This window comes from Saccostrea echinata, unplaced genomic scaffold, assembly GCF_033153115.1.
Source record: "Saccostrea echinata isolate AGI-Se365-2 ecotype Australia unplaced genomic scaffold, CSIRO_AGI_Sech_v1 ptg000015l, whole genome shotgun sequence".
Lineage (NCBI taxonomy): Eukaryota > Metazoa > Mollusca > Bivalvia > Ostreida > Ostreidae > Saccostrea > Saccostrea echinata.
Window position 1 is genome coordinate 7,523,820 of NW_026889764.1, and position 121,896 is coordinate 7,645,715.

Here is a 121,896-nt window from a genome sequence, read left to right on the forward strand (position 1 = left end):
CTTTATTTTTACATTAAAAAGCAAAAAATTTGAGAACAACACACACCCCCACCCCCACATATATATATATATATATATATATATATATATATATATATATATATATATATATATATATATATATATATATATATATACGAGGGTTGTCCATAAAGGTCGTGGATAAATGCTATAATTAAGTAATTTATAATAAATAAATATTAATATAAAATTTAATGAATAAAAATAATATCTTATTATAAAAAAAAATCAAAACACTATTGGTGTCAGAATTATACCGTCAAAAGTATGGATTTTGAATTTTTATTACATGTTGATGGAGACTCGGTATATTTTCTTTATAATGCCACATTACCAAGTTTGTGCAATTATACATATATGTGTTTATGAATAGACCATAATTGATAACTAGATTTATAACAACCTCATAAATAGGGATATCCTATTTTCATCAAATAACAGTGGTTTTCCACTTCTTTTAGCGTCTCCAAATTTGCACACACTGTTGGAAAGTCGTACATGTATATACCAATTTCCAATTAATGAACTAAATATATTACACTAATTTCAAGTTTCTTGAACAAATATTTTTTCTCTGACGTTGTTCCAACCATATTAAAACACAAGTTTATGATGGAATGTTGTGTCGTTCGGATGGTCGAAATCATTTTTTTTTTTTGGTCATTTTTTAAATATATTTCTTGCGGCTTTTTTCTTGATATTTTCACTATCTGTAAAGTAAGCGATATCAGAAGGATATCAGAAAATGACGATAGCCGCTTTATTTGCGACACATTTCATTTTTATTAAGCTTTGACTTTCTTTATAAAGAATCATTTTAATCAGAACATTTTATTTCCAATATATGGCATTTTAACTCTGGGCCGTGTGCATTATCTTGTACAAAAAATATTAAGTTCAAACAATAAAAATTAAACTATTCTGACTTGGATTTCATAACAAATAGTTTCATATACAAGAATTGTAAGTATTTTAGGACCATTCATTTCGACAAAAACGTCTTTGTCAACTAACTTTATGAACAACCCTCGTATATACTTGAACAATTAATATTTTGAATATGAAAATTGCTTAATTAAAAAGGATTTAGAACTGTTTTTATGTTTGTTAGCAAAACTGCAGTTTTACTTGAGCAAAGTGCTTGATACATTTTGTTATTTGTGTATATACGATGACGCGATTATAGTTATTTTGAATGAATGTCATAAAATAAGCCAGTAACAAAAAATCCAGCGATCTTCATATATATACCAGAATACATACAATGTATATATGAAAGATTTTTTTTCTATTATGCATTCATATTTTTTTTACATGTACAGTGTCATTCAGAAAAGTATCAGAAAATATTATTAGTGCTAATCATGGTATGCAATACTTATTGATTAAAAATAATTTATGCTTATAATACATGTACCTAGCCAGAATTCTGACTCAGGGATTCCAAACCCAAGTTCATAATCTGTCCAGTTCCTATAAAAGTTTTCAGATCCATCTAATCGTCTTTGTAAAATCTGAAGAAAAAGTAAGTGTATGAAGACGAATTCAAATGTTAAATCTTCGAAGAGTATGTTCACTTTATGCACACAGTGGCCTTTACGATATAACAATTAATTAATTGTCATCCTTGGCTCATTACATATACATGTATAATCATATTGTATACGATATATTGATTTTGCAAAATGAAAGAGAACCATAGGGGACCTCTATGAACCTTGCTCTGTACTAATAGAATCTATCTTGCTTTTATTAAAACAAAATTTCTTACGGTCCAAGAGTAGTCACTTTCAAATGAGCAGTAAACATTCTTCCTATCACCAGCTAACACAATACTATACACTTCAGACTTCTGGGTATAGGTTGATACACAGTCACAATCACTGCATTCATCTTAAATGATAAACCACGTACGTCTTAGCAAAAACAAACAAGAGGCTCATGGGCTACATTGCTCACCTGAGCACATAAGCTAGGAAAAAGGAGAAATCAGTTCAGTATTGAAAAGTTTCCGGGGGGGGGGGGGGTCACTAAAATTTACACTACCTCAGGATGCTTTCATTTCAATAATACTAATCCTGGCTTTGCTGTTCTTGAGCAGAAGACTTTTAAATTTTTTTCCTATGTATTTCTATGTAAAAAACTGATCGCTCATTGTTGCCCCACTCTACCCACCCTAAATTTGAACAAATTTAAATCTACACTACCTGAGGATGCTTCTACATGTATAGTAATATGACTAATCATGGCTTTGAGCAGAAGATTTTTTTCAAGATGATTCCTATATATTCTTATGTAAAACTTTGACCCTCTGTTGTGCCCCCAACCCCTGGGGGTCATAATTCGAACAAACTTAATTCTACGAAACCTAAGGTTTCTTCTGTATAAACATGACTTAAAATGGCTTAGTTATTCTTGGGAAGATTTTTTAAAGATATTTCCTATGTGACGTGTATGATCAGGCCCCCGGATCATGAAACAGACTTAGACTTAAGTCAAATTTTCAATCACCTGTAAAACGTTTCAAAATTGTCGACTTTATCTCTAAATTTGCAGATACATGTAGCAACACTTTCATAAAGCAATATTGAAAAATATTTTGATTTTGGTCTGCTTGACTTTCATAACATTTTAGAACAACATGAAGATTTTGACTTAAGCTTAAGATGTTTCATGATCCCAGGGTCAGGTTCTTACAAGGGATATATAGGTTTTCTTTTTACTCTGTCTGAGTTAATGATTGGAATGATTATTAAGACTGCTCTGTCTGAGGGTTAATCACACAATCCTATTTTTTTTCTCTCTTATCTAGAGACGGGGATTGGGTAAGGTACTACTTGCACCGTGTTTCTCACCTAGGTTTCTATTGAAGAATAAGAATCGGGTGTCTTAATCTTCTGCAGATCAACTACACCCAGAACTTAACATCAATTCCCTAGGATCTTGCCACTGGTGCTTATAACTTTTACACTTTGAGTTTGCTCTTACCCTTAACTTCTTTATTGCTGATTCAACGACCAACTTCTTTAGCTAGCTTCTGAATGCCTTACTTTCCCAAAGCTTTGCCTTATATACCCTTTGGTTAGTCCATTCCAAGGGTTGTCGGATCATTCTGCAATTTGAAGTTTTCAATGCGTTTTACAAATGCCCCTTAGCCATTACACCTATATATTCCTATGTAAAACTTTGACCTTTTGTTGTGGCCCCGCCCTACCCTCGGGGGTCATGATTTGAACAATTTGAATCTACACTACCTGAGGATACTTCTATACTAATATGACTTATAATGGCCAAATTCTTCGTTCGACAAAATTTTTTAAAGATATTTCCTATATATTCCTATGTAAAAGTTTGGTCCCCTGTTGTGTCTGCACCCAACCCGAAAGGGGTCAATATTTAAACAAACTTGAATCTACACGACCCGAGGATACTTCTATATTCATATGACTAATAATGGCTTAGCTGTTCTTCATAAGAGGATTTTAAATATATTTCCTATATATTCCTATGGTAAACTCTGACCTCCTGTTGTTGCCCTGCCCTAGCCCCAGGGGTCATGATTTGAAACAAAAATTGAATTAACACCACTATCTGATGATACTTCTTTAATAATATAATAAACATTTCCTGTATATTCCTATGTAAAACGTCGACCCCTCTTGTGACGACGCCCTACCCCTAGCGGTTATGATATAAGCAAACTGGAATCTAGAGTATGTAATAAAGCTTTCAAATAAGTTTCATCTTTTCTTGCCCAGTGGTTGTAGAGAAGAAGATTTTTAAAAGATGTCACCAAATTTTCACGAAATCTCGCGTGGCACTTCCTGTGAACAAACTTAAATCCCCCTACCCAAGGATGCATTGTGGCTAGTTTGGTTAAAATTGACCCAGTTTTTTTTTTTTTCAGAAAATGTCGAAAATGTAAAAAGGTTACAGACGACAGAAGGACGCCGGACTTTCTTTGATCAGAAAAGCTCACTTGAGCCTTCGGCTCCGGTGAGCTAAAATGTACGTATATTAATTTTGTTAAGAGGGACGATTTAGGCTGTAAGTCGATATCGAATTTTTGTATTTTAAAACATTGAAAGAATGGATGATAATAAAAGCAGTTAACAGTATCAACAGCTAGACGTTTCATTATCCATGAGACAGATTGAGTGCTAAATAAAGAATATTTAAGTATTCAAAGCAGGGATTCAAAAAATGCTGCCAAAGAGAAAATTAAAATGATAAATTGCTGAAATTGTAGATTTAAAAGGTGAGAAAAAATTCTCTCTCTCTCTCTCTCTCTCTCTCTCTCTCTCTCTCTCTCTCATAAATTTATACACCCAGGAAAGAATATGAATAATTTTCATACCAAAAGTGCAAATTTCTGTCTTTCTGTCAGCATAGCTTACACCGTCGCACCCATCCTCCTTTAGATATGAACAATATACTTTATACAAATTATGCGGAGAAACAATCATTTGTATTAACAACCTATTTTTCTTTATTTTTAGAATAACTTGAAGGTCTAATTTGCCACATTGTAGTTAATCTTGATCATTACATAACTTTATGACTTTTGTGCAAAATTGCGATTTCCAAATGAAAATAACGCAAAAGCTAATGAGCTCAGATCCTAATAATTTCATTTTTTTATTGATTGAATGCTTTTAGAGACATCAGAATACAGGGAAACAATCTTCAAGATATTTCAAAGACTTTTCATAAACCAGTTGCCATAGCCTACAAAGTTTCATCAATTTTACAATAATATTGTTATTTTCATTGTATATCGACTCGATATATCCTAGCAAACTTGAAACGAAATACACATTAGAGTCTACTACATCTACATGTATTTATAACCTGGATGTTTGAAAAACTAGAGACGTGAATGGCCAACTAACAAATAAACTATTTGACAAACGAAACTAGCTCAGCTTTTCCATCGTTAACTTCTCTATTTTATGTTCAACCTAACTTATGCTCAATCAGCTGCATATAGTGTTTCATATTTCCAAGCTGATTTGGTACAGAAGAGCATGCCCTGCGAAGGATGTTTTTTTTTAATTGAGGCACGCTAGTGACAAATAAGTTGCTGTCACAGGGTTTTCAACAATTTTGTTTAAAGTCAGCATTCCGCAAACTCTGTAGTCTTTATAAAGACCTTTGCATGCAAAAATAACTTATCTTTGGGTCGTATTTTGACTGACATGTTTCATACAATTTGATAGGTTATACTAAGTCTTATAACTAAGAATATAGAGGGTTCACGACGGGTTTGATCCGTCGAGAGGATGCTTACTCTTCATAGCAACTGACACAACTTCAGAATCTGTTATTTCCAGGGGGTCCGTGTTTTTGCCCTGTTCATAATTTGTTTTGTTTAAAGAATATATAAGATCGATCATTGTTCGTTTTCTTCAAGTTTTTCACATAATCATATTTTCATATTTATCATAATTATACATGTAGGTGGTTATTGCTTCCTGGTATGACCTAGGTAGATAGGCGTTGGCACTCTAAAGAATAGCGCCGGGTGCCGAGTAAAGGTCTAAATTTGCTACAGTATTTGACTGTACATATACTTACTGTATGTATTAAGATGGATGCAATAGAAACAAAAAATAAAAAAATATTTTCGATTTATTAAAAGTCAACATACTTTAGAAGGACCGCCGATGTCTTTCTTACAACTAAATTATTTCTGAAAACCAAAAAGATAAATCTTCTTCAATTAATGAATTCAAATTGTAAATAAAATTCTTGGAATTCTGAACCGTACTTTTAATAGTACTTGAAGATTTAATATGATACAGGTGTACTCCAGCATATCTAATGCAAGATAGGGTCTAATTTGCTAATCGTTTTCTTAAAAGTTTTATAGGAAACAAATCGAGTTTTGATGATTATTGATGAGACTGGAGTGACAAATATTTGTAATGAATGCATCATTCCACTTCTTCCGTACATTTGCTTTTTCTGTTCAAAGGTTTGATATATTGTATTTACGCTAAGGGATAGTGACTAGTAGAGGTCAAGAATAAAAGGACAATTCAGCATTTTGCATTGAACTCGATAACTTATTGTAACATAAATTTAGATAAAATTTTTTTACTTACAATTTAATGGGGTTTTTTGTGTTTTTTTTGTGTTTTTTGTTGTTGTTGTTGTTTTTGTTTTTTGTTTTGTTTTGTTTTGTTTGTTTGTTTGTTTGTTTGTTTGTTTTTTTTGGGGGTGGGGGTGGGGGGGGGGGTGGAGGGGTCCGTTGTAACACTACTGTGACATTCAACTGAAAGATTTTGAAATACCTACTATGTGATAAAATTATAACAAGTTTCGAAAACTATTTGATAATGCTGAATAACTTACTATGTGATAACGTTGACAGGAAGGTCCAGATTCAGGATCGAAAGTTGGCTTCTTTCCTTTACTACGTCGGCATTTCTCACCATCGACTGTTGAGCATAGGTCTATCGAATAGCACTGCAGATCATTCAGACATGTGGCGGCACAGCGGAGTTCGGACATTGAGTGAACTAATTTTAGCTCTGATATTGTCTGGTTTTTAATACTGTAGATTCCTAAATATACGCGAGGAATAAATTATCGCGTAATTACGCGAGAAGCACCACTCGCGAAATAAAATTACTCGCTTTTATTTTTATGGTGCTTTAATGTATGTAAAATCTCTAGATAAATCACCCATTCGCGAATTACTGTTCTCGCGGTTTGACGCCTTTGGGCTACTTCGCGATATTAAGTACTCGCGTAAAATAAGGAATTTACAGTATTATATGGCACAGTACCGACATACTTAAATTTTTTCCATGCACTGAAATTGCAGTTAATAACATAATTCTGTGGACAACAAACAAGAAATGAAGAACAAAATAAAGTCGAAAAGGCATTTCTATTCCGTATCTTCGGAGTATCCAGCAGATTGGATCATAATACAATTCTTCTTTAACATTAAATATTTTCTCATTTTATAACAACTATTTTCTGATTGGTGGGCATATATTGATTTTATGTTGATGAGAGAAAGGTCATGTGACTCTCTGGAGGTACTACAAAGAAAGGTATATGAAAATTGTAACGGGATGGCACTCAGTCACTGGGGTGTATTAACTGATTAACGGTAATTTGAACACCCAGAAATTTACTAACTTTAAACCAATTTATTTTTAAATTAAATGATGGACTCCAGTAAATAATTAAAATAAGATTTAAATAGCTTGAGATGATGGTTTATTCTGGCTTAATCTCAATTAACAAATTAAATAAAATTTAATCAATGATAAAAATTCAATTAAGAAAAATACAATAAAAAAAAAATAATGGCTGCAGTCGTCTTAACCCCAAATTCCCAAAAATATTAAATTTCCCTAAGACATATTAATTAATATTGTGAAACGGCTCTAATAAATAAATAGGCCTAGCTAAATTTCTTCAAATTACTGAGTTACTAATAGAAATAAAGAAAAATTCCCCAAAAGTTCTTAAAATTTCACCTACATCTTATCCTAAAAGTCCAAAAATCTGGAGTCCCCGTTGTACAACGGGTGCTCACTTATATACCCTCGGGGAACGGTATCCGTTCCAAAACAACACGGAATCCGTTGGAAAGCAACGGAATCCGATAGAAAAATACAACGGAAAATAGTTCCCATCTATAAAAAATTACTTTAACAAGTTTAAAATACGAATAAAATATAACTCTAATTCATTAATATATTATGCAACATAATTAATTACCTTAAAGCTCATTTTTCTAATTAATAGAAAAATCTGTCAGCGCATAAATATCTGGGGTGCGCGGATCAAAGAAGTAAACGAAAATTCACCCATAATGCATTGCACCGACATGTAAATAGAAAACTAAGACTGTCTGCAGCTTACAACACGTGTTTGCACAATACAGGTAAAATACCAGTAAAAAACGTAATTTTCTTAAAACATTTAGTAGATCATGCTCTAGTTACAGCATTTATGCAATTATTTCAACAAGGACATCGTTAAATATGAAAGGATATGCATATATTACATGTGTTCGTTCTACTTTCACTTTACATACGATGGCATGAAAAGTTGTGAATCCAAATTTAGAACATTAAGTAATAAACATACAATACATATGATCAAAATACTCAAATTATGAATCATTTATAGAGGTAGATTAATATGACAAGATTTGTATTTTAAATACAAATAAAATATGGAAACTTGAAATGATCAAACTTTACATTACCCCTCCGTTAAAAACATTCATGTCCTCATGAATAATAATCAAATACTATGACAGTACCATTGCAAGTATGCAAATAAAAAAATATGTACAGTTGATGAGATTATGAATGTTAATAACAAAACAACATTAATAACAAATTATCAGCATTTTAAGATGTATACTAACCACAACTCAATTCACTCACAAAAACTTTCTATTATATACATACATCAAGTCAATATCAATGATGCTTTATAAATATGTTATATCCAGGTACACATATTTAAATATATACAGTCATACTGACATTGTTTTTCAAAAAAAAATCCACCTCTAACCCACATCTATAAACAATTTACCCAAATGTACAGATTTATTTTTAACAACAAAGTTTATACATAATCCACAGATTATTAAAAAAAAAAAGAAGAGAAAACACTAACAATACAAATTCAGATTAATCATAGTAATATATTCTTTACTTCCTCCTGTTATATGGTGCTTGGTACCTTTGATACTGGTTGTTGTTCCTTTGCCTTACTGGAGATCTTGATCTTGTGAATTGATTTATGGCATCATTCCGGGTTGTCTGTCTATCATTCCTGGTCATCTGATACTGATCCCTTAGGCCCTTCAAAATATCAGTCTGTGTTTGCATCTCATGATGGATGTTCTGCAGGGTCCTCTGAACATTGAATAGGTGGCCCACGATGTCATACATAAGACGAGTCTGTGACCTTGATCTCGATCTCTCTCTTGGTTCTGCCCTTCCTCTTGTCCTTGCTCTCCTTTTAGTACTCTCTTTCTCGTCTTCACTGAAACTACTGCTACTTCTACTTCGTGATCTCTTTTCTTTCTCCATCGACTTCCTTGGGGCTTGCCTTCCACCTACTTCTGTAGCACTGGTAGTTTGTGTAGGAATTATAGTTGCTCCTTCTACTTTCTCTGGTGGCAGACAGATTGGTGTAGCGGTAGTTTGCTGTTGAAGAGGCTCCCCCAGAAAGGAAAAAAGTTCCGGGTCAACATCGTCCAACTGCAGCAAGTCTGGGAAGGTGGGAGTGGGTTGGAGTCGTTGAAAGGCAGAGTTGCTAACCTGGCTTTGAGTGTTACATGTAACACTGGTTACTGTGGAGGGCAATACTGGTGGAGTAACAACAATGGGACTATTATGACTCAATGGTTGAGGCGTAGGGGCAGCAGCAGCCTTACTAGTGCCCTTCAGTCTGTCCAGCCAAACTTTCCTAGACTCCTCTTTTCCTAATCTTTCAAAATGCTGGTCTTCCTTGGGAATAATACCATCTCTGTTCTTCTGTAAGTAAGTCTCGTCACTCCCCGGCTGTCTCCCCAAGCGTACCAAGTTATCCCTGGCCTCCTGGTGTCTGCTGTAACTCTTTACATGCTCCTTGAGCTTATTCTCCTCATCCGTCTGAAAATGGCAGAGGGAGCAGTAATATGGAATTGAATCCAGTGGTATGTGGTATTTGTATATGTGGCTGATGACGTACCGCTTCTCCCCCTCCTGCTTGTCGCAGAGAAGACATCGATATACTCTGCCTCTCTTCAGTATCTCCTTGGCAGTTGACATGTTAACTTCAGCCATCTATACAATATAAATATTAAACATATATACAACATCCGTTCATTAAGTACTGTAGTAATAACTTCAAGATAATATCCAACCCTTCCCCAGGATTCTCTTAGATGAATAAAGTTGACGACTGCAGACCACATCTCTTTTAATATGAGACATTGTCCAGATTAAAAACTTCACAAAAAATAATTTCCTAGCTTCCTATTTATAATAATTTCTTTTCTAAATGATAAAAGATGATGACATTGTATAGGGACGATAACTCAGGAGATTATCAGTATAACTACTCATAATAAGGTTTTAGCTTGTCATGATGTATAACTTTCTGGGTAGGATTATCAAGGGACTTCACTCTGTAAGTAAGATCTGAAATTTTCTCCACAATAATACAAGGTCCCCAGTAACAGTTACTGAGTTTTCCCGTGTCGGATTCATTTAGAACCCATACTTTGTCTCCTGCCTTGTAATGGTTGAGAAAAGTTTTTAGATTATAGAAGTGTCTTTGTCTTTCTGTAGAGCTATTTAAGTGCAGTCTAGCTATCTCGTGTGCTTGTTGTAAGCGATTTCTTAGTGATTCCACATATTCCCCATAATCTACCACAGAGTTATCTTCCTTGGTTCTACTGCCAAAGATAATTTCTGTTGGGATACGCACTTCGCGTCCTAGCATCAAAAGATTTGGTGTAACACCTGTCGATTCATGCACACTTGATCTATATGCTGCACCAAGGCATCCCAAGTATAAGTCCCAGTCTGTCTTATCATCTTTTATATAACTCTTGATCATCTTTAGAAGTGTTCTATTGAATCTTTCAGTTTTTCCATTACATTGGGGATGTCTTGGTGTTGTTCTTTTCTTCTTTATTTCAAGTAAATTGCATAATTCTTCAAAAATTTTGCTCTCATAATTTCGACCTTGGTCAGAAAGTATAGAGTCTGGACACCCATAACGACTGATGACTTCGTTTAGCAGAACTCTTGCTGTAGTGACAGCTGTTAAATCTGAGATGGGGATAATTTCTACCCAATTTGTAAAGTGGTCTGTGGCAGTTAGAATGTATTTATTTCCTCGAGCTGTTTCTGGTAATGGCCCAAGAATGTCAGTTGATAATCTATCTAAAGGTGCTCCTACAGTCATTTGTCCTAATTTAGCTTTTGGACTTCTATATGGCTTTTTATTCCTTTGACAAATTTTACAACTGGCCACATAGGCACTTATATCTTCTTTCATCTCAAACCAAAAGAAATTTTTTGATATTCTCTCTTGAGTTTTCTTTCTCCCTAAATGACCACTTAACAGATTATCGTGAGCAAGGGACATGACCTCTTTTCTAAATTTCTTAGGTGTAACCAATTGCAAATGAAACCCGGAGTTATCCCTTTTGTGAAATTCCTTCACCAAAAGTCCATCCAAAATTTTCAGTGAGCTAAAAATATGCCAGTAATATCGTAGTGGTTTAGATTTCATTACTATATCTGAGAACTCTGGTCTACAATCCTCTTCAACCCATTTGTAAATTTCACTGAGGTCAGGGTCATCAATTTGTTCTTTTTGAATCTGTGATTTACTGTATTTCTCCCACATTGAAGAATATCCCAAGCTAGTTTTGTTGGTCTCCTGTCTTGTTTTAACAGCTCTAGTGCATTCTGCAGTGTTAGCATCTAACGAAGGTTCATTTTTTGAAACAATATTGTTTAGGAAAGAACTACACATGTCGGTAGCCCTTTTCTTACATTTGTTACATGGGCCACACTTTAAATACTCAAGACTGTCTGTCTCTGGGCAAGAACAATCTGCTGGATTATCGCATCTACTCAAAGCATCAGCAGTGTTGTGTTTTAATCCAGGTCGATACTGGACGGAGAAGCTAAAATATGACAGAATTTCCAACCAACGCGCAATGCGTCCTTTAGGCTCCTTCAATTTAAAGAGCCATACAAGGGCTTGATGATCAGTGCGCACAGTAAAGTGACGACCTAATAAATATTGTCTGTAGTACTCAACAAAGTAGCGTAGTGCAAGAAGTTCCTTGTCAGTTATACAATAATTTTTTTCACATTTGTTTAAAGATCTGCTACCATAGGCTATGACCCTTTCTTTACCATTCTGCATCTGTGACAAAACACCTCCTATTGCTAAGTCACTCGCATCAGTATCCAAAATATATTCACCATCATCCAAAGGATAAGCAAGTATTTCTGGACTTATAAACAACTCCTTGAGTTCACTGAAAGCTTTTTCACACTCGTTAGTCCAAATGAAGGGTCTTCCTTTTTTAGTTAAATCAACTAAGGGTCTAACTAAATTTGCAAAGCCTTTGATGAATTTTCTATAATAACTGCCCATTCCTAGCAATTGTCTAACCTCTGTAACTGTTGAGGGCCTTGGCCATTGTATTATTTTGGCAATATTGTCGGGATTAGGAAGTACTCCTTCAGCTGATACTACATGACCTAAAAATGTGACACTTGTCTGGAAAAGATTACACTTTTCTGGTTTAAGTTTCATTCCAGAATTTCTTATTCTTAAGAAGACATCTTCAACTCGTTGCAGGTGCTCTTGGAAAGATGATCCAAAGACAACAATGTCGTCAAGATATATAATACAAGTCTGCCAGTTTAGTCCTTGTAAAACAAGTTCCATAAGTCTCTGGAATGTGGCACAAGCTGTGCTCAAGCCCATAGGCATTGTAGTAAATTCGTAAAGTCCATATTTAGTAATAAAGGCCGTTTTAGGAATATCTTCCTCTTTTACAGGTACCTGGTGGTAGCCGGATGTAAGATCAAATGTAGAAAAGTAGACAGATCCTCGGACTGTATCTATGCAGTCCTGAACTCGAGGAAGTGGAAATGCATCCTGGCGAGTTACTGTATTAAGACGCCTATAGTCTATGCAACATCTGGTTTTTCCATTTTTCTTTTTAACTAGTACTATTGGACTAGCCCAAGGAGAACTTGATTTTCTAATAATTCCTTGTTCCATCATTTGTTTGACAACTTTTTGTTCTTCATCTGCAAATGCCAAGGGCACTCTCCTTGGAGGCTGTCTAATAGGCTTGGCACCTCCAGTATCTATTTCATGATGTACAAGAGTGGTGACTCCTAAATCGGTATCATTCTTTGAAAAGATAGACTGATAATTGCAGAGAAGATCTGAAATTTGTTTGCATTCTCTTTGAGTTTTATCTTGGATTGCCCTACAATACAAATCTGAAAGATAATTAGGAACGGTCGACTCTGAAGAGTTGTCTCCCTTGTCAGAGTGATCTACTTGTACTTTTCTGACTTGTTCACTACTTGATTGAAGCTTACTTTCTGAAGACAAGACTTCAGCCACATTTAGGGTATCAATAAGCTCTGCTTCTCCTAAAATATCATCCTGTTGTATCTTGGCTTCTGTATTGAAAGGATTTAAAACTCTAATCTTTGCTGAGACTCTATTTTCCATGTCTATCAAACAAGAAGCCATCAAAAGTGGAAACCTGTTATTGAAATCATTTGTAGGTTCAATACAAAAAGTATTACATAGCAAATTCTTGTCAGACTCAAATCTGTCTACAAAAACATCTATCAGCTTCTCACAGTTAGCTGGAATGACATAATCATCTGCTGCTATAACTCTCCTAGTTCTGTCTAGTGTTTGTCTAAATTCAATTTCTGTTCCCCTAAAATTGATTATATTTTCATGCAAGTTAATATTGACAGGTCCATTTTCTGGTTTTAATAATATATCAAGTCCTAAAAGTGCTTGGTCTTCTATTTCAGCCACAATTATCTCCTCTTGGAAAGTTTCATGGTCGAGTTGAATTTTAAAAATGGCCTTTCCAAATTCTTTCAAAGGTTCTCCACTAATACTTGTTAATAGATTAGATTTCTTTAACTTTGGTCTCTGGTCTTGGGGAATTCTGTCAAAAGTTTTCTTTGATATAATGGATCTGGTTGCACCAGTATCTGTGGTCCATTCCAAACCTACTCCCTGTACAGATCCACTTATATATATTCCTGGACAGCTGTTGATTTGTCTTAAAACACTGGTAAAATGGGAAGAATGGTCAGATTCAATAGCCGTGCAACAACTCGTATTAAGGGATTCACCTGCATTTGTATCAAGCATCTCACTTGATGTATGTTGAGGCTCAGACAGACCAAATGTCTGATTGTCACTATCAGGGTTCACAATGGGCACCGCACTACAGTCCACCAAACTGTCTCCAAGTGTGTCCAAACTTCCAACAACCCTATTTTCCTCAACTTCACAAAGTTCTTGCTGATCATGAGTCTCACAAGGTCCACTACCTGTACTCTCAGCATCATAAAATACATCATCAGTTAAGTCGCAGTGATCTCCCTTAATTTGTTGTAAACTATCATCTACAGTCTCAGTGTTTTCAGAAAAATCAAAACAGGAATCTTGTTTCTCATTTTTACAATAATTTTGATAGTTGGCCATTTTTAAAATCCCCTGGGGTCATCCCTTGGCCCTCAGAGCTGACCCTTTCTAGTTTGACGGAGGTCTAAATTCAGTGGCTCTAGGGTTAAGACTACTCTCTGCATTTCCATTTTGAACTTTTTCGCTTGAACAATTTCTCGCAAAATGCCCTTGTTCTCCACAGCGGTAACATATCAAGGGGTATCTCAGCTTATGTCGCTGTTCTATGATCGAAGAAGGTTTTGAACAGAGAACTTCATTCAAAATATCCTTAAGCTCTGCTCTTGTTATAAAGTCAGAACTCTTCTGATTCTGTTTAATTTTAATGTCCTGTTCGGGAGAAGTAGGTTTTTGCTGATATATTATGTCTTTTTGACGATTTTGAGGTTTTGTGAAACTTCTAGGATTTTTGTCTTTAGGCTTTAGGGAGCTAGCAGAATTACTTTGTTGGCTTACTTGTCGTATTTGTCTCCGCCTATTATAGCGGTCATTTTCATCATTATCTGCTCTTGGGTACCTAGTTGTCTCCTCATACTCAATTACAAACTTAATAGCTTCCTCAATGGTGAAAGGATCTTTGTTGAGCTCAACATGAATCCTAGCTTTCTCATTTATGAGTCCTAGTAAGAACCGGGAAACTAGATCCTCTTGTCTTGTGACATGATCTCTGTTTGGGTAAGCCTTACTATAGAGGCTTTTTAATGCTGCTCCATAAGATTGAGCAGATTCTCCATTCCTTTGGTCTCTTCTCCTGAATTTAGTCTGAAAAGTCTTTGGTGATTCATAAATTCCAAAGCGATTCCCAAGTTCCCTTCTTAATTTCCTATAATTTGTCAAAATTTCAGGGCTGAGTTCCTCAAAAGCAAACTCGCCTGCAGTGCCTTGTAGTCTTGGCAAGAGCTGTCCTAACTTTTGTTTGTCTGTCCATCTATTGTGATTGGCAACAGCCTCAAATCTATTGATGTATGCTTTCCAACTTTCATCTGGGTCTCCTTTGAAAGCAGGTAGTTTCACTGAAACATTATGCTTTTCTTTGAAAATTTTTCTTGTAGAGACAGAACTTGCATGGTCTGATGAATTTTCATCTGAATCAGATTCACTGCTTGACTCGACATTGTTTATGTCTCTGTTGTTACTCTTGTTGAGCCTACTCTTTGACTGAGTTTTGTGTTCTTTATGGACACGGCTAGTCTCTTTAATATTGGTAAACTCACTTATAGTGGTTTTGAAGATGTTCCCTATTGTCTCAGTCATTTTGCTGAGTGCTCCATTTATCATTTGAGCTAATCTGTCTAACATGTATGTGTTCCTTTGATTCATTGAGCCCTCATTTTCCTTGTCAAGATTTATTCCCTCATTTTTGGTACTTGTGTCATGTGTGAGCTTTGTGGGTCTTGAGACTCTCTTAGTGTATGTCTTGTTTCTTTTGTTTTTAGAGATGAGAGGACTTGCATTTGAAGATATGTTTACTTTTTGTGGGGACTGTACAATAATTTCAGGGTACAGTACTTGTATGCCCTCTGTGATATCTGAGTTATTCTCTGATTCAGAGTTGCATGTGAAGTCCTCCTCATACTCTGTTAAAATTTCCTCTTCACTTTCTTCATTGAAATTTCCTATTTCTCTAGGACATGCATTTTGATTTGTTTCACTGTTGTTCATTTGTCCTTTCAAAGCTGCCTGGCGTCTTGTAAACATAATTGAAATATGTATTCAATCAGAAATAACATTCAGAGCAAGTTCGTATCGCTGGATCCACGCCTGAAAATTGTGGATCCCACTTCTGACACCAAAGAAAATATGTAACGGGATGGCACTCAGTCACTGGGGTGTATTAACTGATTAACGGTAATTTGAACACCCAGAAATTTACTAACTTTAAACCAATTTATTTTTAAATTAAATGATGGACTCCAGTAAATAATTAAAATAAGATTTAAATAGCTTGAGATGATGGTTTATTCTGGCTTAATCTCAATTAACAAATTAAATAAAATTTAATCAATGATAAAAATTCAATTAAGAAAAATACAATAAAAAAAAAATAATGGCTGCAGTCGTCTTAACCCCAAATTCCCAAAAATATTAAATTTCCCTAAGACATATTAATTAATATTGTGAAACGGCTCTAATAAATAAATAGGCCTAGCTAAATTTCTTCAAATTACTGAGTTACTAATAGAAATAAAGAAAAATTCCCCAAAAGTTCTTAAAATTTCACCTACATCTTATCCTAAAAGTCCAAAAATCTGGAGTCCCCGTTGTACAACGGGTGCTCACTTATATACCCTCGGGGAACGGTATCCGTTCCAAAACAACACGGAATCCGTTGGAAAGCAACGGAATCCGATAGAAAAATACAACGGAAAATAGTTCCCATCTATAAAAAATTACTTTAACAAGTTTAAAATACGAATAAAATATAACTCTAATTCATTAATATATTATGCAACATAATTAATTACCTTAAAGCTCATTTTTCTAATTAATAGAAAAATCTGTCAGCGCATAAATATCTGGGGTGCGCGGATCAAAGAAGTAAACGAAAATTCACCCATAATGCATTGCGCCGACATGTAAATAGAAAACTAAGACTGTCTGCAGCTTACAACACGTGTTTGCACAATACAGGTAAAATACCAGTAAAAAACGTAATTTTCTTAAAACATTTAGTAGATCATGCTCTAGTTACAGCATTTATGCAATTATTTCAACAAGGACATCGTTAAATATGAAAGGATATGCATATATTACATGTGTTCGTTCTACTTTCACTTTACATACGATGGCATGAAAAGTTGTGAATCCAAATTTAGAACATTAAGTAATAAACATACAATACATATGATCAAAATACTCAAATTATGAATCATTTATAGAGGTAGATTAATATGACAAGATTTGTATTTTAAATACAAATAAAATATGGAAACTTGAAATGATCAAACTTTACAAAATAAAAGAAGACAATAGGCGAGAAAGATAAACATATTTTTTCGTCATTTTGTATATTGGGTGATTAAAAACTAAAGATGTCATTTCATGTTAACGTAAATAATTTGCGCGTCTATTTATCTCGAATAACACCTTTAAAAAGAGTTTATTTTAATAGACAAGCCCTCTGTTTCCTCTGAACATGGATTCTTATAAACAGTTTTAACCCTATTCCTCATTTAAGAAACTTTTCATTTGCTTCCACGCTTTTAAAGGCCAAATTATATATTCTATTAGCATGTTGTCAAATTGCTGGCTTTCAATATGTTGATAATATACAATAAGGTATTTTTATGCATTACTCTACAGAACTTTGGATTGTTTCGTGGTATCTGAATATTTTTGAGCAATTTTCATTGTTTGTTTTAAATCATATTTTTCCCTTACTGATGTGCAAAACAGAAAAAATATTTCTTGTCTTATTTAAGGCTCATTTTTTTTTCTTTCCTCATTTTTACTTTTTATTTTTTTTAGGTTCTTTTATTTACTTTTTGCATTGAGTTTTCTTTTATTGTGTTTCTTGTTGCAGAGATATAAAACTCTTTAAGATTATCGTGAAAAATATACGATGGTACACATTACTAAATTTTGAAAGATACCACATTAAAAACACGCATTAAAGTGTACATCATTTTGATGAAGGTGGTACAATGTGTTTGTAAGATATTTCGAAATTGATTGCTGAGGCTAGGATCGTAAACTTGAAATACCATGTTCCCAGCTATTTTTTCTTCTCTATAATTAGATTGATTTTATGTTCTTGTAATATTGTAAATGTACTTATTTTAGCAGTAATTATATTTTAGCGCCTGATTTTTGCCCACTTTCTTATGTACAAGATGTAAACTAATAATTGTCGTTTTCAAGACTCAAAAGTGCTTATTTATGATTGCGTTAATCAGCTGAAGAGAGGGTAACTGAGATTTTTCTGTTTAAATGTATGATATGTAATGTTTGGGGTCATTTTTGAGAACTTTAGCACAGTACGGTGTGATTTCGTGGTTTCAAAGTAACTGTAACTTGTTTAAGATATTTCAATTAATATAACTTAATGTACTTTTATACAGATACAGATACAGATATAAATGTACTTTAATATAGATGTTCTAGACATTGAATAAGGATGTATCTTATTATAATTTATCAGAAATTGTCAATCTAGAGAGGTTACAACTATTTTCACATTAATAGTACTCTTAAAATCCTTTCAAAACTACTACAATCCTTCCATACTTTAAATTTTACTCATCTTTTACAATATAAAACATCCCTGATTACAATTAAGACAAATTGCACATTTAGAAAAAAGACAACAATTGAGAACATTCTGTAAACAAAGAAAAAGGTCTTGTTTTATTCATTCATGGTATAAAGAATTTGCAATAGATCAAACACATAGTAAAAATTGAAAGAAACTTGGCCATAAAGTATTTTCTTAAGTAAACTTTTTAAAGTAGTTATATATTTATCTCTTAAACAGGGTAGAAACAGAGGAAAGAAGCTTTCATTGTGCTAATCAAAGATAATTTTGTACAATTGATAGAACGTTCGTAAAAATCAGAATCTTAGCAAAAAGCACACAAAAAGATATAGTTATACAAACAAGCATCTTTTAAGTAAAAGCCACTGACAGTCGATTCGATCAATATATACCAAATGGTGTATCTCATATCATTATATTTAATATGTATATTCTTAAGTATTCATGTCCTTAAGTATATTGAATTTAATTACATGATTACCTTATATATATTTACAGAAAGCATTCTCACCGGAACATATGTTGACTTTTCTTTAATTGATTGGAAAAAGTTCTTTTTTTAAACTTTGAGTGCTCTTCTTTTATTGCTTTGTACGTTATGCGGTGTAATCTAAGCAGTATACGAACTTTTTACTTGTAAACTTTAAGGTTAAGCTTTTTTGATCAAAATTCTTCTTACCAGTCTTCTTCAGTCTGTGTATTTATAATTGTAACTGTCAAAACAATAGGGCTTCAAGGTCTTACCGTCAATTTAGTGTCAAGTTTCTTACGAGCCACATTGGATTTTTATGCCCCATCGACGATTCGGGGGCATTTGGGTTTTGCTCTGTCCGTCCGTCTGTCTGTGTGTCTGTCTATCTGTTTGTCTCACAAAAACTTCCACCTGGCCAATAAGTTTTGAAAGGTTGGGGCTATGGTTTTCATATCTCACATGTGTATTCCTTGTGACAAGACTTTCTTTGGGTAACAACATATTTGACCTCTTGACCTTGACCTTGGAGTTTCATCCACTTTTGGAAAATTTTACCAAACTTTTACCTTGGCCATAACTTTCGAACAGTTGATGCTAGGGTTTTCATACTTCACATGTTTATTTCTTGTTTTATAATTCTTTGCAAACTTTCAGGGCCCTGGTGGTAGGAGCAATGAGTTTATCAATTTGCTCTACAAGAGGATATTTTTATAACAATTTGATAATTTGGTGCCGTGTTTTGGGTACGATTTTACAGTTACTAGTATTTGAATTCATTAAAATACAAGATCAAGAATCGACTCTCTTGCTGAATTCTTGCTGAAAATAAAAGAGATGTTTTATACATTTCTAGAAAAAAATTTTGTGACCCATTCCTTTCCGGAAAGGCAAATATATTTGCCGGATTGTAGAATGTATTTCTTGAGATGCTTTTTAAGGACTTTATATATTTCACTGAAAACTATTGACCTCTTCTGTTCTCCATTCCTGCTGCAGAAACATGGTTTGAACAAAATTAAGTCTCTACTTTATCAGGAAGCTTTTAAATTTTGTCATTTCTGGCTCTTAATTAGAAGATTGTTATAAATGACCCTACTTATCTTTTTTTTACTTTTTCATTTTTTATCTTTGAAAAGGGACATTGATCTGCCTTTCTTTTGCCTTTCTTTAAATTTGTATACCCGAAGTCATTGGATTCTTTATAGAAATTTTGCTTTAGATTGGCCCAGTGGTTTAGAAAAAATACAAATATGAAAGTTTACGTTCAGACTATGACAGACATCGCACGAAAACAGATAGGAAAATGCCACCATAATGACTGAATGAACTATGAAATAGTTTGATAAAAGTCGACATCAACATTTATTTTTAAATCAATGTTGGCATATTATCAAGCTAGACAGAAGTTGCATTGGATTTGTGAAAATAGATAAGATGTGTTTCTGAACTTCAAAGACCTAATTTACAATTTTTCTATATAATAAACATTAAACATTTTTAAGCTAGCTTATATCATGCAAGAAAAAAATCGATGTCTGTTAGTTGTAAAATATTCATTCTAAAACAAAGTATTGAAAAATGTAGACAAATAATTGAAAAGATAAAATATCTCTAAATATCTTTATAAATACTATGGCACGAAAAGCCAACTACATAAATATGTATGTGAGCATGCAAAACCCAAAAACTACAGTTTTTAATTGCAGCCTCCATGATTTTTCCTGCATAAATTATATGTACACATTTGCATTCAAGATAAAAGTCGTATTGGCTATTGAATACAAAGTGGCTGACTCCTATATCTCTCCCTTTCCTTAGAATGTTGAATGATGCTAATCATACCTGAATGTACTCAATATACAGAGGTAAAGATTGGTTAGAAATAGCTATATTTCTGCATTTGTAAGCATTAAAGAAAAACATAATCATCCATTAATTATTTGTGTGGAATAGATACATCACAATTTCGAATTCTTTGTGTAGGAATCTGCAAACTCTGTATCAGCAAAAGTAGTTCTTTCGTGTGTGTTTTTTACTCTTTTATATATAAATATCAATAAACTAAGAGACGGTATAATTACATCAGTTAATTGATATAGCACTCCGTTTTCTCCATAGCGTCATAGCAAGAAAACAGACTTTGTATATTACGATCGAAATTCACATATAACATGTACCATTTAGACTACGCAGTACGTTTGATACGTGCTCCTAAAACAATATGAGGAAACTCATGCAACTCCTTTAGAAAGGATTATTAAGGAGTACATGACAAAAGAGTAACGAAAAAGTGTAGTACAATCCTCAAAAAGTGTCACAAGAAAATAAAATACGCTGTATAAAACATAAAAGAATGTGATGTATTGTGAGTAATTTCAAATACAACTCTTTTTCATAAAATTACAAAGTAGAAGACAATATTCTACAATTACAAATAAAACCAGATAGTGCTACTATGTAAAAATACCAAGGTATATGTATTGCGACTAGAAAAAGGTTTTCAGACAAATTGTAGTTCATTGGATGGAATAGAAATAAAATTTGTGCTAAAAATGTGTTTAATATTTGATTTTATGTGTCTGTGATTTACAGATCACAGCATATTTATTTATTCTTCTCACTTTAACTTTAAAATTTCAGATTTACACTTTTGGCACTCAAACTTAGAGAGAAAAAGTGTGTAAAAAGTATAAATCTTATATATTTCATTTTATATATTTCTTTTACGATGTTTGTATAGTTAATCGAAAGATTTGTTTATAGAAATGAGTATAACTAAGTTTCGACAAACTCAACTGCCCTGTGACAGCAAACACAGAGTGCAAATACAAAAGCCAGAAAAACAAAGATTCTATCCATTGTATTGTTCTTATTGTCCGTGTTAACGTGACGTGGACTTTATTCATTGCTTAAAACTCGAAAACAAAATCGAAATTGGTGTATGCAAAGTTAAAGAATATGTTCTGCTTATGTTTTTCGAAGGTTGTATCAAAATTCTTAGTTTTCCGACATCCCATTTCTTGGGACTTGGGACCATGGTAACTTGTTCATAACTTCTCCGCACACATACAATCAGGAGGATGGAGTGAAGCAATGAAATTTTATGAAATCTAATACTTTTAAGAATTGAAGAAAAAAATATGGACCATAAAATACTTCTATTTTTTTTTCCTCGTGACTATCTCTAAAGCAGTTACAGTTTTATCCATCCTAGATGCATGTCTGTTTCTTATCAACAATTTTAAAAGGGTTTTTTTTTTTTTCATAAAAATTTCTGTTGGCAAGAAAAAAGAACTTAATATAACTGGGACAAATTTCAGGCACGTAGAATTGTTTTTGAAAGGGGGAGGGGGCAACCAGGTAAAAAAGAAATTAACAACGTACCTGAAAAAAAAACTTAAGAAGCAAAAAAAAGGGGGTATTGTCCAACCTTCCAACTTCTTTCACAACCAAATTTTCTTCATACATTTCCAAATTACCTTGTATTGACTTACTATATCAAAAAGTGGAGGAGCCAACTAGCTTTACCACAACCATTTTTTAACAGTAAAAAGTAATGGTTGGTAAAATGTGGGAAGCACCCCGGCCCCTCTGATACTACATGCCTGAAATTATTATAGGCAATTTCCGCGCTAAATAAATTCATGGGATTGTCATTATTCCCAGATATCATTCGAATGTAACCTATAATTTGATTACTACATCATAACTTTATTGTCGGCAAGCAACTCATATATTACGAATAATGATGCATATGAATGCTTTCCGAAGTGGGGGCCATATTTGTAAAGTTAAATCCTCGTTTACATTTAATTTGTTGCCGTGTCAATACACTAGTTAAAATCTACGATTCCTATCAAAAAAGAAAATGGGGGGATTGGGTGATCTGTCTAGTTTGAAAGTTATTCATGAATTTTGAGATCTAATGCAACAATTGATGTTCTTAGTACTTTTGGACAGCCTATAGACAATTCTCACTTTTCGGATTCGGAGAAAAATTAATAGCTGATCACTTTAGCTTTGCCATAGAGATTGTTTTGTAAAGAGTGCAGAATATATCTAGCAAAGCTTCATTACCAAAAAAAAAACTTTAATCACACATGCTTCGATCCATATTTTCAAGGTGTACTAATCAAAGGTTCACCCAGTCACCCACTTAAGTAGTCATGCGCAGACAATATTAACATTAACCAGATATATTTGAATCTTCGGGATCATATTGTTGTCCTGGACTCTTCTATTGAATTTTATTTATCCTATATACATTAAAAAAATGATTCCTAATTTTTTGTTTGTTTGTTTCATCTGTTTTTTTTTTTCCTTTTTTTTCTCACTATTACTTAGTATTTTAAACAGAAACCTCAAGGTTTTCTTAGTTTCATAGTGGATGATTTGAGGGAATAGCTCAAAGTCTTCCAGTTTTCCCAGTTCACACCTTGTCCGTATCCGTTGTTACCATAGAGACCATTCAGGTTTGTTTTATGACAGGCATTATGCCACCATCCTCCTTTACCCCACTTCGCACAATTCAAAGTTGAATGGTTATCATTTTCACGGTCGTAGGTGCTGAAAGGCATCCCATTGTTACATATACTACATGTTCCCGCAAAACTGTCACCTAATACAAATAAATAAAATATTTAAAAAAAATTATAGCATACATTCGCAACGATTCATTTGCGTACTTTTTATATGTAAAGGTATTGCTGTCTATGAACGAAAAAAATACGCACGCTAACTCTCGTTTTCCGCCTACATTTTACTCCCATTTAATCTATTTTAAATGCATTTTAGCCATTAAAACTTGTTTGAATAAAAAGAAAGGTTCATGGGTAATTGATTAATGATTTTAAAACCAGTGTCAAATAGTTAATTACAACTCTTTTTATAAGGGGGAATGAGGGGGAAGAAATGTTATTCATTGAAAACAGGCTTTAAAACATCACCAGATTTTTAAATACTAATGGAGAAAGATAAATGACCCTGAAATCTTTTTGAACGTTTAAAACTTATTTAAATTCAAAATTTGTGAAGTTACAGGAAGTACCTTTCTTATTTGTAACTTTTTGAAATTGGTAATAAAATAACCATTTCTTTCTGTATGTAAGTGTATGTGAAACAACGAAAGCTTTGGTATGAATTTGTGAAAAAACAATACCTGTGAAAAGATTTTGTTTCACACGGGGGTGGAGGGTTTTGAAAAATAATTTTCCGCTTTTCATTGATTTTTATGAAAAACACATATTTTACCAAAATTATTGAGTGATCACTCTTTGTTTTTCCTATAACTTATGATTTAAGAAAATTAATATCCATATATAAATATGAAAAATCATTCAATTTTGATGTTAACTTTTGAAAATGACTTGGAGGTACTCCGCTGAACAAAACTTAGTCTATTGTTCGCAGTTCTTGTATGTAAATGTTTCGCAGCGATCAGCAACGTGATCTTTTCATTATTAATATTTCTTAACACTACACACTTAATTCGTAAAAGAAGAAGTATTTGTTTCTTACCGGCATTCCCGGAGTAACCTGACACCTGAATCCTATAGTTGTCACTTGCATCTTCCACGGTAAAGCTGCTGTACTCCGCGTATCTAGTATTGCCACCATGGTCCTCCAATTCAATACGTAATATGGTGTGTCCGTTTGCTGTCAGTTGATGAATGTACTTGTTTCCTTCGTTGTCAAATTATAAAGAAAACGAGAAATTTAGAAACAATTCAAGATCTTGAAAACAATGACTGCAGAGCAGTCATTTAGTATTATGAAGGCCTTGAATGTAATAAACGTGGATTACAATAAAGGATCAAGTTGGGAGAGTGGAGATTAAGAGGGCCTGATTCCCATCCCTACTCCCACACACCAGCACCGGCCACTCAGAAAAAAAGAGATAGCATCATTTTTTTATTGTTTGTACAACTCAACAAGTTCCTTAAAGCTGAATACGTCCCGTTAATAGGCATATACCATATTAGTTTTCTTATCTCCTATATCAGCACTGGCGAGTATAAATCCTTCGCATTGGTAACGCCTAATTGCTTTTAGCTGGTCGCTGCATCGTGCAGTACATGCATTTGTAACTCACGTTGTACTTTTTGTTTATTTTATTTCATTGAAGGTGCATTTGTGTTTATTTCACTTTGAAATGCATTGACCTGGGCAGTTGATTTCAAATATCTTTGGATTACTTTTTTTCTGGACGTGCCAGAGGCAAACAGAGGGCATTTTTGTCTAATATATCACAATGACAATGATGAATTCGTGAAGCAAAATACATTGAACCGTGAACAAAGCTGAGGCTAATATGGCGGTTTGAAGGGGTAGCCTTGAGAAAACTAATTGGGCGGTAAAGATAATTCTTTCCTTTTTACAAATCGCGTTCAGTTTTAAGATCTCCTCTAATTCTTATTGATGTTATTTTTAGATCAGAAAACGGAAAACACAGAGAGAATAATGATCAAAGATTACACATGCTAAACAATGTCAGATCGAACTGCTGATCATGTAGAGCTGTTAAATTTATTTATAGTTTCAGAATTGATTTGTCGAGATGTACATGTACTGCTGCAGTTTAAAACAAATTTCCCACAGTTCATGATGAAGTAGACTGAAAAATCTCTTCACATGGAGGATATTCTCCTTGATCATACTAAGCATATCAAGAAATTAAAGTATAGACTCTTTCATATTTATACCTAACCAAAATTCTGACTCAAGGTTCCCGAACCCAAATTCATAATCTGTCCAATTTCTGTAAAAATTTTCTGATCCGTCCAATCGTCTTTGTATAACCTGAAGAAAAATCAAAATATGAAAATAAATTCAATAGTTTAAAGCCCAGTAAGTTATGTTTTTTTTTTTTTTTTTTTTTTTATTATTATTATTATTCAAAGAGAAAATCTTACGGTCCAGGAGTAGGGGTTTTCGAAAGAGCAGTAAACATGTTTTTGATCACCGGCCAGCACAATACCATATACTCCAGACTTTTGGGTATACGTTGATACACAGTCACAGTCGTCTGAAAAGATTATTGCTATATCTTAATATTTGGGGGGGGGGGGATGTATGTACCAAGGAGGGGATGTAGTCACCATATGAATTAATAGGACTGAGTGGCAGTTCAAACAAATTATTTGAATACTGATAAAAATTCTGAACGATGATCTGGAGAATGATCCAAATTGACCATGAATTGAAAAAATTCTAACTTCAATAATAAAAAATATTAAAAATAATTTTTAGAGCATACAAATAAATGAAAACATATATCATACCATAAGTACAAACACCTGTTTTTCTGTCAATGTAGCCAGCTCCTTCACATTCATCTTCCTTTTAATATAAACATAAACTTTATAAAAGACAGAGAAACTATTATTACCATTATCAAATTTTTCACAAGCTAATAGAAAACTTTGTATACCCCCATTTTATCGCTTCATTGTAGTCAGGATACATATACATTGTATAAACTTATGATGATTTTCTCAAAAAATTGTGTTTTGATCTAAAACTTAGCTGCAGCTCTGTAGCTCACTGGTCTTAAAAAATTAGCATGGACGACCAAAGACCATTAAAAAAAGTATAGTTGCGCACAAAAAGGTTAGAGAGTAATTTAATTGTATATTTAGGTTATTATTTCAATATGTTAGTAACTGTGTGTTCCTATCATATTGTCCGCTACAAAAATTTAGAATTTTTCAATTTAAATTTGAATATGACAATTACGATCCAGTAGAAACTATATATGAACGTCTTATGGCTCGCTTGAAGAACTTCTCTTTGAGTAATGACAGGTTTTAAACCCAATTAGCTTGGATTACCTAAAATCGTCGATGTTTTAATGTAGTAAAATTAAGAGTCGTTAATTCAATAAAGAAAATAATTTGAAAAGCTAAAAAATTTAATGAGTTGTTCTAAAAACACAAAACAGTATCTTAATTTTGGAAACTAGAAAAATCTCTTATAACAGTAAAATTTTCATCGTGACAGTATTCTTTAAATACATGTCCCTCTTCTTCGACAAACATTAATAGTAGTTCTGGGCCTGAAATTGAAACAATCGGAAATTTTGCCTATCTATACTGCCATATTTGGTGGCAAAACAATCCTATCCAAATTCGTTTCACAAGTTGATATTCAGTGAGACTTAGACCAGATTTACTTTTTTAAATAAGTTAATAAATTTTTTAGAGCCGTTTTTTTTTTAATTTTTAAGTAAATTAAGAAAAAAAAATATATCTCCGTCGCTGATTAATAGAGTTGTTCTAATTCAGCGATGTTCATATGGTTGTTGCCAGAGTTCCGTCAACTCCATCCAAAATTTTCAAATACTGTGCTTCATAAATCAAGTATTCATAAACAACTGGTCCAGAAACATTAGCATGTCTAATAAAGTCGCCTGAGTGGAAAAAGATTCGAAAGACTTAAAACAATACTAGGTGAAATAAGAATCATCGCACAAAGTGCTTTGGACCAAATGATCACTCTACCCAAAATGACAGTTTAAACAAGGTTCATGGTATTTTTTCCAAACCAGTGAGATAAAGATCTGCAACTAACGAGTACCTCAGTGTATAAATTATACTTTATAGTTTAAATTTGATAAAAACAAAAGTATTTTTGATAACAAAATTCAGATAATCTTATTGTAAACGTTTAAACTTTACTTTATCAAAATTGATACATCAGAGTTCTAAAACGAACCAATATGAAATAAATTAACGTTTCCTGAATAACTTACCATCTGAAATCGTCTGCACGTCGGTCCAGAGATAATATCGCCGGTAGCCTTACAACCCTTACTTAATCTACATTCCTCCCCATTAGCAGTAGAACATAGTTCTACAGCATAGCACTGTAAGTCATTCAGACACCTCCAGGCACAGCGTATCTTTGTCATAGAGTAAGACAAATCAAAGGTTGATATTGTGTGAGTATGATTATCATACGAAACGTCACCTTCGTAATTGTAAAATTCGTTTTCTTTCGTAGTTAAAATGGACGCTTCTATAAAAGTAGTAATAATTGAACAAAACAGCATCCAGGAAAGGTAATGAAGAATATAAAGTACCATCCTTAAAAAATGTTTGTAATTAGAATAGAATCAGTTATCTTAATGCCGGGTCCTATATTCTATATGAATGCTATGACTTATGCACTCTCAGTTTATCTTCAAAATGTCATGAAAAAATGTCCTTTGAAGGAAGAGATGTTGGTCTTTATAGGAGGATACAGAGGAATATAGTAGCCCAAAGAAGCATTTGATGACCTTATAATGTTTTGATCGAAGAGGCACTTGACCAACTATATTTACTTGAATATTGATATATTTTTAGAAAGATGTATATACATTCAATACAATACCAATACAATATTCCAAGAGGGATAAAGGATTATTTTTTTTAAATAAGAAAGGTATTAATATCGATATTTCTCATGTAAACTTACTTTGATCTGTGGGAAAATTAAACACAGTTTTTTTTATCAATATCTTTTTAAATGGTCGTTTTAGAATTATCTGGGCTAACATTTAAACATAAATCACAAATTTCCGGTACACGACCTTGTCGCGCAAGATCAGTGATCATTATGCTATATATTCATGCACTTATCATTAAATGGTCAATAGTGAACATCAATGATCCAGTATTATGCATGCATTGCCGAATTATTGATCAAACTAAGCACCCTCTATACACTGATGAAAAATATGGACATAAATGTATTTTATAAGGTGTAAATATTGAGTTTAACTAATTTATTTCCAACATAGGAAACCAGTCATTTACCCCCAGTGAAAAATGTTCAAAGACAATCAATCAATCTATATCTATCTATCTATCTATCTATCTATCTATCTATCTATATATATATATATATATATATATATATATATATATATATATATATATATATATATATATATATATATATATATATACGAAGGTCATTCAAAAAATACGTAGACAATGTTCCTCATCATATTATTATTTTTACAAGATTAAAAGATCAACACATTTTCGTATATAAAAACATTTATTTTGTCGATATGTGAAGTTTCATTCCGTTTGATTAAATGGAACTCATGTTAGACAATTTTAAAAGCAACATGTTTTGTCACCACGGAGCACGGTTAACAACATTGTTACGTCAAAAACAACGTCGAGAAAGTTTCTCAAAATTGCTCTGCCTTTTCATTTCATACACGATTGGTAGCGTCTTCCCAATTGATAAAAACCATATGCATAACACTTGACACCAAGTTTGCTAACAATTGTTCGAGAAGCTGAAGTTGGATTGTCAATGTTTTCAAATTCTTTAACGCGTAACTCTGCTTTCACAAGTTCCACAACAGTGAAGAGCACATGACGTTACATGACGTTACAAAGTCTTTTGATAAGATTTTTAACTATAATCTGTTTCTTCGCAGACCGTCCATCGTCCGATTCAAAGTCTCTACCACACAAAAATTGTTTTTATATATTTCCTAGTTCCTCCAGCATTTTAAGAGTTTGTTTTAGAGGTTTCCCGAATGCAAAACAAAATTTTATTGCTACTCGCAGCTCCGTGACGTCCTTCGATGTCATGCTTTTTTGCTTTTTTTTTAATCAAGTCTATCTGTCTTTAGAAATTCATATCTTTTAAACGAAGCGACGTATTACATTACCTTTAAGCATCTGAAGTAATAGAACAATACTAAATTTAATCATGTAAATTTAATTTTGTTTAAGCACTGTTCATTAGAGGTATGGCTATAAACATTTTAAAATGTAAAATTAGTAAATAACTTAATTTTGACCCTGCTCCGTGACCCCATTCTTGCTGTCTGAAATCTTTGATAATTTTTATAATTATCAAGATAAATTCCAATTTTCTTACTTAAATTATTTGAATCTGTTGTTAAAATATGTGTAATAAATTTGGTTGTAATATGACGTTAAATAAAAAAGCTACAATATATATATATATATATATATATATATATATATATATATATATATATATATATATATATATATATATATATATATATATATATATATATTATATATATACAGGTGACTCTCGATGGCTCGAACTCCGATCTCTCGAAGTGAACCTCCGGTCCCCCTTTTTTCCTTTATATAACTATGCAAATTTACTCCTGATCTCTCAAACTTCCGATCTCTCGAAGTTCTCTATCTCTCGAACCAAGACCTGGGTCCCGTTACACACATTTCATTGTTTTTTACTCTCTATCTCTCGAAGTTATGATTGCGCGTGTGTACACGCCAATCAAGCGTAAAATTAATGCAGCATGGAATTGCCTGGATGACAGTGAACACATTGGGATGGCATGGAGGTGTTAATTGGATGTTTACATAGATGACACTATACCTGTGAGCATCCGAGTATTGATATAATTAATTGGTTATAACTAGTAAAATATAAACGAATTACTTCACAACCTATTTTCACTTGACAGCGAGACAATAATTTTTAGAAAATAATTTAAGAGACGTGTCAATAACTTTCCATAGATTATAAAGTTTTATTAGAGTCTAGTTAATCCCAGTATGACAAACATTGCACAAGAAATCCTATCTCAAGAATTAAATACCAATTTCACACGAGAAATCTGGTGAAGGACCCGATCAAGCACAGGGGGAAGCCACACCGACGATTGATATTCAGGTTTCATGTAATCATGAAACGGGAACAAATAAACATTGAAAGTTAAAGAGATCGTTTTATTTATTCAAAATACGATTATTGTTGTTGAAATCAAGTGAATTACCTGTAAAATACGAATGAAAACGTGCAATGACATTATCAGCATATATTTTCGTTATTTATAATAGTAGAACAATGATGATCGGAACTGAAAATTTCGGATTTTATTCACTTTCTTTCTCTCGAACCCCTCGATCTCTCGAACTTTTCTTGCGGTTCCTTAAACTTCGAGAGATCGAGAGTCACCTGTATATATATATACTAGAAAGGGACAATATATTAACAATTATAGAAAACTTAATGCAAATCCTTGCTACATAGAAACTTGCACATGGATTAAGCACTCGAATACTGAAAGAAGTGAAACAAAGTTAAAAAATATCGCGAACATAAAAATAATGCAAAGAAAATTAAAGTATAGCTACATTTGTATCAACCAGTAATTCAGAGAATTTCCTAATCTTAGAAAAACACAAACAAGAAAAGCTTTTTCCAGAATTTAACTTTCCAATGTTTACTTCTACATGCCAACAAATCTGAACGGGTTTTTATGCTCTTACAAAATCCATGAAAAATAGTATTTAAGAATTCCTGTATCTATTTATAATATAGGATAACATAACATAAGAGACATAATTTCTCGAAATGAGCATCTGGTGCATCAAAATTGGTACGTATGTGATTTACATAAGAAAAGCAAATCTATTTTTAAAAGTGCAACAAGGACGTTCTGAGCATTACATGCAATTAAATGTAAAGCTAAAATATGACAACAGCCATATAATGATCATTATTTTTGTAAAAAATAAAATTGTACACATCATTAAATACGGGGGATATAAGTCTCAATTTTCCTGCTTTATTCTTTCCAAATCTTTCCACTAGAAGTTGTTGATTTCGGCATCTACGAAAACAAACAACATATTAGTACAATATATAATGGTCCCTGCTGACAAAGCAAGTAACAACATTGTCTGTGTTTGTAAGGCTCATTATATTAAATGTATTTTAGAGGAACTTGGACTTAATTCTACAAGTGGTTATCCAACTTATACTAATAGTTCCCTTTCTAAGGAAGAAATTCTTCAAAATCATATGTCAGTTTTGAATATTTTTAATATTCCAAAAAAAAACCAAAATGAATTTGTATTACCATATTTATATTGAATTCCAAAAGTTCATAAAAATCCTTACAAAGATACATAGCGGGTTCCAGTAAATGTTCATCCAAGCCTCTTTCTTTACTCCTCACTAAGATATTAACAGAAGTGAAAGAGAAACTTCAAGAGTACTGTGCAACAATATATTCAAGAAGTGGTGTAAATCAGATGTGGATACTTAAAAATTCCAAGGAACTTTTAGAAAATTTGAAATTACATGATTTTACCAAAACCAACAGCTTAAAAACTTACGACTATTCATCTTTATACACAACCATTCCCCACGATAAATTAAAGTCCAGGCTTTCTTATATCATTGACAGCTGCTTTTTCAATAAAAATGGAACTTGTAAATTTACTTACCTTGTCATTGGTCATTTGCAAAATTATTTTGTTAAAAAACATTCTGATTGTACACACAAGTACTCTGAAGTTGACATTAAAAAGATGCTTGAGTTACTGATTGACAATATCTATGTGGTTTTTGGAGACCAGGTTTTCCAACAATCTATTGGAATTCTCATGGGTACCAATTGCGCCCCGTTATTAGCAGACCTTTTTTGTATTCATATGAAGCAGAATTTGTCCAAAATTTTGTACGTGAAATGAACAAAAAACTTGCTGTGGCATACAACTCGACATTTAGATATATCGGCGACGTATTGTCAATCAACAATGGCTATTTCCATTCTTATGTCGATACAATATATCCTTGTGAGCTTGAGATAAAAGATACCACAGAGTCTGACACATCTGTTTCATATTTGAATATTTTACTTGAAAAGACATTAATGGTAATCTAACAACCAAGCTTTATGATAAACGTGATGAATTTAACTTATCAATCGTCAACTTCCCTTACTTATGCAGCAATATACCTTAATCACCTGCATACGGGGTATATCTCTCTCAGTTGATTTGATACGCAAGAGCATGCTCTACGTATGTACAATTTCTAAAACGAGGTGAATTATTGACAAACAAGTTGATGAAACAAGAATATCAGCTGTCTCGTTCAAAGTCATCATTTCGTAAGTTCTATGGTCGATACAATGACCTTGTCAGCAAATACAATTTATTATTAAGTCAAATGCTGACTGACGATTTTCATACAAATTGTTAGGCCATTATTTACACACTGAATTGTCGACGGATTTTTCCGTTATTTCCCGATCATGACAAGGAGCTCACGGCGGGTGTGACCGGTCGGCAGGAGATGCTCACTCCTCCATGGCACCCGATCCCACCTCTGATGTTTGGAGGTCCGTGTTTGCTCTGCTCCTATTTTGTATTAATATTGTTTGATGGACTTTTGAGCCTGAATACTGTTCGTTATCCTCATATATTTCATACTGAGAGGAAAAAGAAAAGCAGGGTAACATTATATGTGAAAACGTTTTGACTGCATGGCCAAAAATTTACTAAAAACGGTCAAAGGGGTATCTTAGTTATTATGCACTTAATCGGTGTTCAGAATTACTCAACCGTGAAATATATGACGTCACGTAGGGAAAATGGTAACAGGCCAAAACCACGTACATATTGATGATGACAGGTTTGTCAACACATCTTGTTATACCAATTGATGCACTGAAGATATACAAATTGTTTTTCAATATTTAAAGACAATTTGAATTTTTCATAATCAGGATGTTGCTCACGGAAGTTCCACTGGCTATTGCATTCCGTAAGCAAGGAAAAAGGAATGAATAGGAAGCTGTGCAGTTTGTTGTGAATTTTGTCACCATGGAACGTCTTATCCGTCGTAAGAGACGGACTGGAAACATTTCCAATCAAGCGTGACGATAACGTTGGCGCGTCAAAATTGGGCTATTCATCCTGCCATCATCTGTGTAATCCCACTCACGACCACTGAAACCACTATTAATACAGAAGGCCATCATAATTGTTACATTCACCCAAAAACTAAAAGAAACTCATTGCTTGATTTTGGTTTGTGAGCTCAACTTTACGTCAGTGTTCCTCTCACTCGCGCGCGTGTGCGCATTATGCCTTATTTTTCAAATGTGAACCCACGGTCCAATGTAGCCAGACTTTCTCGCAAACATTCATATTAACCACTCTAATGGTGACCGTACAATCCATCTTTTTTTCTCCAGTCGATCATCTGTCGGACTAACTGGACGGTAGGGTTTAAAGGCGTCGGAATGCCTAAGCTACTCTCGACCAACGAAGCGCTGCTTTGTCGAAAGGGTTGAACATCCCTATAAGAAGGATAATTGCTCTTATGAACTCCATGCAGAGGAGAATTAAGGCTGTAACAGATGCGCGAGGAGTGTATAGGAAATAATGAGAAGTTCTGATTTTCACTTTTAGAAAGTAAGGTCATTTGAGTTTCAATAACTCATGAATTATCGGTGAAAATCAAATGAAATTTTGCTAACTTCTTGATAAAAGATGAGTTTAAATGTTAGATAAAAACACTTGAAAATATGTTAGAAAATGTAACAATAAATCCCTTCAAAAGTTTACCCTGCGTTTTTCTTTTTCCTTTCAGTATATTATTATCATGTTAAATAAAGAACCCAATACACATGGGTATTTACCTTTGTTTGCCAAATAGGGACGTTATATGACAAATTATAAACTTTCTAATCTGAACCTCTGAGTGACGAAAAATCTATTCGGATTTTATTTTCTATAATGTCTATGTAGTTTTTGAAGATCAGGTCTTCCAACAATCTGGAATTTCCATCAGTACAAATTGTGCCCCGTTATTAGCAGACCTTTTTTTGTATTCACATGAAGCAGAATTTATTAAAATAAACTTCTATGTAAGAAGAAAACACTTTCTTTTAGATATATCGACGACGTATTATCAATTAACAATAGTTACTTCCATGCATTCAAGTGTCGTTCGATATATTCCAGTGAGCTTGAAATAAAAGATACCATAGAGTCTGACAAATCTGTTGCATATTTAGATATTTTCTTAGAAAAAGACCTTTATCCCCCAGCTTTTCCCGTGATAAACGGATGACTTCAATTTTTTAATCGTCAACTACCCTCATTTATGTATCAATATACCCTTATCACCTGCTTGTTGGGGGTTTTGTCTCCCAGTTGATTCGATACGCAAGAGCATGCTCTATGTATGAACAATTTCTAAAACGAGCCAATTTATTGACAAACAAGTTGATGAAATAAGGATTTTAACATTCTCGCTTGAAGTCATCATTTTGCAAGTTTTATGGCCAACACAATGAAACGAAATAAAACCTATCATTAAGTCAAAACCTGACTGACGTTCTTCATACTAATTGTTAGGCTATTATTTACACACTGAATTGTCTTCGGATTTTTCAGTTTTTTCCAGTTCATGACAAGGAGCACACGGCGGGTGTGACCGGTCGGCAGGGGATGGTCATTTCTCCATGGTACCTGATCACACCTCTGATGTTTTTGGAGGTCCGATTTTGCTCTCCTCTCGATTTGTATTGTTTAGATGGATTTTGAGCTTGAATACTGTTCTTTATTTCCATATTCCATGTACATATTCCTTTTCTAAAGCAATGTTTATTTTCTTTCTAAATCTACATGTTAATATAATACTGGATCAGAACAGGAGTTGAAATCCATTTAAGAGCAACCAGAACGTCTTGAGGTGTATCGGTCCTCAGATGTTACTGTGATATATGACTTTTATTCAATAATAAAACTGTTAAGTTAAAGAGCCATTTCTGTCTAATTTGCCTCGCACGGTGTACTTAATTTGTGTTTATTTTAATAAATAAATTGGGTTTCTTTTGGAAAATCAGCCTTTAATCACAATTGTTTATGGTGAACAGAAGGGTAATGAATATGCATCTAAATGAAAATTTGAAAAGTGATAACAGCAATTCCTGAAAATGTTTTAAAATGGAAATCATATTATCATATACTTAGTAGTAAATACACCGATTCTGCACTCTGCGATACGGGTGACGTCAAAATACCCCATATTAAGGACCGGTCCGAAAATCTATATCACGTATCGGACCAGTGTGCAAAAATACATATCAACGTAACGTTTGTATAAAGCTTAAAAGTTAATTAACTTGATTTTATTTAAATATACATGTAAAATAATTCTTTACTATCATTTGTTGACTTAATCTGTTTTCAAAGACCTAAAATTGGCGCTATTAGATTTTAAAGAAAAAGGTCATAAGCATGCACGAAACATTCTTCAATGACTTTATTTGAACTCGCATATTAAGTATTTTAAATATATGATAAATAGAACACTACAGTGTCATGCCAAAAGTGTTTCACGTTATCATGACGTCAATCTTGCTCAGTTCTACAGTTCAATGTTGCAAAAAATCCACTAACCGTACTATAGTTAATTACAGACTTCTAATTTTTTAGTATTTCGTGACATGACCTTTGGCTCTTATTACAGCATTTAATCTTTTAGTTAAGGTTTCGTATAAACCCTGTAAATACGCTGGGGTGAGGGACGTCCAGATCTGCAGTACACAGTAAACAAGTTCTTGTTCTGTTTTGATGTTATCTTGCTCCCTTGAAAGTTTAATTTTGATTGATCTCCATACATTTTCTATGAGATTTATGTCTGGTGATTGAGATGGCCAGTCTAAGCAAGGGATATTATTTTGTTCTTTCCATGCTCTAGCCCTAGTTGACATGTGGGCAGGACAATTGTCGTCTTGAAACATCCAGGGGTTGTTTCTGAAGTGTTTGGCAACAACTTGCCACAAATTATTGTCCAGAAGTGTAATGTACTTACATGTACCTGTCATCTATTCAAGATGCGATCTGACTGATCAGTTGTATGTTTTGGTCGTCCAAGGGTTATTCGTGACACTTTGCCGTACAGAAAATCTCTTCAAAAATTTTAAGACTGTGGAGCGGTCATATCCTGTAATTTTGGCGATTTCACATTTTTTCTACCTTCATTATTAAGACGCACGATCTGTTCGTTTAGAGCTGAAGACATTTCACGACGATTCGAAGCCATGATTGTTTACGTCTGCTACAGTATCTAAAAATAGCCCCACGCGCACCAGGGGAATCCCAAGTGACGTACATAACTTCTTTTTTCTTACATCCAAAAATAATTTTAGAACAACGTATACTAGTAGAAAAAAGGGGATTAAGGTTGGAAGATAGTTTTATTTTTCCTTCAGTAATGTGTAAACGTGAAACACATATGGCACGACACTGTACATACTTAAATCCATATCATATGTCATATCAGCCTGAGCGGCCCCATATCAGCCCGAGGGCCGAAGGCCCAAGGGCTGATATGGGGTCACTTGGGCTGATATGACATATGATATGGATTTAAGTATGTAATATTTTCTATTTATTTAGCATTGTTCGCGTAATAACTGAACCATTGCGGATAATTCTTAATTATCCTGTTTTATGGCGAATCTCGTAACCTATGCAAACAATGTGTTAGAAAATATATCTTAAATGTATATATTAATGAACATAATGCACACTGGCATTTACATGTATATACAACATAGAGACAATGTATGGTAAATTATATAAAGCAAATGAGATTTTTCTACATAGATTCAAACACCCAGGGTGTCAAGTGAAACAGTCTAAATATTGTGCACATAAACATATTTAAACGAATGAAACCTCTCCAGCATTAAAAACTTTCCAATGCGAACCTCCGCATGATAAAAATGTAGACGTTTCTACACTTCGTTGTCTTTTGGAGGGGATATCTTTAAATTCTCTTTCTTTTTTCATAATATACGTTCAAAAAAGATGAAATTTACTTAAGGTAATCTGTTTTTCAGGTTCTGAAAATTAGCAGTTAAGTAAATGAAAATGCTCAGAACATTGTAGTTGAATTCACAAAGTATTGTTTATATATCCACGCTATTTCTTTAATCTTCATCGTTATAACTCATCATATTATATTTTTAAAAAATTCAAATACATTTTCAGGAAACATAAATTAATGCACAACTTATGCAGAATTTAATCGAAAATTGATAAGCAAGTATATTTAAGGGGAAATCAGAAACATTCAGGCAATCAAAGTAAATTGCATCTTTTTTTTAAATCTAGTTCTTCCATTACCGTCTTTCTTGTATTTAAAAAAATGAGGTGATAACATATGATATCATTGAAAGATATCAAAGCTAGCTCACTTTTAATTTTATTTCATGCTTATAAGCATTGGTAGCTCAAACAAGATAAAAGGATATATATTCATTTCTCCTAAAGATGTAATTTTGTGTTGCTTTTATGGGTTGCAAATATCTACTTTTCAAAAGACCGTTTCAAAGATTTCAAATAGCCTTCATCATAATTATGAAAATAAACATTGATGTACGAAAAAAAAATTAATTTCATTTTAAGATTTTTTGGGGGGGACTTATTAAATTAAATAATAATTTTAAGAGTTGCTGATCCTGTCTGTCAACATTTACCTTTGCAAATGTTTTCCTTATATAACATTATTTTAGCAAGGTGTATTTAATTTTTTTTATAAACAAGTTCGCCACATGGCCATAAATTCATTGTTTAGTCATAATCAATCGACGTAATTTTATATTGACTTCATACATGTAAGTGTTCGATGTGTTCAACAGATTGAAGTTTAACTGTTGAAGTTTAAAACTATATTATTTAAAACCGTTTCATAAATCAGAAACAAATGTAAATATAAGTAATGAGGTAAGCATTTAAACTTAACAATATTAAACATAATTTAAACATTTATCAAGCTGTATAAACCAGCCTTTTCAGAGGAACAATCCAGCTTATGTCAACATTTCGATTTTTTTTCCTACGTTTGATTTCACGTGATTAGGCTTCTCGGAGTTTTGACACTTCATCAGGCCCCTTAAAAATATTCCCCAAAATAATTCTATCATTGTCACCTCCATATCTTTCGGCTATCCTGACGTAAGTGTTGCATTTTGACGCTTTTTCTGTGTCTTGTTCCGAAATTTACAGAGCGTTTTCAATTCTGCTAATCTTTAAGAAAAATAAATCAACCATCAGAATATTGAAAGTGAAGCATGCTTTTACTCTAAGGCTTCTGATGGACCAACTCTATTCTGAAATCCTCCTTATTCCTTTTTTCCCTATGTTTTATATCCAGATTATTCATATCCGGATAAAGCTACTTTTTGCTAAGTACAATTACTCGACCAAATAAAAAACAACTTTTAAATACACCTTAACCAAAGCAAACAGAAAACATTACGCTTAACAAAACATATAATTAAAATGAAAAGAAATTATTTAACACTTTAGTATACAATGTGTAGAGAATCTTTAATATAGGAACTCATTGCAGACGGTAAAAACTACTAAAAACTACAAAGATTGAAAAAAAATCACCTCTACATATCTATAAGAAATGTTAAGATCATTATTACTTGAAAATATAAAGCGTAAATGATTCAAAATTACATTAAATTGTATACATGTAAATCATATACAGTACCAGTTTTGATGAACCAGATGCGCATTTCGACAAATTATGTCTCTTCCGTAATGCTCAAGCGGAAACGTTGGAAATCCAAATTATTTAAATAAAAAAGACTTGGAAGAGTTGGAAAAAAGGTGCCGAAAACTGGAGCTAAATACGTTGAAGGATCAGAGCTATGCATGAGGGAGATAATCCTTTTATTTTGAAATAAATTTCTAAATTTTAACACAACAAATATATATCCCGTATTTTCAAGCTAGTACCGAAGTACTAGGTAAATGGGCTGTAGAGACCTTTGGGGACTAACAGTCCACCAGCAGAAGCCTCGACCCAGGGATATTAAATATGAGAATAACAAACGGTAATCAAGCTCAAAATTCCATTGAAACAATAGAAATTGAAAGAAAAGCCAACACGTACCTCCAAAAACATCAGAGGTGGGATCGAGTGTCATGGAGGAGTAAACAGCCTCTGTCGACCTGTATACCCGACGTGTGCTCCTTGTCAAGGTTGGATAAACGGAGATATCCGTAGTCAATTCAGTATGAAATGAAATATATGAGGATCACGAACAGAAATAAAGCTCAAAATTCCATTGAAACAATACAAATTTGGACCAGACACGGAGGAGCAAAAACATCAGAGGTGGGATCAGGTGTCATGGAGGAGTAAGAATCCTCTGTCGACCAGTCACATCCGCCATGTGCTCTTTGTCATAACAGGACAAACAGAAAAATCCTTGTGATATAATGGCCTGTATATAACTATTTGTATGAAAACGTTAGTAAACATTTGATTTAATGATAGATTAGTTGTATTTGCTGACAAGGTCATTGTATCGACCATAGAATTTGCGAAATGTTGACTTTAAACGAGACCGATGATATTCTTGTTTCATCAACTTGTTTGTCAGAAGCCTGCCTTATTTTAAACATTGTACGTACAAAAAATATGCTCTGCCTATTGAATCAATTCTGACACATCCCCACATGCAGGCTATAATGGTATCATATTGTTTCATAAATAAAGGAAGTTGACGATAGAAAAGTTGAAGTCATCACGTTTATCATAGAGTTTAGTTGTTATTTGCCTTTGATGCCTTTTATTTCGAGTTCAATGGGATATACACGAATCGTTATCCTGAATAAGCTATGCTTCCTAAGAATTTAAACAAATTTAAAATCCATTTAAAGCGTCTATATCACTCTTGTGCCCTCGTGACTGCTTTTTTTCAGGAATCGAAAGGTGAGAAGCATAAATTTCTTTCAAAATACCATATGCCTAAACTATTTTTGTTCTTTTTGATTAATGAGTCCAAAAAGGGACTGTGATAAAATGATATTTAAAAAAGAAACATAGATATCTTGATTTACTGAACTTTTTTAAAGCTAAAATTAAAATATTGTTTCACTTTAACACTGAAAGAGAATTGACTGATTTCACCAATATAAATGAGCAATGTCCTTAAAAAAATCATTAACTCGTGAGCACTTTGATGTGTCTGTTAACTTTCTGTCGTTAGATCCCCGATCTGAGCGTGCCTTATAGTGATTAGTATGTGCTTTTATCTGTCCGTTTATCTATGAAATATTACTTATCCACAATATATCTTCTGTATCATTGCCCCAATCTGACTCAAACTGCACCATAGTCCATAGAGTACCCATTGGTAACGGGAGTGCAGTAACCTTACATCGGACGAATTTTCTAGATCAAAAGTCAAGGTCAAAAACATTTTTGTTTAAAATTCTTGTCCGGATACATTTTTCTTCCTTCTAGCCTTATCAGGCTCATTTTCACCTATAGGTGCTAGTGGATAAAGGGTGTTTAAAGACCTTAAGCCAAATTTCTAGGTCAGAGGACAAAGTTTTAGCAGGTCTCTATGTGAAATTCTTGTCGAAAGCAGATACTTTCTCTCCCATTAGCTTCATCTGATTCATAAGTCACTCAAAGAGTGCCCCTAATTAAAGGTGTAAGTCAATGATCAGATTCAAAGCAGACCTTTATATAAAATCCTTATTGTGAGCATATTTTTTTCTTCTACGAATCTTTGAGTACATTTTTATACATAATTTTTTTTTACAAATAAGTGTATTTCCTTTTTACTTATTTAACATATGATTATCTTTAAAAATGCTTAATATTTCATATCTCATAATACAAGGTATTTAGATCAATAGGTTTTGAAACCTTTCAAGTTTTGTCATACATATATGTAAACATATCATTGAGCATGACGTTTATTCAAATAGGAATAAAACAAGAATTTAACGATAAGGCAGCTAGATCCGGCGTATTTTTCGAAACGGTGCAGTCCGCTAATGTTTTCAATCATTATTCGTAAAAACTTTGTTTATCAAAAAGCTTGTGCAATGCACGTTTCTCGATATCCGTCTAGATTAGTGATAATTTCCCTGAGAAAGTGGTTTTTAAACAGACTATTTTTTTTTAATTATTATTCGGTTTTCTGGGTCTTCTATTTCCTTCAAATGTTTTATAATACATAGTATAAAAAGCTTGTGCTATCATTGCAAGACTTTACAGATCACTTCTAATTTAATATTGCTAATAAGCATTGGTACATGTATCTAAGGCTAGATTCAAGAAAGTCCTTTTTCTCTAGAACTGTATTTATTCTTTACTTTTCTAGGGTACAAATGTAAACTTTTTAACGACCTTTCCTAAAACTTCAAAGAATCTTGCATAAAATGAAAATTGTGGCATGAAAAGTTTTACGTTTCAAGCTTCATGTTGAGACTTTTTTTCAATTAAATAATAATTTTAAGAGTTATCTTTCCTGGCTGAGGATCGGATATCCTTAACTGATTTTCATAAAAAGCTTCCGCAAGCAGTGAAATAGATTTATGTTTTGAAATATTTATTGTAGTAGCATGGTCATATGAACAGTTATAAAAATATCATTCACAATACTACTCGGCTTTCACAGATTGTTATTAAACAAGCACTCACTTAAAATTTAACTTTGAATAATTAGGAGCAAATTACCTACCGTAATAGGTATAAATAGATCTGTTCGGCGTGCTACTGTCGCAATGTCACACTCTATTTTAAATATTCCTATAATACATGTATAATAATTATGATTTTTTTTTGTTATTTATACTATAGATATCGGGGTTATTTTCTTAATTCATAAATTCATATGTTGAATATATATTGACAAAAATTTTATGACGAACAATTTTCTTTAATACTAGTATGCTAGTTTAAAATAATCCTTGTGTAAAGTAACATATTGCACTCATTAGAAAATGTTTGTTGATTCGTTAAAGTTGTCGTAGAAGATCCATAGAAAGTCAGTAATTTTTTACTGAGATGTTTGCCATTCTGATACTTTCCTTTTCTTTTCTTGTACTTTCTGAGCTTTATAATTCTCAAAATCTCTAAATATTGCTGAGGTTGATTTGTCTCTTCTTATAATTTCTGGAATTTTACATTTTTGTTTAAGTTTTTCTAATTCCGAGATCTTCTTATAATAGAGAGGAGAATCAACTTTATTTATCATTATTTCAGCCTCTTTGTCAACGAATTTCTTCATCGCATAATATGTCCTACAGTTTCCTGCAAACATATGTTTATATCGATTTATGTTTTTCGTTTCAACTTTTGGGTGGTATCGGACAGGGGGATCTACTTTCGCCTTCTCCTTTTCTATAATTCTGTCACGTATTTTCTGTCGCCACATGATCATGCCATGGAAGCTATTCGATAAAGAGGATAATAAATCTGTACAAGGTGCAAATTCTTCATTTTCTTCGTTGTTTTCTTCAAAATGCGATGAAATATCGGGTAGGTCGATGTTAGTTAGGGTATTTGGAATTGTCGCAGGCGAGATATCACTATCTTTCTTATCAACTTTTCTTTCATACGACTTTATGTTTGTTTTCACATAGTTTCCTGTCTCACTAATTGATGGAAAAGTTCCTGTGGATAGTGATTTGATGAGTGCTTTAGGCTTGAGTCCTTCTTCCATGTTTTCTTTTTCCCTGAAGTTGCTTAAGAATGGATCATATTTTTTAAACCCATGTAGCTTATAAACACACCCTTCAGCAAGCATTTTCGTTATGTCTTCTTTAAGCTTTCTCAATTTTCTACTGTTTTCCATTGAGCACTGCTTTTCGCCACACACAAGTGTGTGCATTTCATTCATGAGCTTCCATTTCTCCAACTCATTTTTGATGCTTGTGCTCAGTAAAGCCTCTTCGCTCATTCCAATGACGTCGCCTTCGCTCTGTGTGCGAGTCTGACGTCTACCCGCCATGATATTTACTGAAAAAATACACAAAAGTACTCAATGTACATGTCTATATGAAAATCAACAACAGAAAAAAAAAATCAGTGACAAAACTTGGAAAATCCTTGGTGCCGTGAAAATTGAATATGCTTTAATTGTGAAACAATATTAAATATGAAATCTTGAATTTGAAAAGATTTTGACAGAATACTCTCAATAGACTATGATGTACACTCGACACCAGTGTCCAGTCAGTGCAATCGAGTACAACAGCATTGGATATAAAACATCAAAAATACACTAGATATAAGTCTGTAGCACGTTTCTCCGATTGCAAATTGTTATCTTTAATATACAATTATGAATATAAAAATGGTCTGTATTGTATCATCTTTATGTTGCTCGATGAGAGTGAAGTATAAATCTAGCTGATTTTACATAGCAAAAAAAAAAAAAAATTTATCCACAAGGCATTGAACATAGCAAAATCAATTTCATTTGTTGTAAAATGTATTTAAGGGGTTGAAAGTTTACTCGTGGAGAGCAATTGATACGTTCCGAAAATAATTTCTTGGTCACTTGATATTAGATTCAAAAACATTTAATTTGCATATTAGAACTTTGAATAATAGAAGTGGACAGGTACATGTAGAGATATTGAAGTTAGATTAGCTGTCTTTATATCAAAGTGGACAGGTACATGTACTTGTAGAGTTATTAAAGTTATTAAAGTTAGACTAGCTGTCCTTGCATCAAGGTCAAGGAAAAAAAAACATCTTCGAGTAAGAATTCAAATGTACAGAAATACAAACGGAAAATAAATGCTGACATTTCCAACCAGAGTTTTTATCTTCCTCTGAAAATTAAACATTAAAAAGACATGAAATTTAAAGTAAGAATGTACCTTTAACTCTTTAAACTTCTTTCCTCTCATAAAGGACAGATCGGATGTTACTCGGCATAAACAAGTTATGTGTAAGATGCATGTACAGCTAAACTGACCCAAACACGTAGAATTGTCTCCATTCCGCCCTAATAGTGTTTAGCATTTCTGTTGTCCAGTTCGGCTAATATATTACAGATAAGATATTTGTTCAAGGACTACTGTGAATTAAGTTGTGATCAGCGTAAGACTTTAAACTCACAAACATGACCTAAAGGAGTTAATCTTCCCAAACAATGACACTTCTGTCACTTCCATATTGTCCACATTTGTGACGAAATAAAAATTAGCTTTGTGAATGCGGAATTTAAATTTTTCTTTTAGATAATACAAAAAAGCTAGGGTAATCCATTTTAAATGCATTTGGGAATTATTAAAGAATTTAAAAAGAATCCACTTGATCGCGGATCGTCTTCTGGTGTGTTATTAAGGACAATATAGGACACTTACAAAACAGGCTCTAAAGTTGTGTCTTGAAACGCAAAAGGCAATTAAAGACTCGTGTTTCCTTAACGGATCTTGATAAAGAAACTTGTGTTGTTATTTAAGATTGGCCTTTCTTTGTTACCTGAAACATTATGATTAAGTTTTTGATAAAGACGGCCTAGAAATTCTTGCAATGAAAAATGATTTTCATACAAGATTAACCCTTCGATATTGAATATTCATACCGCAAAGATGCAGTGAATGTTGATTTGAGCATTTTTGAATTGACAAAAAGTCGAACAGATCAGAAACAAGCTATATGACTTATGTAGTCTTCTCCTTAGACAACATCTTGTACAATTGCCAAATATAAATACATGAATATATATATATATATATATATATATATATATATATATATATATATATATATATATATATATATATATATATATATATATATATATATATATATATATATATATATATATAATTTCAAGACCCTATTTGTGTCATTTTAATTCAAAGATCGGTTTGTTTAAAAAAAATGATAGAAGAAGACCCAGATCTAGAGACCACGAGAAGTGAACTTTTTGCAAAAAATTCCCATCACTTTTTTATCAGTTGTGTACATGCGGTGCTTAATTGTCGTTTTTAAATCCACATCGAGATACATCGTGTACAGAGATAATAGCTCAGTAATAAGAGTTTCCACTACAATAAAAGATTTTTAAAAAGCGTTTATTACCTACCAGTCAAATAAAAGATTTTTGAAAAGGCGTTACCAGTGTAGAGCATGCACTCAGGATTCTAGGTTTTTGGTTCGATCCTCGCATGAATCGTTAATATTTTTATGCAAATGATCAATTCTTTTGTCAGTTTAATTTCTGTACTATTTTATCGTGTTTATGAGAATTTTGAAATAGATAAATTTTGGGTTACATATAATTGCACCGAGAGCATAGCAAACCATCCAATCTAATGAAACTTTAATTCAAATGCATTTAACTTATTATTTATGTGAGGTGTTACTATGTTATCGTAACTTTTAATATTTTATAAGTGGACTTAAATATTACAGTTTGACAGGGCATTTTATATGGAACGCCTCAGATTGTAACTTTGTAAACTCTGTTCATCTGTGATTCCTGCAGATCACAAGCCATTGTAAAAAGTAAGCTTTTTTTAATTAAAAAGACCACATTCATGCAAAAAAGTTTCAAAGAATAATCCTGAAAAGTTCAGTATTTTGTACATTAGTGAAGGAATCATGCCCTATAGCATCAAAAGAATATATATAAAAGTACAAATTATTGAATGATAGTAGCATATTCATTTAATGGAATGACTTGCTTTAATCTGCAAAATTGTTACAAATTTTAAAAAATGGTATGCATCAAATCGTACATTGAACAGTGTACATGAGCATCCAGAGTGTGGATATTGATCATATTTACATACAATGTAGAATCGATACATATAAAACTTACTTATAATTTCCACTCTACCACAAAAAATAAAAATATGGTGATACATTACGTACATGTACATGTTATACATATATATGATATATGACGTCGAGAGAATATCAATAGAAAATCCCAGTAAATCGCAGGATCTTTTTTGGGTCTGACAGTTCTTTTAAAATCCGAAATTATCGTCGAAATTGCCAAATTCCTCTCTCGTTGAGATGGAAATATCCTTGTTGGGCTTCTCGATTCAAATCTGTTTGATATACAAACCGGGTTATTTAAAAAGAAAATGGTTAAATTTATGTCAATTCAAAATTACGGTAAGAAACAAATTCAATTAAAAATATTTTTGTTTTTCAGACCATACATGGCCGTGGGGGGGGGGGGGGGGGCACGGGCGGGCGTGCCCCCCAATAATTTTGCCGATATATAGATAACTATAGTAAACATAGATAAATATGCTTGTGTCCCCTCAATAAAAACATCTGACGACCTTTTTTATGTCAGGAAATTTTTGGTAGTGCCTCCTCAACTGTCAACTGAAAATGTATGGCTGCCCCCCCCCCCCCCCCCCCAAAAAAAAAAAAAAAAAACTTAATTTGCTTCCTACAGGCCTGCCTTAAGCCACGTACTGGATACATATATAAGTATTAAAAAAAAAGAAAAGAAACGTTACATCTTTAAAAAGATGAAGATTCAATAATAATAATTTCTGTTTGTTATATATTTCAGAGGCAAAACCGTTGGTTTTGACCTTTAGAAGTCTCTCCCTACTTTGCATATATATCTTTAAATACAATCGGGTTCAATCTTCACTTATTTTTTAATAAATACCAAAAGGCAAAACAAAAGTTACTTTCGTTTCGTCACGAACTTTTAGACTGGTTAGGACGATGGTCAGAGACTTAATTTCCATTTGACACTTATTTTTGTGCAATTTATAGCAATATTTACCTCTTATGATGGAACATAGGAAAAATGGATACCTTCGTATTTTTATTTTCCTTGTTAAAGGTAAAGTTAATAGGTCACAATTGAATGTTACGAACTATTGGTCCTCTTACTTTTTGACCGACCTGTGTACTTTATATTTATACAAAAACCATGTGAATTTGACAGTGTAGGGATAGTAAAAAATTAAGAGGGTAGCCAGATCTTGACGAGCCACTGTGAACATGTTGGGGCCAATATATTGCTAAATTCACAGGGGTTGGCCACAATATAACTGATTAATCTTACTCTACACTATAAAATAAAAACAATATACAATTATAGCCTTTTGATGAGGTTAATCCTTAGATATATAGACCTTAGAGAAAGCATTATCAACCGAGCACAAAGTCTCTTGAGGTCTATATAGAAGTATCTAGGGATTGTACCGAATCGAAAGACTACAATTAAATTGTTTTATTATTTTATTTATTTGTTAATAAGTATGCCTTAAAATCACTGTTTCTGATACTCAGTATTTTCTCATTTAAGGCATTGTTATGGCGTTAGCATTATGACATCACAGTAATGAATAGCAGCTGAAGTATCTGTATTTAGAAACATCCAGTATATTGTGACGTCAGCACTATTGTGGCATTGGTGTTCTCTTTTTTTTCTCTTAATGTCAGTTGATCAACATGATAAAAAAAATGATGATATTAACTGAATCCTACTTTTTTGTTTTCTTACCATTAATTATATTAATATCTACAGTACTCAACTTTATATAATTATAAAGAATATTATATTATTGTATATTATTATTTTTCTCTATTGTTGCCAGCAATCTGATTGGCTCAAACTAGATCACATGATCAAGTATGAAAAGTCTTATATACTGGGTGTTTCTGTTTTAAGCTTTTAAAAAAATTATAAACCTTTTGTTTCTAAAATCTGAAACGTTCTTCTCATTGAAGATGGGATAATCTGAAATGATTAATGACAAATAATTTATTTTTCTAACAACTTATTAACTGGTTAAAGCTTTATGAATTACCCTCATAATGCCGCAATTTCTCTGCAATACTAGTTGCTCTCTGCAATACTAGTTGCATCTGCCGGGTGTAGAAACAGTTTGATTTTCGTGGAATCAGGGATGCATGTTGTAGAACTACTACTAGTTTGATTTACAAATAAAGCTATGTTTGGTCAGTTCATGTGCATCTTTCCACAAAATGTGTGTTTCTATGTCTTGTAAATGCACAAAATAATCTGCTATTCCTCACCATTAATTTAAGAGTCTGAATGACCAAGAACAATAGTGTTCCGTATCAGATAAGTCGTACATAAAATAAATTCAATATAACAATAACTAAAGCAAATTTATTTTGGGGGAAAAAGCAACTGAAATTTGGGGAAAAATCGGTAATTTTTGAGAGGGGAAAGGGCCGATATTCGGACCTTAATTGGCTGTAGAAAAATCACTGTTCTGTGAAGCAACAATGGTGCTGACGTCACTAAAGTCTTAATAAACTGGATGTTTCTAAAAACAGGTACTGCTGCTGCTATTCCTTACTGTGACGTCATAATGGGAATGTCATAACAATGCCTTATATGAGAAAGTGTTGAGTATTAGAAACATGGATTTTAAGACATTTCTTATTAACTGATAAAAAAATAATAAAACAATTGGGTACAATCCCTAGATATATAGACCTTAGAGAAAGCATATTGACCTCACACTTCATGCTTGGTTGATATGCTTTCTCTAAGGTCTACATTTCTAGGGATTGACCTCATCAAAAGGCTATAATTGTATATTTGTTTCTATACATGTAAAACATTCATATATTACATGTTACATTGTAAAAATGGGAATAACTCATTTCTTTTTCAACTTCGAGATATAGAACATTGAGTTCTTTCTGTTTTCAATAAGACAATAAATTGATCAATGTGGTAGACCTGATGTGGAAGTGTTTGAAATTAAATAAATTTTCCTGATTTTTTGCACTGTAAATTTATAATGCATTTTGGATATTTTCAATGTTGTAAACCTGCCAGTGCAGTTACTCCAATCCTGTTCAACATTACATTTTTTCTTCTTTTATAAGAACATACCATAAGATAATTTTCAATTCTGTATAATCAATAAGGGGGTTAGGAGTCATGTTCTGATCATACAAATGACATTTCATTGATTGGTGTAATGAATTTTACATGTTTCTTTAACATGGGGAACTTTGGGATAAAAACATGAAACACAACACTACAAATCAAAAATTTATGGAAGACCTTCTGTTCATCCTTATTTATTTTTGATGTAAAATGTTTATTTTTGACAGGCAGTAGCTGTTACTGGCACAGTAATGTGTCCTTATTTATCACTCTGGGAAGCCCGTTCTAAGATGTTCTGTAAAGAAAAACCAACTTGGTATCATTGTCTAGAAAACCAGGCAGGAGATTTGAGAGAAGCTTGTTTGGAACCAGTACCTATTGGAAAGGGTAATATGCATATATACAAGTGCATGTATATATTGAAAAGAAGCAGAAAAATTTTCCCATTGTATGACAAATAGATTGGTGACAAATAAAGACTTCAATAACTGAACTAACATAAACAATTTGGATTTGAATTTTACCAAAAATTTACATGATGAATTATGATGTTATTACTTGAATATACATGTAAATTGTCATATAAGTATGATAAGCAATGATTGTTTTTATTTTGTCTTTATTTTAAAAAAAAAATTATATGTTTTACAAAAAGATTTTAATTTCTTTAATTTGTGTTTAGGGTATTATCCAGTGTTATCTTTGGACTTGGACTTTATCAAACCTGTTAAATGTCCACCAACACACTACCAGTCAAAGGGACAAATGTCTAACTACTATAAAAGTATCACCTGTATGTACCCTAAGTCACTGTGTGATGATGATGGCGAAGAGAAATGTGATGATGGAAGTAACATCAAGGACCGAATGTGTCGTTGTGACTACACAAAAGGATACAGATCTAATGTATATTTATTTTCAAACCCACTAAATGCATCTTGTTATCAATCCAAGTCAGAAGAGGTGGGATGTGTCATGTTTGCTTGCCCCGAGGGGCAAGAATTAAATCCAGGTGAATTAGCAAATAATTTGTTAGATATATCATTTACTTTTAGTGGTGTCACCTAGAATTTGTTTTAAAATACCCACATTTAATAACTAGAGTGATCCAAGGAGCACGTGTTGCCTGCTTTTTAGCATCATTAAAGATGTAAATAAATCTAGGAGTGGTCGGCTATTTTTTGGTACTATTATCATAGTTCATGCATTTGCGTGCATAACAAAAAAAATCTGTGGATATAGAAGGATGAAGATGAAAATAAATCTAGGAGTGGTCAGCTATTTTTTTCGTACTCGTATCATAATTCATGCATTTGCCTGCATGTGTGCTATTTTGTGTAAAGATATTTTTTGTAACTATTTAGGATTTGACTTTAAAGTTTAATTGACATTTAGGATTTGACTTTGAAAATTAATTAATTATACTCATATGTGTTATGACAAACATTTGACAAGACTCAATCTGTTAAGATAATTATCTGTAAATAATGGCATATGGTCACTCAGTTTCAGCTTAAATAATTATCTGAGTGGTCATCATGAGTGACTCTATGTCTTATTTATAATTATACTTAATTAACCTCTTCATTATAAATATACCGTTAGGAATTTATTCCACAGTCAGAATATTTTGGAACATTCTACGACACACTGCTTATGTCTATTACACTGGCTAAATAAGAGATTGTCCACCAGTCTGCCAGTAGACTAAGTAGTGTGGCGGCTAAATTTATTTTATTATTTTTAAAGTTTATTGCACTTTTTATTTTATCTACCAACTAAAATCTCCTAATTCATACTTCAATTTATTTGTTTTGGCTTTGTTTTATTTGATCATTTTTTATACAGTAATTGAACTAAATTGTAACCTAATAAATTGTAAAAACTGTCTAGCTGCCTTCGAGTTATAGCTCTATGCATATTCGATCTTGGTGTTGTTAAGCCTAAACATAGGCTGACCCCCTGTCTCTTGGTTAGGGCAATGTCAGAGTTAGTTCCCCTTATCTACTGGTGCCCTGTACCTCGGTGACACATGCAACACATAAAAAATTTAGGGTATATCATCTGTATATAGTTGTTATCTTCATCAGTTCATTTTATCCATTACACTTTCTGTCATCTGATCACTCCTCCTCCCAAATTTTCGGAGTTATCCAATAAGTCTTGCATCTATTGGTGTTACAATATACAGTTATTGACTGGGTATGAGGGCAACATGATTTGTTGGACCTGAAGGTGAAAAATAATGTTGCTCGAGGCTGCATACTGTTATACCCCTCACTTACGATGGAATGTACACTTACAAAAATTAAAACCTTAAAATACCTTTTAATAGATTTACTCATATATTTAAACAATTTCTTCGTAAGTGATATTTTCAATTGGCTTTTTAAATAAAAATGACAACAATAAAGAATGAAAAATAAATCATTAGATTATTATGACACAGAAATTATTTATCTCAAAACATTATTTTTCCCGTGATGCCATCTTTCAAAAAGCTTAAGCGATACGTAACTCTTGAAACTTCGGCTATTTCTGTGTCTGATATTGAACGACCACTAATTACTTGTGATGTAGCAGTGATGTTGCGGTCTAACAATTCTTATGTTGGACTGATAATGAAATTGTCAGATCGCTGAAAAAATATTTACTTTGTTGGACTTTTTATTCGTAATGCGTATACAGAAAGATATTTATAAGGGTAAAACAATTTGTTATGAGTAGCATTATATTCTTTAATTGAATGTATTTACATGATTGGCATACATAAATTTTTAATGAGTGGTCAGGTAGTTAATTGAGCAGGTCTATTCGTTTTTTAAGTCCCAGTAAGAGGTTAATCTTGCACAGATGAAAAATAGGTTCAAATCTTAATATTCAATTTATACAGCTTGGTGCCAATTAACTTTCTCATTAAAAAAGTGTGTAAGGGGGGCAGGGGTGTTAAATACTACATGCATTTATATTTATTTTAAAATACATGTATTTCCTCTTTTTCTATTTCAGCATATTACTGTGTGAAGAAATGTTCATATGGCTACTATCGAAAGAAACATGGATTTAACTGTGTGAAAAATTTTTCCATACCGTAAGAGTTTAGCATTTATTCGAAGCCAGTTTTTTAACTCATTTTTATTCATTGTCTATTTGAGGTAAATTTAAGGGTACATTCTTCCTGAATTGTTTCACTGTTTGGATTAAATACTGTCTCCAAAACTTGCAACTAATTAATGTTAAAGCCATCTCTATAAGTAAGGAATCCGATAAACATTGCGCAGAGAAATATATTTTTTTAAATAGAAAAAATTCGTTTTAGCATTGATTTATGTTTCAAACTTAAGATTAAAATCAATAGAAATTTTAAATAATTTTTGCCTATTTCTTTATGTTACACATTATAGGTCATCAACAGTCCAGTATACTACAAAGTCATCTGTAACTGCCAAAGATCTCACTCAGAAACCTAAGATCAATGATATTCCTGATGATCTAATGGTGACTTGTAAGTGCTTTCAGAAAAATGAAGTATCTTAAACTAAATCAAAGTAAATAACTGCACAAGTTCACTCTAGTTTTACATTATTCTAGTTTGTACAGTGTATGTCAATGTCATCTATGTACACTGGTACAACTTACAGTCATTGGTAGTCAACCCACCACTTGAGAGATATTAATAAGAAATTCATCATTGAACATTGCATGGACATTGTTTTGCATTGAGAGTTAATATTTTGATTTATGTACTTAATGCCTAACAAGTACATTTATTTAGTTCATGAAAAATATTCTGTTGTATGAAAGTGTACTGACAATTTCAAAAAACAGAATGAAATTTAGAATATAGATAGGTATAATTAGTTTCTGCATTGAGCTAGGAAGTAGGAAGTGATAAGATTTACATTTAATCAAAGGTCCTCAATATAATTGATAGATTATAAATGCTGGGGGAGGGGGTTAGTTAATCTCCTATAAGTTGGAATTTTGACTTTTAAGGAAGTTTTTGAAGGCTCCTGAATTGCTCATGATATAGGGTTCATAATTGATTCATTAAAAGTGTCATGAATAAATTAAAGAACAGATTCATCACAACTATAATTGAAAGTACTTTATGAACAAAAAATCATGAATTAATGACAAGCTACTTTTGTCTTCTAAAACAACCTTAAGAACCATACCAGTTTGATAAATTACAGTGTAATAAACCCATGCAAGTATGAAAAATAAAAGTTGAGGGAGGTCATTGCACTTAATAGCTTAGCCAGAGTATTAATGTACCTGTAACTACAGAATTGTGCAAGGATTTAAAAAAAAACAATTTATATGTGCATTTTTGGCTAATTTGCTCAGAAGTGGTTTGTTTTAACTTTTTTGTACAAAAATTCCATTAATATTTGATCCATAGAATCCAAAGAGCATAAAAACTTAGCAAGTATGTTACATTTGTAGCAAGTGGTACTCTTCTATTGGTGAACTTTTATTTAATTAATAGCTTCAAAAACATAATTTATGAAAACAAGTGACCCAGGACTAAAAACATGAACAACCTTATTTTCAAATCTTTCTATAACCTGGAATGGTTTTTTTTTTTACATGATATAGAATTTTTAAAATTATTTGTTGTTGATAACACTGCAATTCCAAACTGTAAATTTTATAACATGTGGTAATGAATCTCAAATTTTCTTTTCAGCAAATGAAAACAGCTTTTTTAAGGCAGCAGCAATAGGTTCACCTGTTCTTTCAGTGGTTATTGTTGTGTTTATTATATTTGGTAAGGACAACATAACTGCTTATTAAACAAGCATTCAATATGTAAACATATTCGAGTAACACTATATAGTGCCAATATTTATATGATTTAAAAATGTTTTTCAGACTAATGAGTGCAGAGTTTGTGTGTAATTATTTTTTTTATTTTCATCTCTTTTGAATACCTCTGACTCCCTTAGCCATGCAAAGGATTAAGTGAGCTTTATTGATCTTTATTGCTGGAGATGTAGTGTAGGTCAAAGTTGGTTTAGAACCAGGATAAGAGCATAGTTCTTTTTTTTTTTTTTAAAGAATATTTTGAAATTTTTATAAAGAAAAAGACATTCTTATGAACAACAAGTTATAAATTTCTTAAATCAATGATCTAGCTCAGCTGTGCAGATCAAATTAATCCAAGGTTTCCAAAGGTATTGCCAGAATCAATATTCAAAATACAAAGATGGTCCAAAAACTGTAAGGAAAAGAAATATAAATCTGAGAGAGAGAATTTTTTTTTTTTTTTGAATACTTGCAAGACCTCTCCCGTACGTTTGTTTTGATTTTGTTATACATGTAGGGGGTCTCACTTCAGAGGTTGAATAGAAAGTTGAAAGGATCTGTGTAAGGTGGCCCAGGTCTGGTGGCTAATACTGTTTGTTTGTACACAATCAATAACTTAAGATTTTTGGGGTAAGGAGGTGTCAGATTGCATTGATTTTTTTCACTGATTTTGCTATCAAGAATGACCTTAAAGTCAAACTCAACTTTATTCATATCAATGAAGTTCTGACTGTTATCATGCATGCAAAAACTTTGAAATGAGAAGATTAAAATTGTAGTAATGATTGCATGTACAAAGGATATGTTATCTGATAAATGCAGTACTTTTTTTTTATTGCTGTTAATTTTAAATGTCCTCTTATAATACATATGGTCAAAATTATTGCTTCAAGCTAAAATCATAAATCTTAATAATTGCAAAGGCAAAGAGTTGTTAATTTCTGACATTTTACACAGGTCCTAATATAAATTTAAGCTATGTTTACTGCATAAATATTTTCATTAAAATATAGAACATTAATTTTCTTTAGTTCATGAATATATTTGTATATGTATCATATTTACAAATAAACAATAATTAAATATTCATGAATTGGTATATGTTTGTAATAATTATGATAAAAATATGATATGAACAAAGTTAATTTAATAAGGTATTGATCATTGTTATTTTAGTTATCTTCCAAAGAAGAAAAAGTAAGATTTTATTTTAAGTTTAAAGTTTTTAAAGTTATACATTTTATCATTTTTCAAGGAGTTACTTTTTACATGTACTAAAAAATAATAAGATGATAATTAATGCTAAGATTCTTAATTTATCAATCAATATAAAGTATTAGAAATATATTTAATCTTTATTTAATAACTATAATCACATATAAATATCACACAAATTTAAAATGCAAAAATGTTTATCATGCATGAATGAATCAATCTTATTGTGACAATTGTTTGATTTATGATTTATAATGTTATGTTTCTTGTGCACAGAAGGTTGGTGTTCAGATTTACATGGCAGTAGAAATACAGTCCAAGAAACAGAGAGTAAGATCAATTTTAAAAATGACTTGCACTATGATTTTTTTCTTTTAGTTAAATAGTCTTTGTAAATTCACAGTTAATGGAGAGAACAGGGGATGCTCACTCCTCCATGGCACCTGATCCCACCTCTGATGTTTGGAGGTCCAAGTTTGCTCTGCTCCTATTTTGTATTGTATAATGGACTTTTGAGCTTGAATACTGTTCGTTATCTCCATATATTTCATTCTACAATTTTACAATTATCACACCATATGCATCATGTCAGTCAACACATTTCTTTTTTAAGAATTATGTACATTGCTGTATTTCGTAACACAGTCAAATTATGTTTGTTGGAACTTGCAATGCATGCAATCCATACAACATCGTGTTTTTTGTGGGGAATGGGAGGGGACCATCAAGCATATAACATCTGTATAAATAATGATTTTGTGAAACGTTTTACTAAAAAAGTTATCAAACCATAAAGCTAATGGTTTGTGATAAAAAATGAAATTCTCTGAAGTAGTTGCTCAGGGTGGCGGTGTTTAATTAACAACATACTATTTTATAAATTTAATATATTTTATAATGCTGAGAAAAGTTATAAGGTACCTGTTCTTGCTATTATTTCTTGTGATGTTATTAAGTGTGACAATACCTGTTTCACTTAAAATCTTACCTGACACATTTGCTTAAGTAGACATTTTTCTTTTGATTTACCATATCCTTGTTCGAATGAAGGACTAGGCTCTCTCTCAAGGAGAGATAATTAAGAATTAGTGAAAATTTGGTGTCACCTTTTAAAACTCATCTTTTCAAGAACCACTGGGCCAAAAAGTTGAAACCTATGTGAAGCCTTCATTGCATAGTGTAGATTCATTCTTCAAATCATGACCACTGTGGGATCAAAGTTTTACAAAGGAATATATTGGTAAAAAAATCTTTAAAAAATCTTCTTCTCAAGAAACACAATGCCATGATTAGTCAAATTGATATGGAAGCATCCTCAGGTGGTGTAGATTCAAGTTTGTTCAAATCATGACCCCTTTGGGATAGGGTGGGGCCACAATGGGTGATCAAAGTTTTACATAGAAATATATAATACATAGAAATATATAACAAAAAATCTGCTGATGAAGAACAGGGGGGTCATACTGATGCAGTTGAGCATTGTAGACCATGCACCACTTGTTTTTATTTAATGATGATAATGTGACATAACATGCTGATTTTCTTCCTTAAATGCTGATAGGTGGTTGTTATATTGTGATATTTCCCCATACCTGATGGTACCTTGATACGCGGACACATTGTATAATGATACTCTTAAGTTTAGAAAGAAAGATAGGGGCTCATATCAACACTGTAAAAACATGGTGCATGTATTGGAGAAACTGCAGTTGCAACATACTTATGAATATTAATATTAAATGGGTTAAAAATGCTAGTTATTGTTTTTAAGCTGTTGTATATAGAAGTTGTGCCTTGATATGTTATATAGAACCAACATAGCAGAAGATAATCGAATGTGTTTTAGAATAATTTCACAACACAGAGGGAAAAAGTTACAGAATCTCCAATCTCTTTTTGAAGATCTCTTCATTTATTTCCAAAAAATCATATTTACTCGATTCAAAAAGAGCATTCTATGATAAAAAGGTCCTCTCTAATACTAATGAAAACTGAGCAATTGCGACTTTATACGATTGAGATAGTTATATATACTATTAAGATAATTATTCAGTGAACATATAGAATTTATATTTTGAATGTTTGAGGTAAATTCGTAAATTAATCAATTCAGATCATATTTTATCTGTGATTAAAAATGATTTAAAAAAGGATATTTACTCTGATTATTGCCTAAACTCACTTTTTTTTAATTCATTCATTATATTATAGTGGAAAGGATTTCTTCCAATGAGGATCATTCCAAAGAAGGAAAAAAATACATTGTAGTTGCAGGTATGTTTTTGTAAAGACTGTAAAAGCCATAAATTTTTAGGCATTCTTATTCATCATTATCTTCAACAATTGTCATGTAAGTCCAATTACTTAATTTTGGTGTTGAGATGGAGGGGTTAGAGGACTTCTAGATAGTACATTTTGTTTTTTTAATTATACTTTTTCGGGAAGCTGTCTGGCAAGGTAGTCTGTGGTTGATCATAAAAAATAAGCAGGACTATGTATAAATCCAATTAATAGTTATATTCCATATATTATATGACAAAATAAACCCTGAAGCATTCTATCTTGCAGAACAGAAGACGTTACTGATGATAGCATGATCAATATTACATAATTTAAGATATTCGTCCCACCACTGATTCTTTCACTTTACATTTTATAATATTTACATTTTTTCTTTGATGTAGATACGTTCATTGAAAACTTGATTGTCCATGAAGCTGAAAATATGATGATAGGCGATAATAACAGGATAGTGAAAGGATCTTCTTCAGAGTGTTCCCATGAACAGTAGAGGGAAATTTCATCTTGTAGTACATGTAATAATTTTTGTATTAGCTCGCCTTAACGAAGTAGGGGGAGCTTATGTGATACCCTAGGCGTGTCGGCGTCCAAGGTTAAAGCTTTTGGAGCAGATATCTTAAAGTTTCAAGTATTTCTATGCCCTATTTTGATCAGATGTGCATTGACAAAGCTTTTGGTAACTATGTTTCAATGTACCAATCCAGATTTCAGACGCTGCATTTGCAGCCAAAGAATGGCCAGGTTAATGTTTTTGGAGCAGGTTTGTTATGTTTTGGGAGCAGGTAAAAGTTTTTGGAGCAGGTCTCATTTCAAAGTAAGTAAAGGCCCAATATTGACCAAACTTGCAGGAATGATACACAGTGTACATTTAAAAAAATCCATACTTTCAGACTTGCTTCGGATGCTGGATCTGACCTGCATTTTCCGGATGAGTGGCCAGGTCTAAGTTATTTGATCAGATTCATTATAAAGTAACTATAAGCTCTATGTTGAGTAAACTTGCAAGGATGATACTTGTAAGGATAAACACAAACAGACTTGCTTTGGATGCTGGATTGGACCTACTTTTTCAAGATAAGCGACCAGGTTAAAGTTTTTTGGAGCAGGCTCATTCTTAAGTAAAAATTATAAGTCCTATATTGACAAAACTCATATGGATGATCCATCTAAGGATGCACTCTACCAGACATGATTCATATGCTGGATTTGACCAACACTTTCCAGATGAGTGACCATGTCAGAATTTTTGGAACAGATTCATTTTTAAGTAAGTTTAAGCCCTGTGCTGTCCAACCTTGCATTGAAGATGCATTTATTGATACAGGGTTTACCTACTAGACTTGCTTCAGATGCTGGATTTGACGTAGTCCTACATTTTCTAGATGAATGACCAGGTTTAAATTTTGGTACAGGTTCATTCCAGTGTAACTTCAAGCCCTCTCTAGACCAAATTAATGCATCAAGGGATGGACGCTATCAGACTTGCTTAAAATGCTGGATTTGATCTATTTTTTTCTGGAGGAATGACCAAGTTAAAAGTTTGGAGCAGGCTCATTCTAGTGTAACTTCAAGACCTATCTATGCCAGGCTTGCATGGATCTTGTATCTATGGATGCACACTAACAGACTTGCTTCGGAAGCTTATTTGACCTACATTTTCTGGATGAATGATCATGTTTAAGCTTTTGCAGCAGGTTCATTTTAGTGTAAATTCAAGCCCTATTGGACCAAGCTTTGATGGATGTATTATTTAGGAATGTACAATACCAGAATAATATAACTTAATGCATAAAATTTGTGCAGAATATCACAGTAACTATAATTCCTGAGACAAAACCTGTATTGAATAGAAATAAAGATCATTAAGAAGGTTTGGTACAAAAGCACTTGACAATGTATGGAATATATTCGTAAAATAATGATATTTGTCACTGTTGTTTTAGTAAATGTTACCATTTATGAAAGAATACATCCTCACAAGGCCGGGGGGGGGGGGGGGGGGGAGGGGTCTTAGTCCCATGGTCACCAGTGGACTCAGGGCTCCTGACTTTGTGAAGATGGATATATAGTCAGTCGAAATTCAAATATTTTTTGCATAATTAGCTTTATCGCATAAACGTATTCCAAGATGTGAAAAATGACTTTATTATAACAGTACAGTTATAGACATAAATGTACATGATCCAAGTTTGCTATTGAGCTGTTTATGGTTTTTTATTGTTTCATTTTTATTGCATCTTCATGGCCGTAGGAACCGGGGGAGGGGCGTGCCCCCCCCCCCCCCCCCCATAATTTTGCCGATATATAGAATACTATAGAAAACATAGCTACTATATACTTGTGCCCACTCAATAATAAATAATGTCTGATGACCTTTTTTTTTTTTGCTTGTCAAGGAATTTTTGGTAGTTGACAGTGCCCCCCCCCCCCAACTGAAAATCTGAAAATGTATGGTTGTGCCCCCCCCCCCCCCCCCCCCAATTGAAATTGCTTCCTACGGGCCTGGGCCTGTTTTACAAAAGAACTTAAGACTAAGACCAAAATTTAATTCTTCTAATAACTTTCTAATTTACATTAAACAGAAAATGGTTTTAATCTTTTTAACAAGTATGTAGAATGATACTTTTACGCTAGCAATTGTAATCAGAATCAATAATTTTGCAAAATTTTATAATCAACTTAAGTTTTTGGTCTTAGTCGTAAGTTCTTTTGTAAAACGGGCCCCTGATCTTTTTCAGTAAGGTGTATGTGTACTAAGACATACAATATATGTAAGCAATCGAACTATCGGCATGTATACCTGCCTTTGAATACTTCTTATGTAAATGTATTATTTATATACTTAAGGTTGACTTTGTGATAAGGAGAAACTGTGATAAAATAACGTGTTTCCTAGTTTACATTTGGAGTAAAAAAAATAACAACGAAATAAATATCCGTAATTTTCATTGAAAGTTCTTATTCGTATTTTTGAAATTCGCACCTGTTTTATCTAGAAAATAACTAGTTTGTCTCTCATTCTGTCTAATCACAAAATGGGTGATGAGACATTAATGTACTATACAGTAGACAAAATTTCTAACGTACCACTTAAAGGGGCTTAGAGACAGATTTGAAGTTAATATTTTCTCATATTGTCTGTATAATATAACTTATATGTTACTATAGCATTTCACACAAAAATATAAACTGCAACAGTGTAGTGTTCATGGAGACGAACAGCATTCAAGCTCAAAAGTCCATCAAACGATACAAAATAGGAGCAGAGCAAACATGGACCTCCAAACATCAGAGGTGGAATCAGGTACCATAGAGGAGTGAGCATCCCCTGCCGACCGGTCACACCCGCCGTGTGCTCCTTGTCATGATCGGGAGATAAGGAAAAAATCCGTCGACAATTCAGTGTGTAAATAATGGCCTAACAATTAGTATGAAAAACGTCAGTCAGCATGCATTTGACTCAATTATAAATTGGATTTGCTGACAAGGTCATTGTATCGAGCATAAAACTTACGAAATGATGACTTTAAACTAGACAGCTGATATTCTTGATCATCAACTTGTTTGTCAATAATTTTCCTCGTATTAGAATTTGTACATACGTAGAGCATGCTCTTGCGTATCGAATCAACTGAAAGATATATACCCAGTATGCAGGTGATGAAGGTATATTGCTGCATAGGTAAGGGAAGATGACGATTGAAAAGTTAAAGTCATCACATTTATCATAAATCTTGGTTGTTAGATTAACATTGACGTCTTTTTCAAGTAAAATATCCAAATATGAAACAGATGTGTCAGACCCTGTGGTATCTTTTATCTCAAGCTCACCAGGATATATCGTATCGACATAAGAATGGAAATAGCCATTGTTAATTGACAATACGTTGTCGATATATCTAAATGTCGAGTTGAAGGCCACAGCAAGTGTTTTCTTCTTTTCACGTACAAGATTTTGGACAAATTCTCTTCTTCATATGAATACAAAAAAAGGTCTGCTAATAACGGGGCGCAATTGGTACCCATGGGAGTTCCAATATATTGTTGGAAGACCTGGTCTCCAAAAACCACATAGATATTGTCAATCAGAAACTCAAGCATCTTTTTAGTGTCAACTTCAGAGTACGTGTGTGTACAATCAGAATGTTTTTTTAACAAAATAATTTTGCAAATGACCAATGACAAAGTAAGTAAATTTACGAGTTCTATTTTTATTGAAAAAGCAGCTGTCAATGATATCAAAAAGCCTGGACTTTAATTTATCGTGGGGAAAGGTTGTGTATAAAGTTGAAGAAAGTAAGTTTTTAAGCTGTTGATTTTGGTACAATCCGGTGATTTCAAATTTTCCAAAAGTTCCTTTGAATTTTTAAGTATCCACATCTGATTTACACCATTTCTCGAATACATTGTTGCACAGTACTCCTGAAGTTTCTCCTTCACTACTATTAATATTTTAGTGAAGAGTAAAGAAAGAAGCTTGGTTGGATTAAAGCGTGAAATTGAGTGGATGCTGCGCAGACATTGTGTTCTGGATTACTGTAAACCAACTATTATTCGTGTCATCTTTTATTCAGTTTGAAATCAATCCACGACGATTAATCCCTAACAAAAAAAAATAACTAAAGTGTTAACTTTGACACTATGAAAACTTTGATTGACTATAGTGATAACTTTGACACTTTGAATTACTATTGTTAAATATCGTTAACTATAGTAAACTATAGTTAACTATAGTATTTTTTTGTTAGACATTTTCTATAAATACAATAAATAAAAAAATAAATGCTTCGCGGCGATTAATATTCGCGAGTTAAAGTAGGTCGCGAAACTCGCGAATATTTATCACACGGGAATAAAAGTTGGTTTACAGTAACTTAGATCTTTTACTATTCAGTGTGTACATAATGGCCTAACAATTAGTATGAAAAACGTCAGTCAGCATTTGAAGTATTGATTGGATTTACTGACAAGGTCTATATTAACCATAGAACTTGCGAAAATGATGACTTTGTATCCTCGATCATCAACTTGTTGTCAATAGCTTTCCTCGTTTTAGAACTTTGCAATATGTAGAGCAAGTTCTTACGTATCGAATTAACTGAGAGACAAACCCCATATGCAGATGATAAGGGTATATTGCTACATAAGTAAGGGAAGTTGACGATTGAAAAGTTGAAGTCATCACGTTTATCATAAAGCTTAGTTGTTAGGCTACCATTAACGTATTTTTCTAGTAAAATATCTCCAAAAATGAAATAGTTGTGTCAGATTCTGTGGTATCTTTTATTTCAAGCTCATTGGGATGGATCGGGTAGACATCTGAATGGACGTAACTATTGTTAATTAACAATCATCGTCGATATATCGATTTATCGAGTTGAAAACCACAGCAAGTGTTTTCTTCTGCTAATTAAGGTATTAGACCTTGGATAAATTTTGCTTCATATGAATACAGAAATCTTCCTCTTATCTCTACATACTGAAATGAAATGATTTATGAGAAACGAATAAGTAGATGTATGCAAGCTAAAATCATTGACTGGAACAGAAATCGACAGTCTTTTTGTAAAGACTAAAACCAATCCCAGCCCTTAAGGTCCAAGCTCCATTTAAAACGAAGTGTTCCTTTATTTGAGTTCTTTCAGAACACTACTTCTACAGTTTTGGTCCAATTTCAATCAAATTTTATTCAAAAGTAGACTACCGGTATACTAATATTTTCGAGAAACGGTGGTTACTGAAATGGAAATTTCTTCAATTGTTTAAAAGTTCTACTCCTCTTACAGTTTTTGGTCTGATTAGACTTTTGACACAAGAAGACTATACTAAGATACATATATCGTTATCATAAGTGCACACTAATAGAGCTACAATCTCCTCAGAGATTTGTGGTTTTCAGCTTACATGTACCTGAGCCGAAGGCTCAGTTGAACGTTTCTGATCACATTTTGTCCGGCGTCTGTCTTGCTGTCCCTCTGTCTGTCGATCCGTCTGTCTGACAGTGAGCTTTCCACATTTTCCTCTACTTCACAAGAACCACAATGCTAATTTCCACCAAAATTGCCACAAAGTATCCTTGGGTAAGGGGAATGGAAGTTTGTTCAAATAAAGGACCATGCTTCTTCTAAGGGAGATGAATTAGTGAAAAAATGATGACATCTTTTTAAAAATCTTTTTCTCAAGAACCACTGGGCCAGAAAATATGAAACTTAGGTGGAAGCATCCTCAGAAATGTAGATTCAAATTTGTTAAAATCATGAACTTGAGGGTAGGGTGGGCCAATGGGGCGATCAAAGCTTTACTTAGGAAAACATAGGAAAAATCTTGAAAATTCTTGTCAGGAACAGCAAAGCCACGATTGGTAATATTTATATGGAAGAATCCCTAGGCAATGTAGTATATTCAAGTTTGTGCAAATCATGAATCCCGGGACCAGGACGGGGCCACAAGGGCACTCAACGTTTTACAATGTACATAAGAATATATAGCGAAAATCTTTAAAAGTCTTCTTCTCAAGAACAACAAAGCCATGATTGGTCAAATTAATATCGAAAAATCCATAGGTAGTGTAGAATCAAGTTTGTGCAGATCGTGACCCTCGGGGGTAGGGTTGGACAACAATGGGCGATCAAATTTATGCTTAAGAATGTAACGAAGAATCAATGAAAATCTTTTCTCAAGAACAACAAAGCCATGATTAGTCATATTAATATAGAAGTATACTCAGGTAATGTAGATTGAAGTTTATCAAACCATGACCCCTAGGAGTACAAAGGGGCCACACAGCTGATTAAAGTTATGCAAAGGAATAGTTAGAAAATATCGTTAAAAATCTTCTCAAGAACAGCAATCGGTCATATTACTTCAGAAGCATCCTCAGATAGTGTAGAATCAGGTTTGTTCCAATCATGTCCTCCGGCAAAATTAACAGGATTAGTTTGTTTGTTTGTATGTGTGTTGTTTAACGGCCCTCTCGAGAATTTTTCACTCATATGGAGACACCACTTGTCGGTGGAGAGCTGCAAATTTTGTCCTATACTCGGCACTTACGGCCATTGAGCAGTGAGGGATCTTTTACGTGCCAGCACCTACTGCGACACGGGACCTCGGTTTATACGGTCTCATCCGAAGGACCGATCTCCACGTCCCACAGTGGGATTCGAACCCGCGACGTAAGGATCAACTCCTTACTCCGCGACTCTAGAGCAGACGCTCTAACCACTGCGCCACGCGGGCGACCTTAACAGCATTAGAAAATAGTACATGTGTATCCAAAAGACAAAATGCTTCAAATTTTCACACAGCAAGACTCCCCCCCCCCCCCCTCTCTCACATTGGAAGGCAATTGCATTAACGAGGTAAACAATTTCACATATTAGAGAAATTGGAGGATCAGGTGAGGACTTAAAATTAAGAATACTGGAAAGACAAAATATGCATTTGTCATATCAAGACCAATTTGGAAAAAGAGAGAGGACAACCCCCAGTGTTCATAAACAAGTTTCTCCGCTACATTCGCAGATTTAAATGGTCTGAAAATATATTGAATAATGAAACATGGAGAAGAACCATCAAAACTCCCATAGCTGAGACCATCAAACTTAGAAAATGGCGTTGGATTGGTCAAATACTTTGAAGACTACAGAATAATATCACAAGGCATGCACTGGACTGGAACCCACAAGGCAAGAGAAAACTTAGGCGACCAGGAACAACTTGGAGACGAACCGTAGATGCGGAGATCTTTCCGGAAGTGAAATATGCAGCTCAAGACAGAGACAATAAAGGGCTGTTACATGTATCTAGGTCCTATGCCGCTGCAGGAACGAAGAGATGTAAGTAAGTAAGCATACTTTTTGTGGTTTTTTAAAGCTCTACTGGTCAGAGACCAGGAGAGCTTATGCATTGTAAGGTGTCTTGTGTGTCTTCCCGTTTGTCCAGCTGTATGTCTGTTTGTCCGTCTGTAAACATTTTCAAACCCTACTCTTACTATAGTTTTAGTCCAGTTTTAATAGGAAACAAATGTAAAAATCATTTGTTTTCAAACCTACATTTTTTAACCCAAACTATACACTGTCAGAAAAAATATATTTCTTGAAAAAAATATTTTAAGATATGTCAATTTGTTCACAAAATTGTACTAAATATTATTTTAAAGGTTCTTCTGATAAACAATAATTTCACAGAGATTAAACTCCCAATACCTATTTGTATTCTACACATGGATGAAAATTACTTTCCGCATTGAATACATAAAATCTGAACCGGTCGTGGGTATAAAGGTTAACGGGGCAATTTTTAGGGTTAAAAATATTTTTTAAAGTGCTTTTTAGTTTTTACGTGTTTTTTAATGCTTTTGTGAGCTTCAGAATTATTAAATGAATGTCACTGTTGTTTACAACAAGATACCAAAAACTATAGAGAAACAGTTCCATAATAATAGAGTGCTATAATTCATTTCAAGGAGTGTTTGTTATGCACGCTTTACTACTTTTGCCTAGATATAGTCGAATGAAAACTATTTATAAATCCATTTAAAGGATCTTTTACTTGTTTTACCTTGTTTTTTTTTAATCTTTACTCTGGCGTGTTTTCCATGGGTACGTGCAATGTCACTAATCTGATATAAATAGTAGTAGACGACCTGCAATGGCTCTCTTTAATGTTTACGAAACTCGAGATTTGTGAAGCGTAGTGACATTTGGATTACCCGTATTGAGACTATTTTCGTTTTAAATTTGGTAACTCATGGTAAGATGATATGGTATGGATATATTCATAATGATATATATTTCATTTTAAAATCATTGTTTATTTATTCTATTTTATATAAGCCGCTCTGTTATTTGTTAAAATCTTTTTTTTTTACATAGGCCTTTTACATCTATTTTTGGGTGGTATGAAATGACGTAAATTCTCAGGAAAGGAAAACCATGGATCAAATTGAAAATGGTTGAAAATATATTTGATTCCTTCCAGGTTGTATTCTTCATTACGGTAAGTTATTTCTGAATCTTTATTCATATGCAGATATACATGTCATGTATTTTTTCATCAATTTGCAAGTTTCAATATTTCGTTACATATTTTGAACTTTCATAAGTAAAGGTGAAATGTGTGCTGTCATTGATTTTTAATTGAATTTGTTTACATGCTGTGATCAAATTATTGTGGGAACTCTCCTGGATGTTTTTTTATGGTAAGATGTTTGTTGTCCGTCTATCTGTCCAGCTAGTATCTCTGCTCTTCTGTTTCTCTGCATATGGGTGAATTAAAACTAATGACCATACATATATTTATCAACCAGCACTAAAACTACAATCAATGGGAATAAATCAAAGATTTCATACTTAAGCTTCATTCTGATACTTTTCGAATTAAATACTGAACTAAAGAGTTGTCATTCCTGACTGAGGATCGGATATCCTTAAGAAAGTCTTTTTTTGAAGATGTAGTAATATTTTCAATTTTTTTTTTTCAAATAACATTTTACTAATAAAAATTCTAAAACATTTTTAAGCAATTGTATTCTATTGTCACTTCAGGAATTTTAACTAGAATACATGTACCGTATGATTTTAGAGGTGAAAAATATATTTTGGTTAGTTGAATTTTTTAAAACATTTTCAATTTGGTGGCCATTATTTTTGAATTCACCCATATGAAAATTTTGAAAACGCTACTCCTCCAACTTTTTTGGTTCTATTTCAATAGAACTTGCTACTAACGTAGAGTACACCAAAGTTTATAATTTCACATATCTATGTATAGCCATGGTTATTTCGATTGATTGATTGATAAATTGTTGTTTTACGTCTCGTTCGAGAATTTTTCACTCATACAGACGTCACCATATACATGTACAGGTGAATGGCTTCAGATTTATACCTCTACTCGGCACTCAGAGCCATTGAGCAGTGAGGGTTCTTTATCGTGCCAACGCCTACCGTGACACGGGGCCTCGGTTTTTAAGAGCCATTCTCTGTAATGACTTTAACTCTTATATAGGAGCTGTGGCACGCATAGTCTCAGAATCTCTCCAAACTCTCTATAATAAAAGTCTTTGACACCGTAAACTCAAATCAGGCAAAAATTGGTTGCTACGTGTCATGGTTACCATAGCAACATGTCCTAAAATTTGAAAAATGGCATTTTTCAACATGTTCAGAGTCCCACAGTTAACGTTTGCAGTAAAGCAAACAAGTGGCAAGTGACTGTTTCTGAAAGTTGAAGGCCTGATGTCTTAAATGCACGATAAACATGTTTGGTAAATCAACTATTACATACGTTACTATGGAAACAAATTATTCAAAACTGATAATTTTGTTCATTTTATTTTATAAAGTCATACAATAAGATTAAAAACAATTATGGGTTGAAATGCAAGCAAATAATAGACAAGAGATCCTTGTAACATATACCAAGGACGAAACAAGATATTTCTCATAGGTTGGCAATGGTTGCCATGGTTTTAATACCACAAGGGGATTTTAAATTTACTCTCTTAGTGTTTTAATATTATCCTATCTTTTTAAAAAGCATATTTCTATATAACTGAGGATCAATTTTTAAAGGCGTTGGTGTGACCCTAATTATCACATTTCAAAAAATTCAAATTCAACTCTTTAAATAAAGCGTTGCTATGGAAATTAGTCGAAAAAATATTCTGTTTCCTTGGATACATACCCTTGTATGTAGATTCCCAAAATTTTTATGATTGATATATATGAACAACTAACCTGACTTTCAATTTTGACTACCAACCAATTTCTAACTGGATGCAAAAAGCTGGCACATAGGATTTAATATTGATATAAAATTAACAAAATCGAACATTTTCCCTTCTTGCAGTTGGTAACGATAGCAACAGTATTGTATTTTTCAACAAACTTTATCAGTATATGACATTCAACTTTAGTTCTACCAGATAAGTTCCATTCAAGGTGATTCAAATAATATGTTTCTTGATTAAAAGGTAATTAAATTCCTAAAGCAGCAAAAAATATCACTTTAAACAACTGGATTCGTATGCATAAAAATTCTAAGAATTTTCTTAAGTATATGCTTAAATTTCTTAAGCATATTCTTAGCTGAGTAACATACTTAATTTCCGTTCCATAAAACTTCTAAGCAACATGCTTAGCGATTCTTAGCTAAGCATATCGCAATCTGCTTTAGTACATTGTTGCCATGTCAATAAAGTCACTTCCGCTTCACTTAAATGTAAACAAACACATGTCATGATGAAGAAGCAAAGAAATAATATTATGAAAAATATCATTCATATTTATTTAATGATTCACCTTCCCGTTATAACTATTTTTTTTTTTTTATATTTTGATAGATTTAATTCATCAAAATATTTTGTTTAATATCAATGAAATGTTTATATCATCATCTACTCAGACAAAGAGAGAGAGAGAGAGAAAATGAACAAACTGTGGAGGATGTAGAGAAAAAATGGCAGAATTGAGAGGGAGAGCGAATCAAATTAATTTTGAAATTGAAATTATTTTTTATAGAATTAGAGGACATGGTAAACACTTTTTCCATGATGAATTTAGATTTCGTTTCGAATATGTATATAATTTCGTGTAATATTTGGCGCTTTTTCTGAATACAAAGTCATTAAATTAAATTCTCTCTCTCTCTCTCTCTCTCTCTCTCTCTCTCTCTCTCTCTCTCTCTCACGTTACTTAATTAATCCACGATTGAGGTGTCGATTGAATGATTGTATAAATTACGTGTAATATGGGATATAAATCAAATTCTTCTGAAAATGTAAGAATAATTTAACATAACTAGACGTACATCGCACTGGTGAACTCAAAAAGGGCTTTTCTGACTACACTGCATGATTAGGTGCTCGATGTTGACAAAACTACGCAACAATCAAATGACGTCCTATTTTTAACCGTTTTGATAATAAAACGCTAGCATCTTGTAAAGTATATAAATGCCATATGACAAAGTACATACATGCAGATTGTAATTGATTTCATTGATTTAATTACCTCTTCATTTTTTTTTATTTCATTTTTTGCAGGAAAACAGTACATAAGTATATGCTTAAGGACTTAAGAATTTTTATGCATACGAACCCTGGTATGTTGTTTCCATGGTTACACTGCAAAGTAACAATTAATCTCAATTTTTCTTATGTTTTCGGTGTTGCAAGGCCCTAAGGATGTATATATATGTGCCAGTCATGAATTTTATTGTTTTTCCTCAAGATAGTAGCATTAACCCAATCTTAACAACAGATTTTGCATGGTTACACTGTGTTACCATGGCAACCATGAAAGTTATTTTTAGAATAATATTGCCAATACCTAATTACTTAAGGTCAATTATTTTCATTGTTTTTCTTTGGTTATTGATCATGTTTGATCATGTAACATCTATCATTAGTGAATATATGAGCGTTTTCAGCATTTTTCAGCATCTAAAATGTATTCCAAATGTACCCATGGTCACCACTTACTTAGAGATAAATTCTAAATAGTTTCTTTATAGCATAAGTGGCATCAAGGTGTCATGTTTTTGTGAGAATGGTTTGTTTGTTTTTCTTAGTTTTATCAAGGCTTAATAAAGATTCAAAGTAACTGAAAATCTCAAATTTTTCAACTTTTCTGGCTGTTACCATGGCAACCAAGACACATAGCAACAAAATTTTATTTGATATATGTTTCTGGTATCAAGTTGTAATAAAGGGCAAAGTTTCATCAAAATCGGTGACCGTACGTGGCAAAGAAGTTTAAGTGGTTACAGAGAATCGCTCTTAAGGTCTCATCCGAAAGACCCGCAACTTTCACTTCAAAGTGCCGAGTGCTTGGCGAAAGAACAGTTGCTACCTATCTTTCATCGAGCTAGGTCAGTGATTCGAACACACGACCTTCGGATCATGGAGCAAGCGCTCTGCCGACTAAGCTACCGTGACGGCTATTTATTTCGAAATTCCTGAAATTAACCTTTCATTTCATACTCATCCATGTTTTTCTACAGATTCAAGCTGACTGAATATTTGATTTAACCCAGCCACCTCATACAATATAAAAAAAATTTCTCAAAGCAAAATGCCGGTACTGTCATTGGTTTTACGTGTATTTTTATTTGAACGACATTCACTGTTAACATGCCCCTCACAATATACTTTGCGCGAATCTTAAAGCTTAAATTGGCAACATGCGTTGGGGAGCTTGAGACAACAGTATCCCTCAACAAGGGTTGTCTGTCAAAGAAAGTGGACTATGAAAAGCTTAAAAGAACATAAACCTGAAGTATACACTAGTTCTTAAGAGGACTAGATAATTTTTGATAGTTGTTAGCTCAAGTTCTGGATATTTCTTAGCCTTTTATTTTTAGATATTAAACTGGGGTGTTCTCTTTGGAGAGTATTAGTCCTTTGGTACGGTTTTAGTTCAAAACCTGTCACTGAGATTGCCTTTAGTTTTAACAAATCTTTTCTTGCTCTTGCAGACACTTACTTTTGTCTGGACCAAAGAACCTTGTCCGCACATTCAACTTTGGAGCGCCCGTGCTAAGTCTTTTTGTGACAACCCAGAGTGGTACCACTGCTTGGAAAACCAAGCAGGAGTTATAAAGGAAAAATGTATTGCTCCCAGAAAAATAAGAGAAGGTATGGTCTGTGTCTTTTTTTTAATAAAGAAATGTCTTCCATAGATCCATGGTGTTTTAGTGCTGTATTTCTTGAAACAAATGGGTCTACACAACACATTATTGATTTGACGATATTCTTGATAACTGAAAAATCATTATGTATATATATATATATAAAGTGTTTTGCAACCATTCCAGGTCATTATCCAGTTATATTGATAGGAGAATCAGAAATAATAGAAAGACGATGCCCTCCCTCACTCTACCAACCAAATGGACTAATGTCAAATCAGTACAAATCAGTGACATGTATGTACGAAAAAGATGTGTGTGGTGATGATGGAGAGGAAGCTTGTGATGAAGGAAGTGACGTCAGTGACCGAATGTGTCGATGTGATTTCAGAAAAGGGTACAGGGCTTATGAATATTTACTGGAAAACCCGAAAATGAAATCATGTTATCAGCCAAGGTTTAAGGAAAGAGGATGTGTTATGCTTCCATGTGAAAAGGGAAGAGAACTCAACAAAGGCGAGAATTAATAGCTAAAATATTACCGTATTTATGTTTCAATGCTTAATTCTAATTATGCGAGAAAAGTTTAGTTATTTAAAGTGTAGAATGTTTGGTATTGTAACGATAAACTGAAACAATTGATTATAGTTGTGTTCTATGAGGTTAATCAAATGAGTTTATCAAATGATTATAAGAATAATACATCTTGATTCTGATGATGTTATATGAGGTAATTCAAATGAGGTTAGGATTGGAAAAAATAACACAAGTTATATTTGGTTTAAATTATTACAGCCTATCAGTGTGTACCAGTTTGTCCTTCTGGGTACTATAGATCAGAGTCTGACTTTAACTGTGTGCCAAGACTATCAATTCCGTAAGTAAGGTCGACAGACATTTAAAATACATATGTACTAAGATATGTCCACACAAATTCTATTGTGAATTTTTTTTAACTACATGTATAACTTTTAAACTAGTAAGTTTATTTAGAAATCCAAGCACAACAACAGAAACACCGAGCAAGAGTTCGACAATCAATAAACAGATTGAGGAACCTGCAATGACAGGTATTTTGCTGACTATTGGTAACTTACATTGAATTTACAGTATTGTTTTTTTTTATATTATTATACTAGTAATTACATGATTTCTGCTTTTTTTTCTTTTTAACCAAACTCCTATCTCCCAATTTTGGTGTGCCTTTATAGCTTAATGTTATTTTTCAAATCAAACAACCATTCTGAGAGTATTGCATTACCAATACTAGTCCCCTACCGGGAAATGTAATCTAGTTCCCGTTAAAAATTGAAAATGCCATAATTCCGTCAAAAATCAATGAAGCGCAACGAATTGCAAACTTAGTCTATAACTCATCAAGGTAAAGTCACATACCAAAAATCAGCACAATATCTGCAAGTGATTAGAAAAAAATTGCGAAAAACCCTGAAAAATTTAAAAGGCCGATATTCTGTCAAAAATCATTGAAGCGGAACGAAATACAAACTTGATCTGTTACCAGGGATGGGGTAATTGATAAAAGTAATTGTAATTGAGTGTAATTAATTACATTTTTCAAAGTAATCGGAAGTAATTTGTAATTGACCATTTTTTCAATTACTTGTAATTGAATATACATGTAATTAACTACAATGAACAAAATACCCTGTAATTTCAATTACTTTTCAATTACATTTCAATTACTTTTCAATTATATTTCAATCACTTTACATAATACATATTATGTGTATTTAATAGGAAAATATTTCCAACACAGTCACATATTACAATTATTTTAATTTATTCAAAGAAGCCCATCTTTTTTTTTTAATTTAAACTCTTTTATATCTCAATAAATGAATTTGATATATTGGCTTGTTTATAAAAATATTAGTTTGTTTAATGATTATAATGCACATAAAGAATTAATACTAGTCAGTAGTTTAATGTTTATCAAAAATTTTGTTCTACCTCTTCATTGGTATAGACATGAAACATTTCAATTTTTTGTTGTTTGATTATCAAAAAAGAATAGAAAATATTTAAATGTGTCATTAAGACCTGCCTTGTTGCCCTTCAACTCCCAGCTGTAAATTGCTATCAAAACAACCCTCCAAAATTTTATATAAATTTATACCAAGCTTTGTTTAAATTCAAAATTATGACCATTAGAAGTGATTTATTAAATACTATGAAGAATGTTCTTCTATTTATATACATGTACTTCAAAAAAGAAATACATATTGAATCACTATTTTAAATTTAAACAGATCTTACATATACATGTATGCATTTGGCATCTGAAATAGTTATTACATAATACAAGTATTATTGGTCAACATTTGAAACTAAAGGTGTTTAGCTTGCCTACCTGTAGCTGAAATATTTTTTTAGTATTTTATGGTTGATTCATACAGTCTTGAAAATTTGCTTTTAATCAAATTTCATAAAGACAGTCAATTAATTGATAAATGTACATGTAGGACTAGGTCTTATGTTGATGAAATACACAAACATGACAGGCACCTGATATTATTTATTTTAAATATTCCCATCACAGTGTACCTTAAATTTACATGTATTTGTTCTTCAAGATTTTTGAAAATGAAACAAAAGTAATTGAAATGTATTTAATTACATTCTTCAAAGTAATTGAGAGTAATTAATTACATTTGTAAAAATCAATGTAATTCCTAAGTGAAGAAATATTAATATAGAAAGCTAAAAGACATTCACTTTTTACAAGGATACCCACTTCCGCCCCAGCCCGGGGTTGAACTCTCGACCTACGGGAATCTGTCTCCTAGCAGTACAGAAACAGCGCGCTAGACCGCTCGGCTATCTAGGCAAGTCACTTCCATTCTCAATGACCGTGTAGTGTAGGAGAGCGCGCGCGAGAAGTTTCATCGGCATCGAAAGCAAGTTTTTTGACTTGTCTAGATAGCCGAGCGGTCTAGCGCGCTGTTCCTGTACTGCTAGGAGACAGATTCCGTAGGTCGAGAGTTCAACCCCAGGCTGGAGCGGAAGTGGGTATCCTTGTAAAAAGTGAATTTCTTTGTGCTTTCTATATTAATTTTTCTTCACTTAGGGCAGTTATGTTAGTTTAAGAGTTGTAAAATGTGCTTTATAAAAAAAAATTAATTTCATTACAACGCGTATTGGTAACGATCCTCTAATAAAACTTATGTCCAAATAACTGTATTTAACTTCCATTCTCAATGACCGTGTAGTGTAGGACAGCGCCGCGAGAATTGCATCGGCATCGAAATTAAGTTTTTTGACTTGCCTAGATAGCCGAGCGGTCCTGTACTGCTAGGAAACAGATTCCGTAGGTCGAGAGTTCAATCCGGGCTGGAGCGGAAGTGGGTATCCTTGTAAAAAGTGAATTTCTTTGTGCTTTCTATATATATATATATATATATATATAGGACAAAGAAAAAAGTTATGAAGTCATAAAAAGAAAGGAAATAGAGAAACAAAAAACAAAAAAACTAGCACTGCAACTAAACTACCAAACAACATTTACATATTTACGATGTTACATGTTTAATTTGAAAGTTTATAATCAATTATTAAGTAAAAAGTATCTATTTAATAGATCCGAGACATAGGATATACAGTTTTGTCGGTTTTTCTAGGTTTTATACAGAAGGGAGCTAATCAAAGAGATAGACTCCTATTAATTTTGTTATCAATTTTGTCAGTATTTAAGTCTATATATCTCTCTGAATCCTTTTAAAAATATAAATAATATAAATAATTTTAAAGCATACACTAATATATTGATTCATGTCACCTTTCGTACGTACGTTATTTTATTCTAGACATTACTGTATTAAGTATATTTTCTCACTTTCCATTGTCAGCCCTTAGCGGGGCCCTCCCTTTTTAAAAATTAAATGAATTGTTATCTTTCAAAAATATGTTGAATATCTTCCTTGTTGATTTTCTTTATTAATGAACTGCAAACATTGCAAATTCTTCAGCGAAATTCATCAAGCTCTCTCGAACTGGTCATACGTACAGTATCTTTTCCTTTACAGATCAAGATACTGATGACAACACTGCTACTTATGTTGCTATTGCTGTTACCACCACCAGTACGTTAATGATTTTGATGTTCTTGGGAAGTAAGTATTCAGTTACTTCATACATAATTGTTTTCATTAGTTAAGACATTTTATCTCATACGTGTGGTGGATACTAACCTTAAGATTAACCTATGCTTTATCCATGGGTATGCTTTATCAATAGCACTTCCGGTTTTGACACAACCCCTCGCTTCAAAATGTAAATTCATCGAAACTGTCTATTTGTGAAAAAAATTGCGTTATCAAAAAATACTACTAATAAAAAAAAATGTTCGCTTAAAGCATGAAGACTCGTTTTACCTCAATGGATTGTCTTTTTACTGGCAACTGCGATAACGGATGTTACCCCCTCCCCATCCCACCCCACCCGGAAAAACGTTAGGCCTAGCAGTAAAATTGGTGCAAGATTCATTTGATCATACAGAAAATTTTAGTCACTTTCAACAAGCTTTCTTACATTAGACAATATAACTTACCCTAGATCTACAACTGGGCCTAGCCTATAGCACCGTACACAGAATGATCATGATGTTGAACAGCTCAGAGGAGGAATCAACGGTTCTTTGGTCCTTACACAACAGTGTACAACTTCCAGTCAAAAGTTTGTATCAAAATAAATTTCCCAACAGATTGTCACATTCCTTTTAAAAGACACTGCAAATATCATTCCAAGATTTCATATTTTGTATCTTTCGGCGTGTTATGATCAACGTCAACAGTGCAACGTCATCAATTTACGCGTCATCGGTTTGGGTAGAATAAATATGTGGAGATAACGAACAGTATTCCAGCTCAAAAGTCCATTAAACATTACAAAATAGGAGCAGAGCAAACACGGACCTCTAAGACATCAGAGGTGGGATCAGGTGCCATGCAGGAGTGACCATCCCCTGCCGACCGGTCACACCCGCCGTGTGCTCCTTGTCATGATCGGGGAAAATAACAGAAAAATCCGTCGACAATTCAGTGTGTAAATAATGGCCTAACAATTAGTATGAAAAAAGTCAGTCAGCATTTGACTTAATGATAGTTTGTATTTGCTGACTAGGTCATTGTATCTACCATAGAACTTACGAAATAATGACTGCTGATGTTCTTGTTTCATCAACTTGTTTGTTAATAACTTACCTCGTTTTAGAAATTGTTCATACGTAGAGCATGCTCTTGCGAATCGAATCAATTGAGAGATATAAACTCAGTATGCAGGTGATAAGGGTATATTGCTGCATAGGTAAGGGAAGTTGACGATTGAAAAGTTAAAGTCATCACGTTTATCATAAAGCTTTGTTGTTAGATTACCAATAACGTCTTTTTCTATGAATGGAAATAACCATTGTTAATTGACAATACGTCGTCGATATATCTAAATGTTGAGTTGAAGGCCACACAGGCGCGGATCCAGGATTTGAAGTTAGGGGGGGGGCGCAAGAAGTAGGCAGGGGGTCTGGGGGCCGCCATGAGGCCCCCAGTGGGTCCAGGGGGCGAAGCCCCCAGAAGCTCCTGGATTCTAGAGATTTTGAAGGGTAAAAATGAGGTCTACCAAGAAGACATTTTTACATTTTCTCGACGAAACTATGATTTACGCTAACTTTGACAATTTTAGGGGGGGCGCGCGCCGGGTGCGCCCCCCCTTAAATCCGCCACTGCCACATCAAGTGTTTTCTTCTTTTCTCGTAAAAGATTTTGAACAAATTCTGCTTTATATGAATACAAAAATAGGTCTGCTAATAACGGGGCGCAATTCAACAGTTTCACAGGGGTTATATCAAAGTTTTTGTTAAAAACGAAAATCTTATGAGATAAATAGAACATCTATGATTGTGTGATTTGATATTTGGTTTATCCAACTCGTTGAAATGGTGTATATTCGCTCGGCAAGCCTGGCGAATATACACCATTTCAACACGTTGGATAAACCAAATATCAAATCACACAGTATATCGCCAAACCCCCCCCTAACTCCGTCACTTTCGGGAAACTCCGCGCTGTTTGTAAACGCTTGCGATTGCGACGTCATTTTTTACATGCTGAAAATCTACAATCAAATGCCGAGATACTTTAACAGTCAAGTTCAAGAATGTCTCAAAAATAAATAACAATTACACATGATCTATTGTATCTATCATATTTTATGTGAAATCAGTAAGTACTATTTCCTTTATGCGCTATTCCATGGATACCTCCGACATGTGCGTCGATATGGTCATTTTACATGTCAGTCATATTTATGAAGGTCCTTGCCAAAGGGTTAATATGACATACCATATTGAATACGGTTGAAAATATTTAATTTTTCGTCTCAATTTCCCCTAATATGCTACACGTAGCGTGACGTTATTACATATAAAATACGTTATATTAACGTTATTTTTTCTGTTGTTGATACTTTTCCTAAAATACAATTTAATACTATTTGAAATCGTCAAAACTAATTTTCTATGTTTACAAGCTTAAGATGAAGGGAGAAAAAACTAAACTGGAAAAAAAATAATACGTTGACATATTGTAGAGGGCCCTAGTGACGGAGTTAGGGTTCACTGAACGTAAAGTAGATGGATGTGATACGCGTTCCATTTATAGTAGTTTTGTATGAGCCCAACTGCTGAATTTTTTGAAATAGTTCTGAAAACAATGTTTTTAAATTCATTGTTAAGTGTAGCAAACAAGAAACAGATCAAAAAAATAATTCAGAGAGTAACCTGACGTGTTTTCCGCTGATGGTGACGGAGTTTGGGTAGAAGGGAATAGATATCCTCTATAAATCTTGACCATAGATAGCAGATAATTTCAAACTATTATGTTCATTCATAATGTAATGGCGATGGAAAAGAAATTATACCGTCTGTTATTTGAAAATAATGATATCTTTTACCAATAAACAATTTTCAATTGCTATTTAATACATATAAATGACTAATCTCATTAGCAATTGAAGATTGTTAATGAGTGGACTACAATATGTTTCTTTTAAGATTGAAGTATTTATATTTGATTTCTTACTATTTTGATTTCTTTTTTTAAGTTAAAAGTCGATTGCCTTGTGAATTCAATAAGAAGATTAGCATATTTGGCGTGTGATCTGCAGGAATCACGTGTACGAAACATTTAAAGTGACGCTTCATATAAATAATAAACACCTATACTATAAAAGGGTTTAGTTAAAAGCAATTACAAAGTAAATGTGTATATTGAAGTTTCAGCAGGTTGGAAGAATTGCTTTTGGTCTCGGTTCAATGAACCAAAATTTATGTATTTCAAAATTTTAATAAATCATTTCATAAAATTAAGCTGGAAAAAGAATGGATTATTTGCATACAAAATTCGTGTAATTAACCTCCATGCGATGATCGAACCAAGAAGATTTCGATTCCAATGCACTGGACGGGTAACGCATACTATACAGAGCTATCATTGCTACATACACAATGTGGATTTTAAGACGACAATGAAGCCCCGCATTTACACACAATGGAATGTTTTGGTGGTTCATTTTTCATTTTCAGTTCATTTTTAGGATCTTTGGGTTTCTCTCCATTTTTTTTTTTTTTTTTTTTTTTTTTTTTTTTTTTACTAATGTTTGATCGTTTCTTTGAATTAAAATACACGCAAATAACGTTTCAAAATCATGGAGAGATTACCCAGAGAGCAATATTTTAGAAAAACGTGTTTAAAAATGACTTATCTGGCCAATTTTCAAGTTGTTTTTTAACAAATAAAAACAATATCGTTAAAATATTTCCATTTCTAATTTTGTAGGAACCCGATAAATCAAAAGAATGCTTAAAATTTCATGTGACAGATCAATGACATTTTCACTTTTCAAGTGCGCGCACCTCATTCCTGCCGAATGGTAGTCAAATGCGCACTTATTCTTCAAATTTTTAATACAAACATATAATGCTGTATGGATGAAATCTATTACTTGGGTTCTGAGGTCTGCCTGAAAATTTATTAAGGATTTAAAGATCATTTAGTAATCTGGCAGATGGTGATTGTAAAAGTTGGTCAATGGAATAATATTATGGATGAGGTTTTCCCTAGTAAAAAAATTACTATAATTACATGTAGCTATTGTTAACTTTAGTAGGTACTTTGATTTACTTCCAAACTTTACTGTAGATTTTTTTTGAGATGTCAAATCTTAAAATCTCTTTAATTCGATAACAGTGATGTAAAATTTGGAAATAATATTTGAAAATACAAGTAATTATTCCATTTAATATCACAAATGTACATGAATGGATTGGAGAACATCAAATATAGCAATCCATTGTAAAAAAAAAATGGATTAATATAGTAAAAACTTTGATATACTGTAAAAAAAAAACTTTGAAACATAGAAAACTATACTTATAACACTTAATTTTTTTTTTTTTTTTTTTTTTTTTTTTTTTTTTTTTTTTTTTTTTTTTTTTGGTTGGTTGGTTGGTTGGTTTTTTGGGTTTTTTATTTAAGCATAAATAATTGAATGAATGAAAGCAAGAGCTTTAATTTTCATCTAGTGTATTGTTACATGGAGCTGTTAGACACTTTTTCATACAAGGCGCTCTTTGAAATGTTCCTATATTAAACAATCATAAATTTCAGTGTAAAACTTTTCTTCTTTTCAGTTTATTGTTACTGGAAAAGAAAATGTGAGTATTTTTTTCTTCTCTCTAAAGTCAATAATTGCAAAATATTTTGCACTAGTCATTCCATTAAAAAAGGTTTACTTAGGTAGTATGTTCATATATATATATATATATATATATATATATATATATATATATATATATATATATATGATACAAGCAGATATGAGGGTTGTCCTATAATTCCGTACACAAGTGTAGTTTTGTAGGAACGCGGCGTCATAAATTAATGAAAATTTGTACATAGATTAATCCATCAATTACTAATAAATTTACGGACAAACAATGAGTAATTACAAAGATTTACCCCAGGAACCCAAAAGTACAATTCAAATTCGGTATATAATATTTAAAACCTTACCAAAAAATATTTACCACTAATAATTTTGGGAATAGAAATAAAAATTCTTAAAATTGTATTATCAAATACCTTTCCTCAAGTTTTGGTGTTTTTGCTCTCACGAATATGAATTTTATTAAGTTATATATCCACGTGCACCGGTTTGAAATCTGGCCCCAAGACCATAAATTGAGAACAAACTTAAATCAAAATTTCAAATCGATATAACTTTCAAAATAATTATGATTATAAATTAAAATTTTCTTCATATGTTTGAATTGAAGAGCTATGCACAATTGTAAAGTTTTAAGCTAATACGTTAAATGGAACTTAAGATATTAAAAATCATATTTTTGACTTAAGTCTGTTCTCAGATTATGGTCTTGGGCCCTGACTTGTTGAAAAATGACGGCTGCGTTGAAATAGGCGGTGCACTGGACTGTGATCAAATGTTTTGATCCTGGATTCACTCCTACAGAAATGCATGTCATAAATGTTTGGTACTAATAGAAGTGTTAATTTTCTAATCCTTAGTATGTTAAATGACTAAAACGATTTTTTTAAGTATATGAAGAAGAGAAACTAAAAAAAAAAGACTGGCCGAAAAAACGGACAAGAGCGACACTGCGCAACTCCAATAAAGAAAACAGACGAAAAATCCTTAGAAACATTGGTTTTTCAAAATATTATTTTATACATGTGCAGTGTATATGCACATACTTTGTTCATATATTTTAATGTTTCATAATATCATAATGATTAAGAAATTCTACATTTATATCTATAATCTCTATGATTAATTAAAGAATTTGTTTCTTGTAATTACTGTAGAATACCCCCCCCCCCCCCCCAATAATCTAAACCGTAGACAGTAATTTTTTGAGGTCGGAGATTGCTCTAATTGTTTTCAAGTAATCATGTTAAAACTTCGTAAATTATCTGCAAACAGCACACTTTATCCACCCAGAAAATTTTATAAAGTAACAACAATTTCTGTAAAAAATATGATCTCTGCCTAAGAGATTTTGGGAAAATCCTTGTATTTGTTGGTTATTGGTAAATACACTCACATTCATTAATATTTTTAGATTACAAAGAAACAGGATTTGATAAGAATCGCAAGCCTAGTGTCACTTCTTTAATATCTTTAGAAGGTATGTATATGTAACATGTATATCAGTATGTATATTTGTATCGTAATTTACTTTAGTGTTATAAAAGATGTGTTAGTTTTTTGTGGGTTTTTTTTTTACAAGTATACTTGTTAAATATGTGTACTATATACTAGAAAGTTTTTTAAGCCTACAATAAATAACAGATATTAAGAGAAATTCAGCAGAAAGAGATAAAATCTTTTCTATAACGAGCAGAGGTACACAAACACTGAAACCTCTTTTCCATGTTTACTACGCTAGTACAGTTCACACTTTACAGGAATTTTTTTTTTATCAATGTCTTTTAAAATTTTTTTTTTTTATAAATGACATTAGCTGTTAAATTTCTCCAACTACTTTAGTTGATGGAGGGGATGGAGGAGAAAATCTCCATAAACCCATTGGTGACAGTTTTCCATACAGTGAAATTGATGTTATCTCTGAACATAATGTGAAGGAGAGCATTGGTTGCATAAAAGTTGAGCCACACTCGGGGGGTAAAGGAAATGGAACTGGGTTTAGAGTTGGAGAAAAATATGTCATGACTGCGTACCACGTTGTGCAGGATGTATATGGTAACACATGCTTAATTTTAAATTTCTGGCTTAGGTTTATGTGTACTTGTTAATTTCCATCTTGTACTTAAAAAGTTTAGAACGTTGGCAATGTCTCAAAAATTCTTTAGCCAATTTTTATGAATTTTGTAACAGGGTATATTTGGGCCAAGAGCTTTCATGTATACTAATGATGCGGACCTTAAACAAAGGGAAAGAACCAGGGTAATATAAAAAGTGGTGGTTTCTAAAAATCTTCTCGAGATCAATTTATAATCAACTTACACATAAGAATGAGAATTTATTGTAGATTCAAAATTGTTCAAGTAATTATCTAGGGCAAAGTGCTGAGACTCTAGGTCACCTCAGATTTGACTTAAAATTATATTTTATTAAAACTGATATTTTGCCCTCTTTGAGGACCAGGATCATCAAATCTTATCAGTTGATGAACCTAAGGGCCTTGGCTTACGTTGATCTAAAGCAAATCACGATGACCTACTTTTTAAACTTTGCAGTAATTCATTTTCAAATTAATGTTGATGAAGCTAAGAATCATCAGAACTTGTCAGTTGATGCATTTTGGGGCAATGGAGAGTGTAAAGTAAACATTACATGTAGGTCACCATGATCTACCTTCAAAGTTTTATGGCTATTCATTTTCAAAACATTTTAGTTAAATATTATGGATAAAAGAGGTTTAGAATCATCAAACTTGTTCAATTGATGCATCTTAGGGCTTCCGGATGTGTTACTTAAAAGTACGACACAACCTTGGTATTTAATGCATCTAAGATGTGCCAACTAAAACATAGGTCACGGTGATCTACTTTCTGATATTCATGACTTATCTTTAAACCTTTATACATGTATTTTGAAGAGTATGACCTTTAAGGTTTCCAAACCTAAACAGTTAATGCATTTTGAAGCCCTAGAATGTGTAATTTAAAAGTAAGTCACAGTGACCTATTTTTGACTATATTTTGTCAAAGCTTACTGCATGTAGCTGTAATTCTAGGAGGTTTAGGATCATCAAACCTTGTCTGTTGATGCACCTTGGCGCCTTGAGATCTATTAACTGAACAGTAAGTCTCGGTACTCATTTTGGGGATCGTCTTCAGCCAATCACAGTTGATTCCATATGAGGCATCCGGCGGATTTAACTAGCTGCGTACACATTACACCCTGCACTACTTTGTTTACCATGCACTGACATCTTCATCCAAATCTTTTATAATATATTAGGTACTAATGAGCATTGTTTTGATGCATTTACCTTAAGATGCAAACGTTTATACAGTTACATTTTGAATTTTCTTCACGTGTGTTATAATTTTATTCGTAAGTACAGTTCCCTTAAGGGTGAAGTTTATTCGTTCATCAGTACTTATGTGTAGGTCACTGTGTATTACTCTCTGAATTTCACAACTTGTCATTGTAAAATTCTTAAATATACATTTTAAAAACTATGGCATTTTTGGCCACCGATGACCGAATGGTTAATGTTTCGCTTTGTGAATTCAAAACTAGGTCACTCAGGTCACCTTTCTGGTTTCGTCCGTCGTTCGTCGGTCGTATACTTTGAACATTTTCAGCTTTTTCTATAGAAACTGCTGAACCAATTTTAACCAATTTTGATATAAAGTATCCATGGATTAATAGAAACATAAGTTCTGAATTTCATGGTCTCTGTCTCCATGTGACCTGAGGGGTGCGCCAAAACCATAACAATTAATGTAATCTTCAAAAACCTTCCTCAAACATGGACATCAAGTTGTCGAACTGTTGGCATGATTATTACGAGCATTAAGCCCTCTATCAAAATCTTGAAATTTATGGCCCAAGGGCCAGGGATTCTAGTGTTAGGATGGGTTTCTATTGGTCACATAATGAAATGAGTAATTTCTATTTAAAAAGTCTTGGTTCTCTTCTCCTGGGTACTAAGCAGACAAACGAAGTGAATCACTGAATGGTTATAATGAGCAATGGTGCTTCTATCTAAATTGTGAAATTCACGGCCCTCGATCATTGGTTTTGGTGTTGTAACGAAAATGCGGTGTTTTTTTTTAAATCTTCTTTTCTGCTCTGGTGTTCTAAGCAGAAAAACTAAACGCAAAATTTTACTAAGCAAGGGTGCGTCTACATAACTTGTGAAAATCATGGCCCTGGGTCAGGTACTCTGATGTAAAAAAAAATATTCTCTGCTTTTTGGCATCTAGCCAGCAAATCAAGTAAATATTTCTAATGAGCAAAGGTGGGTGATTTAATGTCAATAAATTATTGAATAAAAGAATTATACAGAAAAATTAAGTATAATACAAAAAGTACTCTTAGAGTTTTTAGTGACCAAGAAGATTTTGTAAAAAAAAAAAAAAAAAAAAAAAAAAAAAAAAAAAAAAAAAATAGAAAAAAAAAATTAACAATAATAAATAAATAAACATAATGTGAAATGCTTTATATTTAAATTTACTTTAAGTATCAGTTAAAGAGTAGAAATTAATCAAAAGGTTCCTGCTGGGTTTCAGTCTGATTACACTAGTTTCATGCTGAAGCACTATAGTTCTTATTAAGATTGGTGACAAATTAGAGTGTAGTTAGCACTGGCATATGTAGGCATGAATTTAAAAATACATTCAGACTGTTGCAGATTATCAGAAAAACTATTTTGATGATCCTTGGTCGCCCTATTTCTCTTGTTTGTGAGACACATATCTACCTCTTTCAGTTTATTTTTGCTTTATTAATTGTTTTATGATAATCAAATCGCCATTCTACGGATCCTTTACAGGGTTATAGATTACTCAGGTGACTTGGTTTTTATGCGTTTTTGTTTTTGTTTTTATGGTGATTCTTATGGTAAGATTTCTTCTTTCTGTCATTTATTGCAATTGTTATAACCCTGCTTTAAAAGTGGGGATATAGGATGGGTGTGTCCATCCATGTGTCCTCCTGTACGACCTTCCATACGTCCGTAGCACTTGGGGATACCCATCTTTTATCAGCAACCCCTCCTGTACCACTGAATAAAATTTAATGTGACTTTTACAGAATCTTTATCATATAGTGTCATTATGTACTTTTTTTTTATTTGATAAATATTAATTTTAGGGTTTCCCATAGCAAAAACATGGGCACTGCCATTCTTTCTCTAACATTAGGGGTACCCACCCCTGTACTACTGAATAAACTATTTAAAAATCTTTATAATATAGTAACATTAGTGCCTCCTATTTTTCCTTTTGATTGGACAGACATATGTGGTTTCCAATAGCAAAACATGAGCACCACCATTCGTTCTATAACTTTGGGAGTACCCATCTCTTATCCGCAACTCTTTCTATACCATTGAATAAAAATTAATGAGTCTTTCAGAAAATCCTAGTTACATCATGACATTGTGCCCCTCCTATTTTATGTTCTTATCCATTACATATTTAGGGTAGCTAAAGCATAAAAGGACATTATCATTATGGGAGAGTGGGTACTCATTTTGTGAGCTCATCGCTCAAAGTCCCATTTCGCCTTAACTGTGAAATTTAGTATTCCCATTTCGCCTTAGTAAGCTCTGAGGTGAATTAAGGCGAAATGGGAACCTGTATAAACATCTCATTTAGTCTAAATATTGTTTGTGTAACAATTATGAATCTTACATTAAGGTATTAGTAATTTTTTGAAACTCTTGTGGTGGTAGAGTTGACATAAAGATTATAAAGTTTTATTTTAAATACTATTTATTATCATTTTATATTTATTTATTTTTACATATGTTAAGAGTGATAAACAATGATATATACATTTTACAATGAAAATCAAGGAGCATATTGTTAAAGAGAACATTATTGGAAATCATTATTTTTATAAAATATATAAGAAATGATTCATTATTATTTCATTCACAGTATTCATAAATTAGTTCCCATTTTAAGTTGAATCTCCTTTTTTATTTTCAAATGTACAATGACTAAAGAATCATTTTAAATCCAAAATACTGTGTAATTAACTAATCATTATGAAAACACCTCATCAATTTTCATGGTTTGTTTTTACAATACTATTATAAAGAAATTTCCAGTTTGCCCTGGTACTTTTTTTACCTTTTTCTTACCTATATTTCACAGTTAAGGAGAAATGGGAACACACCAATACATACATATATATATATATATATATATATATATATATATATATATATATATATATATATATATATATATATATATATATATATACATGTATATATATATATATATATATATATATATATATATATATATATATATATATATATATATAAAATCTCTCAGTACAACCTTCATTTACTATAAGTACAATCTTTTTTTTCTCTGTCTTAATATGTATTATATGCTTATTTGATTATATATATGTTTTAAAACATCTTTTATGAAATCAATGAATAAAAAATAAATTAATATTTAAACATGCATATGATTCAGAAAACTTTTGGAAGGAGCTACATAAAAGATTGAAAGATGGGGATCACGAATGTAAGAAACTTTCAAAGCAGTTTGGTAATCGGAAATCTACGCCGGAGGATGGGGAATGGAGTCTGACAAATTTTATAGAGTCTCTTGACACTGGCACACAAAGTAAGCTTTGTTATGTAGAATGTAGCTACATTCATTTTTCTTGATTTTGAACATTTGTTTTAACTATTTAATACAAAAGGGTTTGAAACATTTTTTGAATCTAAGTTCTTTCCATCCCTCTTTTAAATTTTTTTCGTTACCATCTTTAAAATTTGTTTGGTTGTCCACTCCCGACCGACTGATTGAAAATATTTTTTAACGTCCAGGAAACAATATTTTTTTTACACTTCGAAACAGGCCTGTAGCGACGGTTTCAACAGGTGGGGGGGGGGGGGGGAGGGGGGGGCAACTTCCAAAGAAATTTGACAAGCTCAAATCCATGTAGAAAGTGGTATATAGTAATGTTCTGATCAACAGATTTACAATTATATTTTGTTTATTTTGCTTAATCTGATACTTAGTAGTACATTTTTTTCAGTTTTGTTGAGAACAGTTGATCATATAAAAATCTTTCCATTTTAGTGAATTTGAAAGATATTGGAATAGAAATGGTGACACACAGCTGTTGTATAACGTTCGGATGTGTTGGGGAGAAAAAAGGAGAGTCTTTTACGTTTAGTTATGACGCACCTTTTATTTCGACAAAACATGATGTTGCAATCCTGGAACTCACCACAAAACCTGGTCACCAGTTCCCAGCTCAACTTAACTTTGCCAACTTCAATACACCCGCGAATCGCTTACATGTTGTAGGTCACCCAGGAGGTGGAGAATTAATATTTGATCCGTCATGTAGCGTAATATCTGATCAAATCAAACTCGAAAGAACCAAAGAGGAAGCAATAAAACATTTTATCTTCCTTGGAAAGACAAGATCACAAGTTGAAAAAGAGTATAAGGAATGTAAACTTTCATCAAATCATATCCTCTTTCATTGTTCAAAGAGTACTGCCCATGGTGCTTCAGGGTCACCTTTAATTCGAATTGCAAATGGAAATCGAAAGCCCGAGGTAATCGGTGTGCTTTTAAAGGGATATCCAAAGATGTACTACAACGATTTTCTAAACAACGAAAAAGCTATCGAACACCCAGAGTTATTGATAGAGTCAGGAATAACTGTGGAAATGTTGAAGTCTTTGTTAAAACCACATGAATTATCTAAACTTGCTCAAGATATTTTCAGTTAATTTGATGTAAAAAGTTGATGCGCCGTAGAAATGTATAAAGGGTAATTTCTTCTTCACGAAACTTTTGCCATTTGTAGCCTCAAATCTTACACGTCTTTGATGTCATGTAAATGTCATGTAAATAAATGTATTTTGATTTCTTGTTCGCGACAAATAGATGATGCATATTGAAGATTTATCATTGTAAATTCATATTCTTTTAAATTCAGATACTTAAATTTCAAATCTATCATATTTTAAGCTTTAACAAAGGTTACTCTGTGCAATATATCCGACAAACATGGTGTGAGACTAATTCATTAAATTGCTTTGGATTACTTGTAAAAGCATTTATGTCCTATTTTTCCTCTTAGGTCTAGAACATAAAATGAATAAGTGAAAAGGCCAGATACATGTACATGTCATGTTTTATTTAAATGAAAATAAATAGCAAATCATTAATATTCAACATTCTTTGAACACAAACTGCCGAGATTGTCATCAATAACACATTTTTTTCAAGGTGGGCATATTTTGATCTTATTTTTTTATATGGAATTGAAAACAAAAAACTACATGTAGTATGTAATATTTTTTATTTTCCCTAAAGATTTTCTCTTACCCGCATCTCACTTATACCTCTGAATGAAATTACACTGTGTAAATGAGATTTTAACACAATTCTGTCATGATTGTGCACCTCCTAATTTATGTTCTAATCTGACAGATATGTTGGGTTCCAGTAAAAACTGGACCTAGCCATTATATTCATACGAGAGCGGGGGTTGTGAGCTCAATGCTCAAGTACTTTAAGGTTTTTCTATTACTGTCAACAGAAAAATAAATGAAAATTTAAATGTTATGGTCTACCCTTCAACTACCGTGAGCTGACAATAGAAGAAAAAATCATCTCAACCCCAAGGTACAAGTTTCGAAGAGTGCATGTATGCAAATTTAGGGGAAAACGTTAAGAACTTAGAAACATGACTGGGTCCATTTGGGAGAAAATATTACTTTGATCATGGAAAAGAACAGGGTTATATCAATAAAAGAACTGCGGTAAAAATTAATCTCTTTCGTCTCTATCTCCAAAAACGGTCATGCAGCATCATAGAAATTCTATCGCAAAATTACGCAGTACCAACAGAGACTGACAAGTATTCCTTATAATGTAAGTGTATCCTATGCATTTCCTTATTGCGTAAGGAGAAAAAAACAAGAAAATTACACTAATGTCGATCCCTTAGCATCCATGTACGAATTGTTTTCTCGGTGCAAACTTTTTTTCCAAAATCGTCGGAGGTGAGCACATGTAGAATGTTTGTTTATTCAGCATATGACATCAATTGTTCCATTTGCTGGATTCTTTGGATGGAATCAACTGTGTCCACCAGCAGCCAATCAAAGACACTATTGCAGATTTGTCCAACGAATTGAATTCTGGATAAAATAAAATAAATAAAAGCATATTTGTTGTAATAAGAAAAAGAAATTTTCAGGGTTGAATTGAAAAAAAAAATAACCAGTATCCTTTAAAAAACTTATGGTAATCATATTTCCTTTTCATTTCAACCAAAATATGTTAACAACAATTTATTGTTGTATTCGGATTATATAAAAGACATCAATTTTTTATGCCCCCGGATCGAAGGATCACGGGGGTATATTGTTTTTGTCCTGTCTGTCTGTTTGTCTGTTTATATGTTTGTCCGTTTGTCTGTTTGTCTGTCTGTTGTCAACTTGCCCATAACTTTTGATTGGTTGGAGCTATGGCTTTCATATTTCACATGTGTATTCCTTGTGACAAGACCTTTCTTTGGGTACCATCATATTTGACCTTTTGACCTTGACCTTGGAGTTTGACCCACTTTTGCAAAATTTTATGAGACTTTAACCTTGGCCATAACTTCTGAACAGTTGGTGCTTGGGGTTTCAAACTTCACATGTGTATTCCTTGTGACAAGGCCTTCCTTTGGATACCAACAACTTTGACCTTTTGACCTTGACCTAAGAGTTTGACCTACTTTTGAAAAACTTTAACCTTGGCCATAACTTTCGAACAGTTGGTGCTTAGGGTTTCAAACTTCACATGTGTATTCCTTGTGACAAGATCTTCCTCTGGATATCAGACACTTTGACCCTTTGACCTTGACCTAAGAGTTTGACCTACTTTTGAAAAACTTTAACCTTGGCCATAACTTTTGAATGGTTGGAGCTAGGGCTTTCATACTTCACATATGTAATCCTTGCGACAAGACCTTCCTTTGGATACCAACCACCACTTTGACCTTTTGACCTTGACCTAGGAGTTTGACCTACTTTTGAAAAACTTTAACCTTAGCCATAACTTTTGAATGGTTGGTGCTAGGGCTTTCATACTTCACATATGTAATCCTTGTGACAAGATCTTCCTTTGGATACCAACCACTTTAACCTTGACCTTGACGTTTGACTTTTATTTAAAAAACTTTAACCTTCACCATAACTTTTGAACAGTTGTATCTAGGTCTTTCAAATTTCACAGGTGTATTCCTCGAGACAAGACCTTTCTTTGGGTATCAACATTTTTTATCTTTTGGCCTGGATTTTGACTTGCATTTGAAGAAACTTTAACCTTCGCCATAAGCTGCCATACGGGGGCATCAGTGTTTCACAAACACCCCTTTTTTTTTTTTTTTTTTGTTTGTTTGTTTGTTTGTTGTTTTTTTGTTTTTTTTTTTTTTGTAAAGCATGATATGGTACTAACAATTGTACAAAAAATCTATTAAGTTGGTTTTACATTGCAATCCGAATGCAATAGTGATGTTCTCAAAATGTATAAATCATATTGTTAGTAAATGTTATAGGGAAAAGAACAGTAACATTTTTCCAAACATGTCAAATATTGAATTATAATATTGAAAATTTACATTTTCCTTTGAAAATAATATCACACAAAAATTATGGAAGTGTACTCTCTCTCTCTCTCTCTCTCTCTCTCTCTCTCTCTCTCTCTCAGTATTGGAGTTCGAGCTTAAAGTTAAATGAAATTACAATTATAATATGGGCTTTTCCCACGTTAGATTTTTAATCCCAACCTTAATTTTTAAAGTTAAAATCTCGAACTTCAAATTAAAAACAAATCCAACTTTAATCTTGGGTTTTCTGTCCTTGAAGCTAAAGGATCCAAGTTTAATTGCTAACAGTGGAAAATAAGTGAGTATATGTTCAAAGAAAACAGTAGAAGAAGGAAGTCTTGTAAATATTATACTGGCTTTACATGCCCCTCTATACAATACACAAACGTATAATTGTAGTTTTACGTTGGAGTCTCATTCAGATAATGAAGTACATGTACTACATATCAACACTGAGTATGATAGCTGCCATTTCCTTTCAACCTATAATTTAATTGCTAAAATTTTATTCATTAACACAGTCATAATAGCTAAAAAATTGTTCTCAAAATCCAGGCCAGTAAGAAATGCGTGTGTGTAAGGGAGGGTGTGTGTGTGTATGTTTGTAAGGGGGGGGGGATAACCTCAAATAATTTTGCAAGTAGAGAAAACTAAGCTACACGTAAGAACAAGGTTCGCTTAGGGCCTTTCTTTGGCCCTGTGAATAGTTCTGAAAAATCATAACTATATTCAGTTTCGATAAACGGTGTTGCCGTAGTTATTAAACTTGAAAAAATTTTTCTTTTCTTTTTTTTTTTTTAATTTAATGTTTTTAATTTATTCCTTTTACAGTTTTTTTTTTTTGGAATAGAATTTTTACAAAGTGGACTATACTACGATACATATGTCTTTGATATAAGTGCACATTAGTAGAGCTACAGTCTAGGCAGACACTTCTGGTTTTTAACATTAGCGGGCAGAGTCTCTTCACACAGTTGCAAAATCAACAGGATTAGAAAACATTTTCCAAACGACAAAACCCTTCGAATAGACATGCAGCAGAAAATGGAGGAACAGACGAGGACATAAAATAACAGGAAAGGCAAAACATGCATTTGCATTAGTCACCCCCCCCCCCCCAAAGTGTTCATTGATTGATAATGATTGTATGTTTGATATTGAGTGTATGTTGTTTATGTCCCGTTCCAAAATTTTTCACTCATATAGAGACGTCACGATATACCGGTGAAGGGCTTCAAATTTAGACCTTTACTCGGCACTCAGGGCCATTGAGCAGTGAGGGTTCTTTATCATGCCAACGCATACCGTGACACGGGACCTCGGTTTTTTATGTCTCATCCGCAGGACCCGCAATTTTCACTTCAAAGTGCTTAGCGACGGAATAGTTGCTTCCTATTTTTTATCGACTTAGGTCAGTTGCGGCCTTGATTCCAACACACGACCTTCCGATCAAAGAGCGAGCCCCAAGTGTTCATAAACAAGTTTCTCCGCTGAATTCTTGGATATTTCAAGTTAAAGACTCCACCTTGTATTTCCTACAAATATACATCGACTATTGCTTCCAAACTTTTTAATTACAAGAAAACTTTACAGGGCCTGGATATCGAATATCTGAAGCATAATCCTCCATCGTGTTCATGTTCTTCTTCGCCCTATAACTATAGTCCTGCTGGACACGTTATTACTGGTGACGTAAATATAGTTAATAATGAGGACCTTAGATCACTAATTTTAAAAGGTCCTAAATTTAGGAAACCCAGATCCTTCAACTGGCTTCGGAATTTCATAAATATTATGGATTCTGTAGAGGACTACGCCAGGCGATGGACCAGACATGAAAAAGAAGACCTTGACACTTTGTCAGAATGGATTAAATGTATCAGATGTATGTTAAAATCGCGCATTAAAAGATTGAGAGGCAATATGAAAACCATCTATCCTTCAATAATCCAGAAGTGAAAAAAGAATTAGATAGATTACATGATCAGTACGTACTGGTCCCTGCTGTCAAAGCAGGTAACAACATTGTCTTTGTTTGTAAGGCTCATTATATTAAATGTATTTTAGAGGAACTTGGATTTAATTCTACAAGTGGTAATCCAACTTATACTCATAGTTCCCTTTCTAAGGAAGAAATTCTTCAAAATCATATGTCAGTTTTGAATATTTTCAATATTCCAAACAACCAAAATGAATTTGAATTACCATATTTATATTGGATTCCGAAACTTCATAAAAATCCTTACAAACAAAGATACATAGCGGATTCCAGTAAATGTTCAACCAAGCCTCTATCTTTATTCTTCACTAAGATATTAACAGTGTTAGGGGAGAAATTTCAAGAGTACTGTGCAACAATATATTCGAGAAGTGGTGTAAATCAGATGTGGATACTTAAAAATACCAAGGAACTTTTGGAAAATTTGAAATCTCAAGATTTTACCAAAATCAACAGCTTAAAAACTTACGACTTTTCAACTTTGTACACAACCATTCCCCACGATAAACTAAAGTCCAGGCTTTTTGATATCATTGACAGCTGCTTTTTCAATAAAAATGGAACTCGTAAATATACCTACCTTGTCATTGGTCATTTGCAAAATTATTTTGTTAAAAAACATTCTGATTGTTCACACAAGTACTCTGAAGTTGACATTAAAAAGATGCTTGAGTTTCTGATTGACAATATCTATGTGGTTTTTGGAGACCAGGTCTTCCAACAATCTATTGGAATTCCAATGGGTACCAATTGCGCCCCGTTATTAGCAGACCTTTTTTTGTATTCATATGAAGCAGAATTTGTCCAAAATCTTGTACGTGAAAAGAAGAAAACACTTTCTGTGGCCTTCAACTCGACATTTAGATATATCGACGACGTATTGTCAATTAACAATGGTTATTTCCATTCTTATGTCGATACGATATATCCTTGTGAACTTGAGATAAAAGATACCACAGAGTCTGACACATCTGTTTCATATTTGGATATTTTACTTGAAAAGGACGTTAATGGTAATCTAACAACCAAGCTTTATGATAAACGTGATGACTTTAACTTTTCAATCGTCAACTTCCCTTACTTATGCAGCAATATACCTTCATCACCTACATACGGGGTATATATCTCTCAGTTGATTCGATACGCAAGAGCATGCTCTACGTATGTACAATTTCTAAAACGAGGTAAATTATTGACAAATAAGTTGATGAAACAAGAATATCAGCTGTCTCGTTTAAAGTCATCATTTCGTAAGTTCTATGGTCGATACAATGACCTTGTCAGCAAATATAATTTATCATTGAGTCAAATGCTGACTGACGTTTTTCATACTAATTGTTAAGCCATTATTTACACACTGAATTGTCGACGGATTTTTCCGTTATTTCCCGATCATGACAAGGAGCACACAGCGGGCGTGACCGGTCGGCAGGGGATGCTCACTCCTCCATGGCACCTGATCCCACCTCTGATGTTTGGAGGTCCGTGTTTGCTCTACTCCTATTTTGTATTGATTAATGGACTTTTGAGCTTGAATACTGTTCGTTATCTCCATATATTTCATTTACATGGTCTGAAAAAATATTGAACGAAGAAACATGGAGAAGAACCAACAAAACACCCATAGCTGAGACCATCAAACTGCGAAAATGATATTTGATTGGTCATTTACTTTGAAGACCATAGAATATTATCACAAGGCATGCCCTGCTCTGGAACCCTAAGGGCAAGAGAAAAGCGACCCGGAACAACTTGGAGACGAACCCTAGATGCGGAGCTAAGATCTATACGGAAGTGAGCTCAAGACAGAGACAATAGAAGGCTGTTATTTAGGTCCTATGCCGCTGCAGGAACGAAGAGATGTAAGTAAGTAAGCATACTTTTTGTGGGATTTTTTAAAGCTCTACTGGTCTGAGACCAGGTACCAGATGTATTGGTTGTGTCCGTTGTCTGTTCGTTCGCTTGTCTTTTTGTCTAGCTGTATGTCTGTCTGTCCGTCTGTAAACATTTTTAAAACGCTACTCCTCCTTTAGTTTTGGTCCAATTTTAACAGGAATTCAAACACATAAACTACATTACGATATGTAATTCTCTACGTCAGTTTTTGATTTCAACAAATGGTGTTGCCATGGATTCTAAAACAAGAAATTTCTCTGAAGTTCCTTTAAAACGTTACTCCTTCTAAAGTTTATGTCCAATTTCAATAAGACTTGATACACATCATTAATTTTAAAAGGGCCAAAATTTAGGGAACCCCGATCTTTTAACTGGCGTCAAAATTTCATTAATATTATTGATTCTGTAGAAGATTACGCCGGTCGATGGGCCAGACATGAAAAAAAAGACCTTGACATGTTGTCAGAATGGATAAATATATTGGATGTATGTTAAAATATCGCATTAAGCAATTGATTGGCAAATGAAAACCAACTATCCTTCTGTGTTCAATAATTCAGAAGTGAAATAAAGAATTAAATAGATTACACGATCAGTATGTACTGGTCCTTGCTGACAAAGCAGGTAACAGCATTGTCTTTGTTTGTAGGCTCATTATTTAAATTGTATTTTAGAGGAACTTATACCTATCAGGGACGTAGCATCGTTTTTGAAAGGGGGGGGGGGGCAGCCAGAGATAAAAAAAAAAATTAAACTTAACCAGAAAAAAAAAATGACAAGCAAAAAAAAAGTACCATTTTTTTCATACACTACTATAAAACCCTTATTTGACTATTCTACAGCAAAAAGTGTGTGTGGGGGGGGGGTGGGTGGGGGGGGGTGGGGGGGTTGGCAACCGGCCTTTCAATTAACATTTCAAATAGAAAAGTCTTTGGAAAAAAGTGGGGGGCCAGGCCCCCCTGCTCCCCCCCCCTCCTGTTGCTACGTGCCTGCCTATAGCTCCCTTTCTAAGGAGGAAATTCTTCAAAATATATTTTTAATATTCCCAACAGCCGACATGAATTTGAATAACCATAATTATATATTGGATTCCGAAACTTCATAAAAATCCTTACAAACAAAGATACAAAGCGGGTTCCAGTAAATGTTCTACCAAGCCTCTTTCTTTACTCCTCACTAAAATATTAACAGTAGTGAAGGAGAAACTTCAAGAGTACTGTGCAACTATATATTCAAGAAGCGGTGTAAATCAGATATGGATACTTAAAAATTCCGAGGAATTTTAAAAATATGAAATCACAAAATTTTTACCAAAATCAACAACATAAAACTTACGACTGTTCATTTTTATATACAACCATTCCCCCACGATACACATTCCAGCAGAGCTACAGTCTCGTCAGAGACTTCTGGTTTATTTTGAAATTATATTTCACTTAGGTTTAATTTCGTGAATCATTGATGAAAAATTTTAATATTTAATAAAGTCAACGCAAAAGTGATTTGTTTTAACCTTCATTTTGTTTTTACTCTTGAAAAAATATTTTGGGATTTGTTTGTTAAAGTTACATGTTCATGAAAATTTCACTAAAGATTATTTTAAAGTTTCTTCTGATCAACATCAATAATTTCACAGAGATTGAACTCCCAAATATTTGTTTTTTGCATATGGATGAACACTACAACAAAAGCATGTATTCCGCATTGAATACATAAAATAATAATATTTATTATATATAAAACAAACCTTCCCCCAACTGGGGGAGGTTTACCTACATAATAGTAACATTTAACTGGGGGAGGCGTTCTGTATGACACCGATTGGGTAAAGAGACTTGCATATAAGTTAACAGAGCAGGGATTTAAAATATTTTTTTAAATCCCCCTTACGCTTATCTATCTTTGGTGACTTTAGCTTTATTTACTGAATGCTCCCGTTGTATACAACATGAAGCATAATAACAGTTATCATACCTTTCAAGAGGTGTTATTCATCTATGCTTTACTAATTTTGCCCAGTTTCAGTCGAGTCATAACTGTATTAATAAATCCATTTAAAGGATCTTTTACGTGTCTTACCTGTTTTTTTTTTATTTTGACTTCCGCTTGTTTTCTATAGGTACGTGCATTTAAGGTCATCTATTTCACTATCTAATATGTAATAGTAGACGACCTGCAATGTTTACGAAACTCAAGGTAGTGACAATGGGATATCCCGACCTACAGCTGACTCTATTTTCGTTTTAAATTTTGGTAATTCATGACAAGGTGATATGGTATGGATATATTCGTAATGATATATATATTTCATTTCAAAATCATTGTATATTTATTCTATTTTATATAGCTGCTCTGTTGTTTGTTATTTATTACATAGGCTTTTCTACATCTATTTTTGGATATTTTGCGATGACGTAAATACTGCCATGGATCAAATTGAAAATGGGTGAAAATATATTTGATTGTTTCCAGTTTTTATTCTTCATTACGGTAAGTTATTTCTTAATCTTGTTTCATATGTACATACATGTATTTCATTTATCATACGATATCAATTTGAAAGCTTCACTATTTCGTTACATATTTTGAACTTTCGTAAACAACAGTGAATTTACATGCAAATGAACCTTGTTGCTGTAAATGATTTTTAATTGAATTTGTTCATGCTGTGATAAAATTATTGTGGGGATTTCCTGGGCGTTTTAATGATGTAAAAAGTTCGTTGCCCGTATATCTGTCTCGCTAGTATCTGTTTCTCTGTTAATCTGCTCGTCTGTTTGTATGATTTGTGTGTAAACTACATTTCAAAACGCTAATCCTCCGTTTCAGAATTTAGAATATCAGTGTAGCCATGGTTATTTTGAAATTCATGAAATTAATATTTTGATTCATATCATTGATCCGTTCTGTTGTCTACAGATTCCAGCTGATTGAATATTTTACTTAAACCAGCCACCTCAGTCCTGATAAAATATATGAACAATTACTCAAAGCAAAATACTGGCACTTATAGGTTTTAGTTTCATTTGAACGACGTTCACTGTTAACATGCTCCTCGCAATATTCTTTATGCCAATCTTAAAGCTTAAATTGGCAAATTATGTTGTAGCATAAAAAAATATACAAGACCAAAGCTAAGGGACCTTGAGACAACAATGTCCCTCATTAATCGAGTGTCTATCATAGAATTAAGGTGGAGAATGAAAAGCCCGAGAGAACACGAACATGAAACATATAATAGTTATTGAGAGGACCGCATAATACCGGGGAAAAGTTTGATAATTGTTACCTCAAGTTCTGGATATATCTGCATTGGATATATGCCTCATACAGTTCTATATGAAAAAAAAATCAGACAGTTTGAGGTCCTAACGGGCCTCAAACTGTCTGATATTTTTTCATACAGAGTTGTATGAGGCATATATGGTAGTTACAACATCGCTTTTTGATTTACCTGAGACAGTCCGATATTATAACAAAAGACAAAAGTGTTAATGACCACTGAAGCAATTCTTGTAAGACTGCAGGCTTAAATCCATAGTACTCAGTATTTATAGAATCAGCTACACTGGAGTAGGTATTTAAAGTAATTTGATAAGTTTGATAGGGAGAGTGGGTACAAAATTTTTCTTCCTAAAATCATACACGGAGCTTAAAGAAATGCATATCAGATTATGATACAGACAATCTAGCGAATGGTGTTTTTGGAATGGAGAGCACAATTAGGATGTGAACTTTTATTTGAACTGAACAACCACAGAAAATAAAGCAGATGCTAAAAGTACATGTATATTAAGCCATTCCTTTTTGATATGTTTAGTGTCCGCACATGCCTTGGTTTTTGACACCCCAGAGCAGAAAAACAAACATTATAAGCAATCCAGGAATTGATTATTTTGATGGAAACCTTGGAATTCTGTTAATTTCTTTCAAAATTTGTAGAGAATCAGGTTAAGTAATTAATTATCATATACTTACTTGATTTTGCAAAGCATTCATCTTTCTACAGGAAAAATAGAACAATGAAATTAAACTGATTGAATGTTCTTTATGTGTGTCTAAAATTTGTATTTTATTTTTCGGTTTGTGTGTTGTTGATGATTTTTTTTTTTTAAAAAAAAGGAGATAGGGTTTTGAATAATAGGTCGACGCTAAACAGAGAAAAAAATTAGAGTGGTCCTATTTAATTATAGACACTGAAAATAAATTTTGAAAAGACTGCATGTGCAATGAGCAACTTTGTAATGTAACCAGCATTAAAACCATCTTTTGCGTACCAAGGGGATTGAAACATTTCTTAAAGTTTATTATTACTAGTTTAGGGACCCTTTTTTGCTGGTCCTTCGCATTTTCTTCCTTCCTGATATAGTATATTCGGTTTCATTGAGATTTTTTTTTTTGTTTTCCAATACTGTATGATCATCTGTTTCAAAAATCATCATTGAATGTATGAAATTTAACTAATTTGCTGTTTGATAAATAATCAAATAGAGTTCTCTCTGGAGGATATATTACTCCCATTGGGAAAGTTCTTGTTCAAAACTTGTCCAAGAGATTGGCTTTAGTTAAAAAAAAAATGCGTCTTGCTCTTGCAGACACTTACTCTTGTATGGACCAAAGAACCTTGTCCACATATTCAGCTTTGGGACGCCCGTGCTAAGATTCTTTGTAAAGATCCATCGTGGTATCACTGTTTGGAAAGCCAAGTCGGAGATATTAAGGAAAAATGTATTGCTCCCAAATTTATTAAAGCAGGTAAGATCGATGATTTTCTATAAAGATTATTCTGTAGAACCAAGTTTTAAACATTTATTCCAGAAATTACGCCTATTTGATACATTCATGATCTGGACTTCGTTATTTTATGAATTATTTTGACAACCGTTCCAGGTCATTATCCAGTTTTGTTGATAGGAGACACAAAAATAATAGAAAGACGATGTCCTCCTTCACTCTACCAGCCAAATGGACAAATGTCAAACCAGTTCAAATCAGCAAAATGTATGTATATAAAAGATTTGTGTCGTGATGATGGAGAGGAGGCTTGTGATGATGGAAGTGACGTCAGTGACCGAATGTGTCGATGTGATTACAAGAGTGGGTACAGATCTTTTGAGTATTTACTTTCAAACCCCAAAATGAAGTCATGTTACGAACCTAGGTCAAAGGAAAGAGGATGTACTATGTTTCCATGTGGAAAGGGGAAAGAATTAAACAAGGGTGAAATTAAATTATATACATGTAATATGAAGCAATGACATTTTACCTATGCTTAATTATAGTTATGTATGAAGCATCTAAAGAAAAAAAATTCTCGTAGTGCAGAAGCCTTAAAGTATAAAATATGATTGAGATGAACCTCTTTGAGGTTAATGTAATTAGTTAATCAAGTGACCAGTGTAGTAATTTACAAGTTTTAACATGTTTGGGTGGAATTCTTGCAGCCTATCAGTGTATAACAGTTTGTCCATACGGGTACTATAGATCAGAGTATGATGACTTGAACTGTGTCCCAGAACTATCCATTCCGTAAGTAAGCTTTATAGCCATTCAAAATATCGAATTACATATATATGTCTATCCAGAGGTTAATAAGAAGTCTAAGCGCAAAAACTGAAATATTTGTTATTTTTTGACAATATTTTTAAAAGAAATTCAAGTACAACAACAGCAGCACGGAACACCAAGATTCCTACAATTACTAAACAGACAAAGGAACCCAAAATGAAAGGTATTTGATTTATTTCAATTTATTTTGTAATAAATATACACAATGGGATTGAGCAAGCCAAGTTCTGAATACCTTCAATCGCCCTCTCCGTAAGATATATTTGTTACCTGTGTGTAACGCAACATTGAAAGTACATTGTAATATTTTTCATAAACTTGCTAGTATATGAAGTTACATGAATCTTTATTTGTTCTAATTTTAAGACATGTCTCATTTCTTTATACCAAACTTAAAGTGTCAGTGGTTAATTGTCATATGACAAAATACTGGTGCTATTTTTAGTTGCTTACTGAATAAGCAGGTAAAGTGTTCAATTCCTTTGAAATTTGCCATTTTTTATTAATGAATTATTTCCTTTCACATTTTTTTTTTCATTTTGCATTATAAAACTGAGTAGAAAGCATGCTAGTTTTTGTTACAACCGAGTTTCTAAAAGGAATTGCCAACAGCAGTGTGCGTTTTCTTCAAGCATGTGCTGAATTTGAACTTCCTTTAAAATGTTATACCTACAATTCTATCACCATTCTAGGGCTATCAATTAAAAATAATTACACTAATCCCTGTTCACATGGAGAGTTTAATTCGCAGTAAATTAATGCGAAGTAAAATAATGCGAATCAAACTAATGCGAATTAAATTGCGTTTCACATGATAGCTAATGCGAAGTAAACTAATCGCAGGCGCGGATCCAGAAATTGAAGTTAAGGGGGCGCAAGAAGTAGGTAGGGGCTCTGGGGGCCGCCTTGAGGCCCCCAGTGGGTCCAGGGCGAAGCCCTGGTGGGGGGGGCCAGGAAGCTTCTGGATTCTAGAGATTTTGTAGGGTGAAAATGAGGTCTACCGAGTAGACATTTTTACATTTTCTCGACTAAACTTTACGCTAACTTTGACAATTTTAGGGGCGCGCGCGCCGGATGCGCCCCGCTTAAATCCGCCACTGTTAATGCGAATTAAAATTTTATTTCTACAGTAAGGCAATTCAGCAAGGTTATTATGACGTTATTTCAAATCACGTCACCTTATGCAGAGCAGATCCATTTGACATAATGTCATAGTGTCTGTACACATTTCAATGATTAAGATAACATCCTTTGTTTTTCACTAAAAACAATAGCAGAAGTACATATCTGACCACCGGCATGTGGCATGTGACTTAATTTTGCCATTACGCATGCGTCAAAATTTAATTCGAATTAGCTTCGCTTAGCGTTCACACGGAGCTAATGCGAAGTAATTTAATGCGCAGTAAACTAATTCGAATTAAACTAATTCGCATTAAACTCCCCATGTGAACGCGGTTCAAATTTAATTCGCAGTAACTTACGTTTAATTCGAATTATACTCTCCGTGTGAACAGCGTATGAATTAAACTAATTCGCATTGAATTCCCCGTTTGAACGAGGTTCAAATTTTAATTCGCAATAACTTACGTTTACTTCGAATTAAACTTTCCGTGTGAACAGGGCATAAATGTATTACATAATATGAATGCAGATAGTTTTTCTCTAAATGACAATATATGATCATCAGTTCATAAATTAAACGTTAGTTACTGCGAATTAAATTTGAACCGCGTTCACATGGAGAATTTAATATGAATTAGTTGATTCGAATTAATTTACTGTGCATCAAATTACTTCGCATTAGCTCCGTGTGAACGCTAAGCGAAGCTAATTCGAATTAAATTGTTGACGCATGCGTAATGGCAAAATTAAGTCACATGCCACATGTCGGTGGTAAGATATACATGTAGATACTTATGCTATTTTTGAGTGAAAAACAAAGAAAAAATATGTTATTCTCAAAAATACATACACTACATGACATTATGTCAAATGTTTATCAGGAAGGCCTATATTAGTTATCAATGACAAAAGTCAAAGTAAAAAAAAAAATTAAAATTGGCAGAGACGGGAGAGTGACTGTGAATCAGATTGCCAAAAAATATGAACGTATTTTAGCTGATAGAGTTTCAGGGAAATGTTTGCAAGATATATCTCATACCTTTTAAATGATAAGCAAAATCCGAGGCCATTTCAAATGTTTAAAAAAAAAACTATAATTCAAAATTTACTCGAACAATGTACTTGAAATTGTTACGGGGAGTGCAAGTTGGTTAAGTTTTGTGAATTCAAGAGAAAATGAGAAATCAATTGAGGCTTAAGTAAATAAAGTAAAAGGCTTTCAAACCGAGGTTCCGTATCGCAGTAGGTGCTGGCACGAAAAAGATCCCTCACTGCTCATTGGTCTTAAGTGCCGAGTATAGGTCTAAAACTTGCAGTCCTCCACCGGTAATGGTGGCCTCCCACTACGAGTGAAAAATTGTCGAAAGGGACATTAAACAAACAAACCAAAACAAAAAACAAAAAAAAGTATTCCTTAAGTTGCTTACGTAAATAAAAGATATTGTCTTAGGTACAAAAATATTACAAGAACAGGGAGGGATTTAACATTTGCAAACTTCACACACGGCCTTCAGCATAAAAATGGAATACAACAACTGGTTCTCCCTCCTTATTCACAAGAGTTATCATTATGTTACTTTTTCTTATTCTCCATATTAAAAAAAAGCTATCTGGACGCTGTTTTCATTCTTTTTTCGCGTAGATCATCCAACCTTTTCAGGAGATATAAATCTGAATAGGATTAAGTTATACTGAATACGATATACTGGCAAATTTTGTGAGGGAGTACAGCTGTATATCATATTTTAAAATATACAATAAAAAATAACGGCAAGATTAGTAAGGAGGTACATGCCCTCCCCCGTGACCCCCTGCCCCGGTTCCTATGGACCTGTCTGATTAGTTCGATCAATGATAACTCTGTCCTCAAATTTTAGCTTAATTATAGCATAATAGATTTGATTGAAACGTAACCATTTGAATTTTTTTCTGTCTAGTATGAAAATTTTAAAAGGAAGAATTCTTAATGAGCAATAACTTTGTAATTATAAAGAAGTATATTATAGCAGAATTAATAATGATTTTGTATAATCAACGCAATTTCAACAGTCTCATTTGCTTGATGTGTTTTTATTTCTTATCACAATAAATAAGCAAGGATATTATTTTTGGCGAAAAGAAATATTGCAAGTGCCTTTGAAATATACACATTTATTGTGAGTCAGCTTAAATACATACATAACTACCATCTAAAATTCACAATGGGGAATTAGCACTGGAACAGTTTATATGCTTATATTATTTCTGTCATGTTTTCTGTCTTTTGTTGTGTTTCGTATTTTGCTGCTTTTAACATTGCTATTGTTGTTGTTGGGTTTTTTTCTTTCTAACCTAGGTAAAAATTGTTTTAAGAAACTTCAAGATATATTTTTAAAAAATGGGATTGGAAAGAAAGTACAAAAGCACATATACTCAAATGAAAAATATGATGTTCATGTAATAAAAGAACAAGATTGTCATTTAATTAGTAGCTGAATCTAAATATCACTTTACTTGATTTATTGTATTCTGAAATATTTATAAATATTCACGAAAGTACATGTAAACAAGTAATAGCTTTTAGAAAAGCTTGTCTGACTAAATCAATCAATATCTATGGATCTTATAAGCAAGAGAAGTACTAAACGTTATGTCATCAAGGAGCGACATACTTGCGATACTTCATTACACAAGATGTACAATTGACTTTCTCAAATGTCATAACCAAATATACTACAAATTAACGAATATCTAAGACATGTCACTGTTTGGTCATTTATTAGTTAGCCCCCGGGCTGACTAGTTACGTCGGGATGAAACTGCAAGTGTGCTAGCGTAGATTGGAACTCTGGGAAAAATACAATGTAATAAGATGAGTCGTTCTAAAGAAATTCATATTACTCTCTTACCAGAGGGCGTGCTTCTTATTGCACACTCTCTGGTCAGTAATAGATTGATGAGACGGCCTCTATTTATAGACTGATCTGTGCTCCGTCGTTTTCGACGACGAAGTAAATGTGAACAGTTTTAACTAGGAAAGTTGCCTTGAAGTGTTTGAGACAAAAATGCTTCTCTATCACTTTGTAGCTAGAGCAAAACAATATAATTATAACCCTCTCCCCCTCCGCGGACAAAACTCACATGCGATGATGGTCTTACTGTATACATGTATTGTGAATGAGTTTAAATACATCTTGATGTACAATTTTAAAATCGTTTACAGTTTTTTTTTCTTTTCAATCGATTTCAGGACCTTTCTCATTTCTTCTATAAAATAATGTGTTTTTTTAAGAAATGAAAATTAGTACAGATCATGATGTCTCTTCTTCATTCTGCCGAATCTTTACTTAGAACCTTAAGGGAGTGAAGCCCATTCCTCTACGGGTACGGGTACTTGTCTATACTCTTGTCACTGTATTAAAAGGAAACCTTTGATCATCACAAAGCATGAAATAATATGCTACTGGCTGACTTTCTAATCAAATAATACCGATGCTGTGAACAACATGATATCTGATAATGCCAGATTTACATTGATAGACATTACTAAGACGCTAAACATTTCATCGTCACTACAGTTTATAGACAGAGACTTTTGACAAAGAAAATTAATCTACATGTAACAATAATTCTTTGTCAGATAGATGCTTTATTTCTTTGCAATTGCCTTAGAAAACTCAGGAATTAAATTTGCCAATGGTCTATTTTAAAAATAAAAATTTTTACTAAAAAAAAAAAAAAACATTTCATAAACTTTGGCGATGGATGACAAAACATGGGTGCACTTTTTATAGCCGAAAAGAAAGATCAAGAATAAAATGTGGAACCAGAGACAAAGCTGTCGTCCTATTTTTTTGAAAGAGAAACAAGTTCTCCAAACATATTTCATCAATTAAATCATACACCCAAAGGAAGGACCATCAATGGTAACTTTTATGTTAAAATTGCACTAAGGAAAGTTTAGCAGATTTCCGGTAAAGGATTCCAAATACCTGTCCTCAGGATATTTTTTCCTGTACCTGACAACGCTGCTGCAAATAAGCATAAAGAAACAGTTTGAAAAAAGGAAATATTACAGAGCTTAGCCATCACCCATATTTACTAGATTTCAGCCATTGTGAGATCTTTTTAATCCAAAAACGCATGAAAACAAAAGAATATTTTACAATTTCAAATATGGCATGGAAAGTGCTATTCATCAGTGTCCTCTGGGCATCCCTAAAGATGAGTATGCTGAGGTTTTCTAATCAATGGTACAAAGACTTAAGACATGTGTAAATGTTAACAGGGAATGTTTGAGGGATTGAAAGTATTAAAAAATCTGCTTTAAGGGCTTTCCTTTTTTAGATGACCTTTTGCATTATATAATGAACGTATATGTACTAAAGAAATTGGCGTTTTTAATATTAATAGTAACTAGAAATAAAAAAAATGAAATTATTCGTATTATCTAAGGTAATGAATAATTCTAAAAAATCTAAAAAGTATGATAAGCCTTTATTAACTCTGGATTATTACGAAAAATTCGGAGTCCAACGTTACAAAGATTTTTGTTCGCGCAACTACATATGAAAAGATGCACTTTTAATCCTCTAAATTAAATAAAATTTAGGGATACAATAATATGTACGCATTCTTTGTGATGTTGTTGAATATTTGACTTCATTTTATCAATTTCATGAGTTTTGGCTGATTCTACAGTGCGCAAGTAATAAAAATCATTTCATAGCTTGACAATAGTTGAAAGTGATATGCATCAGAAAAAATCCAGACAAAAATAAATTCTGATGAATATTTCTTAAGTACGTTCTTTTTTTACTTTAATTATGTTGATATAGGTCATATTACTGTTTCAACATAAATATATTAATAAGGCTTTGTTAAGCGTAGCCATTTTTTATGTATACGAGTTACTGTGCAATTACTTAAGGTATGTCACTTATCGAATTTTTTAAGAAAAGTTCAGTCAGAACCTCTAGCTTCAAAACTATTGATTACAATTCAATTTTTATAACATTTTGACTTAAACAATGCAAATTATACAATAATTTATACAATAATCAATTTAAAAACTGCTCAGAAATTCAAAACAAGATTTAGGAGGAATTATTTTTTTGTGGTGGAAATCTATATATTTGTTAAATTTTATATCTTTGAACTTTAGCCCTACATATTTTTACTTAGAATTTTTTCCGTTATTATATGCTAGGAATGTTAAATATAGGTGTAATGAGTTCTTTTTGGATTTGTAGAGTTGAGAAGGAAAACAATATCGATCAGAATTAACAAATAAATTTATTAACACAAAATAAATAAAATAGAAAACAAATAAATTCTATATGTCACTCACTCACTCTTACATACAGGCTCACACACCGAAAATGAAATAAATGTAATAGTCAACTGTTAACTCAGTTTTCACCAATTCCGATACTTTACATTAATTCAATGTTAACTTCTACAATTCTGATTCAGTAAGTATCAGATATTATATCAAATGAAAAATTCACCAAAATTGACTTAAATAATATTCCGAAAAAGCTCAAATAATTTTAGTTAATAATTATATATACTTCAAAAAATAATTTCCTTTTCTTAAACGGCTGAAAGTTACTCAATAGTTACTATATCACAACTGCTTATAAACGTTCACCAGAAGTCACACCACACGTGCATCCGCCATTAGCACTCATCTAGGAACGTCTAAGTCCTGTACCGTTCTCTCGTCACCACGTGGTAGTTGCTTTAACCGAGGCCCCGGGTCTATCGCCTCCCACTGCGGTTATCCTACCAACATCGGTTCCTGTTCAGCATCGACGATTGGACATGACACGACTGGCCCTCCATCCAACGCTCCCCACTGATCTCAAGCGCTTATAACAGTCGTCAACTGATCCTCAGCCCGTCTTCTATGTACACAATATTCTTTCAGCACCTTACGCACTGAAATGAATTTACGTTTACAAAAACCGAACCTATATTACAACTGAAAACCGGAAATTATAACACTAAACTAGCTGCAGAGCTGTAGCTCTCTGCTTGAGAAAATTCGGACAGACAAAGCAGAGAGCTACAGATCCAAGCGTTGTAAAAACCTTCGATTTACGCCGCCGCTTTTTTGTCGCTCGCTTCGGCTATTATTTCTTGTATTTAATGCTTTCCCCTGCTTTAAAAGTGGTATCCAATAATTATCCATATATTTTAATCCTATTCCTGATACTTTATTTACCTTTCAACAGTCTCAAACAGCCCTATGTAATGGATAAATAACGAGATGGTGTTGAATAGTTTAGAGAAAACGTTCCCTCCGAGGGCCGAAGGCCCGAGGAGGGGATGTTTTCTCTAAACTATTCAACACTATCGAGTTATTTATCTTTCTTAAAAAACTTCCCCACTTTGGACCCCAAAGAAACATTTACCCATTTATATATCCAACTTTGCTGTAATACAATGGGATCTAGCCCATTCAGATATCCAACAGTGACACAATACAATAGCCTAATCGAACACCCATTTTATTCATGGACTAGTGAGCATGAAACCGCATGGTGCTAATGTCATTTCAAACCTTTCCATTGTTCTGAACAGTCATGGAATCAGAGGAAGAATGGTTTTAAATCCAATGTAAATTTAGAGAGGTTCAGATAGTGTTTTGAACACTTTTGTCCTGAAAGCAGAAGAAAACTACAAAATTTTGATAAAATGTTGGAAATCTATCATTACATGTCAGATGATGATTTGTTGGGGAAAAGTGTTGGAATCTTACGGAGCTCCATTCGGACAATACTTCTAGTAGTGCTATAACAGATGAAAAGATTGTTGGTTTTATGCGGAACCTGCTTTAAAAATATTCCATATCAAGATTTACAATAAAAAGAGTGACAAAAAATAGATGGGGTGTCAATTTATTACATTGTTTTGGGAAGTACGCTGGAAAAGTATGAGAACAGAGACGAACCTCGAAAAATCTGAGAGGATTTGCTTATAACGCACCCCTAAAATAATATTCAGCAACAGGAAGTGATGTGGATTAAGGTTCAAGGTGAAAATGTATTCATAAGCATGTCAAAAAGTGATGCTTTCAAAATTTAAGACCGGAAACATTCTGTTAAAATACCATCGGATAACTATTGGATATTTTATTGACGACAAGTGTTAGTAGTGTGCAAAATTCTAATGGTGTGAAAAAAGTGATTAAAATTCCGTGTGCATTAGACATAAATTCTAAAAGTGTGACAAATTCTAAGTAATTGTTTTTTCATGTACATTGGAAATACATTTTCAACTCTTTTATCTCTTTTGTTCATTGCTTAATTATATTTGTATGCACAGTTGGATATTTAAATATCCAATCGATAGGCAGTTGGATATTTGAATATCCAACTGATGGCCAGTTGGATCTTTAAATATCCAACTAGTGATGGTTGAATCGGTAAAATATAAGTAGACCAGTAACAATGGTGACGTCATTGAAGTTTTTAAATGGTTTTGAAATGTCAGTTTAAAAAATTCCAATTCCGATGTCCATGTTATTGGGTGTTGTGCGAAAAGAAGTAATGCAAAGAACATATACTTGTCAAGAAAATGTAAATAAAAATTTCAGGAGGTTTAAATATCATGTATATTGTCTCTAAAGATTAGAATACAACATGTATGTAAAAAAGAAATGAGATAAATAAAACTCGGGCGTGTTGTTTTAGGATGTCACCAACGTCGACGTCGGAATGCATTTTTTAAATATTTCAAAACCACATACGGCCGTCTGGATCATTACTGTATCTTGGAAGAACATATAATACTGTATGAACTAATTGCATAATTTTTTACTATAATGGTCTACATAAAATAAATGCAAGCATCGATGAAAATGTAGCCATTTTGTCACAGGTACCAAAAACATAATTTAATACACAACGTATAGCATGTATATACGTATGGCTTCGATAGAGTCAAATTATCATCTCCCTATATATGATCATTTCCCTATTGTCAACACGCATGCGGACGCTAGAAATAGAAAACATGGAATGATCTAAAGCGGAATAACGTTTAAAACGTTTTATTTACATTTGCAAATGTTTTCCTTTATAAAACATTATTTGAGCAAGGCATATTAAAGACTGTGTATAAACATGTTCGTCACCTGACCATAAATTCATTGTTTAGTCATAAACGATCGACGTTATTTCATAGTGACGTCATAAGTGGCCGACATATTCAACATATTTAAGGTAGGTCGAGGGTTTGCTTTTTTCATCAATTTTGGTACACAATTTCGACGATTCGAGCGGTTGTTTTGTGCACATTTGATTATGACGTCATTTACGTCACAAAGGCGACGTTGCGTTGTTTCCTGAATAATTCTCTGGAAATAACTTCATAAATAGTCTACAGGTACGAATCAAGTAGATTAATTCAAAGTGCATGCTATTAACCTCGTACGTGTATGAACCAAGATCGGGTATTATTAAATGAAAGTCTGAATTCTGATGTGATTACGTGTAATGTCTTAGAACAAACTAAAAACGATACCAAATGAAAGGAATAATTTATATTGTAAGTGTTACTTAACTGCTTAAAGTCAATAAAAATGAGTCAGCGTAAAAGTTATGGTATGCAAAAAGAAAAATATCGTAAATTTCTTAATATCCAAAAACTTGAAGGGTTGTATGTGCGCAAGTAATTTGCACCTCATAGGGACGTGCGTATTACACTATGTTTGCCGGGGCGAAACGTTTACAGGATGGATCGATCCTCAACACTAAAAACGGATGAAATTTAATTACAGTACATGTATTTTCCTGTTATTTATTATTATTATTTCAATCATCATAATTATTATTTGTTTATTTTGTATTTGAATCTCGTGTAGTCGCTATGTATATGCAGGTTAACAAATTGTGAAATGCATTTAAAAAATAAATTTTAACAAACACTCGGACTATCAGACCTATATAACACTGTAAACAATTTACAATTATCAAGTACATTTTTTCTATATAAGAAAATATCTGTGTATAAGCTAAATGCAAGTGTTTTATATTTTGCGTATGGAAATTTGATTGAGAGCTCGAGAATTCGAAATTAAGTAATGTTTGAGAGTTAGGGCTATATACCAGCTTGCACCTAATATAGAAAGAACATTGCCGGTAATCCCCCCCCCCCCTCATTTTTCTCAGTATTGAGATGTTTTTTCTTCATCGTTTATCGAATGAAGTGATCAAATTCATGTGTTATGCCTGAAATCTTACTGAACATGAACATCCTAAAAATACATGAATTAATATTTTATCACTCGCCGTGTTGTCGCTGCATGTTAATTCCAATACACGAAAAATGTTTAATATACCGTTCATTCTGACTTTGTGGGTAGAATATGAATTTCACAATACTAGTGTAAATAAGTTTCTGGTCATCCTAACATATTTCTGCAATAAGTAAAATGATGAATAAAATTACATTTTGCAACTATATTACCTTTTAGATCTTGCATATTCCCAATGTAAAGATATTTATACTTGTATGTAAACGTGATTACGTTCAACGCATGACGTTGTAGTCATAAATAACGCCATAAACGCAACATTTTGGCAATATAAAAGCAAACTTTGAAATTATTTAGCAAAAAAACTAGCGAGAAGACATATTGATTTTTTTTATCTCAATAGTTTTTATTTTACCTCCTCTGAATATTTTGAAATTCCTGACTAATTCGTCTACGTATTTAAAAAGTTATCTAACCTTTTTTAAAGAAACTCTTTCGGCAAAATTGGCTTAAAAACGTCATTTTTCTATATATTTTCAATAGTAAAGCGTAAAAATAGTATTAAAAACTATACCGCATTTACAGTAATACAGCATTAAAACTACATAGACAAATTTAATAAAAATTACAGATAAAATGCTATAGATTCTAAGGAATATTATATAAAATTTTCAGGATGTGTTTTCTCGTAAGAATTTTTAAGCAGTAAACCCGCGACCTACCTTAATTTAAACCGTTAAAGTTTGCAAAAAAAAAAAAAAAAAAAAAAAAAAAAAAAAATCATGCTTTTAAAACTATAGTACCCAAATATTTGTTTAAAAAAAAAAAAGAATCAGTCACAGATGTATATTTTAGGAATAAATTTTTTGGTACGTGATCAAATTTACCATAAAGTACAAAGGGCTTTATGGTAGATTTGATCACATGATTTGACCACATTGGTAATTTGATCACATGACCAACCCGTATTTACATCCCAATAAAAGTTTTAAAATGATACCTTATTTCTTATATAACAAAGTTATGATTTTAATAACGTTATTTTGACGTAACGTCAATGTGTACCAACACCGTGCGTAATGTCACTGGAAGATTATGCTAGGCGATGGGCCAAATATAAAAAAAGAAGACCTTGACACTTTGTCAGAATAGATTATAAGTATAAGATAGATGGATATTATAATCTCGCATTAAGCGATTTAGGGGCAATATATAAGCCTTTCAACTAATTTTTCAAGTTGCACACATTGTATAAAACATATGATAGATAGATTTATAGATATGTGAAGTTCTCCAAAAGAGTATAATCTATACATTTATTTAATTAAATACATAAGAAATTAAATTATCATTAATTGATAATTACGAATGTTAAAATGTCAGATTTCAGAACCTTGTATCACGTATCATCTAAAATTTCTTATTGTTATCTCTGGCTTACATAAAAATACTTGTGTTTATTGGCTTTTTCAGTCATTTCTTTGCCCTTTCTTCTACAGATGAAGAGCCTGGAGACAACACAACTACTTATGGGACTATTGCAGTAACATGTGGTGCAACCATCATATTTACAATTTTGATTTGCTTGAGTAAGTTGTAACTTTTGAATTCTTCCATAATTGAAGAAAAAATTGCATAAAATCTGCGTGACCCTAAGAATAAAAATTCCACATTTCAAATGCATAAATAAGGTCCCAAATAATCAGATCTAATCAGGGATGATTGCATCAATTATTAATTAAAAGATTATGCAAATGTGATTTTATGTATAATTTTAACTTTGATTAGGCATTATATGATTTCTTTCTTGAATTACATATTTTAGTTAATGAAGTGAGTTTTAGAAAAACATACTTTTCTACTGAAATAAACAGCAGATAAAAAAATGCGTTTATGAAACACTAATGCCCCCGTGTGGCAACTTATAGCGAAGGTTAAACTTTCTTAAACGCAAATCAAATATGCTGGTACCCAAAGTAAGGTCTTGTACCGAGGAATATACCTGTGAAATGTGAAAGCACTAGCAGCAACCATTGAAAAGATATGGAAAAGTAGAAGTTTTTCAAAAGTAAGTCAAACATCAAGGTCAAGGTCAAATGGTCAAAATTAATAGCACCCAAGGAAAGGCCTTCTCACAAGAAATACACTTGTCAAGTGAAATATGAAAGCCCTAGCACCAACCGTTTAAGAGATATGGCCAAGATTAAAGTTTTTCAAAAGTAGGTCAAACTCTAAGGTCAAGGTCAATGGGCTATAATTGTTGGTATCTAAAGGAAGGGCTTGTCACAAGGATTACACATGTGAAGAATGAAAGCCAAAGAACCAACTGTTCAAAAGTTATGGCAAAGTTTAAAGTTTTTCAAAAGTATGTCAAACTCCAAGGTCAAGGCCAAATGGTCAAAGTTGTTGGTATCCAAAGGAAGGTCTTGTCACAAGGATTACACATGGGAAGTATGAAAGCCCTAGTACCAACCGTTCAAAAGTTATGGCCAAGGTTAAAGTTGGGTAAAATTTTGTAAAACTGGGTTAAACTCCAAGGTCAAGGTCAAAAAGTCAAATATGATGGTACCCAAAGAAAGGTCTTGTCACAAAGAATACACATGTGAAATATGAAAGCCATAGCTCTAACCAATCAAAAGTTATGGGCAATGTTAAAGATTTTGCGGACAAACAGACAGACAGACAGACGGACGGACAGGGCAAAGACTATATACCCCGAATCTTCGATACGGGGGCATAAAAATATAAGCTACAGATTTGCACTTTAGTTTGTACGAAGATACGTGTAGAATTTCATCATTAGCAAATGTGATGACGTAATGCACAGATCTAGACTTCCAGGGAAAACCCTGCTACACGTACTAGTATATGTACACTTTGGCTTGCAAAACTTCTCTTTTATGTTTATGCTGTCTTTATTATAAAACTTAAAATTGTAATTATCTTTCCAATAGTAAAGTTTTCCACCTTTTTTCCAGCATACCGTTTATGGAGAAATAAATGTGAGTGGCAATTTTCCTCAATCACTAATATTGCATAACATTTAGTACTAAAAATTAAGATGGTCTTTGTAAAATCAAATTATTCCCATTTAAATTTTTAGACAAATAATTATATAAAATCAATTTTAACTTATTTTTTTTCCTCTTGTATATATACTCTTATGCTGATTTTGATATCTGTAGATGATATGTACTGCAGACCAGGACATGCCAATAAATGTAAGTCCTAATTCATTTCCTTAGTATCTTTCTATTTATCGGGACGAGTCGTTCATAAGGGTATCGAGACAAATGGTATTACCCATTTTTAAGATTGTGCCATATTTAATCGAACAAAACAACCGTTCCTAGAACTTTTTTCATTGTACCATTGAATTTTGTGCTTTTACATCTTTGAGGGTCATTCAAACTTTTCGTGGACTGTTGTCTTAACTTTTTTATTTAATATTATGAACAATATTGGTATACATATCTTAACAATAAATTTGATACTAGTAATTTGAATTTGAAAAAAAATGAATATAGCATGATATTTATTACAATTATCTTAAATTTAAGACAGCGAAAATGAAGGAGTCAAGGAGCACGTTCAAATGAAAAGAGAAATTTACTAACAACTCTTTATAGTGCCTATAGTCGAACATCTAATAAACAGGACTCGCCGAAATATGGCTGAAATATTGCCGACTCGGCGTTAAACAATAATAATCAATAATCAATCATCTAATAAAAAGGCGCTCAAAGGAAATAAAGTTTAAATGTTCAAATTTAGTATCATGTAATTTCAGATACCAAATTGTAATGTAATACATTTCTTCGTTTAAAAGAAAACAATTTCTAAAGGCAGTTAGACCTTATTAAAAAGGGGGAATGACGTCGAAGGACGTCACGGAGCAGCCAGTAGCGATGAAATATTACTTTGCACTCTGGAAACCTCTAAAGAAGAGACTCTGAAAATGCTGGAGGAACCGGTAAATATATCAGAATGAGGCATGCTTTTGTCCATAAATGGAAAAGACAGTTTTTGAGTGGTAGAGACTTAGAATCGGAAGATCGATGATCTAAGAAGAAACAAATTATAGTTTTAAACAAATCTGTTCAAAAGAGTAGTAACGTTATGGAAAGTGATGTGCGCTTCCGCTGTTGTGGAACTTGTGAAAGCAAAGTTATTTGGTAAAGAAAAATATGAAAACACTGACAAACTAACAAAGTTTCTTGAACAGTTGTTAGCAAACGAGGTGTCACGCGTTATGGATACATTTTTATGAATGGATAAGTCGTTACACATCGAATATGAAATGAAAGGGCAGAGTAATTTTGAGAAACTTTCTTGACGTTGTTTTTGACGTTACAATGTTGTTAACCGTGGTCCGTGATTTTAAAATTGAGTAACTTGAGTTCTATTAAATCAAATGGAATGAAACTTCACGCATAGACATAATGTTTTTACATACGAAGATATATTGATCTTAAATCTTGTAAAAATAATATGATAAAGAGGTATGTTTCTATGTATTTTTAATGTCCCTCAAGTATAGATAAAATAGAAATTTAGACAAAGTTATTTCTCGTTTGTCACTTTAAACAATTAAGCAGTTTTAAATTGGATGATACAACGTACGAAAAATGTGACATAATATAATAAACTGCGGGAGGTTTTTTTTATGTATGAAATGTTCACAATTTTTAATTTGAAGCTTTGGACTACGTTTTTCTATCTTCAAAATACTACATTTATTAGTTCAATGTTTCTTTTAAAAAATTAAAAAAAAATTTTTTTTTTAAAATTGCCACTGGTGTTATTCTTTCTGTAAATTATAATAATCACACTTGTCACGTGCATATCACATTATGCTGTTTTCACATTTGGCTTGGTAATTTATGTATTTTTTTTAAGTTTTCCAATATTTAAGTATTCAAATTCCTATTTTTTTTAGGATAGTACATTATGTAAATGTAATTCTTCCCTCGTTCGAAACATTGTCTATTAAATCAGGTCTTAGGAGAATGAATCTTCTTAACTGTAAAACAGTGTCGAAGTATTCATCAATACATGAGAACTTTAATTGCTCAAATGACAATCAAGCATTGTTCTATTGACCTTTTTCATCACAACTATAGGTGAAGGAGGAGAGAAACTTCGTAAGCGCAACAATGATAGTTTTTTCTTCAGAGAAATAAAAAATATGTATAAAGTAGATGAAAGCATTGGTTGCATAACAGTAGAATTACCAACAGGTGAAAAAGGAACTGGAACTGGGTTTAGAGTTGGAGAAAAGTATGTGATGACCGCGTACCACGTTGTGCAGGAAATATATGGTAATGAATGTTAAATCAAATTTTAGTCAAACATTTATGCACAGAACTTATGAGTATTTGTGATTTGTCTAACAAAAGAAGTCAAAATTGGCTTATCAGCTTCGATTTATAAACACTTTGTTCAACTAAAATAAACTGCTTTTTGCTCTACATGTACAACAAAATTTTGAAATTGATATTATTTTATTTTTAAAATGATGATGATGATGATGATGATGATGATGATATATATATATATATATATATATATATATATATATATATATATATATATATATATATATATATATATATATATAGAAAACTTCTGGAGGGAAATGTATAGAAGACACAAGGTTGGAGATAACAAATTGAAGCCTGAAGATGGACCATGGATTCTTACGGATTTTATAACTTCTCTGTCTCTAGACCTTGATACACAAAGTATGCTTTAATTCGTATGACTTTCCTATATTCAGTTTTCTTCTTTTGTTCAATAAAAATGTTCAAAATCAGCCATAGGACTGATGTAGTGCAAGACTATTGTCTGTAACTAAATGACTACCCTAAAAATTCAAAGAGATAAATAGGTAATCATCAAATGATATTAATTCTGTTTATAATAAGTTTTTTTTATCATCTACTGTTTTTGTCATATGTCCATGATGTCATTATCAACTTTATGAAAACCACATTGATACATGTAACTAAACAGCTTGACATGGCTTGTTTCTACATGTATAGATCTATATCATCTTTTGTCGAATAAAGAACATGTGTTATTTTGTAATCTTATTTGATATCAATGTACTAAAATTTAGAAATGCAACTTTCTTGACATTTTTTTTAATGTAATACACATTCTGATTCGTTATATAAAATCAGGATTTCAAAGACTATAATTTAGACACAATCGGGTTCTAAACCTTTACATATATAAGAAAGCTAATTGACACAAGGATTCAAGATTACTTTAACAAGGTTTGAAGCAGCTTTATGGATGGGTAGTTTCTTTTGCTGATAAGCAATTGATCAAATACTATATGGAATTAATACAATTATTACGGTAATGAATAATAAGAGATATTTAGAACACATCTTCAGTAAATCGCGGACTCTTGTCATAGCTGTATAGTTATCGACAAATGAAATTAGTTTATGCAGTGTTTTACAATATTTCAGATCTGTGGAGAATAGGAAGTCAATTTAAATATTATCATTTTAGTGAATCTGAAACATATTGGAGAGGAGATGATAAAACACAACTGTAGTATCACTTTCGGATATGTTGGAGAGGAAAGAGGAAACACTTTTTCATTTGGCTATGACGCACCTTTTATCTCAACAAAACATGACATAGCGATACTGGAACTCAACAAAGATTCAAATTTCCCATTCCCAGCCAAACTTAACGTAGCCGAGGTCAATATACAGATTGAACGCTTACATGTTTTAGGACATCCTGAAGGCAATGAGTTGACATTTGATCCCTCGTGCAGCGTAATTTGCAATCAAAGCGACCTTGATAGAACCAAAGAAAGAGCAATTGAGCATTTCACCTCCCTAGGTGAAGAAAAATCAAATGTTGAAAAAGAGTATAAGGAGTGTGAAATTTCATCAGATCATATCCTTTTTCATTGTTCTGAGGGCACTGCTCATGGTGCTTCAGGGTCGCCCTTATTTCCACTTGCTAAGAAAAATCGGAAGCTCGAGGTAATAGGCATGCTTTTAAAGGGATATCCAAAGTTGTACTACAACAAGTATAGGAACATCGATAAAGCTAACAAACACCCAGAGTTATTGATAGAGTCAGGAATAACTGTGGAAATGTTGAAGTCTTTATTAAAGCAACATAAACTCTTTGAACTTGCTAATGATATTTTTGATCAATTTGACGTAAAAAGTTGATGTGTCATACAAATGTATAACGGGTAATTTCTGCTGCTCGAAACTTTTGCGATGTGGTCCCTCAAATCTTACACTTCTTTGATGTCATGTAAATAAATATATTTTGCTTTCTTGTTCGCGACAAATAAATGTTGCATATTGAAGATTTTATTATTGTAAATTCATATTCTTTTAAATACCTAAGGTCTAGAACAAAAAATGAATAAGTAAAAAAAGCCAGATTTACATTACATGTTTGATTTAAATGAAAATAAATAGCAAATCATTAATTTTCAACATTCTTTGAACACCAACTGCCATTTTTTTTTTCATCAATAACACATTTTTTTTCATTGTGGGAATATGTTGACCTAAAATTGTTTATATGGAATTGAAAACAGAAATCTGCATGTATTTTTTTTATTTCCCTAAAGATTTTCTCTAACCCGCATCTCCCTTATACCTTTGAATGAAATTAAATGAGATTTTAACTCAGTTCTATCACTGTGCACCTCCTAATTTAATAACAATAATACTTTATTTAAAGAGGGTAACTCAATTAGTGCGAGTAATATTCTTCCTTGAGGCCCTCTATAAAATTACAATAATATGCAATGATAAATAATACATTCGACAGTGATATAACATAATATACATTAACAATACATGCAATATTAAATGAATGATACAGTCCGCAGATATACAATTTTAAAATTTAAGTTGATCCTTGGTCTATTATAAATTTTCTTGTCTTGATTCTTAAATTTTGAAGTGTTGGGCACATTTTTACATTTAGAGGTAAATTGTTCCACAATACTGCACCCGGATATTGAAAAGAATTTTGAAATATTTTATTTTTTGTGTTTTGGAACACACAAATCAAAATTAGATTCAGATCTTAGGTGGTAGGAATTGGATGATTGGTAATTGAGTGAATTATCAATATGAATTCCAAGTAGTTTTTCATGTGTGACACTCTCAAGAAAGTGGTCTGAAATTTGTAAATTTAGATTTTGGCTCGTCAGATTTGACCGTATTTGATGTGTCCCTAACAACATACATTTTGTTTTACCAGTGTTCAAAATCATCTGATTCTGAGAGCACCATGTTTCTATATTTTTTAAGTCAGAGGATAACATATTTTGAATGGAAGAAACATCACTGTCAGAAACGTGTGGAGTAGCATCATCAGCAAATAAGTCAATGCTTGAATTTTCAGTGAACAATGGGAGATCATTAATGTAAAATAAGAAGAGAAGTGGACCTAAAATTGATCCCTGTGGCACTCCCGTTGTGACTAACTGTTTTTCAGATCTTATATTTCCAAGTTGGACACTCTGAAATCTACAGTTTAAATATGAGTCAAACCATTGTACTGCTTTGGGGTCAAAATTGTAGCAACGAAGTTATTTAATCAGAATATCATGATTCACTAGATCAAAAGACTTGCTGAAATCAAGAAAGGTTATGCCGACAAGTTTACCATTATCCATTGCTTGTAACCATTCATCAATAAGTTTAGTCTCTGAAACCTGATTGTGATTTGCTTAGTAAATCAAAATCTGATAAGTATTTACGGATATGATTATCGACATGTTTTTCAATTATTTTTGACAATGTGGGGAGGATAGATATTGGCCTATAATTACCAGGATCAAGTCTATCTCCTTTCTTGTATATGGGCGTTACCTTTGAAAATTTTAGTTCATTTGGAAATATTCCTGTAGAGATACTGACATTGATTAAATGAGTGACAGATTTGTATATGACTGGTGCAGCATGTTTTAGTAGCTATAGACGTGGATCTATGGTATCGATACCAGTCGATTTATTTACATCAAGTTTGTTCAATAATGCTAACACGTCATTTTCACGTGTAAGTGGAATACTAAATTTATCATCTACTATATATATATATATATATATATATATATATATATATATATATATATATATATATATATATATATATATATATATATATATATTCTTTAACTAGTTCTATATGCAGGCTCCGGGGGGGGGGGGAGGGGAGGGGGCGGCCCCCCACTTTTTTCTAAGTAGATTTTTTGCTATAGCTCCCAAACAGAAAAAAACAGCCTGTGGGATCATGCTAATGACTCGTGTGTAAATCATGGTTTTGATATGATTTCGGTGTAGGAAAATTTCACATGCAAATGAGCTAATGGATCATGATTCTTGGATGATCTGTTAAACTAAACAACTTGCAAGAAAACCATGATCCTGGTATGATCTGTAGTAGCTAACAACTCGTATTAAAACCATGGTCCTGGTATGATCTGTTGTAGCTAACAACTCGTATTAAAATCATGATCCTAGTATGATCTGTTAAAGCTAACAACTCACAGGACAATTATACATTCTTATACAATTTAACTGAACACTTTAAAATTTGCAACAAACATCCCTTTAATATTTGATATACAATTTCAGTTACCAAAAATTAAAAAAATATATATACATATATGTCACATGAACTATATCATCATGCAAATATAATCCGAACAATGGATCTTCCTTAATCAGATGACAATTTAAAAAAAAAAAAAACATTTAATCCAATCTATTCAAATTTTAAAATAGAATAACAGAAATCCTTTCTTCTTAAAGAATAATATGGCATTTATTAACGTCACTGCTTATTTATGATTCTGCAAAAAGCATGTAATTACAACATATGTTCACTATAGGATCAACAGAGTGGTGGATCTATTATTTAGAATCACAAACACTGAAAAGGCTCCAAAATACTCTGTCTTCGGATATAAGCTCTTAATTGCTTTGTATAACACAACCTGAAAAGAAAAGTAGAGAAAATGCTGTTTATTCATCGATCTACATATAATTATCTTTAGATGATGAAAATATGAAATATTCAAGTACTTTCCCAATTTCATTAATGAAAAGAATTAGATTAAACACATGAGAATAATATTGTTGAAATGTAATATTATTAACGTACACAAATTTTGCCTTCACCAAAGGCGGGTGTTTCGAATGTGGCAATTGGAATGAAATTCAAATATGTTGATCATGTAGATGAGACTGACAACTAGCTGCAAAAATTTTATTTTTAATCAACATTTTATATAATGATTAACATTACACATATACAACGAATACATGAATCAAGGAGGTAAACTTGATGCTTAAATTAAGTTTTCAATTCAAATCCATGTAACGCTTTGTCTCTTCTACACGTATACAAAGAAAAATTCAATCATGTACTGGTAGAAGCTAGAAAAGTCTTTAAAAAAGATCTATGATAAAGGAATTATACTCACCGAGCAGAGTTAATGGTCCAGCGCTTATTTTTGTTGCTTATATGATGCAAAGGCTTTTCTTTTAAATCGGCAACAAAAAAAACGCGCACATCTTGTTTATCAGAATTCAAATTTTGGCCTAGATAAGCTGCAAACCGCTATACACTACAACGTGCTGCCCAGCAGGAGAAATGCATAAAAAGGTTACTATGACTCTGAAACTGACCAGTGAGCCAATCCTTATCTAATGCCTTAGAGTTAAATTGGGAGTGGATCACAAATATTATATGGGTGAAGACAAAGATTTTTAAAAATCCAGGCTTTTAAAAATCCAGGCTGCGTTATTTAAACAGTGTGCTAATTTATTTATTAATAATTGTATTTATTTATTTGTTATTTCATTCTACTTTTTTTTTAAAAATATTTTTTTGTCTTCAGTGAACTTTGTACCTACCTGTATGATTTTTTTAAAAATTATTAAAACTTAATTTCCCTGTTCTTTTTTAAATATGGCTATTATTGATGTATGCATGTTGTTTGATTCTCCAAGCTGGAGTGAATTTAGAGCTTGCATTTTCACCTATCATAAATGACAAAGTTAACAAACCATATCAGGATCATACAACCAATTCTGACAAAGTAAACAAATCATATAAAACTCATGATTCTTAACAGAGAAGTTAACAAATCATGTGTGACTCGTATGGAGTTTAAAGACAAAGTTAAGAAATCATATCAAAATCACAAACTTTTAGCAGTTAAAGTTAACGAATCATTTCAAACTCATATTCCTTTGTTTTCTACGTTAATGGC

The 121,896-nt window shown here is 32.7% G+C and overlaps 5 protein-coding genes and 1 pseudogene across 7 annotated transcripts; 3 read left to right on the forward strand and 3 right to left on the reverse strand.

The window, feature by feature from the left end:
• Nucleotides 1-6,537, reverse strand: part of LOC133188052 (fibrinogen-like protein 1) — an 8,544-nt pseudogene extending 2,007 nt beyond the window's left edge.
• A 16,807-nt stretch (nt 6,538-23,344) lies between these two features.
• LOC133188053 (fibrinogen-like protein 1) lies at nt 23,345-28,065 on the reverse strand. The gene is made up of 4 exons (XM_061323442.1): nt 27,733-28,065; nt 25,685-25,781; nt 24,501-24,665; nt 23,345-23,601 (listed from the first exon to the last, which is right to left on the reverse strand). The coding sequence occupies exons 1-4, from the start codon at nt 28,063-28,065 to the stop codon at nt 23,345-23,347; spliced, it is 852 nt and encodes a 283-aa protein (XP_061179426.1).
• A 14,459-nt stretch (nt 28,066-42,524) lies between these two features.
• Nucleotides 42,525-43,578, reverse strand: LOC133187811 (uncharacterized). Its single transcript, XM_061323211.1, has one exon. The coding sequence runs from the start codon at nt 43,576-43,578 to the stop codon at nt 42,625-42,627; it is 954 nt and encodes a 317-aa protein (XP_061179195.1). The 3' UTR covers nt 42,525-42,624.
• A 3,679-nt stretch (nt 43,579-47,257) lies between these two features.
• Nucleotides 47,258-60,716, forward strand: LOC133187812 (uncharacterized). Of its 2 annotated transcripts, XR_009721252.1 has the most exons (11): nt 47,258-47,406; nt 49,668-49,827; nt 50,123-50,452; nt 52,450-52,531; nt 52,845-52,945; nt 54,134-54,214; nt 55,429-55,449; nt 55,744-55,797; nt 57,679-57,741; nt 58,152-59,511; nt 59,783-60,716. XR_009721252.1 is itself a non-coding variant. In XM_061323212.1 (10 exons), exons 1-10 carry the CDS (start codon nt 47,371-47,373, stop codon nt 58,256-58,258), a joined length of 1,035 nt encoding a protein of 344 aa, XP_061179196.1. In that variant the 5' UTR covers nt 47,258-47,370; the 3' UTR covers nt 58,259-59,749. The 2 variants fall into 2 exon arrangements, 1 of the variants encoding a protein (XP_061179196.1); XM_061323212.1 differs by lacking the exon at nt 59,783-60,716 and having other exon boundaries at nt 58,152-59,749.
• A 5,934-nt stretch (nt 60,717-66,650) lies between these two features.
• Nucleotides 66,651-118,025, forward strand: LOC133187466 (uncharacterized). 2 transcript variants are annotated; one of them, XM_061322855.1, is made up of 11 exons: nt 66,651-66,765; nt 99,271-99,430; nt 99,566-99,895; nt 100,120-100,204; nt 100,327-100,406; nt 112,112-112,201; nt 113,591-113,614; nt 113,798-113,833; nt 115,736-115,933; nt 116,234-116,356; nt 117,138-118,025. In XM_061322855.1, the coding sequence occupies exons 1-11, from the start codon at nt 66,718-66,720 to the stop codon at nt 117,818-117,820; spliced, it is 1,857 nt and encodes a 618-aa protein (XP_061178839.1). In that variant the 5' UTR covers nt 66,651-66,717; the 3' UTR covers nt 117,821-118,025. The 2 variants fall into 2 exon arrangements, with proteins under 2 accessions (XP_061178839.1, XP_061178838.1); XM_061322854.1 differs by lacking the exon at nt 66,651-66,765 and adding an exon at nt 97,072-97,165 and having other exon boundaries at nt 117,138-118,024.
• On the forward strand, nt 70,845-88,347 carry LOC133187950 (uncharacterized). Its single transcript, XM_061323346.1, has 11 exons — nt 70,845-70,850; nt 71,248-71,407; nt 71,611-71,916; nt 72,196-72,277; nt 72,394-72,470; nt 75,444-75,530; nt 80,102-80,125; nt 81,551-81,616; nt 81,979-82,191; nt 86,625-86,777; nt 87,240-88,347. The coding sequence occupies exons 1-11, from the start codon at nt 70,845-70,847 to the stop codon at nt 87,902-87,904; spliced, it is 1,839 nt and encodes a 612-aa protein (XP_061179330.1). The 3' UTR covers nt 87,905-88,347.
• Nucleotides 118,026-121,896: the final 3,871 nt, after the last annotated feature.

What these genes read in the sequence shown, in the direction of transcription:
- LOC133188053 (XM_061323442.1), bottom strand. Translation starts at nt 28,065, where the DNA reads ATGGTACTTTATATTCTTCATTACCTTTCCTGGATGCTGTTTTGTTCA. An exon ending in CGTGCAGACGATTTCAGATG is followed by an intron (nt 25,782 to 27,732) that starts GTAAGTTATTCA and finishes ATTTTTCTTCAG; the next exon opens with GTTATACAAAGACGATTGGA. An exon ending in TGAGTCAGAATTTTGGTTAG is followed by an intron (nt 24,666 to 25,684) that starts GTATAAATATGA and finishes TTGACAACGAAG; the next exon opens with GAAACAAGTACATTCATCAA.
- LOC133187811 (XM_061323211.1), bottom strand. Translation starts at nt 43,578, where the DNA reads ATGGCGGGTAGACGTCAGACTCGCACACAGAGCGAAGGCGACGTCATT.
- LOC133187812 (XM_061323212.1), top strand. Translation starts at nt 47,371, where the DNA reads ATGGATACCTTCGTATTTTTATTTTCCTTGTTAAAG. An exon ending in TGTTGTGTTTATTATATTTG is followed by an intron (nt 54,215 to 55,428) that starts GTAAGGACAACA and finishes TTGTTATTTTAG; the next exon opens with TTATCTTCCAAAGAAGAAAA. An exon ending in TATCTTCCAAAGAAGAAAAA is followed by an intron (nt 55,450 to 55,743) that starts GTAAGATTTTAT and finishes TCTTGTGCACAG; the next exon opens with AAGGTTGGTGTTCAGATTTA.
- LOC133187466 (XM_061322855.1), top strand. Translation starts at nt 66,718, where the DNA reads ATGGTTGAAAATATATTTGATTCCTTCCAGGTTGTATTCTTCATTACG. An exon ending in GTCCCAGAACTATCCATTCC is followed by an intron (nt 100,205 to 100,326) that starts GTAAGTAAGCTT and finishes TATTTTTAAAAG; the next exon opens with AAATTCAAGTACAACAACAG. An exon ending in CGTTGTGCAGGAAATATATG is followed by an intron (nt 115,934 to 116,233) that starts GTAATGAATGTT and finishes ATATATATATAG; the next exon opens with AAAACTTCTGGAGGGAAATG.
- LOC133187950 (XM_061323346.1), top strand. An exon ending in GTGCCAAGACTATCAATTCC is followed by an intron (nt 72,278 to 72,393) that starts GTAAGTAAGGTC and finishes AAGTTTATTTAG; the next exon opens with AAATCCAAGCACAACAACAG. An exon ending in TGAGGAACCTGCAATGACAG is followed by an intron (nt 72,471 to 75,443) that starts GTATTTTGCTGA and finishes TTTCCTTTACAG; the next exon opens with ATCAAGATACTGATGACAAC.